At 44.4% G+C, this 141,974-nt stretch overlaps 5 protein-coding genes and 1 long non-coding RNA gene across 9 annotated transcripts; 3 read left to right on the plus strand and 3 right to left on the minus strand.

The window, feature by feature from the left end:
- Positions 1-1,760: 1,760 nt before the first annotated feature.
- LOC118245594 (G-protein coupled receptor 83-like) lies at positions 1,761-20,468 on the minus strand. Of its 2 annotated transcripts, XM_035541932.2 has the most exons (6): positions 16,773-16,937; positions 11,867-12,264; positions 8,359-9,075; positions 5,925-6,050; positions 3,754-3,887; positions 1,761-3,251 (listed from the first exon to the last, which is right to left on the minus strand). In XM_035541932.2, the coding sequence occupies exons 3-6, from the start codon at positions 8,731-8,733 to the stop codon at positions 2,627-2,629; spliced, it is 1,260 nt and encodes a 419-aa protein (XP_035397825.1). In that variant the 5' UTR covers positions 8,734-9,075; positions 11,867-12,264; positions 16,773-16,937; the 3' UTR covers positions 1,761-2,626. The 2 variants fall into 2 exon arrangements, with proteins under 2 accessions (XP_035397825.1, XP_050569318.1); XM_050713361.1 differs by lacking the exons at positions 11,867-12,264; positions 16,773-16,937 and adding an exon at positions 20,403-20,468.
- A 14,393-nt stretch (positions 20,469-34,861) lies between these two features.
- Positions 34,862-59,821, minus strand: HEPH (hephaestin). The gene is made up of 21 exons (XM_035541185.2): positions 59,582-59,821; positions 56,858-57,054; positions 54,384-54,628; positions 53,494-53,706; positions 52,736-52,915; positions 52,057-52,311; positions 51,297-51,465; positions 50,025-50,164; positions 48,822-48,953; positions 47,371-47,582; positions 45,562-45,712; positions 45,035-45,247; positions 43,998-44,208; positions 43,604-43,743; positions 42,673-42,804; positions 41,610-41,716; positions 40,621-40,846; positions 38,999-39,138; positions 38,455-38,617; positions 37,285-37,317; positions 34,862-35,970 (listed from the first exon to the last, which is right to left on the minus strand). Exons 2-21 carry the CDS (start codon positions 57,016-57,018, stop codon positions 35,726-35,728), a joined length of 3,468 nt encoding a protein of 1,155 aa, XP_035397078.1. The 5' UTR covers positions 57,019-57,054; positions 59,582-59,821; the 3' UTR covers positions 34,862-35,725.
- Positions 59,822-60,099: 278 nt separating this feature from the next.
- On the plus strand, positions 60,100-75,851 carry LOC118245235 (heat shock factor protein 3). 2 transcript variants are annotated; one of them, XM_035541181.2, is made up of 13 exons: positions 60,100-60,303; positions 61,242-61,350; positions 62,989-63,116; positions 65,677-65,801; positions 66,655-66,730; positions 67,427-67,488; positions 67,871-67,952; positions 68,237-68,370; positions 69,462-69,707; positions 70,783-70,888; positions 71,428-71,493; positions 72,649-72,715; positions 73,281-75,851. In XM_035541181.2, the coding sequence occupies exons 1-13, from the start codon at positions 60,184-60,186 to the stop codon at positions 73,610-73,612; spliced, it is 1,653 nt and encodes a 550-aa protein (XP_035397074.1). In that variant the 5' UTR covers positions 60,100-60,183; the 3' UTR covers positions 73,613-75,851. The 2 variants fall into 2 exon arrangements, with proteins under 2 accessions (XP_035397074.1, XP_050569285.1); XM_050713328.1 differs by lacking the exon at positions 60,100-60,303 and adding an exon at positions 62,749-62,887 and having other exon boundaries at positions 61,250-61,350.
- A 4,737-nt stretch (positions 75,852-80,588) lies between these two features.
- LOC118245392 (V-set and immunoglobulin domain-containing protein 4-like) lies at positions 80,589-84,216 on the plus strand. Its single transcript, XM_035541563.2, has 4 exons — positions 80,589-80,643; positions 82,560-82,916; positions 83,542-83,823; positions 84,052-84,216. The coding sequence occupies exons 1-4, from the start codon at positions 80,589-80,591 to the stop codon at positions 84,153-84,155; spliced, it is 798 nt and encodes a 265-aa protein (XP_035397456.1). The 3' UTR covers positions 84,156-84,216.
- Positions 84,217-86,924: 2,708 nt separating this feature from the next.
- On the minus strand, positions 86,925-102,323 carry LOC126913457 (uncharacterized). Its single transcript, XR_007708791.1, has 4 exons — positions 101,495-102,323; positions 100,811-100,958; positions 99,264-99,454; positions 86,925-88,532 (listed from the first exon to the last, which is right to left on the minus strand). It is a non-coding gene; the product is annotated as an uncharacterized LOC126913457 (long non-coding RNA).
- LOC118245409 (V-set and immunoglobulin domain-containing protein 4-like) lies at positions 96,257-103,412 on the plus strand. 2 transcript variants are annotated; one of them, XM_050713373.1, is made up of 8 exons: positions 96,257-96,502; positions 99,155-99,511; positions 100,240-100,521; positions 100,750-100,845; positions 101,649-101,714; positions 102,233-102,346; positions 102,698-102,719; positions 103,073-103,412. In XM_050713373.1, exons 1-8 carry the CDS (start codon positions 96,448-96,450, stop codon positions 103,281-103,283), a joined length of 1,203 nt encoding a protein of 400 aa, XP_050569330.1. In that variant the 5' UTR covers positions 96,257-96,447; the 3' UTR covers positions 103,284-103,412. The 2 variants fall into 2 exon arrangements, with proteins under 2 accessions (XP_050569330.1, XP_050569331.1); XM_050713374.1 differs by lacking the exon at positions 102,233-102,346 and having other exon boundaries at positions 96,337-96,502.
- Positions 103,413-141,974: the final 38,562 nt, after the last annotated feature.

Below are 141,974 nucleotides of genomic sequence, written 5' to 3' on the forward strand. Positions count from 1 at the left end.
CCTGTGCAGCAGCAGCACAGGGCAGGCCATGCAGCAGGGGCCCGGCTCTCCCACCAGCTCTGGCCGCAGGAGCAGGCGCTGGGCTGCAGGCGCAGGGGCGAGGTGCCTGAGTGTGTTCGTGCCCAGCCCCTCTCGTGCTGCATGGCTTGGGATGGGGGTCCGGAGCAGGCAGTGCTGGCCCCTGTCTCCTGGGGAGCTTGTAGTCTGTATCGCATCAACCCTTTCTAACAGGGCTTTGCAGTGGGGCCGAACAGAAAGGGACTGGCCTTGGTGCTGCCTCAACCACCTCTTAGCAGCAACAGCTGGAAAAAAATATCTTGGCTTTGCTGTTGGGTAGTACACTGCTTCATAGGGTCAGGTCACCGTATTCAGTGAATTACTGTATTTACTGCTCACCTTAACAATGTTGTATTCAGTTGCTTTATGTTTTTGTTTGTTTATTTGTTTTTAACAACAGTCATCTTGTTTAAAGAAACACTGCAGACAGTTACTTGATAGAAATGCCATTTGCATTGGTTTGAATTCCAGCTTTTCCAGAGAACTTAGTCATAATATCAGGTTTATGCTTCTTAGTTGTAACATAAAATGAAAGACTCAGATGTCTGCCTCCACTGTGCCAGCTCCATTCAGAGCTCCGATTACACTTGTTTATTAATATAAGTAATGTAAGCGCTCAGATGATAAAGCCTTCATGAGGAAGTCTGTCAAACACATTTCTTGTGGGTGAATTAGAGAAGATATCTGAGTCCTGGGTGCTTGTTCTCTGAAGACATTTTTTAAATTCAAGTTCCTTCCCTAAGTGCACCCTTCTGCACAGTAATTCCCACAGACATGACACTTACAAGGTATTGCCATTTGTAAGAGGCGAGCATTTACTTAAAGCACTAGAAATGGATATGCCAGTGTGTTTTGCAGTATCCCAAGTGATGTGTCATCTCTGCTCCTTGTCTGGTGCACCGCTAGCCTCTCCCCTTACAAATCTTACAAGATTTGCCTTACAATTACTCCTCCCTCAGCTTCACAGTTTCCTCATTAGATGCAAATACAGTATCAGGCCACATGTTAACAGGCTCTGTACCTATCAAAGCATCTCGATTTCCAGAAGTATATTGTTTTTCACTCAGACTCACACGTTCCCTGTGGCCAACACCTAGGACAGGTTCCTAGTGGCCAACACCTTCTTGGTCTTCATGTCCATGCTGTCACCGCAATTCAGACTTTACCACCTCTGTGTGCTTGCATACTGGTTTTATTTTTAGCCAGGTTTTCATGGATAGCTCAAGAGAGCCATATTTCTGCATGGACCTTACAGCCCATACATGAGTTTGCAAGCCTCCCTCTCTCACACCTGGAGCCACCCCCCCCAGTTTGCTTGCCTACAGTTAGCCAGTGTTCAAAGCACAAACTGGTCACAGGGCAGTTCCCAACTGATAAGTGACAGGACAGTTAAGTCACCACCCATGATTTGGAATATGAGGTAGGGGTGATAGCCTCTGATATCACCAATCCTTGGAGCATACCCAACGAGCTGTCGTGTTCCAGCCTGCGGAGCTGCCCTGGAGTCACCAGCTTAACCTGCTGGCACCACTGGGAATGACAGTCTCTCTATGAGGCTCAGGCTGGTGTCTGCACTGATCACTGGCACACAGTCCATAAAACGATTTCCACCATCAACATTTGACTTCCAATTTAGTATCGCCTATGTAGATAATAGAAAGACATCACAAAAGAAATGTAGTAGAAAGTGCAAAAATGCAAAATTATTCTGAAACCATTTATTTGGCTTGCAGGTGGTGTTTGGCGAGTGGGCATTGGATCACTCCTCAACAAAATGGTATGTGGTATGTGTTTTAAGAAAGGATTGGTTCCTCAGCTGGCTAGTGCTTGATAATAAGCTCACTTCCATAATTTCTTTCTTGACCAGACACTGCAGTTTAAACAATGTTTTGTGGTAACTAGGAGTAACCTTTACAGAACAAAACAAACAGTTGAAAGAAGAATGGAGTAACTTTTTTGCTGTCCTGTTTCTAAGTTGTGTTCTCATTGTGATTTTTGAGATGTTTCCTCCTCTACCAGGAAGCACATCTGTACATGGTACTGGCATAAACACTTCTGGGTCACAATGAATCAGATGAGCAGAGCTGAGTAATTTGTATAACAGCAGAGTAAACAGGTAAGATGTTGTGGGTGGAAACTTGCGGATGGCTACAAATATTAATCTTAAATAAATTGCAAATAAATAAAAGGGTGGAATCAATGCAGTGTTTCTATATGCATAAACAACCACCTACTTTAAAACAGTATGCATTAGTTCATGTCTATAGGTTCTCTTCATTTGCTCTGGCTATGAAAGATTTGGTGTGCTACTGAAGAATTTTCTTAATTTTTGCTGACTGTTTAGATGAAAAGTTCACTCTACACACTTCATTCTGGAACCCACATATGAGCAGTTCATCCCCGGAAAACCTGACTGGACAAGGTCCCAGTTAACCCAACTGAACTTTGAAGTTAGCTTGTTTTGGGAGGAAGGTTGGACTAGATGATCTCCAGCAGCCCTTTGCAATCCATTTTTTCCCTGTGATTTTGCAATTATAACAGAATGCTGCCTGGCCATCAGATCAAGGGTTTAGTTTTCTGCCACAATTGGCTGAACACTGGATATGTCTGTCTTTGCAGAGTTCCTCTGGGAGGTTGCCCTTGTTTTCTGGCAGGCACTGCCTCTCTTATAATGGCAGTTCTCAACCCAGGCATGCCTGAATGGAGGGGAGATGGACTGCAGAGCATGGCTCTGGGCTGCACTCCTTTGCCGGCACACGCACAGCAAAGACTTCAACTCAGATCTGAAGCTCTCATTCAGCCAACAGTAAATGAAGGGATTGTAACAAGTGCTGCTCATGGCAAACCAGTGAAAAGCAAAGTACAGAGCATTGCTGCTGTGGATAGCCCTACAGGAGATCAACACCACATAGCAGTTCAGGGGGAACCAGCACACTGCAAACACAATCACCACCACCATCAGCATTTTCAGCGTCATCTTCTTTTTCCGCTGATGTGCATAGTATTGCTCCATCGTGATGTCCCCAATGGCATTCCTCAGCCAGAGCTTCTTAGCTACCATGGTGTATGTGATGGAGATCACAAGCAAGGGCAGGACATACAAGAGAACAAAAGTAGTCAAGTCCAAATACTTCCAGAAAAGGTCAGCAGGAGGAGGGAAGCTGGGTAGGCAGACCATTCGTATTGTTCTGTTCCTGAAGATCAAAGACATAAAAAACCATTAATCCCTCTGCCAGATGCATGCAACACCTGGAGGACAAGCATCTTAAGTGTTCTTGTAGGTTTCAGTAAAGGCACAGAGAGCAGAACTCATTCAGTAACACAGGCAAGGGCCTCTTTCAATTGAGAACTTCACATTAAGTCCGACCTTTGGCTCCAGTGAAGGTATTTTAAACACATCCCCAGAAAATAAATAATCATCCGTATTAACAATTGTTCATGTCTCTTCTGTGCCTGCTTCAAATGACAGCACTGAATCTCCGAGGCGAAATCAACTAACAACAAGCCTGAAAGCAATCTCATTGATTTTCATTATCCTTTTGAGAGAAACTCACTGCCTAGTGAAATATAAGGAAGATTTCTCTGCTTCACCGTACTTTCTATTTTAATAACACATATGGAGAAATGCATGCATTAGAATCTGTGGGACTTTCACTGAGCTATGTCATATAAAAAAGCACTGTGTAAAAGTCTTACCCAATATAAAATCTTGTCAAGGTCTGATAAATGGCATGAGGCAATGAGAAGCAGCTGGCCAAAACCCATATGATAATGATGCAAATCCCTCCTTTCACCATGGACATGCGTGGCTTGAGAGGGTGCATGATAACCTGAAGAGAACAACCAATCCAGAGGATTTAAAATGTCCTCAACTGATAAAAATGAGCTGCAAATTTTAGAAAAAAAAAAAGTGCACCTTTGCTTTATCCATGTCCAAGAGTAAGCATTTGACACTGCACTCTGAGTAAAAAGCAAACAGTGTGTGGGCTTTCCAACACAGCAAGGCGTACTCAGCATAAAGGGTGGTAGAAGTTGTAAGCCAAGAGCCTCTTCTGGCTTTCACTACAGAGGGCACAAAATGTCTCTTGATTACTATAGAAGATTACTATAGAAGAGGTCTCAAATACAGATGGCAGACCTGGTATTCACAACTTTTGGCAGTTGATGGACTTGCAAAAATCTGACATGGTGCCTAAGAACCTTACAGTTAAATGTAATCTTTGACCAACATAGCACTAATCAACTTCAAAGCTGGTTTCTTTTCTGTTCACAGTTTGTCCTGTGCAGTACTGGCTACATTGTGGTGTATTGCATGTGTGCTTGCTGCTGAGGAGGGCTACTTTGTCTGGTGATGTCTTGGTCACTCTTTCAGCCTCACATTGCAGTTTGAGATGCTGCAGCAGCTCTGCATCCCTCCAGTCTTAAAAGCTGGGCAGGAGAGTGTGATCTTAAGGGACTTCTGAAAGTATAAGGGCTGGAAAATGTAAAGAGCTATGTGAGCATTAAATGCTGCTGCTGGCCTGGTGCCCTGAGCAGAAAAACACGTTCAGTGTCACCATCAACTTGAATTCAGAGATCATGAAAGTTATATGTCCATTGAGCTACATAGCCCACAGATGATTAGGTTACACAATAAAACAATAATTAAAAATAGACCTATCATGTCATCTACATGATTTCTTGGCTGATGAATTTTTTGACATTTTTTTCTGCATCTTTTCTTGTCTCATTATAAATATTGATTTAATTGAGCTTCTATAACTCCCCTGGATCATCTGTCTGCTCTGATACCTCCCAGAACTAGCAATATTTTTAGAGTCAAGTGTTGCTTTCTCTTTGCTCAGTGACATCTCCTTACTTCTATTTATAGCTCCTTGGGCCATGCCAACTAATTCCAGTTCTGAGGAGCTTACTCCACTGGGTTTAACAGCAATTATTGTTTGCTCGTAGTTAAACCAGCATTTCTTAATGCATAGCCATGCTTTGCCATCAACCCAGAATCTGCCAATTAAAATGCCTCCTTATTGGAATACTTTGCTTTCAGGAGTTGCAATGTTATTTGTAGAAGGGACAGACTAACAAACTTTTTGTGGTATAAAAGACAAGAGCGGATGTCACTTATCATGTGCTTTTCAGTAACAACCATTACTGCAGGCTCCAGCACTGCAAGGAAAATACACAGTAAGCCCAAAGAGTGTACCTTGCAGAACCTGCTCTCCCAGTGCACAGCATCTGTCAGCCTTAGCAAAAATGACAATTTTATTATCCTTCAAGGAAAACCCTGTTTGCACTCATTGGTTGGCCTATGCAGTTTTTATGGTTGGTATTTGCCAAGAAGTATCTTTTTGCTGGGGAGGGGGACAGCGCAGAGAATTTCTCATCTTAAGCTGAATGTACTAACACAGTTCTCTCCACTGTCAATCCCAGGCATCCCAAAATAATGAGGCAAGCCTAAAAGTTGTAAGAGTCTTCATATATAAATGCTGAGATAATGTTTGGGCTTGCTGATGTTTGAATATATTCATGCCACACTTTAGGACACAGAGTCACTGAGGCAGGAAGGGACCTTTGGAGACCACCTTGTCTAACCCCTGCAGAAGGCAGGGCCACCTGGAGCATGCTGCGCCAGACTATTTCTGGATGGGTTTTGGATGAAGGCTCCACAACCTGTCTGGGCAGTGTTTGATCACCATCACTGTACAAAAGCAGTTTTTACATCCACCAACATAAAAGCTAGAATCGCTCCCCTTCATTCCTTAATTCCCAAGACAGCAGAGGTTTCCAGGCCCTGGGACTTGAATGGGAAAAAAGCTATATGTTTGGTTCACTATTTTCTAGCAAATACAGGTGTGATGTATACTGCATACCTGATGCCGATCCAGAGCAATGGCAGCAAGGGTCAATACAGACACGTGAACGGAACAGTACTGAACAAATCGGCTTACATGACACATCAGCTTTCCAAAAACCCAGGTACTGCTTACAAACCGCACCTGAAGAACAGAGGAAAAAAAGATTAAAATTGTGCATTACCTGAAGTGTCACCAATAGGCTTCCTGGGAATATTTTAAGGAAGAAATATTGTGATACAGTTTCCTTATCATTTGTAGATGTATTATTATACTCAGATTTTTGGGGAAATAATGACTGTGCAAGAGGCTCCGAAAAAGAGGTGAGATTTATTATATTGAACAAACAAATCCACTTGAGTACTGCTCTGTGTATGTGTGTTTGTGTGCGCATGTGTACATGTAACGTGGCTATTCTGGAAAACACAAAGAAATCTTCTATTGATTTCTCGATGAGTGTCTGCACGTAAAAACATTAGCTTGTCTCCTTAAAGACAGCTGCATTTTTGTCATTGTTAAAATGTTCACGTTTGTGAATGCCAAAAGTTGCATGGGTTCAAAACTCAGTGAGATAGATTCATGAAAGAAAAACTCTTTGAGGGCACAGAAATAGAGAGCTAACACCCTTGAGCCAGGAGCATCCCCATGTACCTGCCCTGTGCTCTTACAAGTTATGTACTCAACATACAGGATACCCTCTCAGCAGCAGCATACAGAGTGGGACAGCAATGTCTTGCTCTCATGCTGATCTCTGAGCTTGGCTCTCCTCACATCGCATTGTTTGTGATACACCAACAGCAATATCAGAGGTGTCAGCTAGCTTAGACAAACAGATACGAAAATTTTCCCCTCCAGATGAAAAAGCAACTAACACTTTACAAGCTGGGTTGCCTTCCTTGATCTGACCTCTGGTGTACAGTTTATCTCCACCAGGCATGAAATCCCACTGCCCTTGGGGAGACTGTAGTCAGAGAGAGTTTAAAGCCTGCCCTGAGACCAGAGTGGAAAGGGCACGGTGGCATATCTTAGAAAAACCCCAGAAAGGTGTTGCTTCTTGCAGCTTTCCTACAGAGGCAATTATCCCAAATAACTTGTGGTTTTACTCCCTGCACACACAGTTATTCCTTACTGTGCAATGTTTAATATAACTCATTTTGGAAGCAGATGAAGCTAATTTGAAACAAGGCACATTTACTACAGAACATATGTCCACACAGAAAATTAGTCAAGACTAGCTAATGTTTTCAATTAGTCTGCCATTTTAATCCTAATTAAATTCCCATAGAGACAATTCTAGTAGTAATGAGCCTGTCAATGAAACTGTAGCATTTTGTCTTTCTTTGAAGTTGATGTAAAGCTCTAATCTAAGAGGGATTACAATAATTTAATTATTTGTTCCTAATAATTAACTATTGTGCAAACACTCAAGAGGGCACTATCCTTTTCCCTAAAGATGAACAGATGCAAATCCAACCAGAGTAAGGCAGTGAAACCCCACCAAAGGAATAGGGTCAGCGTAGGGAAAGGTAAATTCAAACTGACAATGCAGCAAATGCTTCTGGAAGGCAGAAGAGCACCATGGACAGCTATGGGCAAGGACAAAAGCAGGAGCATTTGGGATGCTTTTGAACCAGAGGATTTTGCAAAATTCAGCCATACAGACAGTCCTACTTACACATTGTTTATAGACTGTGGCAGTCGGGCAAGAAGTGCAACAGTTTATTCTTCCCACTTCACTCTTTATTTTTCTTTCTATAGTTAGAATTATTTAATAACTAAAAGTAAACAAAGGACAGCCAGCTCCTAGAAGCACAGTTACAGCACCCCAGCCACACCAAGCTGGCATGGCTCAGCGAGGACCTCACGTTTTCTCCTGCAATCATCTTCACAAGGAGTGACCCTGCTTGCATCGTTTCCACAGTAAATTGACAGCTAATTGTGCTTTCTAGAGTCAAACGTGTCCTCACTTCGTTCCCCATCAAAAGACCAGCAGAACAGACCTGTCTTGACACTGTCCTGAAAGGGAGGAAGAAAGTAAGAGAGGAGGGATGCCCCCCAGCAGGTTTTGGGAGGTGGGAGCATGAACGCCCCGGTCCGTGTCTGTGTGTGAGGGGCTGTGGGGGATAGAGGGAGCACAGCTGCAGCTTGTGCAGGATACAAAAGGAGCAGGGAAAGAGCTGAAAAGAAAGTCTGAGTATGAGCCTGGTACTAACTGAGGCAGTACACATGCACATGGCCCTGACAGGCAAACACAGGCACCAGCAAACCCCGTGGGGGCTAGATGCACGCCCCCGAATTTGGATGTGCGCACCCGTCCCTGCCTCACAGCCAACCTGCAAGCAGCGGTGAGCCAGAGCTCAGCGTGGGGTGTGTGTGTGGGGACAACTCCCTGCCTGCCCCACGTCCTCCGGCCGCCCCGCAGAGCCCTGCGCCCGGCCCCTGGGGAGCTTACCAGCGTGAAGGGCGTGTTGAGGGTGGTGATCATCACGTCGGCAACGGCCAGGTTGACAATGAAGAGGCTGGTGGCTGAGTGCATCCTTTTGTTCTTGATAACCACGTGGCACACCAGCGTATTTCCAAAGAGGGAGATGCAGATGATCACTGAGTAGGCTACTATCAGCAGCGCCTTCACCGTCCGGCTCTGGGACTCGCCCTCATACCTGGTCCCACTGCCAAAGTCCCCCAGGTCCTCCAGGTCCAGATCGCTGTGAAAGAAGGATTGGTTTGGGAAGCCGTACAGTGTGGAGAAGAAGCTGGTGGTGTGATTCTCTGCTCTCCAGAAGGGCTTGGAGATATACTGCAAAGGGAACCACATGTGTCTACTCATGGCTTGGGAAGCAAAGCTCCAGTGCTGCCGGTGTCCCTGGCACCCTGGAGAAACTGGGGTAGGCTGCACGTTTCTCTGCCCTCCCTCCTTCCAGGGAGCTCAGGTGCTAAAGTCAGCGGTTGCAGGGGGGAACACACATCCTTGCATTTTAAAAATATGCCCCATAGTTGCAAACTACATAGAAGAGCTGATAAATGGGTCCTTCTTCCCGTGCTGATAACGTCAGCTTAACTCCAGGGACTCTCCAGCTGCTGTTCTTCTTTTCCAGTCCCATATGTCCTGATACAGGAGCTGGTTCAGATGCTGAAATATCAGAGATCCCCAAACACTTTCTCTCTGCACCTAGGAAGAAATCCTAGTGAATATTTCCCTCTGGACACTGTTCTGCTCCTCTCCCACAACTTCTCCTTGGAAAACTGCTATATTGCTTTTCCACATAATCCTTCACCAATCAGGTCTTTTTCCCAGCAGTTTTCAAAGCTTGTAAGAGCTAAAAAAGCAAGGGAAGCCTTTTCCATTTATTTCCATCCTCAAAGTATCTCTGAGCTATTCACTGGAAGCAGCTTTGCTCAGAGACTGAGTGGTCCCGGCTTTCCCTGTGATATATGCAGCCTGCCAGATGACACACTGCATATGAAATAGCCAATAGTGTATCTCTTCCTAGCTTATCCTGAGATGGATTGCAGCCCCACAGCTAGATGATGGGAGAGTGTGACATTTGCAGATACTAGCAGAGCAGCAAAATACAGAGTGGATGTGCCCTTATCTTCCCTGTCTCCCCCTCCTCCCTTCTGTGTACCCAGCACAATAGCTTTGTGGGGTGAAGCGTCTTTACTAAAGTGCAGCACCTTTCTCAGCCTTCTAGAGTTTCTGCCTCCAGAGAGCATCTGAAGATTTCTGTCTTCAGATTTCTCCTCGATTTGTGCCTGGCATTGTCCCCTTCTTGGTCCCCTATGGTGCAGAGCACAGTGTAAAAAGTGAAATGCAACGTGAAAATGAGTACAGAAGTTTCAGGGTGCTGCTGGTGTCCATGGAGACACCTACCACAGCTCAGCCTGCTGCTGTGCATTAAGGCAGAGCAGGGGGAGAGCAGGAGCAAAAGGGTCGGAAGTAGCACAGGCAGAAATCCCTTCTTTTCTCCTTCCCTTCCTCTCCAGGCAAAGTCATTTGCAGAGTCTTTTGCTGTAAGTGCTTCTGCCATGTGTCCTGCCACTGGGACTGAGCTTGGCATGCAGCTGGTTCAGGGCACAAACCTGCAGGCAGGCTGCTGCATCTTTTTCCTCTTAATTTCTGCTGCGTAAGGTCACTAACCCACACAGGCAGGATTTGATTTGGAGGATGATAAATCAAGAATATTTCCTTTAGAAACAGAAAGGTGTAGAGATGTGCATGCATGAGATCAGAAGCTGAGCTCCTGTTAACAAAGATGAAACAGCCACCGCTTCCCTGCACGCGTCCTCGTGAGATGCAATCTGTCAGAAATTGCTGCTTGTGGCTTGGCGGCGAGCACACACCTGCCGGCACCAGCTCTCATTGCTCTGCTGCCCCCAGCAGCTCCCCCGGCGATGGGGACAGGTCAGCAGCCGCCAGGGTGATGCCAGTCCTCATGCCTGCATCTCTTACATTCCACTGGGAAATTTTCAGGTGTTCAGACTCAAATAGCTGGCATTGGCTGTTGGCAGTGAAACTTCATTCCTCCTGTCCTCTTAGAAACCTGTTGCTAGCATTACTCTAATCTCATTACCATAAAATCAGAATGACCTGACGGGAAGGTCGTTTTCCCTACATCTGGTGATTCATCTCTAAATCTGGTGGTTTGTCCAGGACACTGAATGTCACTGTTACACACGCTGTAAATTTCTTGAAGGCTGAGACAACTTTTCTTTATATATATGTATGTGTTTTTGTGCACCCACAGGAGTCTCCACTGTGACACAGCATAGGCTGGGGACCTGCACTGGGAATAGACATAGAGTTTCACCCTCAAGTGCCTTCAGCATGTGACTGTGATGTGCCCATTTCCCGTCATTCCCTTTTATTTTCTTGTAATGCACTAGAACAACTTACCATAAGGTCATTTAGGTACACATTTGAAAACAGACCATTTGAAATGACCCAGTGTGCCAAAGGCAAGCCTTTCTAATACTAAAGTATTCTTTGCAGAACTGATTTATTCTGTCAAAGATTCGAACACTTAAGCAATCACATGCTGTTTTGCTGCAGTTATTATCCACTTACAAATGTTCTGAGCTGCATCTTAGTGGACCTAGGTCTATATCATGCATCATTAACTTAGCATTTGTGCTCCTCTGAGTTAAGCGCAGAAGGCAAGGGAGAAATGTACTTTTTCAAACATATTCTCTCTGTACCTCTGCTACTTTTGAATTGCTCAACATCCACCTTTATTTCTATAGAAAACTTTTGGCTTTCTCATTTTGGCACTACTTGAGTCAAAATATTTTAAAACTTTTTATTTTCATGAAGTTATATAGCATTTTCATTTTTAGTTATTTCTGGTGTCTGAAAGAAATATCAAATCATTGGAATTTCAATTGAGATGAAGATCCATTTTCTGATTAGATCTAATGTAGGACAAGTGATGATGATGGCCAAAGAAATCAGAGCTATGCTATAAAAATTCAGATCCTTATTTGGTCACTAGTCTAGCAAATCTAAAAAACAAAGAATCAAAACATCAAACCACTTAAAAAAAAAAAAAGTTCATTTTGTTATCTGAGAGCTAAAATAAGGAAAGGTCTTAACTTCCCAGTTAAAATTTTCCAATGCTCTGCACCAGGTGCTAGTCATAAGACTCATGCTGTTAGCATAAGTAATCTGGTTCAATTCCTATTGGTAACTTTGGAAATCTACCTGGGAATGGAAAAGTGTGTTTTTTAAAAACAAGTGTTTCACGTCTGACCAGCGCAGCTGAACTGCCTGTTAGAAGAGTAGCTGTGTTTGGATCTGTAAACTCTTCAGGATTTCATCCCACTTGGGAATATTAAATCACCAGATAAGGAAAATTTCCACAAGTCATTGGTACTGCTTATTTTTAAATGGTCTTTTGCTTGCTTTTCACCTTTCTCACTCAGTCCAGTCTCTTCTGACAGCACGATCTTTTGGGCAAAATTACCTTTGCTCAAAGAGGACGAGATCAGCTGTCATGAGTGAGTCCCTGCACCTCTTGGTTTTGTGATATCTTCTTCCAGCCAGGAAAGGTCATGAGAGCTGTTAGAAAAAAAAGCTGCTGCTCTGAGGCTGCTCAAACTTTTGAGACATTTCTCCCTCTTCTTCATGACGTGCAATGGAAAGCAACAGAGAAACCTAGGGAGAAACCCCGGGGGAGAGCAGGCAGGGTCCTCAGGGCACTGTGATGCAGCAAGAAAGGAGTCCAAGACCTGTGCCTGGGGTGTGAGACAAAACAATGGCAAAAGCTAAAACAAGGACTTCTGGTTTGAAAACCAAATGTCTCTGCTTTGCTATTCAGATCTGAAAGCAGCTGGGGTAGATGCAATGTTTCATTCCTTGAACCTGGACATGAGAGAAAAATACTCAACAGTTAAAATTCTCAAATCTAAATGAGAAAAAAAAAAACCATTCAATATGTCTGTTGCATCAGAAAGCTTTCTGAAAGATTGCTGTTCTCTAGAGAAGCTAACAGTTTGTATTTTTCTATTTTAAATATACAGCTTGAGTAAGGAACAGAAACAATGAGAGCTATGTATCAGTCCCTTGATTTTTTTCCTTCGATCAAAAAGTGTGTCATGAGTAAAAGTTTGCATAGTCCTTGAAAACCATGGTATGGTGATATGGGATTTTTTTAATTATTATTATTATTTTAATTTTTATATTTGCTTTAATGTGCTAAGGACACTGTATTCCTCTTCATTTGCAATGACTAGTACTGCTTTTGTGAGTCAGAAATGTCAGATGAACAGACACAGAAATCTTTCAGGACATTACATGGACTTGATGATAAACCCACCATGTTTGGTCATAGCGACTACCCCAGGAGTGAATTAAAGAATGCAGCTCTGGAATTCAGGCAGACCCTGACAACTCAACATCTTAAATGTATTAACTTAGGAGTTGCCTACTGTGCAGAACAGCTTCATGTGAAGCCCTCAGTGGACTGCAAGCCTTGGCAGCGCAGAGCCGCCGCGCAGCAGCTGCCGCTACTGGTCCCGCTGTGCCCCGCTGCTGGCAGCCCTGCTGCAGCAGTTCCTGCGCGAGGTGCTCAGCACCCTCCAGCAGCACCACGCTGTGCTGGGCAGCAGGGCTCTCCGAGTGCCCTGACCTGTGCCTTGCCACTGGGCACGCAGCCAGGTGTGCCTGGTGGTGAGGGAAAGACTTGCTCAGCCCACGGCACTTGACAACACCAGCCTTGGTCTGCGTATCCCTTCATCCCCGCTGACATTATTCATCACAGTCTTGCATTCCCCTCTTGGTAAGCAAGATCCATTGCAGATACAATCTGGCTTTTACATAATTTTTTTACATATTTTTTTAGTTTACTGAGAGCAGACTTGTAGGCAAAATCATAAAATTTGCCACTCTGAAATAATAACAGCTGCTAACATTTAAATTAGAAACACTCCCTGACAACTAATTCCTTCTATATCTGCTTCACAGCAATAAAGTTGATGGAGGTGTTTGGTGCTGATAGGGTTTATTTAGGGAGTCTAGTAACTCTGCAGTCTGATCTCTCCACTGTGAACACTTGAACAATTCAGTGCAGCCCCAAAACGAGCCCCTTCTGTTACTTGCAGCACCCTGTATCCCCTGTCAAAGTGATTCAGTTCAGACCCAGACAGACCCCTGCAGGTGTGACCAGAAACAAGGCACGTCTGGACGCCTACCTGGGCAGCCTGCTCTAAGGAACCTGCTTTGGCAGGGGGGTTGGACCCGATGATCTTTCGAGGTCCCTTTCAACCCCATCAATTCTGTGATTCTGTGAAACAATTACACATCCCACCCAAAGTCTACTGATTCGTCTCAGCATTCAATTAACACCACCTCTGATGATGTGGACACTAAAATAAAGCTCTTCAATTGTTTAGCATCAGCCAAGGAGGCTGCTGGCAGTACCTTTGGCTTTTGGGACTATGCTCAGACAGTCCGGAGCTGGGGGCCTGGAGAAGATGATCTCTGCTCCAGGCTCCTGACCCATGCGTCCCTGTCCTCTCCAGGCAGAGGAACATCACTGCAGAGAGGGGTAGCCTAATGAGGAGATGTCAGAAATCCTGGTGGAGAGGGATTCTGCAGAAAGGAGAGGGCACTAACCACAGAGGCAATGAAGAACATTTAGCTTCAATGGCTGCTGTTGCCTGTGGTAACATGCCATTACCTAGTGCCAATGTCACATCCAGCATTGTCACCGACCCGCTAAGTATCACGGAAGTGTCACAGTGTGAGTGAATTGGCTCTCATGCACTCCGCTTTCCATGCACTCCACAGACAATGCCTTACATCACTTCTGCTTTGTTTCAGGTTCTTTCAGCCCCAAATTTTAATGAAATCAAGCTACACTTCTGTCCTCCCTCTTCTCTTTTCTTGCTCATGCGCTTAGGGTAACTCTGCTGACTTCAGTGTGACCCTGGCACAACCCAAGAACTTTATATGAAGGGACAGTCTGTGAATATTGGCCTATGACTGAAAGCCTGGATGCTTGCAAAACTGAGGAGAATTATTTAAGACAATTGAGTCCTTTGGGCTTTCACTTCTGAGGGAGATAGCAGGAAATAAAGCTCTGTATCTCTCTCCAAAAGACCCTCCAAGGCAGGGACTTACTGCAGAGCATTACCATCCAGGAGCTCATGCCAAGTCACTGCACGTCCACTGCAAATCTTTCTTCCCAACTATTAGGTTCAATGAGGAGATGAATGAATTTCTTTCCACTGCCTTTAAATGTACGTGGAATTCCTCGATCCTTTATTGCCAGACTTGTCAGTGATTTTAGTAGGGGAAGAGTCCATTATTAAGAGAACACATAAGAACTGAGCTCTGAAGGAGAAGCAAAACCTTATTCCAACCAATTACCTTGAATTGAAACAGAGTTCTGCTTCTGAGAACAATGAACAAAGCTGAGCTGGGCACTAGTCCTCTCACACCTGGCTGCTCAGGCTAGAGAAAATGAAGTGTTGCTTTCATATTCATTTCCATCTCTTCTCCCACCAGTTTTTGCCTCCACATAGATGGAATTACAACGCATGATGCTCCCAATGCTGGAAATTGTGCCCAAAGGCCAATTTCAGCTTAAAAATTCCGAATGCTACTTAGATCACTCTTTGATCCAAAGCCGAGCCCTGGTGCAGGCCGACCAGCTCTGCTGGGAGCACAGAGGCTGGCCCAGGCGGGCACACTTTGCTTTGCACTTGGGGACCGGGGGCCGGCAGCTCCTGCTCAGCCCAGGCTGCCGCGGTGCTGCACAGCAGCACCCACACCCCTCCTGCAGGGGAGATGCCTGCCAGGCATGGCTTCAGGCAACAAGCCCACAAGCTCTTACACCTGCAGAGAAGACAGCAATTTATACCTGCTTACTCCTTTGAAAAAGTGGCATCAGCAAACAAAGAGAGAAGTGAATCACATAATGAGAAAGTGCTCAGCTGCAAAGGGAGTGGGCGGAGTACAGCTTGTTTATTTAACCATTCCAAAGCAAATGTCACTAATTAATTTCAGGTCCTCCTTGTAGAGCTATTCTTTCTTTCAGTGGAATGAATTACTTGGAGGTGAACAGACACCATATGCTTTCAATGTCTTTTAAATTCCTCTCTGTGAGGAAAAACGTGAAAGAAAGGTGCTGGGTGCAGACTGACCATCTGCCAAGGTACCTAATAAAATCTTCCTGAAGTAGCATTTGAGTTTTTATTTTCAGCTTTCCTGGGAAGTAGTGAAATCTTTATCCCATATTGTGGGAAGAATAAGAAGGGATGATCAGATGACCTATGTGGGATTAGCCAGGATGCTTACACTTGAGTAAGGAGCCAAAAATACTTTTTTCTGATATGCTGGATCAGCTTTTCCCTAGAGAAGACTGACATACAACCATCCTGTAAAAATATCCATGGTGAACTGATGCTTGGTGTTGTACTACATGCCCTTGCAATCCAAATGCTGCATTACCTCCATAGCATGGACTGGATTTTGCAAAGGTAACTAAAAGGAATCCAGCACATTTATCCTGCATACTATGAAACATCTAAAATATTCAGCTCTAATACCTGGAACTAATGCAAATCTTTATAATATTTTGTGCTAAAGCCCTTTGAGTATGTTTGCTACTTTCTCTTTGTAACACCACTTTAATTCAGCACTACCCTTTGCTATTGATCAGGAAGTGAAACACCAGGTGTGTTCAGTAAACTAGTTCCAAGTCTGGCCCAGGTATTAGAGACAGCAATTTGGAATACGTACCAATGCAAACAAACAGAACTGATGGAGCCTTATATATTGCCAAGCTTTGCCAACAGAACTCCACGCACTTGCAGCCAACACCATAGGCAAGGCAAAAGCTTCTGCAGCCTCCTCCCAGCACCTCTCTGAACCCTGTGAAGCCACTGCAGGGGAATGCAAGCTCCCAGGCATCCGTTGTCGGTCACCCACAGCAATTCAGCTGAACCATTCAGTTCTGCTTGGAGACAGGGCAGATGTGTATGCTGCTTCAGCAAGCACTTGAAGAGCTTGGTCCCATTGTTCTTCAGCACCTGTTGGTAATGGCCATGAGGGACCCTCCTCATCCTGCCCAGACAGGGATCTTGTCCCTCTCCAGGTGGGTGCGTGAATTCCCACCACAGTATCTGAAGTTCATGGGGAGCCTCCAGCAGCACATGGCAGAAAGGAGGCAGGCAGGGGCAGGGACCGTCCCTTCCAAGCAGCCTGTGCAGCCATAGCACCAGCCAGGCAGAAACCATGCCAGCCTCTCGCTGATCCCTGTGCGCACGGAAGTGCCAGCACTGCAATGGGCCTTGACTGACTTCCCCACAGACAGCATGTGGGGATTAACCCGGGGTGCCATTTTAAGGCACAGCAAATACTCTTACCAATGGAGCCCTTTCGATACTGAGCCTGCGGCCGGTTCTGGGGAGCAGAGCGGGGCAGGAGGGCACTGCCCGGGGCTGTGCTGCAGGGCTCTGGCACAGCGAGGGCGGCTCTGCCTTTCTGAGGCTGCAGCAGAAAACACCGGCTCCAGGCGATGCCTCAGGGGAGGGCATCTTTTCCAAAACAGTCAAGTCTAAAAAAAAAGTTAGGGCTTTAAAGTGATGAAGTGTCAGATACACAGTCCAAAACAGTCTGTCAGACAGGAAACTATGAGGGACCTAGGGAAGAATACTTGGTACTACGCCTGAGAGAAGTAACAAACAGATGTGAACAAGGGCATCCTTCTTCTCTAAATGCTGTGGGCTCATGGAGAAACAGTCTGAATTCTCATTCACATTTTGTGTACTGCCACAGAGTGTTTTTCTTGCTCATCTCTAGGGTCATATCCAGCTATGATGTGCAGAGAAACATGGTCACTGACCCTGAGGACCAGGGACAAGACAGAGACAAGTCTATGTCCAACTAAATCTGCTGTCCACTACAAACCTGAAACTGCACTAGATTAAAAAGAGCTTTGAAGTTTCTGAAATAAAAATCTTAATTGATTTTATTAAAAGCTAAAAAATATTCAAACATGAACTGAGAGTCCTGTTCCTTTAATAAGAAGATAGAAAAGTAGAAGATAAAAATTGAAAGGAAAAGAGAAATAAGAAGCTTCGAAACACTTCTGAGGAAACCCTGGAGGCAAGGATGACATGAGCCACGAAATACACAGCTGCAAAACCCATTCTGGAACATCACATTTCTTTTTCAAAAGGTGACTAGAGAATAGGTGCAGGTTTTATGTTCTGAAAATGTTGATTTTAAACTGAGAAGCTGAATGATGGACACAAATGTAATCAAAAGCAACCTGAAAATTTAACTATGGACAAGAAAAATTACCCCGTAATAATGATAAAAATCTTGTTTTCCTTCAGAGTTAAGTATTTTTCTACAAAAAAAAAATATATATATGTTTTTCGACTTCAGTCTCTCAAAGCAGACTACAGTTACTGAGTTTATGTGCTGCTAACCCACAAGAGTCTTTTTACAGAGCTAAGAGCTGGAAGAATCAATGACTTAGGAGGAAACAGCCCTGTGCAGGGAGTACATCTTTCAGGGAGGAAAGCCACAGAAGAGGAACAGTGAGACGCAGAAAACTGCCTTGTCTTGGATACATGGACGCTAGCTCTGGGAGAAGCTCACCCTGATGCATCAATTACTTTCCTTCATCCAACTAGCACTCATCTACTTCATAGCATCCTCTTACATCTCTTCTAATCCTGACATTTCCCACTGGGATACTTTTGTCCTTATAAAATTCCCAGTCTCCCTCAATGGCTCTTACTCTTTCTTTGTTGTTTTAAACATGTCTTGAAATATCTATGTTTCTAGGGGTAGTTTTTTGAAACATCAATGACTAGTCCTGTTGGGGTTAGCTTGCATTCACATTACAAAACAAACAAACAAACAAAATCTTGCATGCAGTCTCTTCTCTCTTTTCAACTGCATTTCATTCAACTCTCCTCCAGTAATCACAAGAAATGCAAAACTGACCGATTTTTGCCACATCCCCATCTGTACTCACTAACATTCCTGCATTTCAAGAACAAAATCTACACCTACTACTTCCTTTAAACATTAGATGCTTCATTCACATTGCTGTGAATGAAGGCTTATTAAGCCTTATTAAGCCTTCCTGATGGCTTATTAAGCAAGTTGGGCTAAATTAGCCACTCATAATTTGTCACTGATTATTTTAAGGTTGATCCAGTGGGTCTGAACACAGAGGTCCATCCTTCCTGCTAAAGGCAGGAGATGCTTTAGTGCCACCCCTGCTAGGGCAGCAAAAGAGCTGGTTAAGAAGTGTCTCATTCTGTACAAGACATTTCAGAGGCAGGCCTGAATTCACAGAATGCCTTGACTTACTTTTTTTCTACCCAGGCAAGTGCAAAAATGCATCCTGTGCAACACCAAGCAGATGGAGCAATGCTCAGATCTGGAAGAGCAACCTGCGTCACCTACTGCTCCATGGACCTCCTACCTGAAGGGACAGTCATGCTCTAGCCAGTGCATCTGATGGTTGTGCTCTTGCAAGCATACTTTTCTTAGAGACCTGGGGCCCAAAGGCAAAACTGAACAGCAGGCATTCAGGCACACAGGAGGTTACTGCAGGGGAGGGCAAGGCTGGAGCCTTTCCACTCCAGAAGCATGTGTCCCTGATGGTCAAAATAGAGAAACAGCTCTGATATTTTCAGAGTACCACCAGTAATTTGATGTGGTGACTTAGTGCAGGCATGATTACAGGGTGTATATCTAAAAAAAATTACTTCATGAAAGTACCTTCAAGAAAAGAATGTGAATGGCTGGGCCTGATCCAGCTCTCACTTGTGCCAGCTGTATACTCATGAAAGCCTTCTCTCAGCTTCAAACCTTTCTGCAAGCCCACCGTGCAACTTGGGAAGTTGCCCCTTTTCCAAAAACTGCATGGATGGGTTTTCTCCTCAGCATTTGAGAGAAGTAGCTTGTGAGTGAAGGAATAACAGTTGAGAATCTGTGCTTATCTATTTCTCTCAAAATGATTTACAAGAGCGTGAGTGCCAAAAAGTCCCAGAAGCTCCTCTATACCTGGTCCAACTGAAGTAAGGCACCAGAACTTTTTCACGTTGTGTTACCTGTGAATCAGTAGGAAGACAGCTCAGCAAGAGCCGTTAGCAAGCTCTGAACTACCCATTGTCCTGGAAACTAATATAATAACAGCAAAAATGTTCAGAAAGTTAGTTAAAGTCATTCCTTTTCTTTATTGGGCCATTTTGAAAGACTAAGGATTGAGTCACTGAAAGCAAGACCTCATTTGTACAGAGATGCACATATTAGGGAAAGAAATATGAGTCAAACTGTCCTAAAGATTTAGCTGTATGATGCTGTCTGACAAGACCTCCTGTGCCTCCAAAAAAAAAACAACCCCCTTTTTTTTTTTTAAAACATGGTGTAACTCATTTCTTTAATACTGGTGAATTTCAAATGGAAATGATGCCAGTGGGGCCGCAATCATCACGTTAAGTAATTTCCTACGAAGGCTACAATTGTGTGTAGAAATTTAGGAGGCTATCAGCTTGGAAGAGATTCTTGAAGGAACTGTAGAATAAGAGAAAGAAATGAAGTTTGATATTACATTACATCTTTCCTAACACTTAGGGTTTGAAGAGAGAGACAAAATCTCTGGAAAAGCTCCTACAAAGAAGGTTTCCAACACAGATTACATCTTCCTACATTTTCTCTCTTCTGCTCTGTATTGCCATTAGTTATTTAAACTAAGGAACTTCTTTTCAGGTTGGACAGACTCAGGCATTAAACAAATACAGAATGCTTCTTCAATATTTTATATTTCCATTGCAGCACTCTTGAAACCCACAGGGGAAAAAAAATCAGCTTGGGGGAGTCAAAGATAGCCTAAATTGAAGATTTCTCTCCCCATCCACTTTATGGCTTTTTAGTTTCACTCATTACAAGTTTACCATGTAGCCTTGTGGTGACTTTGGAGTTAGTGCATAAGAGAAATAAGGAATGAAGAAGAGCTACGTGCTACTCACTTTCCAGAGAGCTGACCTTGCTGTGTTCATTGCCTCCCAGCCTCCAGCTCCCTTCAAGACAGCAAGAGAGAATTTACTTTCAAACAAACAGTGACCACGTGATTTATCTTGGGAAAGAGGGGAGAGAAGGAAAATTTTTTAAAAAATCACAAACAAGCAAACAAAAAAAACCCCTCTCCTGTAGCCTGAACATTTGAAGAACTGCTTATTAAAAAGCAAGGCTTCTTTTATAAAATCATAAGTTAATTATTCATCTCCATATAATGAGCACCTGGGACTTTGTTTAATGTCTCAGACCAAGAACAGCTGTGATTATATTGACAACAGCAAAAGTGGCTGTCCTAGGGGAAAAAAAAAAAAAAGAAAAAAAAAGTGTTGCTTTAATACTTCTCTGTCGCTAGCACCAAGGAGAAGGTTAATAGAAGAGGGATCTGCTGGAGGAAGGTGATTTATGTACTTGCTGTTGTGTATTGCATTGTTGGAAGCACAGCTCTACTTTAAATGGCATCCCAGCACCTCAAAAGATGCGAGCAAAGACTAAGCCAAAATAAAGATGCACCTAATTTCTCAAAAGCAGCTTAGGGGTGAAAAAGGTTATTTTTATCTTTAGTTTTAATCCTGATCCTTTTGAAATGAATAGCAGTCTGTGTTTTCTTAAAGTTTCCCAGAATTTAGCCACATGAAAGATCAAAAATAAAAATCTGATTGGGAACAGGATGTCTTATTTCATACTCTCAGAACAACAGCGTCTCTAGCACTATCCAAAAAAGGTTTTATGTGGCTCACCACCAGTGTATCTCTGATTTGCACATAAATCTTACCTCCAGGAGATAGTAGGAATTTTTAATTATAGACAATGAAGCAAAGAAGCCCTGGATCACATCCAAACTTTTCCCAAGCTGGGCAGAGGGTTCTGCATCTGGCACTTTTAAAAACCCCGTCAGCCAGCTTAACAGGATAATGCTCAAACAACCTTGAGAGTCTTGAATGAAAGTGGCTATCAGTAAAAAGTTATTATTATCAGCAGAACCATCTCAAGTTGCTAAATCTCAGATGCTAGTACAGAATGTCTCAATAATTAAATATTGGCTCTTTTTGAGTCACTTTGGAACATTTGCTGTGACTCAGCCTGAAACAAAACAAGAAGCTTCAGAGGTCTGCAGGCAAAGGATGCCTTTTTCTTCCCAGGATTTATAGTTCTGCCTTGACATGTATTGGATAGTACACTTCTAGAGCAAATGCTGAGCAACTAGAGTTGCTATAAGGTAAAGCAGTAATAATCATGTCCTAAGCAGCTGGCCACATTTTCAAGAAGACTGAGAAGTCTCCTACATGTGAGGAAAAAAAATAAATCAAAGACAGTGCTCCTGCATAAACATTTGGTTTAGGACGTTTTTTTGTTTTAGTTCCATTTCTGTTATAGCAAAAAAGCAGGCCAAGTGGAGACAAAAACAGCCCTGAATTTCCAGCCTCCAGCTTGGTCAATCTGTTACTAATTAACATCTCAGACAACAATGATTTTTTCCCTCTGTTTTCTACGCAGTTTCTGATAGCTGAAACACAGGGCTCAGAAGGTGTGCTGATGTCTATTCTGAATGCTTTGACAGCAAAGAAAAGCATGTTGCGGAGTGTTAGTGAGGAATATCCGTGCAAACCGAGACATTTGACAGCATATTGGAAAGGGCTGGACAGGGGTTATTCAAGGCTGGAACAACAGTTGGACCAGAAGCACCAGACTGAGGTAATCTGCCACAAACTTCTGACAAACGGGAGAGAAGGTTAATGCTTCCAGGCCAGCAGATGTTGGCTTGGAGCCTGGGTGCAGAAAGTCAGGAGTGAGATGCGATTGAGGAGCTTTTGTGGACGACACTCAGCCAGAATAATGGGGGCTCTTCCTGGTCTGCATGGAGTCTACTTGGCAGAGTCGCAACATGAGTCCTCTATTACTGATGCCTTTGGATGATTTTTCCTAAATGTTATTTGAAGGGTTAGTAATGACATTGAAAGTTATGCTATCTGGCTGAGTGTCTGGGGTGAACTCCGATTTTCTTTTCCATGCTGGCTGCTTGAGTGAAATAATGTAGATAATGTTTATATAATTATGAAAAAAAAAAAAAAAAAAAACACAAACCTAAGTTAAAGAAGATTGCCTGGTCTAGAAACTCAGGGCTTATATTTGATGGTGCTCAGAGAATCAAAAGTATTTCCTCCGTGCTACTTCAGCTCTGAAATTAACAGCTTTGTGGGCTTTTCAGTGACTTTTGTCACTGCATGCAAAGCTCAGCTCCCACTGTCTTGGGCTGCAGCTGTGCACACTCTGGAAAGCAGCCCCAGCACCAGGGGCTTGCAGAGAAGGCTGGGCTGGTGGCAGGCTGCTCGCCTGGCCAGGCAGAGCTGGAACTGGGACTGGAGGCCAGCTCTGGGCAGCAGTGGGGACTGGGAGCCTCTGCTGGCGGCTGGACTCCGTCTGAGCCCTGAGCCTGGTCCTGCCCAGCCACCAGGCAGCAATCATATCCCAAGGGCAGCTGCCACCTCCAGCAGCCAGCCAGGTCAGTAGGGAGCTGCTTTCTATGCCAGGAACATGAGTAGGGGTAATGCTGCAGAAATCAAGAGCTTACATGGACATTTCCCATTCTTCTGTTTCTTGTAGCACACTGCACAAGAGGAACACTTCATTGTAAGCAACAACTTAGTACTGTCCAGGTTTGTGTGGCATGGGAATTTTTCCCTCCCAGTCCTGCCTTTCTGCAGATGAGCTACCTCCTCATCAATATGTGACTGTGCCTGAAAAATACGCTTGCCAGGAAATATCTTGCACTTGCCCATCCAGAATGACTTATGAGACACCTTATCTCTGCCAGACTTGAATTTTATTTGTATATTAGAGAAGTTAGAAAATATATGTAGGAAGGAGCTAAAACAGCAATCTGGTAGACCTTGGAATACATGATAAGTTGCACACCTTATCTAAGCTATGTTTTTTTTTTCTTGTGATATTTATCGAGATGCTGCCACCCATCATGACACAGGGAATCAATGTTTCGGTTTCACTCAGTGCCGCAAGAAATGCGAGTTGGGGAATTCAGCAGTTTCTCTTAACTCTGTTCTGATAAAGCTCCCTGGAGCCTAGGAATAGGATAAAACAGTTTTTCTAGCACACATTCCTCAATATTTCAGTTAATATGATGATAAATTTTATCTTGTTCCTTGACAACTGCGAACAAATATATATTTGTAAAGTGATGGCACATTTTGACTAGCTGCAAGAATCCGTAAGTTCTTTTTTCTCTAATCACAATCTTAGTTAAGTAGAAGCAGTCTATTCTTAATAAGTGTAATGAATGGTCCCCACTTGCCAGACCTAGAAGACTCTTCAGGAGTAGGTTGAGTACCAACCCATGTTGGTAGGTGAGGGGTTTGTCTTTCCCAAGCCACTCACTGGTGTCTGACTACTTTCTAGGAGTCTAGTTTTGAAGAGGAATCCTTGGCTCCCTCCATGCATGGTTTGTTAGAAGTTTTGGGTACTCGCATCTGGCAGCTCACCACAATTTGCCAGCAGACAATGGAACCATGGGTCATCATGTAGGTCTCTCATAGAGGTGTGAGATAAACTAAGATCACTGCTTAGGAGATGTCTACTTGGAAACCACTCAGATGAACTGCAATTCTGATTTATGACTAGGTTTGTTCTGGGAGCCGCCTTCCCTGACACAGACGCTGAAAACTTTCATGCAGGTAATTCTGTGTTGCCTCACTTAACTATGCTCTGCAAGTTTAGCTAACCACATTTTGTCATAGCCAGCTGAGTAGTGCTATAACACATAACTGAGGGAATACCAGGGAGGAGCTTCCTCAGGGACAGTTAAATATGTCATCTTTGTATTTTCAGGATGTTTTAGCTACAAAAAAACAAATGCCACAGGTAGATGACCTGTTGGAAAGATTCTTTATCACCTAAAACAAATTATTTCTTTTCCAATTCACAGAGTAGAATCTCTTTTCCATTACTTTAAAACAAAATACACAGGAATCAGCTGACTTTCCTCCATTCCATTTAGTAATTTGTTTATCTTTAGCTTGCAGAAAACTGGGCAATTGCTTTCATCTTGCAGTCTAATTATAGACCCCAGAAAGGTGCGAATGCACATATGTAAACCTTCAGGTGGGGTTCATCAGACTTTAAAATGCCTGATTTCCTTCTCCCCTAAACTACATTTGAGTGAGCTTTCATTTAAATTATTTTGTGTAGAGCATTCATATCCATGGCTGGTTTAACAGGAGGTGCGTACATGCTAGTTTGTGCAAGTAAGATGAGTCCAGATAGGGCTTAACATGAGGATCATTTTTAACGTATTGGAACAGAAAATTCCAACTACGTGGTTATCTTTTTGGTAGCAAGTATTTTCTACACGTGTTTTTACAGACAAGCAGAGTGAAATCTCAGCTGCCATCAGACCCTGGAAGTCTGTACAATGCCTTACATGTGCATGTGCCTTACAGTCACAGCCCTATTATACAGCACCTGGAAATGGTACGGGCTGAGCAGACAGGAAAGTCTCAGAAGCCATTGCTTTTTGAACTTTTAAAAGACTCCTTAACCACAAAGAAAGAGCTCATAACTTGTTGCATAGCTCTTAGCAAAAGGAATTATTTCTGACATACTCATTTGCGGAGTTACCCTTGGGCTGAAATGACTGAGAACAAGCTGAAGGGTCCCAGGCTTCTCTGAACATTTATAAATGTTTCTGCATGGAGGGAAAGTAATCTAAAAACAAGTGCCAGAATAAGTACGTATGGCTTCCAGGTGAGCCGATGAACACTCACAAGGCTTGCAAAGCAGTGAGGAACATGTGAGAAAAATGGCTGTTTATACATCTAGTACTGTGGGAGAGAGATAAAAATGGGTAAGTGAATGAATGTGGGGCTTCATCAATCCAATCTAGATTTAAAACTTTCAGTTTAAGTAATAGCTAGATAAGGACTGAGAGCTTAGCCACCAAGAGGTGACAAACTGTTTACTTTGCAGACACAGGAAACAGAATCTGTATCAGCAATTGTTTCAGTAATTGCTAGAAGAGTTAGTTGTTCAGGCAGAAAGTGGTTCTTCCCTATAGCAGCCGTGGCACCTTTCTGGAGTACAGGTGTGGGTGTAGGACAGTCCAGTCGGGTATGTAATCGAGTAATACTGGTAGAGTGCTTGCAGACCTTTAGATAGAAAGCACTTAAATAAATGTTATTACTGTAACAATCACCACGAATGTTACCACAATGCTCTTCCGAAACATGAGAGGGTTGATGTTATCTTCAACACATGGCCTGAGCTCCTGGCAAAATGGGGCTGAGGTGACTGCATAGCGCACATACGCTGAAGTCGGCCAAATCTGACAGTAAAGTGGGAGACTCAAACCCATGCATTTCTTACCAGCATTGTGAAAATAAGGAGGTGGGCAGTGGAGAGAGACCCTCTTCACAGGAGCACTAAGGAGAGGCCAGGTGTGCTTGTCTGCTGCCTGCCGGGCTGTGCCAGGGTGGGGAACGCCGGAGGGGCTTCATGGAGGAATGGATGCTGGGATGTGCGAGGGAAGGTGTCCCTGGAGGGTCTGTATGCCTGAGGGGAGCTGGAGGGACATGCTCTCCGCAGAAGAAATGTCAGGGGAGGCAAGCGGGCTGCTGAGCAAGGTGCATTTCCCGGGAAACTGCACCCTTCAGTTCACACTGCAGGTGCCAACTTCCAAAAAAGGCCAGACACTGAGCCAAAAAATTCAGTATAAAACTCAGTAGAAGGTGGTCTGAAAGAGAGGCTTGTACTTTTTCATAATTTAGTTGATTTCTTCAGAGTTGGCAGTATTCATGGCATAAATCACCGATCCTGATTTCTCTGAACATGTGCTTTAATGCCTTTTTGGACACCACAGCAGCACACGAGCATGGCCTGTTCCACCCAAGCATCATTCCACACCACTCACTCCAAACCCTCTCAGTTATACGAAGGTGTCCAGTTGTGAACAGGCACCTAATACATAATGAGGTCAGCCTCATTTTCCCCTGATAATAATATACACTTCCCAAATATTTACAAGACCCAGATGTGGCATTGTCATGGCAACACACCTTTAAAACAAATACACCGTTTTTCTAAGATTCACAGTTTAGAGAGAAGAGGCGTTAAAGCTTGACATTACAAATCACCCAAAGGGACAGTTCAAGGTGGAGGAGGACAGGGAGAAGGAGAGGGAGGGAGGGGTAGAGAAGCAGGATACCCTAGGAGCAGTGGTCAGTGAAATGGGTCCTGGTGGGTATGCAGGGATGCACCCAACAAACAGCTGCACTCATGAAGCAGTACTGACACAACGGGGGGTTGGAGAGTCAGATAAATAAAGCAGTGGAAAGCAGCCTAAGAGAAAAGGATTAATAAGAAAGCCATAGTACAGCATCCTTGCATAGCTAGAGAGCTGACAGAGACCACAGAACTATTGAAGTGGTTGTATGGATCAGGATATGGGTATTAGCTTATTGCTGAATTGTTTGCAAGACTGATTAAAGATGGGCAAAATCTGAGAAGGTGTTTGGTTTGATCAGGTTCTATTTGGGCAAAATGGAATTTTGAAAAATTTGGAATTAAGAATGAAATTCCTGTGTGTCACTGAAAAGCCAACATCACCTTTTTCTATTTAAATTCTTAGAAAATCATATAGCTAGCAGCAATTTATACCTGAAGCCTTTTGTAAGCTCTCAAAATGATGGCTGCTTCCTTATAGTGCCTTAGGCTATGGTATGTAGGCATTAACTATGATTTTATCTCAACTGGTGCCTTTGAATGTTTCCACCCATTGTATTACCTTGGCTGAGCTGAATAATTCAAGACTCCTTTCCCCACAAACCCTCTAATTCTAACGTGAGCTTTGTAAACAGTCTTCAGTTTTTTAACACAGATCTGAACACGGTGACTTACCTTCACAGTGATTTATCTGAATTTCTCAAATAGGTGAAATATGCAGCTGTGTCTCATATCCTGAATCATTGCTGACAATGATTGGATGGTATGATGGATGATGGGCCTTCCGGGAAAGTGTTGGCTAATGAAACATGGCAATCGGTTTTATCAAACCTTTGTACAGCTTCACCCGAGGGAAATCACATAACTCAGCCGTGACACCAGCAGCAGATTTCCCAGAGGCCTGCTTATAAAACAACAGTAAAACCTGATATTTATTACATCTACAATTTGCAATTTCACACTGAACCCTCCAGCCTGTGGAACCCCTTCATCCCAGGAAAAGAGCACCCACGAGGAAGCCATTTCTGAGCTATATATCTGCAATGGCATCGAAAGCATCAGAGCCATGATTACAATAGCTGGAGGCATCTCATCACACACTGGGCTGCTCAGGCTGGCCATTAGCATTGCCAAGGGATCCTGGCTGGTTCTTCCAGCCTGACTCACAGAACACTTGCAAGCTGAGGATCTCTAAAGTTTGCAGAGAGAAAAACAAGAGTTATGAGCTATTCCGTTAAAAAAGCTTGCAGCCAAGTCTTTAGACGGAGTGTAGAAGGACAAGGAGGCCTGTAGAAGCCAGAGGAGGTTTGGGCTCAGGAGAAACTGGAAGCTGTTGTGCTAAAACTTCGAGATGTTCCTTGGCACTTTTCGGAAGGCTGTCTTGATTCAGTATCAATGGCTGCAGAAAAAGGACCAACTCCAAGTCACTGTGGGTTCTAGTCCTGGCCTGACCAGTTCACTGCCTCTTTGACCTTGAGCAAGTCAGGCATTTGTTCCTTTGTAATCTTCAGCTATTTAGATTGCTAGCATTTTATAATAACAGATAAGCTTACTCTGTAAGTCACAGATGACAGGAGGGATTGGGTAAATCTCCTGAAATGCAAAGGAGTAAGAGATGGTGCGAAGAACTTGCATCAAGACTGTATGATACCGTTTTTTGAAGAAACAGTTTCAGTTATACTTTGTAAAAAATATATTAAACATTCTGGTAGCATCAAAACATCTTTGGAAACTGAAGGAATCATTTCCATTTCCTGTTGTGAACAGCTCTTGAAAGAGATTTCATGGTTGTGACATAAAATTATCTATTATTTTTTTCAGAAATCAGAACTGAAATGCATGTTTCAGTTTTATTGAAGCAAAAACTTTCACTTGTGTTTTTTTTTTTTTTTTTTTTTGTGGTGGGGGGTGAAGCAAAGAGATTGCAACTTAAAATTTTGTCATGTCCTGAGAAACAGATAAAGGTCAATGGTCACCATTTTTCAGCTTTACACATAGCTGCTTTTGTAACAGCATGGCAAGACAGAAGTTGGGACCTTTTCATATGAAAACTGTACAATCCTCATGCAGGGTGGCAGATCCCCCAGTGGACATGGGGCTGGCAGAAACTCAGAGGACAATGAGAATCCCCCTGTGTGGCTACACAACTGTTTTAATAATACATGCTGTGCAAATGTTGAGTGGGCTGCTGCAAAATGTGTATTCATAAGCATCTGTACATTCATTTACAGATACAATGTTGAATGTTTAGGACAAATTGCAGATTAAATTAAAAAAAAAAAAAAGACCCATCCCCAAAAGGATTATTTCTTTTGCAGTGGGAAGAAGAAGCAGAAGGGCAGCTTTGTGGGGTCATGTGCCAGTCGTAACCTAATTATTGTCTGTTCACAAAGTATTGATGAAAGGAGATTGACAAATACTTCAGTTCAATGCACCACAAATGAGTCGCTCTGGATGCGCCAGAGCACTGCGGTGCTTTCAGTGAAGTGTAATCCAGCTAACAAGTCACACATTTTTAAAACCCATGTCACTATTACATTTTGTGTGGTTTTGTTTTTTAACAAATTCAGAGTCTATAAATTCAGAGTCACAACCCCTATGTTTAGTCTTGTTCAACACATTAACGTTTGAACAGACAACTCAAATTTAACTCTAAATCATTCAACCCACCATCTTCCAGCCACGGCAATAGCCGAGATCTGCAGAACAGCTGACCTGTACACACCAGAGATGAAGTTACCAGAGGGACACACCAGTGGCCCCTCCAGCGTGGCGATGTCTGACATGGGCCCTTTCCATACCTTGCTCTGAGCAGTGGTGAGGCGCTGGCGGCCCTGGCCAGGCAGCCCCAGGCAGGAAGCCCCTTCCCGCAGCACTGCTGCAGCCCCTGTGAAGGCGCGCGGAGGGAGGTAGATGCCCTGCCAGCACCCCAAGCTTGTTTGCTGCTCATTTTTTTTTCTCTTGGAACAAACCAGTCTGACCAAAAGCAGGCTGCTGCTCTGTGCTTACCCCCGAAATTCCAGCTTTCGTTTGAATAAAATAAGCCCTAAATATGAAAAATAGGGATTTGATAGGGAAGTGCCACAGGCAGGGTGTTCTGGAAGCTCCTTATGACAGATTCCAAAACTTCCAGCCACATCAGTGTTCTTCTGTACTGATAGAGATGCATTTTCTGTTATTCTTGATGATGCTGAATAACTTGAAAACTGTTCTTTCCTGTGCCCATCAGGCACGCTGCCAGCAGCAACATCAAAGCCATTTAACTGTCCCTTATCCAACATCCCATACTTTCTCCCACTAGGCTTACTCCTTTACTATTCATTTCTGGCTTATCACAGAGCAGGTGATTATTTTTTTCTCTCTCCCTTCCCATGGATTAAGAATGCAGAATTAAAGCCATCTCTCAAGAACACCAGAGGATTTGAGGTTTATAAAGAACACCTGCTGAGTAATAGATTTACTTTCTCCAAAATAGGAACACATTAACAAATTGATTTCCAAGACAGGCTGTATTTGAATTTTAACACCACAAATGCTAATTCCCAGTAAAAGCTGTTTCATCAATCACATGCCCAGTCCTGCTGTTCTCACACTGCCAGAATAGTCTGTGACTAAATTCATCATTTCTGAGACCGCTGTTTTGGCAAGTTTGGTACCTTGTGTACACATACTGCGTCTCCCTTTTTCTCCCTTCTTCCCTCTGCAACTTTATTTAGCAAGAAGAGGTGCAAGTTCAAGCAAGTTCAGTTGCTTTTTTGGACACTTTGGACATTGTGCTCCTCCACACAGCCCTTCCCCAGACTCTATTGCATTCTTTCAAAGGTAGCTTCTCCACTGAAGCTGAAGAATAAACTTAAGACCTAGCATGCATTTTGATGGCATCTCCTTGCTTCACTGCGGTGTTACTGTGCTTATTCTGCCTTCTCAGCTGATCCCAGGCAGCTTCATTCTGCATATAGCACCTTGGTTCACAACAAGAGATTGGTTCAATGAAATTTCTTGCAAAGCCATAAGAAACATGAGTTTCATCTACAGTCTGTAGCAAAAGGCTTTTTTAAGTATGGGGAGTCTGTGTAACCTGCTGTTTATATCCAAGAAAATGTATCCTCCTTATAGTAAGGACAGACAGATCACCCAAAGCTGGACAATCTGGTGATTAGCCCTGACTTGTACCAAAAAAGACTGCATGAATATGGGAACAGAGAGAAAACACTCCCTGATGTAAAAGAAGTGAGCTATGCAATTCAAAAATGACAACAAACAACAACAACAACAACAACAAAACAAAGCACAGTTCAGGTCAGCTTTATTTTAATGGTCACATGCTACAAAATAAAAAGATACAACATTATGTTATCTGAAAAACTGCAGAAATTAATGTTCATTTAGGCATCGAGTTTTATTTCTACGCCAATAGAGTTTAAAATGCTTCCCAAAACAAAAGCTCAGGCTGATCGCACACCCTCATGCCCCAGGATGACAGGTGCTGCCCGTCATCGGGACCATCATTCACCAGGTGTCCCCCAAGAGGACATTGTAGAGCCCAGAAAAACTCAGAGGAGCACCAGCTGAAAGAAGAAAGGTACCATCATGATGGTCTTGGTCAACATTTTCTTCTATTTCTGCTTTTCAACCAACAATCCTAGCTGTCGTCCTCCTTTGCCGCTGAATTTACTTTTTCAAGCTAAGCTTTCTTGGAGGTGCTGTCTTTAATCCTAATGCATTGCCATTCTAGAACTCCTCCTCCTCTGGATTTGCATGGACAGGTAACTACAGCTCTTGGAATTCCCATTGAGCAATAGGCAAGCACTAGGGAAAATTTAAGAAGTGGTTACAAGAGAAGATGACACTGTAAAAAGGCAATTTGAAGATAGTTTTGTTAAATCCTCTGCTGGCAATTGTAAGATTGAATAGGAATAAACTGAAGGCCAGCTTTTACCTTTACTCAGATCCATCCTCTGATCATAATCTTGCAGATCGCTTTGTTTTGGCAGCTGTTGTGCTTGAATTCCTTCCCCCAGGCTTTATATATGCACATAGCTCTAGGCTCACAATTGTTCCTATAATTTGCTGTGCCAACAAAATTATAACCACTGCAAACAGTCCACATGATGACTATATATTACAAAGCAACTGCATGTTAAGCCACGTTATTTATTTCAGAACCAAAGACTGCATTACACCTGAAAGACACTCAAATCTTTCTCAGACAATTACCACTGTTAGTCTTATTTTTTATGGTGTGCCACAGGTTAATTTGACATTGACTTCTGTGTTTTGAGAAAAAAAATGAAAACAGCACTTAATACTTCCATTTGCAAATCCCAAAGGTATCCTGCTCTTTGACTTGCGTATCTCTCATGTTTGTAGTGTAAGTGGGAGTATAAAGGAAAGTCAGCTGGAACACTGGCCCTGGCACTGACGTGGAACACGGCAATAATTGTCCTCCCACTAAAGTACCATAGGGTTGATTATGCCTCTTACTGAGCAAGATGACAGCACTAATACAGGGCTTTTCATTTCAGCCCTCCTGCAAACGTCCAGCAGCTGCCATGTAAATGAGTAACTCTGCTTTGCAGTCACCTAAGACTGCCTGGAAGGGGGTCAGTGACTTTAACAGGTGAGTGGTCATATAGGCAAATGACTGAAAAGTTTATCAAGCCTAACTGGGGCCTAGGAAGGGTAATATTAGAGCTGCAGACAAAAAGCACTACTGTTAGTGAATACAGTATCAATCCCATACAAAACTTGAGAGACCAGCTCTTTCATGAAGCTAGAACTGTACTGTTCTCATACTGGCAAAATGGTATGATGGGGGGGTTATTTGTTTATTGTTTTGGTTTTTGTTGTTGCTGTTGCTGCTGCTTGTTTGTAGTAAGCTCCCTAAAGCGGAGTATTTCATTCTGTGCTCACAAGCTAACAGATTACATGAGCACTTCTAATGCTTTTCTGTGTGTATTATCTCAAATCATGTGTGTAGTCTCCCTCCGTGGAGATATGAAACACCTGCCTGGACATGGCCCTGGGCAACCAGCTCTAGGTGGCCCTACTTAAGCAGGGGATGGACAAGATGATCCCCAGAGGTCCCTTCCAACCTCATCCTATGATTCTGTGATTTATGTCGAACCACTACAGAACAGTTTTCCTTAGCTAGTTTATTTTGCACTGGGAAAAGTAGTGGGAGCACCCCCAAGATTACTGCCTCAGCTCTGCAGGGGAGCTATTGCAGGGCAATTGTGCCTTACAACTCTGTCACCATTTTTAGGAAGGCCACACCTGCAGGTCATCCTAGGTCCTTCAGGTTTAACCACCATTCACACCCAGAACACTTTGTGGAGTCACCTACACATGCTCTGCACAATCACGGAAAGAAAGACAAAAACACAGAGAGCACTTCTCTCATGATATTTTTAAAGAGCTCAGAAACCATTAAATTTTACATTTTGCTAACTTGTGCAGAAGTAGAGAAAAAGAGGAATGTCATCCCTGTGTCTCTCCATGGAACAACAGCATTGAGACTCTGTTCCTGCCCTCCATGCTGTCTTCTAGAGAAGCTGACTCCTGGGTAGTCGTATGTGCATCAGGGATAAGCATAAACAAGATGCTGTAGGGTGCTCAGATAGAAGGCTTGCTGCCAAACATTTGCTCACGGGCTGCAGCTCACAGTCACCAGAACTGTGAAACATCTCTCCTCCTCCTCATCCTCCCACCAGCTGGTAGAACCAACTTATGATCAGGGGCAGTTGTGAAGCTGCTTATAAACTGTTCTTCATCACACCGGGTTTTGTTCCGACCTCTCCTCCCTCCTTCCCCCAACAAAAAGCTTTGTCAAAATGATGGGGTTTGTCCAAGCTTTCTCTTGAGTTTTCTCAGTCTGGGGTGAAATTGCTTATCAGAGGACACAGTCCTCTTCAGAAGAGCCACGCAGCTGAGGGCCTCTCTAGGGTGTGGGCTCAAGCCCGCCCTACCAGCCAAAGCTGGAGACCTCCACCACTCACGTTCCACGTGGCCCAAAGCCCACCGTTCACTGGAGAAGCTCTGACAGCCCCCTGTTCAGGACGTACACGCAAGTCCAGACATCCCGCCCTCATCCCCATGCTTCCCTGCTTCGGAGCCAGCACTGACCCCCAGGCCTGCTGCTGTCCAGCTTAGGGGCCTGGCCCCCAGGTGTGGGCCTGAAGAAAGGAGAACTTCCTCCTTTCTGCTTCCTTGAGGAAAGTGAACGGCCTTTAAAATAACTCCTTTATCTCAGAGTGGGCTGAGAACATTTTATCTGTTTCTTCACAAGATGGGATAGAGGTGGAAGGTGGGGGGGGGGAGGAGGTAAAGGGTTCCTGCCCAGTTCTCACTTGTGAGCTTCTGAAATTTGCCTAGGCGTGGGGAGCTTGAAAACCTCTGGTCTGCAGCAGCAGCTGAACCAGGGCTGACAATGAGCAGAGCGCCCATGTTCAGAGCATTCAACAGCCCTCCAGCCCTTCACTAGTCTTAATGAAGTGTAATGAAAGGAAATTAATGAGCTTTCTCCCCCTTTGCCAAAGTAAAGAGCAGCTGGAAATACGCAGGGATGCAATATGAATTGAGCATGATTAAGCACGTTATAACCATTGCTCTGAATAAAACAGAGCTGATACACCTAAAGAGCCTACAGCAGTCTCTTGTCATTAGAGCCATTTAGCTAGCTCTGCTTTAATTGCCTTTGAAAGCCACACAGAAAGGATTTCTTTTCTACCCTTTCCAATTTAAAACCAGGGACAGAAATACGTAAGCACCAACCCACACCCATTTAGACAATGGGTCTCAGTGGGAGAGGCAGGCAGATGGGTACTTCACGAGGAACCGCTTGGTGCCTGATGTGCAGGGTAGCGTGGCTGTGCTGCGTGGGCACGGCTGCAGCTGGGGGACACGATGAGTGCAGAGCTCTGGGCTCCTGGGGGCTGTGCCACCCCCTGCAGCACTCTTGCTTCCAGCAGGCACCAGCCCGTGCGCTTCCCCAGGCTGGGGGGCACCACAGCCCCAGCCCCCAGCCCCTCTCCCACAGGGACCAGCAGCAGCAGCATGTCACTGCTGTCCTTCACCTTGGGGGGAAGCATTCCCACTTTTCTGCCCCAAACACGAACTGCAGCTCACACAAGAATTTAGCTCAGCTCATGGCATTAACTTGGCAACAGCCGAACTCCTGAGATAATTTCAGTAAAATGTATTTGAGAGAACAAACCACATCACAGAACACCACAGCACTCTTGCTCCTGCTGCACAAGGAGCTGTACAGATGCTGAGGTGCAGCACTTCACTGGCAGAACTGCAACACAGGGAAGTCACCGGGATGCTCTGCAGCACTGGCGAAGCTTGATCTCCCAGCACAAGGCACAGGACACGTGGTATCAGAACCCATCACCCGAGGTACTGAGAGCACAAGGATGCATCAGTGAGGCTGATGGTGAGGCACAGCTGTGGTCATGCTCCCCAGTGGAGCTCTCGCAGACACTGTGACATGCACTGCCCTGAATTTACATCTGTCCAATTACTCATCAAAAAACAGCAATTCAACTCTAAACTAACATTTTCTCTTCTGCGTTCTTACTTGATTCACAAAAAAATCACAGATTATTTTCCCCCTTCAGGTTAATTAATTTAAAGGCTCACAGGTCTGTTGCGAGACAATATCCGACTCGGCTTTGGCAAAGGAGCAAGACTGGAATCTGGACTAAGCTCTTCTGCTGAGAAAGACCAAGTGGAGTTGTTCTGGAGTGAAGAAAATATGGGAAATATTTCCTCTCTTTCTTGTGGATAAGTATTTTAGAAGGACCTTTTTACTCCTTTTGCTTGTCTTGAGTTGATTGAAAGGGTCCTCAGGTCTCTCCTGGATAGATATTTTCATTACAGAGCAGAGTGATGAGGAAGATAAACAAAGAGGTCAGGGCTCCAGCTTTCCCTCCTTAGCTCCTAGAAGTCTAGTGTACAATGGAAATGATGCCCCAAAATCTTTGTTGTAGACAATGACCCAGTCTCTGCTCCAAGCACACAGCCAGAAGTTTGTACAAAGCTTTTATAGCCCTGAATTCTTTTGAGACATGAGTTTGAATCCATCATCCAGGATAGACCTCCTGTTGCGTCTTAGCCTCCTTTGCCTCTCAAGGTAGATGACAACTCCCAGAAGGACAGCAGCAATCAGGAGGAGGACCAAGCCTGCAACAGCTAGACAGATGACTGCAGCTTCTACCTGCCCTACAGGCAACTTAGCTCCAAAAAGCCTGACCTTCTGGGACTCATCCATATTCTCCAGTGGTGTCCCTGAGAGAAAAAACAAAAAGATTGTGCCAGTGAAAACCAGAAATAATACAACCGAAAAGAAGCTAAAGAAAGACCCAACACAATCAAAGCAAGTCAAAGCAGACCCAATCACTGTCCATCCGACAGACCCTCATCTCTCAGGTCACACAAATTTGAGAATAAATGGTTCTTTTCCTAATTCACTCCACCCCAAGACCTCAGAGCTGTTCAGCCCTATCAACTAACCACTGCTAAACCCACCATAAAGGAGGTGGTCTAAGGTTGTGTGAGGAGTCAGTGGCCAAGCTAGGAAAAGAACTGAGAAGAGAACATGCATCCAGACTGAGACTGCTGCGAGTTTCCCACCCTGCTCCAAGCTTCCCTCCCCCAGCTTCTGCAGTTGCCCAGGCCACCACTTTCCAGAATGCACTTGCTCAGCCACACCAGCAGTAAGTCACTTCAGATCCTGAGTTCTTAAGCTTCCACGGTGAGGCAGCAGAAACCTTTTGAGAAAGGCAGCTATTTGCCTGGATAACGGCTGTCAGTCAAGGTTTTTTGCTTCGTGAGCACATACATGCTGATGTTCAAGTAGAGTGTAAAATCAAATTACTTAAATATTGTCAGTACTGCTGTGACATTTCCTACTCCTCTTCTTTACACTCATTTTGAGTGAGGAAAACATTGCCGAGAAGAACACGGCAGAACTATCAGTGGAGAGGGACTGAAGACTTGTAGACAGATGGTTGTGTTTCAGCTGATCTAAGCTGGCTCTGAAATCAGCTCAGATGGATTTATTCAAAGCAGTTGAAAAAAAAAGGAGCATTTGTGGAGACAGATGAAAAGTCATGGGAAGAAATCACCACTATGATCTCTTCACACTTCTACCTCCAGGAAATAATCTAAGACGCCCCCATAAGCTTTGATTGAAAAGCATAAGAAAAATCATCTCCTTTGCAACATTCTCCTTTAAGACCCTTTGAATCTCTGCTTGTATGATAAATCCATACACAGAAGCACAGCAGGATGCGAGGACACTAGACTTTTTGACCTGACAAGGCCAAACAAGCCTAACAAGTCTGTCTTAGTTTTATCATCAGAGCACAGACATTTAGAGGACAGATAAACAAACTCACCTGGAACCTCCCTGTTACCCATCAGTAGCCAGGCCTCAGGCTAACACCCTGCCCAGCATGGCTGAGGAGAGGCTGTAAATGGTGGTTGTGCTTCTCCCTCCTCATCCTACAAATCTAGATCTCCATACTGACAAGAGTTCTCTTCCTCCTTTGCCACACACACACGCACACACACTTTTTAGCAATACAAGGTATACTATACCTTCATTGTAGTTTAGAACTTCAAGCACTGGCTCTGAAAGGAAACAAAAAATGGGTGACAAGGTGTTGGGCCGAACAAATCAAGTCCAGAACATGGCACTTCTGGCAAGGATCAGATCCAGATGCCAACACGGTTTTCCAAGGCTTGTATGTTTTCTTTTCTCCTGTCAATGTTTTCCCTCTCCACATCACACCAAGAGTGTTTTTGCATTACCTGCTTCAAGAGCAGACTCCCTCCCACTGCACAACCCTCTGAGAAAAAAGCACAATCAGTGTCTTTAAGTGTGGGCTTATCCCGGCTGGCAGGGTCATTTGGTCCCCCCACAGCAGGATGGGGGAGAGGACTGGAAGGGCAAAAGTGAGAAAAAACTTGTAGGTCAAGATAAAGGTAAGTGAAAGAGAAAACAAAACAAAACAAACAAACAAAACAAAACAAAAAGATCCCCACAAGTGGTGCAAAAGCCATCACTCACCACAAGCAGACTAATAGCCAACCAGACCCTAGGCAATGGCTACTTTGGAAAAACTTCCCCTCGGTTTTGTTACTGAGTATGATGTGCTACAGCCTGGAACATCCCTTTGGTCAATTTGGGTCAGCTGTTCCAGCTGTGCCCTCTCCCGGTCTCTTGCCCACCACAAGCTACTAAGAAGTAGAGAAGACCTTGATGCAGTGTAAGCACTGCTCAGCAACAGCTAAAACATCAGTGTGTTATCAGTGCTGTTCTGGTAACAGCACAGTACAGGCCGCTACAAAGAAAATTAACTCCACTGCAGCCAAACCCAGAACAGTGTCACTTATCTTTGAACACCTTCCATTGTTTCCTGGTGAAATGAGAAGCCTTAGGACATGCATTCAGATCACATGTAATATTCTTAATAACAACAGTTGCTAGCTGACAGCTGAACATTGCTTCCCAAACTCAAGCTAAAATAAAACTCATAACACCACCCTAGGCAAAGTAGTAACAAATTGGTTTGCAGAGTTTAACTCCAGCTGCAGGTGTTACCATATTCCAAAGGAATATCTTAAATTAATAGCAATTATCCACTCAATTAACTGGCAGTTTATGGTATGAAAGAGTTGCTAAGTATGATGCAAACACAGGATTTAGTAGCATTAGTGGAAAGTGCTGTTATACATTTCACGGTAACAAGCAGCAATATTTCCAACCTGGTTTAGGCAAGACTTCGAAGAGTATCTCCATGCCAGCATGAATATGATCAGATACATGACAGTGAAGCAGCCATGTCCCAGGGTTCCCAGCCAACATCTCCACCATTTCAAAGGTCCCAGGGAACAGATCCACAACATCTGCTCTGTAGCTTTTGCCATTCTGCCAAAGGGAAGGGAGACTGTTAGCATGCAGCGCTCTGTACGTCTCTTGAGTAATGAAGGATTCTGTTGGTGTCACTAGAGATCACGTCAGTGCTACTACAGTTTATAAAAGTTCTACACCAGATTCATAGAGCAGCTCCAGGGCTGCAACTGTGAAAACAAATACAACCTGGTAATGCCTAATCCTGAGAAGGGTTTAGCTAGACATATCAGCACAATACAGAGGCTCAGTCAGTTGGATCTGGATGTGTAAAACCACATCCCTTTCCTAGCTGGGTGAAGTTGCTGTGAAATCATTCACGAAGTTCAAACCAGAGTCACACAAAAGGGATGATATCAGTGGCCAGTCCCCATTTCATTATCTACAGGATATTCTTACCTTGTATATGAAGGTCTCAGCATGAAAATGGACTGTGTGGATATCAATCTCCTGACCCATTCCCAGCAGGTACCAGTTCACCCAATCTCCTTGGAACATGGTCAGCCCAGGCAAGTTTGCATAGAGCCTCCCATTGATCGCTGTGCAGTGAATAACATGCAGAAAGTAGAAAAGGCTGTTATTGAAATGGTAAAGATGCTGAGCCATCTCAGAAGAAGAACATGCTAGACAAGTTAGATGCTTCAAAGCTCATCTAGGAACTAGTGCATCGGTGTTTCATGTCTTCCATATGACAGTCTCCCAAAAAGTTTGGCGGTCTTTTTACAGCTCAGCTACTTATCCACTTTGTTAACAGAAGACATGACTTGCATACAAAGCCATACTGTAAGCTCATCTCAAATAAATCTCGAAAGCTACTTGCTGAAAACCTGGAGTCAGCCAGCAGAGAGAGTTGCTTCTGGAAGTCTCGATGTGTAAAATAGCTTTGGCTCAGTGCTAGGGAAATATATGTATATACATATATACACATAAAACTCTGAACCATTTGCTTACTGAACAATGAAAACAGGTAATTTCTGCCAAAAGGCAACCCTGTCATTATATATGTCTCATGCTGGCTGCACACATTATGTGCTGATCATTTGAAAAATCACTACATGGTAGAACTTCATTTCATAATTAGCACAGCAAGAAGGAATACTGCTTTGACTGCAAATGCAGGAAAGGAACCAAAACAGTGAGTGAGTTGAATGACAGAGCACACAGGGAAACTTCCATGTGTAGATGGCAGAGGGAAAAAGATGGAAAGAGACATGATCTGAGGACAGGAACGCCTGTGTTTAACTCCCAGGTGTGCCATAGGCACTTTCTGCAGCCCAAAACAAGCATTCAGCTTCAGTGTTGCTTTTGCTAGCTATTATAATAATTGAGTTGACAAATATAACTTAATGGACATGAGTATTTGGGGATTCTTTGTATCACCTACACAAAATAAGGAGTAGTAATAGCACATATAACGGAACTCTCTGCTCTTCTCATCTCATCAAGATGAACCCCTTGGCATTTGCAGAGAATATTTTAGGTAGATCCAGACATAATATCTAGGAAAATCAAACACCACATGAATTTAGAAAAATCTGTTCATTCTACTATTGCAGGAATAGTTTTCTTGAAAATCAGCTAAAAGAACTAGCCTGTGTATTGCAACCACACAGCCTGGTCAATTAACTTGAAACCTAACATATTGTTATGGTCCTAAGATGAACAGAATGACATCAGTCTGACATATTAATTTCACATTTAATATTATTTCCTCTCCGGAGTCACTCAGACACATTAGATATTAACCTCTCTGCCCCATGTCTTGCTATTCCTCCTGAGAAGGACAGCCATAATGATCAGCCTTCATTGTAGATCAAACATTTGTGTCATGTATGTGCTATAATACTGAGAAATACAGAATTTAATTATGTTTTTGCCACTGATGAGGGAAAAGAGGGATGGCATTTATTTTGAGTCAGGCTCTTGTTTTCTGGGCTTTTCTGACAACTTACAGAAGTCACAGAGTCAAGTTCAACTTTGCATAGATAGCAATTAGTGCTTAGGTGCCTAATAGACATTACCATGCATTTTGTTGCTTTCCACAAATCTTTCATCCAGTAGGTCAATATCCTTGTGATTTCCCTTACTGTAACGTTGCACATTCTCTTCCAAGTACCAGGACTGATTTTCATCAAAAACCAGGAACAGCAGAGCAAACTCCCTCTTTACATCCTTTCTGACCCCGCCAGTTTGCAGTGCCCCTTTCCGGCAGACCTTCAGGGGTCCAATCAGACCGCTGTACATATCCTAATCCGAACAAAGGATAAAAATCTAAGGCAAGGATCTTCTCACCCTGACTTTTGTACACAGCTCTTTGCCCTTCAGCAACCATGTTCACTGTTCCCTGCATCACCCCGCTTAAAATAAACTGTGCTACTGTATAAGTACTCTCATTGGTGAAAATCAGCTAGCAGAGCACAAGAGCAGTGACTATACATGCTCTTATGAATGCAAATCAAAAAGTCATAAACATGAATGATATCAAAATACTCTTCACTCTGTGGCTGCAAAAACATCTGCAACTTGAGATAAAAAGACAATGATCTCTGGATTTAATGTGATGCTTTACTGCAGGATCCATCAGGTTGTTTCCCTGTAAAATCAGTGCTACGACAGTAGAACCTAGCAATGCTCAAATCTCTCTGTTTTACTCATATGGCCTAAATTTGGATAATTCCTGCCTTTCTAAATTAACCCTGTTGATCTCACCAATACAAGCCAGGACTCACTAGGAGATGTTCCCACATCCTGCAAAAAAACTGAAGGAAGGTTAGTTTCAAGGTGACATAAAATTGCTTCATGCAGGTTTGCATTAGGAAAAAAATAATTGATAAACATAACAAATTTGGAGGATTCCCTCTCCCAGGAGAATGCTAGACTTATCACTAGATGGTTCTTATACCTCTCACCTGGGTCAATACCTAAACTGTATTCAACTCACATTGTTTTCTAGAGGGGACAAAAAAATGGTCTAAACATGGTTTTCTGGTTATAGCTTCTTCTGTTTTACCTTTACTGGGTCCACCATGGAGTAGTAGATCCAAGGGATACAGGCTGAATCATTTGGCCCTGGACCAGACCTCTCAGGAACTTCCCATTGGTATGTCACTATGTCACCTGAGGGACAGAGAAGCACCGTTAACACCAATGTGATAAACCAAGTTGCCAGCTTGCTGAGCAGCATGCAAAGCAGAACAAGAAAAGACGACCCTGTCTCAGAAGTGTAAATACAATTCTGATTTTGTTGGACGTTTCTCTTCCGTCAGGCACTGAAAAGCAGGATGGAAGCTCCCCTCTCACAAATGAAGTAGAGGGGTGACAGGAGGCACACACTAATAGGAGTTGGCACAATTCTGTTTTATTTGCCATGTTTGGAACTAGACCAGACCAAGGGAATTCTGCCTCTCTTCAGTACCAATGGAGCTTGAGATGATCATTCGTCTCTTTGAAGGATATTTATGATGCTCATTCAAATTCCTTTTTGAAATTACTGTTTTGCTTATTAGTAATACATTTCAGAAAGACAGGGCCCACCTGAAAGCCTGTCTGTTGCAGAGGCATAGCCTGCTCTGAAGAACGTGAAAGTTGAAGGGGACCAAAAGATTAAATAAATTCGCATCCGGAACATGAAAGAAATTGGTGACCTCAGTCAGCATTCTGACAAGCAACCATGCACATCACAAAACACACAGGTCATAAGGAAAAGAAGCAGATTTCTCCATCATGGCTCATCAGCCATGGGCTACTACCAAGAACTGACTAAGCTGTGAGCAGTGATCACCTTTCTCCTTCTTACAAACCATGCTCAGTATTAAGAACAAGGCCGTACAGAAAACCCGTGCTATGCTTATCCCAAAGTCACAGCAGAAATATGAATTACCCTGGGCTTCCCACACAAATGATGATCACAGAAAAAAGAGTGAACCTGAAAGACCAGTTATTGTTCAGTTCCAGGTCTCCGCCAGAAGAAAACAAGTATCTCTAAGCCTATTTAAAGAAACAAGCCTAGCTGTAGGCTAAAGTTAGCTTCCTAAGTTTGTACAGGAACAAGGCTTGAGAACATGGTGACTTACCAGGGTTTGCTATTTGTGGCTGCCCTGTCTGCCTTTCCAGCACCCCGTGTGCATGAATGGAGTAGGGTCGTGTGGCATTGTTCTTGAACACAATGTTAAGAATCTCTCCCACTTCTGCCCCCAGAAAAGGACCTGGAGACAGCAATAATATGCTATAGCAATAATATGTAACAGAAAAAACTATCAGTATATCTCCTAAGAATATTCGTACCACTTTTTCATTCTCTTCTCCCCAGAGATCTTCCCTTACAATATTTATGATGCTTCCTCTCTCTCCTCTTCCTTAATTTCTGAATACTGCTATACTAAAGTTTGCAACATCTTTATCATCCCATGGCGCTAGTTTCAAAAAAGACCAGTAATATTCAAATTGACTCAACAATGTCACAAATCAGAGCTGCAGCCTATTTCAAGTGACACACACTGCCTCAACTTTGCTGCTCTGTCACCACTTAAAGTCCTGGTTTCATAAAACAGCTGTCTCCATAGACTTCATCAACATTGCAGCATGCTTGTCCACTTCCCAAAGCCAGACTGCTTTTATCCCAACTGCATTTCTTTTCACAGCTACAGATTTTCACCTACATCTCTCAGACTGCTCTACAGAAGGCAGCAGTTATTTCTTCACAGCTAGAGAAATGCTGTTGTGAAAAATGCTTTGCTTGAGACATGGAAGAAATCTGGCAGCAAAGGCAGGCTTAAGAACCCAGCCTTCTAGGACAAGCTGTACTCAGGACCCCCTTTACTGCTTTCTCCATGGCTGGCAGGCCTGGACAACAGACAAGTCTGAATTTCTCCTCATGCTTGCACACACAGCAGATGTCTGAGTATGTGGGAGGCCTTCAGATTACAGCCCTTAACCACTGAATCACTGGCGTCCAAGTCCCACTGCTGTGTGAATGGAAAATGTACCCCTTGCACACTTCCTTACCTAGTATCCCCAGGTGTTCATCACCATTCATCCTGGCCTTACGAGTCTTGAAAGTCCCATCAGTGTACTCCCTGTAAACTGCTTTCTTGTACCGGGAGCCAAGCAGCCCATTCTCGTTGTTCAAAAATATATCGGCGTAGCTGAGAAATGCAGAACGAGTGCTGTGTTACTCAAATGCTCATGGGAAATAAACAGCTAACCTCTGGCAGGAGTTTTGCCAGCTGACAGTTTTCCCAGAGACCTGCTGCAGCTGCAAAGGTTGAGGGCAGCGGCTCCATCAGCACCCAGCAGTAGCATATGCACAATGTCACACCTGGCCATGTTGCCCTGACTGACTTTACCAAGGTCTACCGAAAAATCCTTGCCCAAGGCATCCCCAAAAGAGGAGCTGTACCTCTCTGTGGAGTGGCTGTGCCGCTCCCTCTCCCAGCTCCGGTCCGGCGCGTAGTCCCACTCCACCTCCTCTGCTGCGATGTAATAGGTGCGCACCCCCCTGTACGGAGGGGCAGGAGCCAGATCCCTCTTGCCGCACTTGGAAACGGAGTAGTGTTCCCTCATCCCAGCCTGGTAGTGATTGCTCGTCTGGCAGTAGATCTCAAAAACCCCTGAGGGAGGCAGCACAAACAAGGAAAACAGCTACTCTTAAAGATCCCAGGAAACAGCTGCTTCCCACGCACAGCTTGTGACATGGCTGACATCGGTATCTGCGCTGTGTATAGCTGAGTGTTTGTGTAGGGAGCTTGGTTGCCATAGGCTGAGATTAAAAGGGGTTGTTAGAGACACCAGTGAGGAATGGCACAACAAAATCCTACACAAAAATCATCTTGGGAAGCTGTCTTACACACACTGTAACCAGCTTATTAGATGTAAAGAAACAGATGAGGTAACAATTGTGCTACCACTGCTGGTTAAGTAAGAAGTCAAGCCTGCAAATGTTAAGGGGAGGAGAAAAGCTGCAGCAGCAGAGGCCATCACATTGCATGAATGAGACATGGCATTGCGTGTTTAATCCCAGACTGGGAAGACAAGGGTCTGAAATTAACGTGAACCTCTGCAAGCCATGGACAGCAGAACTGCACCGACATCTCTACTACTTGATTCTGAAAGATGTGTTTGCATGTTTCCATAGACAACAGGCAGCAAAGTCCATCAGGGCTATTACTACAAATATTTAATAGGAAGAAGCAGCAGACTAGAGAATCAGCCTGGGACAATATAGAACAAGATCCTGTATCTCCTGTTCTTCTCCAGAAGCAGATGCAAAGATAAGAGCTTTGGGGTTGTAAATGGGGCCAAACATGATCTAAAGCACAGCTCAGCTTGTAATGCTTGTAACACACAAGTTCACATCATGCTAATGAATCAGCCATAGGAGCAAATATCACAACTGGAGACTTTTCCTGACACTAAGTTAGATACATAGACACTTACCCTTGTTATCAGGTTGCATGAAGGCAGTAGCAAATGTGTGGGGGAACAGGCTGGTTGAATCTCTCCGCATCCCATTCATCTGCAGGGTATTTCCCTGAAACACAGCTCCATGTACATCTGCTTCACTGCCCAAGCCCAGAAGGTGCCAGGACACATTGTCTCCTTCACAAACATCCAGCCCAGGCAAGTTACCAAACATAAATCCGTTGATGGCTGCAAAGGAGAAAACAATTTACTCTCTGCAGGTAGACATCCGCCTAGAGATTCATTCTGTGTATATACTGGGACAGGGCAGGCCTGCCAGTGGAAAAGCATCTTCCTTGTAATTTGCCCCTGAATACACTCAGGACAGGCTTCCTGAGACAGCGTGTTTCTTGTCCAACATCCCACCCGCTCTGTAGCTTCACTTAATTTCAGCCCAATACAACACACAACCACTCCAGCATCCCAGCTCTGACTTAATGTGAATACCCGGACGTGTTTTACAGGTTCAGTCCCACTGTCCACAGAACACCATCAGGCCATACCATGCATCCTGTTTGATTCCTCAAAGCCATCATCCTTTTTCACAGAAGTCTCTTCCATCCTCAAATAGTACTTTATGTTTGCATTTAAATACCAGCTGAGGTTCTCATCAAACACACTGAAGAGAAGGTAAAATTCTTTGTCGATACCTTTCTAAGATACAATCACAATGATGGCTGTTAATTTTTAAAATCAACTATCCTTGCAGATAAAGCTGTTTTGTCTGGCTCTCACTTTCGTCTTTATCTTCTAACTTGGCTCACAGAGGGCCAGGGCTCTGTCCCTTTACTCAAATTGAATATTTTATCTTTCATTTCACAAGAGGCACCATTTATGCATTTGTCCTGATATTGCTCAAGTGAAGTGATCAACACGTGCCCAAGAATATTACTGCATTGTCTCCTTCCCCCACCACCCTTACATTTAGTGTAGGTTTTACCACCCACCCACATCAGACCTAAAAACAGAACTTGGCTGGTGGGGCAGGCTGATGACTATGTTCCACCCCTCCTTCCTCCTACCACAGGCCTGAATTTGTTTTTTGTTGTTGTTTTGTTTTTTTATTACCTTAAAATCGTAAAAATATTAATTCTCCTAAGAAATGCATCCCATATGATGGTGCGTTTCCCCATTAACAGAACATCGACTGTGCTGTCCAGATGCTCATTTTGGTATCAGCTTCCTTAGCTGTACCCAGAAGGACACCCTGCAGAGAGGGCTAAGCATTTTCCAGTGGGGCACAGAGGCATGTGCAGAATGGCTGTGCACCTGTCCCAATTAACCATTCATTAAAGGGTTGCCTAATATTATGGAGCCAGAACTGCTACCCCAGGTGGTTTTTCCCTGTCCTACCTTTCCAGACAAGTCTGTCTTTGTTTTGTTTACACCCTTTTAATGCCTGTAAGTGTTTCATCATTACCACAGCTCCTTCATGTAGTGGGCTTTATATATCCTTGATCCTCTCTGAAGATTCACAGTTCTACCCTAACGAACATGCTGATCTCTTCTGAACTCTTAGTTTAGCTACAACACGCCACCAGTGAAAGCAGGCAGAAAGCAAACTCCACTACAGATGCTCAGTAGAAGCTATTTTCAGATTTCTCAGCCACTGCCTGATCTGAACTGCTATGTAGGTAGGATGACAGTAGGCTATTTTTCTGCCACCTATTGTTTTTCACAACAAAAGTCTGTTAACATCTTGCACTTCCCCGGTATATTTATTTAGATTCTTCCCAGGACTTACTGCAATGAGTAGAACATCCCCGAATAAAATTCCAAGAGGAAGTTCTGGTCACCCTTCAGATTTCACCTATCTTTCATCAAAGCCATAGAACAAGATGGATTTTCATATGCTTCTTTTGTAGTCAGCTATGCTTGAAAATTAGCTGACCTTGCAGAATAAATAAGGCTCACCCAAACCTCAAAGCATCATATCATTCAAGCACACCATGTAGATTTTCATCTGTAAGCACGTCAAGATGGCTTTTTTGGTGTTTCTGAGATTGCAATGAACATTTCACATGCCTCTGAAAAAAGTACTTTGTTTTAAAGCAAAGCCCAGAAACTATTTCAAGGGCAGCCCTTGTGAGTCCAGAATGCTAGCCTTTCCCACCAGAACTGTGGCACACAAGTGCCCTGATGTTAACATGTTGTTAACATGACGTTAACATGATGTTAACAGACTTTAATTAGACTCTCTGGACTCACACTGTCGCACATTTGTTTTCATTGTGTTCCCTAATGTTTGCTGATGTTTCCTCTCTCTGCCAGGTTGTTTCCTTGTAACAGTGCAACAGGAAAATCCTTTTTACCTGTTTGTTGTTGTCATCCAAAGTGCCTGGCTTGCAGATGACCAGAGGGCCTACCAAGCCTGAACTGGAGTCTTTGACAGGGTCCACAGCAGAGCTGTACAACCAGGTCAGGCAGGGAGGGTCACTGGATGTCGGCCCAACATGCTTTGGCACAGTCCATCTGTATGTAAAGTTCTGCAGAGGTGCAACAGAAACACCATGCTGGGACAGACCTTTAAAACAGAGATTGGGGTGGTTATTCTCAAGGTCCCTGTACAAACTAGTTGCATCTTCTCACCAGTTACATTCACACTTGGCTTTCACTCATGTCACCAAAACAGCAGACGTCTCGAGGATGGAAGTGGAAGTATTCAGAGGGCACACACAGAGCTGCTCTCAGTATCACTGAAATTCCTCCCTGGTGTCAAGGCAGAGATGGGCATGGTGACAGCAAATAACAAAATGGATCCAGCTGCATCCGGGATGATGAATGTTGGAAGCGTGTGGTTACCTAAGCTGGAGTGCATTGGGAATGCTTCCCTGCTCACTGGGGTCTCAGACAGCTAGAAATGGTTTGAGCTTTGGTTTCCCAGTTTCATTCACAAAAATAGCACCCCTGGAACCATGCTCCCTCAGACACCCTCTCTGGGCATGAGCTTTGCAGAATGACTCCTCTTCTGAGGCCTCAGGCAGGCTCAGAGGACCAGGCAGGCTCCAGAGCACACCCAGTCTCTCCTGGATGCAGGAACTTCATAGCACGGAGGAGACATAGGCTGTGGAGCTCCACCACCAGGATTAGCATTAATGTGGTGGTTTTACCCTGCTGGGCAACTAAACTCCACGACAACCAATCTCTCCCTCCCTCTCCTCAAAACAAGAGGAAGAGAAGAAAGTATTATGTGACAAAACAGGTTCATGGGTTGAGATAAGGATAATTCAATTAAAAGGAAAATAAAGAGGGGGGGAATAGAAATAATAATAATAAAAAAAAGAAAAAATCAAGCAAAGGCCTCATGGAAGCAAAGATGGGACAAAACCAGTTACTCTCTACTTGCCATCAACAAGCACTGTTCTTCCACATCCTGGGAAGCAGGGCCTCAAAAAGTGTCTTGGTTGTATGGGAGGACAGAAGTCTTCATAACAAGAGCCCCTGCCTCTCCTTCTCCTTTTCTACCTTTTATTGCTGAGTGTGATACCTTGTGGTACGGAACATCGCTGTGGTCAGGTTAGGTCAGCTGCCCTGGCGATGACCCTCCTCGCCTCTTGCCACCCCAACACCTACTGGCTTTAGGGGGTTTGGAGAGCACCTTGATGCTGTGCCAGCACTGCTCAGCAACAGGTAACAGTGGTGTGATACCAATGCTGGTCTTGCTGCAAGTGCAGAGCACAGCACTATATGGGCTGCTGCAGGGAAATTTAACTCCTTCCCAGAGAGACCCAGCACAATTAATTTAAAAATGTTAGCCACAAACCATCATGGTACCGCATCCCTTCCCATGCCTTCCCATAAGACACTCCATGAGGCTGGATGCTGAACGGCCAGGAGGCTTTGTTAACAAACATCACCAGGATGGTGTCACCAACTTCAGCTTTTATCACAGGACCTACACAAACACAGAGAGTGAGTGTCAGCAACAGAGCAAATCCCAGGACAACCACATGAACCAAACAAGGCAGGGCCACCTTTGATCCAGGGCTGATGGGAGAAGATTCAGAGCAGAGGTAGATGGGGGATCAGGTCAAATGAGTTCATGCAGCTCCCCCTGTGGATGTTGCTTATTTATCTGACCAGAATTTTTCATTGATTGCTCTTTCAGTGTGTTTAGTTTAGTAGAAAAGAACTGTAATTTGTTTGTATGAAGTCATATCCAAGAATTCCCTCATTTGTCTTCCTATAGGAATGTGGCTGTTGCTGGCAACCCTAGTCCTTTTGTTTTCCCTGGCTCCCAGGGTCCAGCAAGACTCACAGTTAGACTGCATCTCCCATTCTATGTATAATTCCACCACTTAACTTATATTCAGCTGCTTAATACTTCCTTGTGTCTCTTTCCCCACAAATCTGTATATTAATCCATGTGCTCTTTCCTTCTGTAGCCTCTCCGGGTATCGCTGTTGCTAATTTCTGGTGTCATTAGATTATTAGTCACTGTTGATGCAGGGAACTGGACCACACCTATGTGCTTCTACTGTGTATGGCACAGCCTTCATATATGATTCAATTCCCTCTGAAGATTCTCTATTTTCTTCTCTCATCTTTCTTTACCATCTTCACTGATACCTGGCTCTAACAGAGAGAGCCCACGTGGGAGAGGAAGCTTTCTGTGAGAAAGTGGGGTTTGTACTGTGCCTTGAAGATAGTCAAAAGCATAAAACTAGGGGCTAGTACTGTGACCTGTTTAGCTCTGGCTATAAACACTGCTTTGTAGCTCTGATTACTGTCAGAAATATACTGTGTCCCTCAGCCCTTACTACTGACCTCTGAAGACTGCCCCAGCAGAAAAGCAACTCCCTCTGCTTTACCATCTGACATCCTAGGCCTGTGTGCCTCAGTCTTAAGTGTAACTGCTGTAAAATACCTCACTACATCAAGAAACAAAGGCATAGTTAACTCCTGACATCAGCCCATTGTTCTCACTGGCACTGAAAGAGGGTTTGTGTTGCTGGATGATTCCTACCAAGTATCCCAAGGTGTTTTTCTTCTTCTGACTGCTGCTTTTCCTCACGGAAGCTTTCATCAGTATATTCCACATACTTTGCCTTCCAATACACTCCCCCAATTCGGTAGAGGCTACGCTTGAAATACTTCTCAGCAGGGCTAAAGGCAAAAAGCAAATGTCAGGTCATTTTTATGGAAATCAGTCTTTTCTCCTGCTTCCTCCCCACAGCCCTACTCCCTACAACATGCCCCTCTGGCAATGCCAGCAGCATCTCCAAATTAAGCAGCTTTCCCAGACAAGGGGAGCATCTCTGGTTTGGAATAAGCACAGCTCATCACTGTGAAGCATTTTCACCCTCCAGGCTCATGTCAGCTGTGTTCAGGGAGCACTGCTGGCACAGGGACCTCTCCCAGCTGAAACAATCAGGTTCAAAGGCACAGGTCTGAACAGCATCTCTCTATACGATATGCAAAAGAGGGCAGTGCAGTAAATGGGAAGATGGGACACAGCCCAGGGGACAACCGCAGTCATAACTGTAAACACACAACAGCTGTAAGGAGAGATTTATCTCCTTTGCCACCACCCTCTCCACCACACACACAGATGTAACCTGCCTTGCAGGAAAAGCAGCTTAGTTACAAGCACAAGTCACGGGTCTACATAGCTTGCAGTTCTATGGTCTGGAAGAGTTGCTGCATGGCTTTGGGTAAATCATTAACCTCTCTGCATTTCTACTTCAGTCTCCAACAGCTTCCCAGAGGAGGGAAGGGAGAGGGAGGCATGCCCTTCTTTCAGTTTCAGAAACCACTGCTATCACAATCATTTGACACATGGAATGGAAAGCTGTCATGGAGATCACTACATTTAATTTCCTAGAAATTGCTTGCCACAGCAAGGCTACACTGAAGCATATCTGCAGACTAGCTCTGCCACCCTGTGTCTGCTGCAAGACGCACTTGCTTAGTAGCTTATCAGATCTGTGGATTTCTTCCTAGGTCAGGCACACCAAGCAGAAATGAAGCCCAGAGAGAAAAGCAGCAGCTTATGTTCTACATAAACTGGGACTCTTGGAGTCTGCAGGTAAGGCTACAAAACACAGCAGCACACTTCCATGTGAAGTACCCTGAGATACCTAGTACTGCGTTTGGTACAGTCCAGCTACAGCAGCTGACATTTTTATTTGGGCTAATCCATGTGAATTGCAGATATGTAGTTTACTAAGAAGAAAATCCCACATTTTCTTCAGCAGCCTCCCCTCATACTAGAAACCCCCATCAGCCTTTTGCTTACCTGCCTGCCTCACTCAGCTGTTTCCCGCTGCTTTGGTCATGTCCTGAAGGTCCATAGTCCCACTGCAATTCCTTTGCAGCTATGTAGTATTTCCGAACTTTCCCCTTCAGGGCAGGTTCCAGAGCTTGCCGAGAACAGGGCCGGACTTCGTAGAAAGCCCCCATCCCAGCTGCCCAAAACATGGTGGAGGACACACAGGCTTAATGCCTCTCAGCCAGCAAACAGTCCCACCTTCCTACCACAAACCAGCCATTCCTTTTCTGTTGTCCCCAAAGGTACATGGCTGGGAGGTGATTAGAAGAATGATTTGAAGGTCATTAGAAGGTGATTTCCCACATAAAGGAGTTTTTTCTGCTGGTAAGCAGAGCTTCTTACCTTAAATATTGGACGCTAGATAAGCATGGACAGAGAGCAAACAGAGCCTTCTTCTCTCCTCAGATGTACCATGCCAGGGCCTCTTACAGGGACTACTGTTCTTAGGGCACTGCGTCATTTTAAGTTTCAGCTGTGCCAGTGTTCACCAGTGACCAACATGGAACATCATACAGTGGTATAAGTCACCCCTAGTAAGCTTGGCATATATATTAATAACCAACCCACCCCAATTTATACAAGACAAGGAATCACCCATTCAACTATGGACATTTTTAATGGGAATGCTGCCCAAGGCACTGTCCCCTACCACAAAGTACATCACAAGATCACACTGGGAGAAAAAAGGGAGGCCACCGTGTGGAACACATTCCAGTGTCTGCCTTACCTTGTATGTGATCATTGAGCTGACAGCTCAGGAGCCATCTCCCAGGGTTACTGGGGATCATGTCTGCTGTAACAAAAGTGGCTGGGAAGAGGCTGGCCACATCTGTCCTGTGGCCTCGAATGTTGAGTGTTTCTCCATGGAAGTAGGCTGTATGAACATCAATTTCATTGCCCATTCCAAAGAGATGCCATGAAACGTGATCCCCAGCACACATTGTCACCACAGGGAGATTCCCAAACACAAAACCATTAATAGCTGAAAAAACAAACAAGTCAAAAATCAGAGATCAGAAGAAGTGCCTTCAGAGCTTCTGCCTGCAGCTGACAATACAGACAGATTTGAAGGATAGACCTACCCAGAACTCATCCTCCTCTTCTTCTGGAGAGCTCAGTTCCAGAAGTCATTTCCTAACATGAAGCACATTCAAAATCTCCAAACAACTAAGAAAGGCTCACTCAAGCCAAAGATTAGATCAAAATAACATTTTTTCCCCTGGAGTTGCTCCACTGTCTCTATGACATCGTTTGCTTAGCACGTGATCTCAGAGCTTTCTACTATCCCTTTTGCCTCTACCTGCAGCCTGGTATACAATGGCAGAATGTGCGTTTCAAGATACTAGAGCACTGGCACACCCAGAGTATCTGGGCAAAGTCAGTAACTTCACAAAGATGACACTGACCGTGCATTTTGTTGCTCTCTTGGAACTCTTCATCTTCTTTGTCTACAGAGCCTGGATCTGTGCAGAATGACGCAATGTTCTCATCCAAGTACCAGCTTAGGTTCTCATCCACCACACTGAACATAAGAAAGAAATCAACATCCATATCCTGGCGTCTTTGAGAAGTGCCAGTCAGTATTCCTAGGGTAAAGAAAAGGTGAACGATTACCCATCCATGCAGAAAAGCAAACATTGGTTTTAAGGGTTTAAAACACCAACAGAAGAATAACTTCTTATCACACAAGTCAGAGACAGATGCTTTCCCCACCATTCTAGCACGGCTCACTTCAGAGTTCTAGCAATTGCATCCACTTCTAGTACACTGCTGCTACTGCATGTCTCAATCCTATGCAGCTCTAGCTCCGCATGGCTGAACTGCAACTCCCTCAGTGTTCTCACTTCTGCTGAAATCAAACAGTACCCCTAGTTTTTTAATATATAAACTAGATCTCATGCAAGATTCCCCCTCCTAACATGGATTTAAACAGCCCTCTCAGATCAAGAAGCCTACAAGCTCACCTGCCTGGCCACTAGAGGATAAAGACAATGAAATGATCAGAACCCAACCAGAACACAGGTACTGTCTTCTTCAGTCATGTCACATTTTCCCATGAGGCTGGGAGCTGCCCGCTGGAGTATCTTCTCATCCCATCCTTATCCAAGTCACCAGAAAAATCTTCATAAAATGAAACTCAGCTGCTTTCCCTGGGAATTTTTACCTTCTTTGCATGTAAGTAACGGCCCAATTAACCCAGATGCAATGTCCTTTGGCGCATCAATATGAGAGTGGTAGATCCAGGTCAAGCAGTTTGGATCATCAGCAGTTGGGCTGTGATCTTCAGGAACAGTCCAAGTATAGGTGTAATTCCCTCCTGGGGGGACAGCATCATCCTTCTTCTGATCCTGGGGGGACATATCAGGATACAGGGATCCTAGAACAATTGAGCAATCACAATATCCATTCAAGAAGAGCAGAGATGTCCAAACATGTAACCTTATACTGAGCCTCTCACACTCAGTAGATAGCTGTGTATATATATTTGGGTAGCAGCTTTCAAAGCAAGACTCAGCATCCCAAGGTTGAAATAGCACTTAATATCATTCATTAAAGAGAAACTGAGTCACAGAGCCCTTGTAAGGCAACATGTCAAGCAAACAGATCAGCACAGGCTCAAAGGTTATTCCCATTCTGCCTACTGCTACTTGGCCTTCAACAAGGCCATGTGTAGCTCTTTGGTCTCATACTTTGTCATTCCTGTGAAGCTCAATGAAGCTTATCACACTCATGGCTCTCATACTGCAACACTTTAAATAACGAATATAACATTTTCTATGCCACTTTCCCACTAGCAAGCCTTGGGAGCTCTACAAAAATCAAGCGATCTGGACCGTGTACTTTAATGCCCAGGTCACAAAACTCCTCCCAGACCCATAAGCCTACAAACCCAACATTGTGACTTCACTTAAAGACTGAAATACAGTTGCTTTCCAGCAATACAGCTCTGGGCTAACCAAGTCTGTGGATTCTTTACAGACATTTCTCCTCAGTGTATACTCCTCAGTTCCCAACCAGAAAAATCCATCTCCATTATGGCAGCAGCTCATTTACCTTCAGAGTCCTTTTTGTAGAAGACACCATGAGGATGGATTGTATATGGCCGACTAGCAAAGTTTTTTAGGTGTACTTTAATGGTATCCCCCACTTCTGCTCGGATGATGGGTCCAAGGAACCCCAGCCAGCCAGGTTTGTGAATCTCAGTGGTGTAGGTGGAGTCTGTATATTGCTTGTACACAGATTTCTTGTATGTGCTTCCCACCCTGTCTTTGCCAGGCTGCAGGAACATTGAGGCCTTTCTGTTAAATTCAGAAAAGAGAAAGGCACCATGAGTAATGCATTATACAAAACAGCTTGTCGGTAACAGAGGAGAGTAGCGATGACACGTAGCTTTCTCAGGTAAGCCCTAAAGCTTTCGGCATCACAGAGAACCTCCCATGCTCTACCCTAACACACCCTAAGCCAGCAGCGAACTTTCTCTTCCCACCTATGGCTGCTGTGACACAGAACACAACCTATTCACGAAACAGTGAGTACTGGGTGATAGAACTGTCTGCTTTGGAGCACATGAAATATAACAGGACACTGGCCAGTTTATACCTTGGTAAGCCTGGGGCTAGAGCCACAAGTACAGTCAGATACCAAACTCCAGCTGATACACAAAGCCATGGCCTCACCCTCCATTTGTCATGAAAGGACAAAGTGCACCCCTGAACTGTGCAAACAAAGAATGAAAAAGATGGAGCTTCTCTGACAATCACATGTAAGTGACGTGGGAAGACCAAAGCCCTTCCCACTCCCGCTTCCGCCTTTGTCGGTCCTTTGGAAACTTATCTCAACACCTTTGTGGGGTTTGCTGCTGGATCACAAGAAGGGGTGAAAAAAGAATCTCATGAGCTCTGTCAGAAATCCAGACTAAAAGATGCTTTTCGACTCAACAGATTCTTAGCTACTTGTAGTATGACAGACAAGTCAGGCAGGTATGTACTCTGCACATAATCAGCTTTCAGAGTTAAAAACTCATACAGGTACTAAAGTTCAACACAGGAATATATTTGCTCTTTGTGACTATGTCTTAGTAGATAAGAGATGAGTCATGGTACAGGTATGAGTAGGACAGGCCTAAGTGAGAGCTCGGGTTACTTCTCTCACCCCCTTAGAATCAATCATGCTACAGCAACATACATGGTCCTGAAACAGAGGCAAACTCAACACATTGCTCCAGAAGACGAACAGTGGAGGCAAAAACCAATTAACATTGCCTTTGTCATTCATTGTATAGCTAGAGCCCAGCCCCTCACAGTCTAAAGCTCATGTTTCTGAGGTCATCCCTGGAGCCACTATTATCAAAGTGTATGGATAATTCGTATTTTTTTCATATCTGCCTCTTTCCCTACATAGTTCATTTCTTCCAAACAAAAAACATTCTTCAAGCATTTTACCAATTCTAATATTCATATCGAATCCTTTTCTTATTGCTAGCAATTTGACTTCTGCAGTCATTGTACAAGTCCCAATAACCAATTCTGTGCAGTGACAGTTTAAATACTTCAAATTTAATAGTCGTTAGCTTCATTTTCTTCTCTTCATGTATTATGAGAGAAAGCAAACAAAAATCACTGCATTCATTATCACTGCAGGAATTGGTGAAAACACCTTTATTTAGCCTGAATTTTGGGGAGTTTCCTTTTCTGTGAATAATTTGAGTCTATTCAGCATCTCCTGAGAACGGGGAGTTTCTCATGCTAAACTGGTGGCCCTTGTTTTTCCTTTGAACCCATCCTAGTCCAGTTGCGTCACTTTTGAAAGAAAATGTTGAAACCCCCGAATGTTATTTATTATGGCATGTGAGGGTAAACAACAGAGCAAGTCAATAAACACAGTTCATCATAGAAAAAGGAAATAACGCAAATGTCTTAAAAAAGCTGTGGAAAGCAAGACCAAAAAAAATCTAAACAAAACAACAACAGAAAAAATGTCTGGGGTTTTGAAAACCAGAAACAAAAACTGCTTTTGTAGTGACTCAAAGCAATTACTGCAGTTTCCAGATTTACTTTTCCCACAAAAACATTTTTAAAACAACTAAGGTTTCACTCACGAAGCTCCATCCAGTCTAAGGCTTGAAATCCCATTTACATAAGAACAAGCCAGCTTCATTAAGTCATTTACATCAAGGTGAAAACTCATCATGTTTCAGGATACATAAGCTGATCACCAGCTGGAACTAGGAAAATTAAACCTCAGGGCAGAGTATTGCACAATCTGTTCTATTATAGAGTGTTTGTACTTCCCTCTAGCATAACCAGCACTGGTCACTGGATGCTCCACTAAACTGACCATTCTTTTTCCCACTGGTACAGTTTCGTACGATAAAACAAGTTAACCATTAAGCTCATAAAGACCAGACACTTGATCCTGTCTCTTGCTTGCTTAGATGCCCCAGAATACTCGCATGAAGTTACCCAGAAAATTACTAGTTTAAGCTAGCAGACTTTAACCAGACTCAGTTCTTACAGAGCAAAACATACAGGCTATGTGCAATGCTTTGATTACTGAACATGTTCTTTCCCGTTGGAGCATAGTTCCAGTCCACCTCACGGATCCCCAGGTAATAGACTCGGGTGATGCCTCCAGCAAACGTGGGTTTTGGCAAATGGATGCAAAACAGCAACAACCAGAACAATTCCATCGTGGCCAGAAGTGAATACTCTTTTGGAGGATAAGCCTGTTTGGGAGAAAAGGAAAAACAAACATAGTAAAACAGAAGCAGAATGACCTCATAACTTTATCCTAAATTAGCTGGTTTGAAACTACGGGACATTTTGAGAGCGTGTGAGGACATCAGGTAGAAGTCCTGCTGTGGTCATTAAATACCCATGGGGTCTGAGACAACAAGGAAATCATCCCCATAACACACAAGGTGAATGGAGGTTATGCCAGTAAACCGTGCTTCTCTCATAACAGTTTAACTTATTGCTTTGTCTTTTGAACAATTTGGCCACATTACATGTTTCATAGCATTGAGGAAATGCTGCTAATTTGGTAAGATTTCACTCGGTAGGGGATAAGATGAACAGTCACAGTGTTTGTTAGAAGAGCAGGCACCCATAAATATCTATGCTGTGTAACCATCTTAAGGCCTGGGAGTCCTGAGCAGAACGCGCCACGGGCAGCGGAATTTAAAGTGATCAGTTTTTCACCAATACCGATGTCCCAAATCATCTTAAAGGTCCACGTACAAGGCAAAAGAAAATAATCCTGAACAAGAAACTTTATTGTTAACTGTTGCCTATATCCCTCTGCTCTACTAAGCCACCTGAGAAGTATGACTTAGTAACTATCAAGTAGTTGTAAATTTTAACTTTTTTCAAGATTGCTCTTATATTAACTATTTTCTCCATAATCTAGATCATGAAGTAAGGACCTCATAAAACTTGTGATTGACAACAAGCTTGGTGTATGCATGAGAAATACTCTGAAGACAGATCCAATGCAAGTTGCAGAAATTGTATGAAATTGAACCAGTATTCACAATATTTTATCTTGTTGAAAAACTACCTGCATAAAGAAGAAACTGATGCAATATGGAAGAGTAGAATTACACCAGAGGATAAAAAATAGCTTGTGAATAAAATGGATGAGAAAATAAATACAAATCACATGAAAATGCTTGTGAAAGATCTCATCTGGTGACGTACTTAAAGCTGGACGCAGCCAATAACCAAACTGACATCTAAAATATATGTCCAGCTCTTTATACACATAAAAGCAATCTTGAAAAAGCTCAGCAGAGAGAAACAGGAAATGTGAGAATAAGAAAAATGCGATCTATCAAGGATATTTAAGGTAATCAGCTTTCTTTAACTTCAAAAAGAAGGGGATGGTGACATAGCACCACATCAAGCAGATCGGGTTTTGTTTGCTTTTATAAAGAGGCTTGTCATTATTTATTCTCTTGTCTTTGGTAATAACAACATGAATTGGAGGTTTATTTGCGGTAAAAGTAGATATTCTGTAAGGTTTTGGCTAGCACGGCATCACACTCAAATGGCTTTCCCAGGGAAACTGTCAAATCTCTTACCAGATCTGATGCCCAATACATGTGATTCGACCCCAGTACACTCCAACGGACAGGACACCTATTCATATCACTTCCAACCCATAATTCTGTGATTTCCAAACATGCTGTCCTACTCTCAAAAGCTAATTATAATTAAGTATTACTGATTCCAAACATTCACTAAATTTAGAAGTTGAAAGAAAGCATCTCTCAGCGAGGGCTGCTCGGCACGCTCAGCCAAGGCCTGGGCTCGGGGAGCTGCAACCCGCAGCCAGCACCAGGGAGACCGAGCTGGGGCTGGGCGCCGCTGAGACTGGGCATTCGGTGTGGGCTAATCTTTACAGTCTCTGATCTTAACGGCTTTGACAGCAGTATCAAATCCTAGGAAAGGGCAAAGCTTAGACTGCATACCAAGAACGAGCAGTGACTCTTGGAGCTGGCCAAGAAACCTGCCTCCCGACAAGTCCCTGCTGTGTCAGCCCGCGGTTTCTACGTGACCGAGTCCCTGCCTGCCACACTAAAGTTCAGCACTGCATCATCGGTGCATTTATCTGATAAACCAGACTAGACCAGAAGCCATGGCAGGCTAAATGCCATGCGAATTTGCTCTGGTGTTGAGCAAAAAAGTCAAGGAAGAAACCTTCCGGACAGCCTAACGGGGGTTTTCGCAGCGGTCCCGTCCAGAGCTGGTGCTGGCGCCCGAGCACAGCGCTGCACGGACCTGCGGCACACTGGGAAGCGGTACAGCCTCGGCCAACCGAGACTCCCCAGGCTAGGCTGGCTGTCCTCACATTGTCCTCACAGCATCTGATCACCATCTAGTTACTCTGCTAATGCACGGCGAACAAAGTCAATAACCTTTACATTCTTCTTCCAGAAGTTCATTTTTCATTGAAATCTATGACAAGAAAAAAAAATAATCCAAACTGTGTGTTCTGTTCGTCAACGAACCTCGATGTTTTATAGCAGAATCTTCACTCCCAAGAGTTACTGCTGCTGACCCGTTAATAAAACCGGAGTGGCAAACAAATAGAAAACCTAGATTTTAACATGTTCGCTGGCCGATCAACCCCCGTTTCAGCGGATTAACTGTATCAGCCCGCGCGCTGGGCTCTCCCCCATTTCACCCGAGGAAAGCCACTGCCCAGGGGGACGCGCACCCAGCGTCCCGACCCGTCCCCCCCACCCTTACTTTGCGGAGCGGGGCAGGCGCGGGTCCCGACGCGGAGCCGTCAGCTGGGAGCCATTGCCCTGCCGCGCCCGCAGCGCAGCGCGAGCTGCCGTGCACGCACCGAGCACCGCCGGGGACAAAGTCTGGGCCGTAAAGCGGGGCGACGCCTCGCCGCGGGGGGACGGCCGGCTCGGGGCTGGGGCTGGGGCCGGGGGCACACGACCCGCCTCCGGGGGCCGGCCGCGGCGACCCGCGCCCGCCGCGCCCGCCGCGCCCCCGGGGCCGCCCCGCCCGTCCCCGCCCGCCCCCCGGGGCGGCACCAGCCTCCGGGACCGGGCCCGGGCCCGGGCCCGGGACCGGGCCCCGCCCTTCCCCTCCCGCGGGACGCGGCCCCTTTAAAGGCGCCCGGGGACGCCGCCGGCGCCGCTCCCCCGGGAGCACAACAAGCGGCACGCTCGCGGCCGCGGGGCGGGGCCAGGCCAGGCGGCGCGCACCAATGGGCGGCCTTCCTGCGCCCCGAGGCGCCGCCCCGCGTGGCGTCACGTCGCGGCGGCCGCCGCCGGCGGCTCCGCCCGGCCCGGCCCGGCCCGCAGCAGCAGCGCTCGGCCCGGCCCGGCCCCAGCATGCGGGAAGGGTCGGCGCTGCCCGGCGGCCCCGGCGCCGCCGCGGTGCCCGGCTTCCTGGCCAAGCTCTGGGCGCTGGTGGAGGACCCGCACAGCGACGACGTCATCTGCTGGAGCAGGGTGAGGGCGGGCGGGGGCCGCGGCCGAGCGGGGCGCGGGGCTCCGGGAGGGGCTCCCCAGGGGCGCCGGGCCGGGCCGGGCCGAGCTAACGCTGCGCAGAGCGCGGCGCCCTGGGGACCCACCCCCGCTGGGCGCAGCCGGCCGGGCGCGGCGCGGTGAGGAGAGGGGCCCGGGGCTGGCCCTCCCCGGGGCTGGCAGGACGGGCCTCGGCGGGCGCGCCTGCCCTCGGGCCCTGGGGCCCTTCCGTGCCGCTTCCCGGCGTGCGGCCCTGCCTCGCCGCAATTTTCACGCCGTGCGGCCCGTTCTCCTCGTCTTCGCCGTTGTAATTTAATATTTTTGTGCTTCGTGAGCAGCGCGAGGACCTGCCCGGTTCCAGGGCGCTGGGAGCCGGGAACGCAACGAGCCTGGAGCCGGGACGGAGCCTCCCCGCCTGGCCGGGTCGGATCTCGTAGCGGCTCCGCAGCGTTGCCTGGCTATTTTTAGCGGTGACACAGCGCGTATAATGGAAGAATCTTGTCAGGAGGCAGTCGAACTCTGCCCGGCGGAGATAAAAGCCCTCTAGTGGCATGAATGCCATCACGCTTGAGCAATACTTGTGTTTGCTCTGAACTGAGACAGAAGCAGAGCCATGTTTTTTTGTTTGTTTGTTTTTAGAACTACTTTTCTTTGGCTTAGGGTAAAGTCTTCGGGGTTCAAAAAACTACCCGCTATGCAAGAGGAATGTTCCACGTAACGATTTTTGGTGTTGTTTAGGATTCAAACTTGTTAGTACAGTCCTAAATGCTCTTAAATGACCACATAGACAGTACCCTTTTGCCAAGTGTTTTGCCCTTCCGTGTCATAGGAACCGTCTCCATCAGTTTACGGTCTTGGCATAAGAGCAAAACCTTAAAAATGTTGTGCTTGTTCTCTCACTGTTACTTCTGCTTGTTTCCTAGAATGGTGAGAACTTCTGTATCCTGGATGAGCAGAGGTTCGCTAAGGAGCTGCTCCCAAAGTACTTCAAACACAACAATATCTCTAGCTTCATACGGCAGCTGAACATGTGTAAGCATCATCTGTTTGTGTAATGTGTGTACATACATTGCCTGCATTGCTGTACTGAAACAAGATTTGTCACCCTGATGGATCAAGCTGGACTAAATCTCTCGTTTATGTTTTCTGTGCTCTACTTGTGAGCGTCTTGGGTCAATGGGTATCCATTATGTAACACGTGTGTAACTTGTACAGGCAAAGAAGCTGGAGTGAGGTGGCAATCCAAAGTCAGAGTACACCGCAGGGCTGCAGCACAGCAGAAATGGTTGCTTTGGAGTTGATAGTTTATGGGCCACGTGAAGGTATAAGCTGCACAGAAAACGGCTGCCTCCTTTAGAATTTCCATTTGGAGTAAGAGGGTTAAGCCATTCAGTAAATCATTTTCAGGAAAGGAGAGGATCTGAAAGATGATCTGAGTCTGCCTGTATTTCTCCCATGAACTGTAACTCTTTGGGAGCTAAGTGGCGACACCAAACTACAAGCTGTAAATAGTCTGCATGCCTTTACTCTGTTCAGTACAAATAATTTTTTTTTCAAAAATCCTCCTATTTCATTATGTTAGAAGCATGTTTGGCTCCAATGAAACAGAATAATAGAATTCATCATGTAGCATTGGCAAAGAAAGCTAATTTACAGCAGTGGATTGATAATAGCACAGTGGCTTACAGGGAATTACTGAGAAGATTTGGAGGAACTCTGTTCTCGTCCAGATTTCCTTGGTCTCTCTAGCCAACATCTGTTCAGATTCTGTGTTAGACATGACAGAGAAAGTGGTTGTATAGTATCCTTGTGCTGCTGTTTGAGTTAAGAGTTGAGACTCCATACTTGTGTGTCAAAGGAGAATGCAAACAAACAGTTGTCAGTTGCCTTGTAGTAAGGCTAAACGTTTAAAATGCAAATAGTCCAGTAAGGGCATGCAGTGTGATGGCAACGTCCTTTTCCTGCTGCACTTATCCAAAGCTTTGATTGAAGTTTTCTAATGAGCATGCTGTTGAGGTGCAGTGAGGCAGGAATACATTAACCGTGTTAAAAACTTGAATGAGGAGAGAGATGCATTGGTCTGTCAACTAATTTGCATCTACCCTTTGGTATTTCAAGCAGTTGTGGAAATTGGGCTGTCAATGTCTTATTTCAAGCGGGTAGTCTTTAATGAAAAATGTACTGCATGTGCGTGTGTTTCCATAGGTCGAGGACTAATTTCTCTTTGCATTGTTCTGTAGACCCTGGTGGTAGATGACAGCATTTGTTTTGATACGTAGCTGCCTGAGATTGTTAACATGAAAGGAGAGGTGCAACATTGCACTGCTTCCATTGGGATAATATTTTAGTCGTAATGTCCTAATAAATCTCACTTCTGACTGTCTTCTGTGATTATTTGAACATCATTGTCTTGCCATTGGATACTGGAAGGCCTCTGCCATGCATGCTGCTTGTACAGCCTGCAAGATTATTTGGTGGCATCGTAGATGTGTCCTCTGTCTGTGACAGTCGGAGCAGTGAAATGATTGAACACCAAAAGGAAGTTCCAGCTCCTATTAACTGTATAGCTGTAGGTATTTCAGTAGTTCTGGAGTTTTCTTTACCTATGTTCTGTAGCAGTAAGCTTTACACTCAAAGAAATGACTTTTTTTTTTAAATCCCTCTCCACAGATGGTTTCAGGAAGGTGATTGCTCTGGAGAATGGTATGATTACAGCAGAGAAAAGCTCAGTCATTGAGTTCCAGCATGCTTTCTTCAAGCAAGGGAAGGCACATTTATTGGAAAACATCAAGCGCAAGGTATGGTCTGTGCATGTATTTACTTTGCTTTTTTCCTTAGGAAAAGAAGCTTATCTAGAGGAAGTCTGGGGGTGTCAAACACTTTACAGCCAACGGATTCCACGTGAACTAAGGTTATGCGTTGTCAAGCCTTTGTAAAAAGAGTCATAGAATGAAAGAAGTAAAAGAAAATACATTGTCACTTGGTGGTCACTGAAAATTAGCAAGGGCAGCAGCAATCAGTTCATTTGGACAAGCTCATATGATTTGTATTGTTCCTCAAATACCATATCACCAATAAGCTACGTCCTTTTTTAGCACTTACAATTTTCTTTTGTACATTCAGGCGTTGTCTGACCTGTTTCTGCACAGATATTTATCTTGTACTTGCGCATTTCAGCCCATAACATCCTGGCTGCCAGAGAAAGACGCTATCGTGGTACATCATGTTGACATATGAACTTCAGTCTTTTCTTTGGAATGTTGTAATGTGGTAGCTACATCGCCCAAGTTAATGAAAGAACAGGGTAGGCTTGAGGATTAGCTGGAGAGCCATAATTGTGTTTTGATTGATTCTTCACTGTGCTGTCTCTGTTCAAAATCACAATTGGTCAGATACAGTTGCACGGTTGCTTCTCTGACACAGGCCGGTGCTTTTCCCAGATGCTGTAACTGCTAACTTGTCTTAGCTTGCACATCTTGCTTCCTGGTATGTTGAGACAGTCAGCTGCTGACGTTATGTATGGCACCACGTATCCCATGAGCATTGCACTGGGTGGGGTATTCTAGATGGGGAGACAAAAGCTCTAGTTAGTGCCAAAGACGTTCACACAAAATGGTTGAACATGCTGGTGAAACATACTCTTTGTTGCACAGGAAATGTGATTTTTGCAATGGATGAAATGTCTGTTAGCTTTTCTTGCTCTGTACTGCCTGGAATTAAGTAATATTTCAGTATGTGCTATAAACTGGCTTTCAGGCCTCCAGCAGGAGTTCAAGTTTGAATGCAGGGCTTCCTTAATATACTCCATTTTACTGTTAGGTCTAGGTTTTCTGCTGATACGCGTCAGTCTTGACACCCTTATTATCTAGCTACAGACTCTGAAAAAAGTAGTTCCTTGTACTCGGCAGAATGCTTTAGTTTGTTGGCTCTTCTGTCTAGAGGCAGGCCTACTGTATTTGAAATTTCTACCTTCTGTCTCCATCTTTTGGATGTCTTTGCTATGGACAGCTGGTATGCTGAAGTATGGAATCAGATAGTCTTGAATTTCATTTGGGATAAGCATTGTGCACCTTAGCATAAGGTATTATCTACAACAAACGGCAAAGGGTCTAAAAATGTAGACAGAGAACTGCTGGGCCATTCATTCCATCCTTTGTAACACTGGACCAGAGAAAACAGTTATTTCTGTGCAGTGATTGTTGAATATTATAATTACGTGTTGCTTCACCATGAAGTGATGGAATGTTATTTTATAACACTGTTTGTCAATTTCTGACCACTTAATGCACTGGGGAAGGGGGGGGATCTGTAAGCCAACCTGCATGGAAGCTATCTGACACTTCATTAGGCTAATCTCAGATGCTTCCACCTCCCTCTTGGACTTTAAGAGAATAATAAGTAAAATCATAGCATGCTGTAGGCTGGAAGGGGCATCTGATGGCTATCTGGTACAGCTTCATTTGATTTGTTTACGGTCAGTATTTGGCTGAATGTTTTTTAAAATTATGTCTACAAAACCTGTGCATACCATTCATATTTGTGATTTGTGAGACCTACCATTTTCAAAACCCTGAATTGTATATAAACCATTAATGCCATGACCACAGAGTTACTGAAGGAAATTAGAGAATTATGACTGGAAGTGTGAAGAGGCAAAACTGAGCTTTTTGCTTTCTGATTACTCTTCCACCATCACTTGAAGAGGAAGCATTTATAGATTTTCCTGTGGGTAGAAAAGCAGTTTCGACTCTGACTTTCTGGAGACAAGCCTCTGTAATCTTGGCAAGTCACCGAGTGGAACTGTAATAGAGGAAACAACAGCATAGGGATTTGTGGTTCAGCTCGTGTGGGACAAACTTTCCAATTAGGTAGGTGTCATGTAAGTAGACTCCTGTTTTTTCCCCAGTAACTTAATGGAAATTTGTTACTCCTGTGCTGGCAGATTTATCCACAGTTAAAATGAATGTGACCATACCCTCTTCACTACTCTATCACTTGTTTTGCTTTTGGCTGGTAGCTTACACTTTGGCACTAGAGGGCAAGCTTTCTTCAGACACGTCAGAGAGAACCCCTTATGAAAGGCAGTTTTCAACCGGTGGTAGGGATTTTAGCATGAGTTACAGTGGTGCCATTCTCTTGTTTTCATTGACATCTTGTTTTTTTCAGACGGTTGAGACTGTCCTAAAGGCTGTCATCTATAACAATTGTGGTGTTTTATGATACACAAGTTTTATATAATCTTACCTAATATTTTAATGGAGTTTATACCTCTTCTACAGACTAACTACACTGTTCATTTAGAAAAAGTATGAAAGGCACTGTTCTTAGTAAAGCATGTGTAACTTGATCCTATTTTAGGTATCTGCGGTAAGAACTGAGGATCTCAAGGTCTGTGCAGAGGATTTACACAAAGTACTCTCTGAAGTCCAGGAAATGAGAGAGCAGCAGAACAACATGGATGTCAGACTGGCTAACATGAAAAGGTACACTCTGTTTCAGAAGCACTTAAGCACTGAATGGGGTTTATAGCTAATAGAGCTTGACTCCAAACATGTGTTTGAATTGAAACAGGTGATGCTGTATTCTTTTTTTTAAGAATCCACATTCCATGCCACACAGCATTTTGAATAGTTTGTTTTCATAATTCAGTAACAGACCAGAAATTCAAACTGGGAGTTTCTTGGCTATCTTGAGATGTCATTTTGGTTGCCATCATCTATAGTATTTTTTTAGGGGTATCAAATAATTTCCTGTTCTAAACACAAAACAGGGCTGGATGCAACAAGGGAGAATTAATGTTTGGTTTTATTTCTGATCAGAAATGGACTTTGTGTGTCCTCATCTCTGTTCCTTCATATGCTTTTTGTATGGGCACTGGGAGTTCACTCAGATCACTGGCATGCAAGTGGGTGTCAACCAAAGCTCAGGAGATGTATTCACTCCCTCTGTTCATATTGTTTTGTTTGGTTTTTTTAATATTTTGAAACTGTTCTGAGGTGGTCTGTGTTACAAGTAGCCTGTTTCCAAACACCAAGTCTTAATTCTAACCTTTAGAGGCTTTGAAGGAAGGAATAACCTCAGATCAAGATTATTGATGGAGCAGCAGAGAATGAGAATGTGCTAATTAGTGAGCATTTGGTCCTGGTTGGTGGAGAATGGAGTTAGTTTAATCCAGAGCTTATATTAGTGGATCAGATTAACTAATCGTTAGTTATCCACAGAAGGAATGTTGCCATTGGTCCTGCAAGGTACTGTGAAAGTTTGAAAGCTGTGAAACTAAATCATATAAAGTAAACTCTGTTCATCCTCTGTCTTCTGATTTATTCTGCATTGCAGAGAAAATAAGGCCCTGTGGAAAGAAGTGGCAGTTCTAAGGCAGAAGCACAGTCAACAACAGAAGCTGCTGTCTAAGGTACCATTGCAGCATCTTCAGTGCTACCATCCTTATTCCTGCCTCTGTGATACTTGATGGCATTCTTTGCTTATGTAGAATGACAAATGACACAGAGCTGAACAGGCTATATTAATACAGCACAAAGAAAATGTTCACAGTTCCTGAGTGTCCAAGAAGTAGCACAGCAAAGAATCCCAAGCAAAATACTAAGGAAAATCTTAGTAAAAAGAATTTCAATGTGCTTGAAATCTCAGTGAATCTTATTTGGAGAGAAGTAATTAAATCAAGTTGACCTGGGGTAAACATGGGACAGGAGTCATGGTAATGGGCAAGATATTTCAGGCACACAGAATGGAGTCTGTGAAAGAACTAACCAAGGCAGACTTAGAACATTCAAGAAGTCACCTTGGAACCTGGAAACAAAAGGAGTTGCTGCACTGGATCAAATTTTCTCTGGTTTATCCCTCAGCTTTTTCTGGTCTGGAGTTTTCCATAGTGACTTGCGGTGTTATATTACATTTTTATAAAAATCTGTGCAAGTGAAATAATTTTTCAATGCCTTTTGCAACTTTTTTCTTTTTTAACATAAAGGTACAAATGGATATTTAAATTACCTGTTAATTTCAATCACAAAAGTAAAGTCTGAGTTAATAATTTAATATTCTGATTGCTAAGCTAATCACTTGGTTTTGGCTCTTTGTTTTTTCTTTTTAGATTCTTCAATTTATACTAAGTTTGATGCGAGGAAATTATATTGTTGGGGTCAAAAGAAAAAGGTAATTACTGGATAGGTCACAAACTAGTGTCAGATGTGCGTTATGGGGATGAATCAGCTTCTAGAAGCAAGATACTTTTCTCAAGGTGCATAATGAATATTTTTAAATAGGATGGGAAGAGAATATACTATGCATTTTGAGTTTTGAAGGGAACAGTTGCCAAAAATGGTAACTCTTTTAAAAAAAAGTGCCAGTGTTACTGACTTACCACAAAACAAAAAGTGTGCTTAGAATGTAGTCTGTCTGCAGTACGTTTAAATAAACAGTTTCAAAAAAGCCACTTTTAGAAGTCAAAGAATAGTTCTTACTGTTACTGCACATATTTAGCGTTGCTACAGCTGTTTACTACAGAAGTATACACTAAAGTCATACTTTGTCTCAGGTCTCTAACGGATGCTGCAGGTGCTTCACCTTCCAAATACAGCCGTCAGTATGTTCGCATACCTGTGGAGAGTGGCCAAGCAGTAAGTCTTTCTAGGGAAGGAGACACTGGGTTGGACAGGATGCTGTACAGTGATCTTGAAGTCTTCCTTACAACTATTAATATTCCGATCTTATAATCAAATGCACTCTATTTTGAAATGGGCTGATTTAAAGCATTGCTCTGTCTGCAAAATCACGCAAATCCGTACAACTTGGCATAGATGAAATCTGAACGGGAAATAGAAACTTCAGGAAGAAAGGAAATAAACATCAAAAAAAAACAGATTTTTTTTGGTTTATTCATTCTATTTGCTGTATATTGCAGATGGCTTTTTCTGAACATAATTCAGATGATGAGGATGGAAATGGTACAGGTCTCATCATTCGAGATATCACTGATACCCTGGAAAATGCCACCAGTGGTCTCCTTGCTGTGGCACACACAAGTGGCAGAGGCAGGTACGTATAGGGATGTGAAAGTTAACAACTGAAGCATAAATCCAAGTAGTTATGTTAATGTAAGTTACCCAATATGTTTTGGGAACCCACCTCTGAGTTTCTGCTCTATTTATACATTATAGGCCTGTTTGTAGGCTCTCCAGAGTAAAAAGTAGACCAATTTGGAATCTTTTAGTTCCAGAGACACAATATTGTGAGTTTCCCTTCCACCACATGTCCATGTAGTCTTATGCCATCTTTGGTCTGGCAGAATTTAGTTATGTGAAGTCAAGATGATCTTTTCCATATGTTCTATATATGAACTCATTATCAAACTGAAGAGTTATAGAGCCGGTGTTTGGTCACAGTGCTGGAAGAAAAAAACATGAGGTTTTGTTAGCAAATTTAAAAACAAGCAAAACTATGAAAATTGAACCTTTAAAAAAAAAAAATCACATTTTCTTCTGGCTTATTCTGCATAGCAGGTGTGAAATAAATGCAAATAAAAGGCTTAAAGGGGGGCTTTTTTCTGGAAACTGAGAATGCGTGACTGTCAGTATATGAAGGGGGGTTATAAAAAAGATGGAGAGAGATTTTTATCAGTGTCTCTAGTGGCAGGGCAGAAGGCAATGGTTTTAGACTGACAGAGGGTAGATTTAGCTTGGATATAAAGAAGAATTTATTTTGTGATTATCGTAAGGAGGTGCTGGAACAGGCTGTCCAGAAAAAATGGATGCCCCATGATTGAAAGTGTTCCAAGTCAGGTTGGACAGGACTTTCAAGCGACTTGATCTAGTGAAAGACATCCCTGCCTATGGCAGGGTGCTGGGACTGGATGATCTTTAAAGGTCCCTTCCTACCCAAACCATTCTATGATTCTATGAAAATGGGGCGTCCTGCTCTGATACATACTGTCCATATAAATTGTAACAGATGATTCTTCATCTGCCTTTAGGAAGGCACTTACATTCTTTTACAAGACCAGTTGGTTATTTGAGCTCTTAGTAGGCTTGACCTCACTAGGTATTAAGATGTAAAATAGTAAGCTTCCAATGAGCGCTAACACAGTTGATATTCTCCTGTGTCTTGTTTCTCCGTGGGTTGCATTTTAGAGAGATACAGACAGCTCTGGATCCTGGCTTACCTATTTGTCAAGTATCACAGCCAAATGAGTTAAATTGTGTAGAACCTATCCCTCCAATTCATGTAAATGATGTCAGCAAATCCAGTGAAATAGGAAATGTTGCTGTGGAACTCCACGCTGCACAAGCTAATGCTCCAGAAGACCCTGCATCAGTGATTGACTCCATCTTGAATGAGAATAACTCTGGAAACCAAAATGATCCTTTACTGGACAGGTATGCAAATCACTATATTCACTTATTTCTGGAGACTTATGCAGTCGTCTTGTGGAATCTCATTAAACTGTTCTGTGTCATAGTTTTAGACGATGTATCTAGCAGAACATAGTGAAATTGCTTTTCAAACATCTCTAATGAACTGAGTTTTCTCCCCCTTTTCTAATAGGTCTTGAAAAAGACAAGTGTTATCATAGACTAAAAGCAGGGCAAGTTCATCTGGAATTTGCTCTGTCAGCTGTCACAAGTTTGCCTTGACTTCTGATATTTCTTTTGGAGCATTGGTGTGGTTGGTCTGTCCTGTCAGCCCTTGTATCGCCAACTACTGACGTTGCCAAGTGCTGCCCAACAGCAGATCCAGACTAGAGAGTTCAGTAGGGAACTATGTGCTTCCTTGTTTCTTAGGACTGGATGTGGGGCAATGCCTTGAAATTTTACATTGTTTGTAGCTAAGTATTCCAATACAGGAGAGAGCCTGCAGCACAGTGAGAAACTCAATACTGGGTCACATGTGCAGCTTCCCTTCTACTTCATTCATTGTCCCTTGTATCCTGACCCCAGTCCTTCCAAATGCATGCAATTTGGTAACAATCTGGTGTTCCTGTTTCAAAATAGATACCTAGTGTTCTTTCAGGTGCAGATTATTTGTATTCCTTTGCTTATCATTTATTGTCCGCAGGTAAAAGCTTATGGACCTTAGCTTAAACAGATACTATTACATAGACTGAATTCTGAGAACGTTCAAAAGATATTAAAATGAAAGAGGAAATAGTTACATGAGGAGGATTGCTTTTTTGATATGATAGCTATTATAATACTTGCTGTACAGATGGTTTTCCTTGCACGTGTTTTGCAAAGAATTGGGCCATGGAAATTGATACAGCAGTGTGGTTTTGTTAATTTGGCAATAAGCTGTTCTGGATTGTGAGCAACCCTGTCTGGCTGTGATCTTGCCCAACAGCTGTAATAACCAAGCAACTAACGGTTTATAAGAGGTTTTTCCTGTCCTGTAGTGTAAAAGAAGAACCTAACTGCTGACTGTTGCTTATGGTACTACGTAATTTTCTCTTTTCAGAGAGGAAATTCAGGATTTTCTTAATTGCATTGATGCCAGCCTTGAAGAGCTTCAAGCAATGTTGTCTGGGAAGCAGTATAACTTCGGTTCTGAAGCTTTCAGCGATGTGAGTGTCTTTTCATTTATTCTGGTTTCTGAAAAATACAGTTTAGGTTGTGTTACAAGATTTTATGGATTTGTTCCGTGTTGTAATGGGCAAGTGAGAAGAAAATCTTGAAAAGCAAATAGCTATGGATAGAATTGTACATAGTCATCTGAGGAGTCTAACAAAATACAAGCTAATGCTGAGAGCCTTTTTTAGTTCATACGGTATTTTCATTTCAGATAACTTAAAAAAAACAAACAAGAAAACCAGAACCTTTCTCCTCCTTGCTGTTTATCATCACATCCTGATTATTGATCATGCATTGGGATGTGGAATTGATCTGAGCCATACACCTGGAATCAGTGAGGGGAAAAATGGTGTCCTTCTCTTCTCGTGTAACCTCAGTTTACTGCCAGAGGGTTAAAGTGTATTGCAGTAGGCCTGCAGAAGAGCTGCCATCCATGTGCTTCCTTGGGTAGATGAAGTAGGATCTCTCTGAAGTTTTTAACAACCTTATTATGTCATAAACTCTGCTACATATGGTCTGTTTCTGTTTTCAGACATTTAATCCTGAGCTGCCAGCTCTGGATATGAACTTGATGGAAACTCCCCCCGGTATGGAAAATGTAAGAGTAAGATTTGCTTCTGTGATGGGGAGGGTTAAGGTGATTCTGAGAGCTAAACTTTGACTGATGCAGTTTAAGGGTAGGGACCAGACTGATAGCACAGGATGAAACTGACATTTTATTTAATCTGTATGACTTCATGTTTTCTATTACTGTTGGTGTACAGGAATGTAATAAGGTTCTCAAAATAAGTTGTCTTATATTTCTAGCTGCAGTAACACACTCAGTGTGCTGATTTCAGCTGACGCTTTGCTAAGAATAACATATTCTTTGCTTTATAAATGTACCTGAGAGCATAAGGAAGAGGAAAACTAACTGGTGTTTGCTGAATCAGCTGTCTGCCTGCATTGAGGAACTTTTTGTACTGTTCCTGCCTATTAATTCTGTATTTTCTGTTTAGAAAGAGCAGGTTGGAAAATCTAGTCTGTTTTTTTTTTTTTGGTCTGTGTGAAAACAGTTTCTTGGCTTGTCTTTTAGCCAAGTAATAACTACACCTGGGATTGTAGTTCAGATTGTGCGCCTTCGTCTGCTGGAAGGCTGAAGAAAAAGTATTAAAGGAAAAAAAAATGTAATGCGGTATACAGTATTTATTCCAAACATGGCTGCGTAAAATTTCCTCAGAGGACAAGCTAAAGCTTAGTACAAATTTCCTTTTCTGGGCCCCATTCAATAGAATGTCTTATGTTACAAAAAAAATCTTGCAAATGTCATTTATTTTGTAACTCAGAAATACTATTTGAACTAGGACTTCTCTGGCATGGGAGCTTACATCACAACTGAGGTGAAATCCTGTTGTGTTTGAGCAGTGCTTGCAAAATTTGATTTTGTTAATGAAATCATGTTTAACTGTGTTATTCCAACAAAGCAGACCGTAATAAAGCTTTGGGTTGGGTAGGTAAACTGAATATTTGCTAATCATAAGATTGTTTGGCTCTGGTAAGTTAAGTTTGTCTGTATTTCATCTTGCATTTTTCTGAGAGTTCCTGTTTGCTGGCCTCTGTGGAATAATGGGTTTGTGAGGTCAGGAGTTTACATTACTCAGCAGTGTCATTCCTATTCCCTCCTTCTTTCACCTTTAATTATGTTAACCAGTCAGTTAAGAACTGGATATTTTTGTTAAGCATTCTGTCTTATTCTTTGTCCATTTTGCTTCAGATTACAAACTTGGCAGACAGCACTGAAGATCTAGGAGCAAGTGAGAGAGAAACAGCAGGAAGCAAAGGTGGGCAGGAAGGAACAGAGCTGTGACAATTCCAAACTCTTCAAAAACTATGTATTGAAATAGAATTTTTCTAGCTTGTAATGTGGCTTAATTCCTTCTTTGGCCTGGGCTTAAAAAGTTTTTGAAGACTGGGATGTTTCACTGACTTTAATGAAGCTGTACCTCAATCTTACAGGCCCCGTTCTGTTCACCATGTTGGTGTTAACCATTCCTCTTTTCTTATATGTGATGGGGTGCCACAATAAGGAGCAGAACTGCAGATGTCACTGTGGAAGTATCTCCTATATGGGCTACAACACCCACAAACGAAGTGCTACCCATTCTACTTTAGTGATGCCAGTGCATGCAATATATTTAGGGGCCTGAAGTGTGTTTTAGATACTAATATTAGCTGCAGGTCTTAGTCTTTTCCAACTGTAGATGTGGTCTTTCAGAGCTCAGCTGTGTGGTTTTCTTTAGTGAACCGAGTTTTGAAGCAGCTTTTCCAGTGTTCCTTGCATTGAATAAGAGCCTTCACTTTAAGTGTCATAGGATCCTGAAGTTTAAAATGTTTGTTTTCCCTCAGATATGCAGCTGATACAGTACAGGGCCAATCCTCTGCTTTCATTATTTGAAGAACTACCTTCCAGTGAAGCCCCAGGGAAGACAGAGGATCCAAAAGACCTCCTCCTTACCCCGCTGGAGGAAAAACCTGCTCTCCAACCTCCTTCAGGTAGTGAAACTGTCTTGCCATTAGCAGCTCCAGAAAACCAGGCTGAGCCCCTGGATGCTCTAGGAATGGGTGATCCACCTCTCCTCTCGGAAGATGGGAATGGAGAGTATAAACTGTTTCCACTCTTGCTCCTCAGTCCTGTTGCTAACTTCATAGAAGAGGCCTCTGAGATAGAAACTTCTTGAACTCATGCAACATCTATAACTGGCATAGTGGTGTGAAATAGACAGCAAGGATAAATGGATCAGCAAGAAGTTTGGTCTTCTCTCTCCTATCCTGCTTACTGGGTGTCATATTCTATATAGACAAGAGAAAGTTCTCTTTCTACAAGCAAAGAGTGCACATGGAAAAGCTGAAAACAAGCTCAAAGCTTGTTGATAATGGGAGTGAAGGCACGGGGAGGAGGGAAGGGCAACCTTTCTGTAAACATACCGCAATGTATTCCATAACTGTTTTTATCTGATATCCTTATTGCAAAAGGAAATCTGTTTGTATCCTGTTTGTAAAATTTGGCTGTTTTTATTAGCTGTGTAGTAATGTCATGTGTAATGTTTTAAACCTGAGTTTTACTCTTTCTGAGATGTTTCAAGAGGTAGCTTGTCTATTGTTTGGAATTAAGTTTTTTTTTAATTTGAGGTTTCTTTTTTAATAGTTTGTGGCCACAATTGTTTGCACCTGCTTATATTACTTTCCTACTCCTAGATTTGCTCCTAGGTACAGGGAACATTTTTTCCTATGGAAAATTATATTTTAACTCTGGAATATTACTTTTTAACATCCTAACACGCATCCATTGCCATGGATTGTAGGTGTTGCAGTAGGAAGTGCTTGCCACTGTGCATAATGCCGACTTCTCATGCACATTGCATGGCAGCTCTTCTAGGGTAACTTGCACATAGGTCATTTGTTCTTGAAAATTGTGAGTAGAACTGATTCATGAGGTGTCTAGTGAAGTCCAGCAGCTATCCTTAAAATGTCCTCAAAAAAAAATCCTTAAAACAAAAAAGTTATGGGGTAACTTGCGCTGACATAGGACATTCATTTTCTCTTCTGCTTGCAGTATGTACTTGTTTATCTGACCTTACATGAACAGTGGACCTTGTCCTGCATATTCTGCTCATGGGATTTTAAAGCTAAATTGACTAAAATCATTTGACTCCATTGACAATAAATGACAATGACAATGAATGACAAAACCTGGTGTCTGCTTAATTAAACTTTTCCCAGAATTCTGTCCTACACTGTTTTCCAAACTTCTTTGAACAGCTGTAATGTAGACATCAGCCTTTATCCACTGTTGTCAGTGGGACAGCAAGTGCTCTTTCACTGATACCAAATCTCTAACAGTATTGCACAAGCCCACACAAATCTGAAATTTGCCATAGCCATACAAAAGTGTTGGGGCTTGAAAAGGCCTGGAGGCAGGTAGAAAAACAGCTGTATAATGCCATATGGTATTTTTTACTGCTGCAATTACTTGGAAAAAAATCAGTTTTAGGAAATCAGTCTACTTACAGGCTTAAATCAGTCTACTTACAGGCTTTATTTTCTGAAATTTCTGAACTAATAGTTCTCTTATGCTCAAGAAACCAAGTTATTTTGATATACTGAAGCCTACAAGATAATGCATGTTATCTGTGCTGGCCTGGCTATATTGGGTTTGTGCTTCATTTTTAAATCTGTTGAGTTGACAAGGGAGGATCTTGCTACTGTGTGTGTGTGTATACCTGTAACACCTTCACAGGGTTGTTTTATTCCATTGTTTATAACTTCCTTGCCTCTGTGACCCTTCATGTTTATATCTTATGAATTGCCTTTTGTCAAGTATGTCTTATTCCAGCCTGTCTCAGTCTTTTTTTGCTTACTTTTCTTCCTTGAAACAAAGGGCTGAATGGTCTTAAGTTTTCCTGAGCTGAGGGAAAAATGAATTGGGTTCTGGTTGAGTTTTTTATTTCTTCCCAAAGGCCTCAATTTTGCCAAGAGTAAAACAGTAAAAAAAATTTAGACTTTTTTCTTCTGCAGTGTTTTGACAGCATAGTGCGAAAACAAAGTTCTTTGAGGGGTAGATCTTCTGTAACCGTTTCCTGAATAGGTTAAACTGAAGAGTAGTTCCTGTAATGGATTAATGTTATGTTCTTCCATGATGGAATCTGATCTCACTGCGTCTTGCCATCAGATGTTTGATTGAATTGCATAAGATTTTTTTTAACACACTTCGTCTCTTAAGAAGTTAAGAAACCAAGGCTTAAGAAAACTTCAAATAAAAATTTGTGAATCTGAGTCTAGTTTATGTACTGGTCTAGGAAAAGTATGTATTTGCAAGTTTGGTAACAAAAATTGCAATGAAAAGGGAAAGGTTGAATAGCAAGGAAAAAAACACCACCATGCACTGAAGTAATTAAACTATTGAATTGCAAAACTGTTACTGTGTTTCTTGTATGTTATTTTGACATCTGTTCTTCTTTGTTCCTCTTTCGCCAACACATTTCCCAAACCAGCTTACTGAACTATCTAGAAGGAAGAACTTCGATGCTCACTAGGCCATTTCACTATGCAGCTGCTGCTGGTTCAATAACTCATGTACTAAGGTTAGCCTGGCAGCTGCTTTTAGAGATCTGAGCCTGAGAAAGAAGGAAGTTCAGATTTATTAACCCCCTGGAATCAAAGTTTATGGTAGTAGGACTGACTGCCCCTCATAGTGTAAGGTCAGGTCCCATTTGTGAGTTTGTTCATTGCCTTTGTATAGTTTGCTGGGTGCCAGCCTTCACATCTAAGCAGTGAGGGGACCTGATAGGAAGTGATCTTTCATAGACAATGATTCTTAGGCCTTCTGCTTGTTCCGTCACCAACATAGTTTGCTGTCTCAATGGTTGGGATGATGTACTTATTAAGTGAGTTACAGAGTTCAATCATGTTTGATATTTGGGTACATTTGCAAAACAAAGAATCTTTCAACCCCTTGCAGAGGTGCATGGTCCCAGAGGATTCAGGATCATTGGGCTACTGTGGAGCAGCTGTGTACTGTGCAGAACAGAGCTGGAAGGACTTCAGCATCCAGGGATTTCCCCCCTCTCCTTTGAGCCCACATTGGTCCCGTGTTGCAGGATCACAGCCTCTGCCTCATACCTGCTGCCTGAAAACAGCATGCTGCCTGCTGTGCCCCAGGTGCTATGGGCAGCATCGTGCTTTCATCAGCATTTCTTGTTGCTGGCATACTTGCACCAGCTCTTCCCATTACTGAAAGCCTTTCGTAAGTCTTCTGCCTGGTCCAAGCTTTCCCACGCTTTTCAAGTACATTAGTAACCGCCAGTTAAAATGCCAATTGTGCTGAGTTATTCCTTTTCCCACCCATTTCTTTTGCAAGCAGTATTTCAGCTTGAGCGGGACACCTAGATAATTCTTCCCATTTACCAGCTCACTGAGGTCACTCAGACCAAAGGTTGCATGTCTGCCTCTGCACCTGTGTGTAGGGCCAGCCAGGCACCCACCCTGTATATTCTCCACTGTCCTTTTCCCTGAAAGGCATTTCTCATCAGAATTGTGCCAGCTATGCCAGGTGTAATGCACCACTGTAAGTGCTCATTACAGGTTCTAGGAGGAAAGGCCCACAGATTCCGTAAGATATGGACTGAAATACCATTTACTGGAACATAGGGAACAGCATAGGTAATTTTACATCACTTTAGAGATCAGCAGACCTCTAGCCTTGATGTGGCACACTGCTGATCCTATTTGTGCCACGGTTAACTGACACTGTGAAGAGTTTTTGTAGGATTTTTCCAGAAGTCAAGAACTCCGTTCATCTTTTCTACTGCTGAGGAAAAGGATGTTTGTATGAAAAAGTGCTGCTTCACTTCAAGATAAAGACAAGGGCTCGCCACTGGTGTTATCACTGGAAGCCACAGGCAGTCTATCTGCAGCCAGCTGGTATCTGCAGTACAGCACAGGCCTGAAAGTGAAACCACGTGTGCAGCACAGCAGGTGAGACAGTAGCAGATCACCAGTCCCTTGATGTACAAGCCTCGTTAGGACCACAACACCATTGCAACTTTATGCATAACAAGTTCGCGTTACCAATGAGCAAAGTTGCTTCGCTTTAGTGCAAGCTTCCTTCCTCCTCCAGCACCGATGTCCAGGGCCACTGCTTTTTTTTCTGGTTTTATTCTGCTATATCACACTGTTAGGGGAAGGAAGAGTTGCTGTTCCCTGCCTTGTCTGTTCTAAGAATTTACAGAACACACCTAGGCATGACAAGCACAGTGTAAGTGCCTACCACATGCTCCTTTCGGCATCTTTTCTCATAGTCTTTCAGACTAGCACTCCACACACAGCCCATTTCACCATAGCCATCCGTTTTTAACTCATGTTGCTTTGCACTTGCTAACGCAGAGCATTTCAGAGTATGAGCTAACCACATGACTTGCAAGAGGAAGGGTAACAAGCTGTGCAGTGCCTATGACATCCTCAACTTCTTGAGGAGAAACACCATAGTCCAATAAAACTTAGATAAATCCTCTTCTGGAGGTTCAGGCAGAGAGGTATCTCAGCTCATGATGGTCTTCAGATTTTACAGCAATGTACTGTGATTCCTGTCTCTCCTGAGCTGTATGATGGCACCTCATCCAGATCATGCTTAGAGTGTTGTGCTGTCTCCTAAAACAAGATCACCATTTTAAAAAACAGTATTTGTATTATTACACTTCCACAAAGTAAAAGCAAGAACTCGCTGCCAATGTTCATCTCCATGTACAGGTATCTATGCCTGCATCCTGTAAAGGACAAGAAATTTTTCCTGCCACTGTCTCACATAACCACAAATGTAAATGTAAGTATAAATACATATACCTGTTTTTTTGTCAGGTGGTGTTAGTTCACAGTCTAAAAGCTTCCAGTGTGTACCCTGCTAGTGGTAGGTTTCCTTACGACTTAATTTGAATCAAGCTAGGCTTCTGCCTTCCTGTCCAGCCAGCCATGTTCCCCAGGAAACAGTGCCATTAATCTGAAATTTAGCATGTTCCTTTCTCCTCCTTCTTTGAGCCAAGAAGTGTGTGAACGCTGCAACCTGCACAAGTGTTTCCTTCCTCTTCCCAGCTCAAAGGCTGCAGATTGGAATTGTATCTCATGCAAAACTAATAATGGAAGAATATAAGGCTACAAGGGAGGAGCATGTGAAATCAGGTCCCCAAAATCTTTTGAACTGCTGTTGAATCTTTTTCTCTGTTTTATCATGTACAATATTTTCAGAAGCATTTACACTTTAAGCTGGTTAGATGTCCTCTTTAATTGCAAGTGTAGCTGCAAATATAGTAGATGATAAGAAATTAGCTGAACTGATGATTCTCTGGGCTGTGACTGATGACGTCTTGTGAAAGAAAAAAAAAAGGATTTTTCTAACCTAATAAAGGCATGAAAATTGTGTATAAGAAAACCATCATCTTCAGGGAAACATAGATCAGAATGTAACGACCTGAAAAGAAACAAATTCAAACTCATACCAATAATATTGCTATTATTAGATCAAAGTCACAATAGTCAAAAATTTTTATATTCATATACACATCCAGGCTTTTAAGCACCAATATTTTGCAGAACGAACTATCAATGACTCTAAAATATGAATGTATGTAAAAGTAAGCAATCATATTGAAAGCAAAGACCTTGAAAGAAAAGGAACAAGATAATATCAGAGCTCCCAGGACTGCATACACAAATGTCCTGTTTTTAATGTTAAACTACATAATAATCTAATGAAGCTGCCCACAAATGATAATGTAGGTGGGGCTGTCTTTAAGCTATATATAAGACTACAAGAAATATTTTTTTCCGTATATTTCCGCTACTTCAGAATCAGGTATGCAAGGTTATTTGTGCTGGTATCCTATACCGTGCTTCTACAGATGCAAACACTGCCTTATTGTCATTAAAGGTGATTGTGTTTTAGGATATGGTTTAAGATTTTGTTGATTGTTTAATTATTGTGGCTACTTTCATTTGAGGACTGAATGTTGAAATTGGAAGTAGCAATAGCAAAGTGCTTACATCAATTTAGCTGAATACAATGAAGCATAAGTATTTCTGCCATTAAGAGGGTAAGTGAAGAGCTGTAGAAGACAAAAATATATTAAATCTCTTGAACATAATGTTTCCATATATAATAAATATTTCTTCTATACAGATCTAGTGCTCAAACTACTTAACACTACAGAGTGTAACTAGTACTATCTTAAATAATAACAGATCTCATTAAAGTTAAGAAATCATGATTTCTTAGTCTCAAAGAGTTTCTACTTCGGTAAGTTTCTTTTTTTTCTTTCTATGTATGTAATTGTTTACGTGTTTCCAAAGTAGTCCACAGGAAAATGCAGGTACAATGACCCTAATTCATGACATTAATTGAATACAATTAACCAATTAAATTAAACAGCTAAATTACTAATTAAATTTTACAGCTAAATTGCCAGGTGAGAAAGGACAATCAATCTGTGACATAGACTGGGATGGTCAAACCAGGTGTCTGCAATTCCTGGAAATTATGTGCATTCAGATTTAAATACATAAATTCCCCTCCTCTTAAATAGGTTCTTATGGTATTTTCTGTTTTGTGGTGGTAATGTAAAGACTGGGGGTGTTTTATGAATCTTTATTCAAAATACAGTTGTGAGTTTCATGGAAAAGTTGGTAAGAAAATGAATACTATGGATCTCGGTTTTTCATCTTCTTAACACCTCTTACTCAGCTTCTTAAGCTCTCTGAGCTTCTTGTGTGTTATGGTTACATTAAATTTATTACCTAGTAAACAAAGCAAGGTGAAAAAGAAGAGCAAATAGGTGCTCACAAGGAAAAAAGCAAACAATTATTTTAATTAAGTGGAATTAAAAAAAAAAAGTGGGAAAGGCATATGCAGTAGAAGATATGAAATAGAGTAGAAACAATTCTTAAATTTTCTTTTCACTGTCCAGTAGGACTTCACTTCAGCACACACCTCTGTTGCTAAGACACTTTTTTTTCTTAAAAAGAGGAAGGAAGCACCACCAGTAGCTGTTCTGGATTCTTGATGACAGAGTGAGCAAAGAAAAAAAAAAAAGGCACTCCTGATTTACCTCCTGACTTTGAGAGAGCAGACTTGTTCTACTTCAGGGGACAAAGCTGCAGCCCTGAAAGATGGGAACGCTGATTAGAGCAGCCGTGCTTGTAAGCCTGCTTCTGTTCTGCAACGGTGAGTACATGGGAAGGTCTCCTGCTCAGAGGCAGTTCCTTCCCTGGCACTGCTGTGTCAGAGCGTGTGTTGGTACAGGGGAGGCTCTGTTTCAGGAATAGAAATATGGCAAAAGAGCCCATGTTTTTGCATGGTGCTCACTCAGTGTTCAGCTGTTTCAAATCCAGTGGCTGCAGAGTGCAACAGTGCGTGAAGCCTATGGAAATGTTGTCCCTAGACTTACAGTACAAAGTTCCTGTGTATGTTGTGATGGATTACTTCAAAGAATGCAGAAAGCAGCCCAACACTGAGAGTCTGGTTAATCTTGTGTTTCCAGAGCTGGAACCAAAAAGGATGATGCTATGATGCTTGGAGAGATGCTGCTCTGATGTGACAGAAAACATTTAAAAACAAAAAAAAAGTTTCTTCTTTGAAACACTTTTCTTGCATCTCACTCGTTGCTTTCCTGTATTGTGGAGAGGGCTAGCAAAAAAGAATAAACTAATGTGGTAATGTGGTAGATTTTGGAAGGCCCATGGGGAGCCTATATAGAGAAAAGCAACATAGCTAGTGAAGGGATTAGAAAACAAGACTTAAGAGGAGCAGCTGAGGCAATTGGGTTTGTTTGGTCTGGAGAAGAGGAGACTGAGGGAAGACCTCATTGCTCTCTACAACTACCTGAAAGGAGGTTGTAGCAAGGTGGGTGTCAGTCTCTTTTCTCAAGTGACAATTGATAGGATTTGAGGAAATGGTCTTAAGTTGTTCCAGAGGAGGTTTAGATCAGATATTAGGAAGAATTTCTTCATGGAGAGGATGGTTAGACATCAGAACAAGCTGCTCAGGGAGACAGTGGAGTCCTCATTCCTGAAGGTATGAAGAAATGTAGACGTGTAAGAGAAAGGTACACGTGGCACTAAGGGACATGGTTAAGTGACAGAACTCAGTAGATCAGGTTGATGGTTGGACTTGGTAATCTTGAAGGGTTTTTTCCAACCTAAATAATTCTAAGATTCTACAACAGTTTTCAAACAGCTCAGTGTGAAAAGAAGCGTAAATAGCTGTTAAATCTGGGCCAAGTGGCAAGGAAGACGGTTATTGTTGTAACCACAAGGCTTGAAACACAGCCACACAATTAATTTAGGTCTGACCCTGGTCTATCAATTATCAGTTTTCATGAGAGAAGGAACTTGAAGGCTGAGATTAGATTTGTTGAGCCCTGCAGTTTGACATCGTGTGTAACATCTATAGGATGGCAATGGCAAAGAGGAAGTTTGGAAACCAGGAGGAAAGGGTAAAGAAGTATCTCTAGAAACATTGGTTCAGCCCTAACAGTAATGAAAATGTTCTGGGACGATAGCAATGGACCTCTTTTTTACAGGAAAGTTTAAAGAGTTTTATATGTCTTCGATCCATTGCTTAAATTCAGATCAGCAAGGAAAAGCAGTGTCTTTCAGAAGAACAAGTAGGCATTGGAGGAGAGAAAAACATAAAAACTGTGGTTTGCTGTTAATGTGCAGTGCTTCCCAAGAAAGCCCCCAGAGTGACACTAGGTGAGAGGGGAGCTGCATAACTGAATGAATCAAACCAATTCCCTCAAGTCTGAACCTCTTCCTAATTCTGATCTGATGCTCTGTGTGGTGCTTGCTTACTTATTTCTACTGAAGGAATAGGCAGGTAAGCACCAGGCAGAGCATAAGACCAAATTCAGCACAGACAGTTCTGACAATCAACTGTCTTCCATTTGCCTTCCTCATAACATATGGCTTTTCTGTTACCTCATACCTGAAAAGACCATCAGTCTCCACTTACACTGACCTGCCCACGCTTCTGACTTGGTGAATTCTACCTGCTGATGTTATTGCCAACCTTTAGTCATCCAGGAGCTGCCTTTACCTTAACTGCTTATTTTTCTTTTCTTTCTCCGTTTTTCCCTGCAGCTCTCCTGGACCTGACAGGCCCCAGTGAGATGGAAGGTGTATGGAAGGGGTCTGCTGTCCTGCCATGCACCTATGTGCCTGGGGAGAACTTTGTGCAGCACGCCCTTACGTGGTCTGTGGTGCATGACCAGAGTTCTGGTACTGTCTTCCGGAGGGATGCCTCTGGGGATCATGTTCTCCTGTCTGAGTACAGAGACAGGGTTGAAGTCCCAAAGAACCTGCCAGGGAACGTGTCTCTCCACATCTTGAAACTGGAAATATCTGACAGGGGAACCTACACTTGCCATGTCACCTGGACAGCCAGCAACAACAGTCAGATAGCAAAAGAGATCAGCACTAAAGTTGAAGTTGTCAAAGGTAAATCCAACAAGGAAACTATGCAAAATTGGAACTTCTTACTTGGGAAGGTTTTTAAAAAATTGAATAGATTGTGTGCCCAGTGCCCATCTGCTTCCAACGCAGGAGCGTTGTGTTGAGAAGTGTCAGATACCCCAGCAAAGCAGAAAAGAGGTCAGAGAAAGGAGTTCAGACCCACAGTACTGAAGCCTTTGGTTCAGGGGCTGGGGGATAGATTTGTGGCCTCTTGCTTACCAATTGTTCCCTGATTCTAACTGTACCTGACTACCCAGTGTTTCCGTGGGATGTGCACTAGAAGGGAAGTAACTGGGATATTGCATTTCTCCGAACATCAGTACATGCCAGATTTTCCTTTGCTTGGGCAGTGGTCACTTACAGAGGAATGGAGAAGGCAACAACCATCAGAGGAGACATTCAGCACAGGAGCTGCAAAGGGTGGCACGGTTGGCGCATGTATAGCTGAGCCAAGCTCAAACAGCACAGAGCAGTGGAGAGGTGGTGCTGCCTCTGCCCCTTCGGGGAAAGGGCTTAGGGCTAGAACATGAGCTGCCATGGGGCGAGGGAAACCTGCCCCCATCACCACCAGGGTCAGCACAACCCAGGTCCTGTCTGCTTTGTCTTCCAGTGCCAGCGACCAAGCCTACCATCAGGGCTGGCGCGCTGGGGCTGACGGTGCCAGCGGGAGCCAGGACCAGCCTGACCTGCGTGGCCCACGGGTCCCCACCCATCAGCTACCGCTGGTTCCGGGCAGTGCCAGGGGGGACAGCCCTGCCGCTGAGCAGCCAGGCCGAGCTGACGTGGGACAGCCTGCGGCCTTCCGACGCGGGGACATACTACTGCGAGGCAGAGAACAGAGTCGGGGCAGGGGCGGTGCAGCGGAGCGATGCCGTTGAGCTGGTGGTGAGAGGTGAGTCCCCAGCCTGCAGCTCTTCCCTCACCTCGGTGGCAGGAACTGGTGAGGCCAAATGGTTCCCATTTTCCCAGGGATTAGTCACGTAGCACCGAATGTGGATCGTGTCTGGATCGCTGCTCAGGAGGGGAGCCCGGCTCTGCCCTTGGCACTTCTCGCTTTTGCCTGGCTTGGAACTCAGGCAGGGAGTGCAGCAAACCGTCTGATGAGTGGTCTGTCCCACAGGGTCCCCAGTCACACAGCCACCCACGCCTGGGACCAGCCGGCACACAGGACCCCCACTCACCTCGGAAGGCAGCGAGGCTCCCCGCGTGCTGGGAGGTGAGTGACCCGGGCAGCAGGGAAGGGCTGGTTCCACCCTGCTGGCATGCAAATAGCACAGGCTGTCAGTGAGACGAGTCCACATGCTGGCCCTCTGGGGCTGCAGATCCTCTCTGGAGAAGGATAGAAATGGTCCCTCCTGTTGCCTGCAAGCAGGAGCTCAGACGGGAGTGGCTGGGGCAGAGCCCCCCGCCCCCCTAGACAGCAGCCGAGCCAGAGCTTGGAAAACCATGGGCTGGGAAACCAGGGGTCACACAGCCTCACCGGGAGTCACCCAGGGCAAGAACCCTGCCTTAGGGCTCCGTGCCCTGGGGAGCCTTAAGGTGCTGCTGCCTGTGGTGAAGCACGCCAGGCCAGCCGGGGAGGGAGGGAGTGGGGAAGTCCTGCAGCAACCTGGGTGAATTGCAAAGCTGAGCTGAAGGCAAAGCTGAAGCATCCCCGGCTGTGGGGTAGCCAGCCACAGCTGCTAGTGCCGAGAGCCACAGGGCTGCCATTGGCAGGGGTTGATGGCCAGGGAGAGGACAGCATGAGTGCCACAGGTCATGTGCAAGCCTGCTGTCAGAGAACATACAGGATGACACAGCAGAGAGAAAATTATGGCTCGTCAGTATGGGAGCAGGTGAAATGGGTGTTTTCTCTCCACGCACCTCAGAAGTGATAGCCTTAGATAATGCAGACTGCCCAGGCAGAGATCACTCCCTGCCTCGCTGCAGTGGCTTCACCAGGAAAAGGCTGCTCCGGCTGACACTGCAGGGGAGCTCTGGGACACCTTGCAGTGCGTTCACCCTTATGCCTTGGCAGATCTGCCCACAGCAACGCTATCCGCCAGGAACGATGTCATTTCAGAGAGGCCTCCCGCTGCCACAGGTGAGCAAGCCCCCTGGTGAAACACAAACGATTTGCACTGGGAGGGACAAGCTGGCAAACACTCTGCAGACCAGACACTGAAACTGGCTGGGTCCTGCAGCAACCTGGATGAGTCCCAGCGAGGCAAAGCTGAAGCATCCCTGGCTGTGGGGTAGGCAGCCACAGGTGCTAGTGCCATGAGCCATTCTTTTATTTCCCTTCTCCTCTTCAGAGGAATGACTCTTTCCTGATGCAAAAGACGTTTCTATTTAAAATATTCATATTTATTCCTTTTGGCTTCTTTTGAAATAGTTGTTGTCTGTGTAATGCTGACTCTCACAGTGGATTACTAAGGCAGAAGTACAGTAAATTTAGACAAGAAATTGAGATTTTATTTTGAATGTAAGTGAGAGGTAATTCAGTAAGTGGAAAAATTAAAACAGCCTTTGTTCATTATAATTTGCCAAGCATTTCAGGAAAGTGCACTGCACTGTACACTCTGCACTCCAGTAAGCCCCAGCTCTGTGGGTCATACGATGTCTGTCTTGTGGAGGGCTTGCTGCTCTCTCTGGCTGGTTACTCAGTTATCAGAGCCATGAAGTCAGTAATCACAGAGCCAGGCATAGATACCACAGTGAAATCAGTGACCTCTGGAAAAGGTGAAGCTTGCTGAGGTCCAGTGGTATGAAGGTTATGGCTGAAAGGAAGTAGCTGCAACTGCATGTAGGAGTGTATAGCCAGGTGATAGGAATTAATTATAGCCATTCTTGTCAACACTGGCAGCAGGCAGTCCCCTACCTGTCCTCTAGATGGCTGTTTTTTCATTGTCTTTATCCTGCAAGTCAAGAAGTTCTCTATTGCTGCATGCATCACAAAGTTGGCCCAACTCTTTTGTGAGCCTCCCTCTCTTAACTTGCAGATTCGCCTTCTCAGAGTGATGTGGGAACCTCGGAGACGGACAGCCCAACCACAGGTGAGGGGGCAGCAGTTACAGCTGACAGCAAGGACAGTGTCAGGTGGAGGGTTTGACCCCAGTGTTCAGCAATGGACTGTTTTGCTGGGGAATACACATTTGACTGTATCACTTTTTAGTCCATATGCCTTGGTTTTTAATACAGATGTTTCTAAATGTCTGCAGGGTTTTAGCTTACTCTTGGTGGGGGCAGGGGTGGAGGGGAGAGGTTCCTTTCAGCTGATATTGATGGATAAATAAATAGTAATAAAAATGTACTTGTATGGACGCTTAAAGTCAGTCCAAAAGTCACCAAGAAAACAAGCTGATGCCATGCCTGTAATCCTTCTCAATAGCCTGTGTAGGCTGTGCATTGCCAGTTTGGTCCCTGACAACAGTCTCTTGACAGCCATCTTTGGGAACACAAGCTCAATGATGTCAGCTCAAAACTGGCCCAAAGGATGGGGCAGTTTGCAGCAATGCATAAAACACATCTACAATTAGGCATGTCACCTCAGACTCCCCTTAGACCTCAGAAAGGACTGAAGAGAAACAACAGACACAAATGATACAAAAGCTGCTTCAAACATGACTAGAAGCAGTCTACTTACCAAGGACAGGTGTTTTGAGGAAGGACTTACAGTTTCCAATTCATCTTTGTGGGTTGTGGGAACTCGGAGCTGGATTAAAGTAGATCTACTTGTGGAAACTTAAATTCAAATGAAATACGACCCAAAAATTAATAGTGCCCCATCATAGCAGGTTATGTAAATCATCTTCAGCAGCTGGAAGCTAAGAGAAGATATTGACAATTGTTGATTGTATGGGGTGGGGGCGAGGAAAAAACAGCTGGTGTTCTGTGGTACTACAGTAATCTCTTGGACTCCATGGGCTTCCACCACTATTACCGGGGCAGGGGGGGAATGTACATGTGTGTGTATACGTATTACTTATTTCTAGAGTTTGCCTATTGATTGAAAATATATTGTGAGATTTTCATTCTTGTTTTTGTTTTGCAGATTTGACCATAACAGTAGTGAATTCTGAGAAAGGTGTGGGTTATACAGAAAAGAATTATACAACTCAGAGTAAGTGGAGAGAGAAATGAAACTAGGAACAAGATTAGGGACCCAAACTGACCGCTTGGTAGTCAGTATCTTCCACCCCAAAATTAGCATTCTGCATTTTAGCTGCAAATGGTATTATTAGCTGTTCTCAAGGGACCTGGATGTTTTACACTGACTCTTAAAATAAACTGGATGTTTTCTAGGGGGGAAAATAATTTCATAACTGGAACATCCAGGGCCCTTGTTGCATTCCCAAACAGTAATCCATTCTTGTCTTTTGAGTGTCAAAGTTGGAGCAGCAGCAAAGCCTGTGAGCAACTACGTCCCATACCTCATCTAGATATGCAGTGCCATGGTGGGTTTAAACGTGATCCAAATACAATTGGGCAGCATCCTTGAATGAAAAGGGATGATGATACGGGTTGAGGCTCTGTTTTATGACTTGCGCTGAAACTCTTCTGCCCAGCTCACAGCTGCAGCCTCAGTGTCTCTGAGTAAGAGACTGCATGTCATCTTTATGGCCCTAGCCTCTCAGCAAGATGCATGCACTGTAAGTCTGGCTGCCTGATCTTTAAGTCTGAGCAGGGACACAAATGTGTAGTACAATCTTGTGTGCCCATTTCAAAGGTTGGCTGAGCAGCCTCCAGGAGATGGTCAGCATCATGTAAGTGCTGCTGCTATTGCAACCTGGGAGGGCTTCTCTATTTGAAAGTCCTGTGCTGTACTCTTCTAGGTCTCCAGAAGACTCACCTGTCTCTGTACATGGTCATCCTGATTGCTGTGTTGTGTGGTGCTGTGGTTTTCCTCTTCATTTTCATTATTGTTTGTATTAGAAAGCCCAAAGAAGGTGAGTGGGCTGTTCTGGAGAACTTGAATGTATTGTGTGTGCCCAGCTTGGTTTTAACTTTGAGGGCTTTTGGGGCTGGGGCTGGTACAATGCTCACATCTACCTGCAGCAGCTCTGGTACCTGAATCGTGAAGACACTTAACCAAACCACACATAAATCAAAATAGGTGGAGGAAGACTGGAAAAGTCAGAGAAGTCACTTTTTCCTCAGGGGAAAATAGTCTCCAATGTCAGAAATTCTCCCAGATACCGAGGGAGTGAGTCTCCAGCGTGCCCTCCTCGGCCGCTCTCCTGTCCTGCCAGCTGTCCCTGGCTGAGCCTAGGGGCAGCAGTGCCCCAGCAGGGGCTGCTCCTGCTGTGCAGTGTCCAGCTGCTCATTCAAACAGGTTTCTTCAGCTCCATCTAAACGCTGTTTGGAATGGGGGACATCTCCATAACTTCCATTCTAGTGCTATGTTGGTGATGCTCAGCATGTTTCTCTGCTCTATCCAGCTTACATTTGAAATGGTTGTTTACCTCTGGTCCTCATAGATATCCTGTAGTTCTCAAACTTACATGCCCTATCAAGTTTTTTGATGAGATCTCAAGATTTCTGGTAGCATGTTGATCTTATATTCTGAAGTAGCAAAGGACCTCTTTGTGCCAGATGCTGTTAATATTTCTTCCTTAGTGCCTAGATAAAAAGAAGTCGTCATTAATTCTCCCATTCAGTATCAGTTATTTTTCTTCTCTCTGCAACAGTACCAGAAAATTCATGACCAAATGCTTTCTTAGTCTCCCTTCTCACTAATAACACTGAGGAACATACAGAAGACACACTGGGGTCTCTTTTAATATTAGCTGCCATGATTTTCTCCTCGTCCCTTTTTTTAATTACCCTCCTACAACTCCTTGATGCTAATTTATAATAATTATCAAATGCTTTTTTTTTTTTAAAGAAATCCAGAACAACGTCTTTCTAAACTATCATTTATTTAACTTATAATGAATAGGAAAATTGTGGGAACTGGGAACTTCTAGTTTCTAAATTCAACTTTACCTTTGACTTCTGGCCAGTTATTCTGACCCAGTTGTGCTCCTTCTCGGATACAAGTTGTTTTAATTTTCTTGGACTAAATCCTCAGAATAAGAATCATGACCCACTTAACATGATCTTTAAGGATCCCAACTGTATTCAGATCTCAGAGGTTGTCTTCTTATGTCAAGAAGAAACAAAGTAGAAATTTTCTTTTCAGAATACAAATGCAAATTGCTGACACACATTTCTAACTGCTCTTTTCCAGCTCAAGTCTATGAAGTAGAACAGTGAGTATAACCCTTCATTTAACATACAGTCCACAAAGATTCATCATTATCAGAGCAGGAAAAAACATTAATGCTACTTAGCTGTCAAAATGAAAATCCTCCCAAGTAGTATGCATGAAGAGGTTGAAAGTTAGCTCTGTGGTATGTTTTACTGATGATTTATGGGCTTTCTACATCAAGGCATAATGTAGGAAGAGATCTTTTCCTTTGCAGTATTAGAATTGTAAAAAACGAAGGAAAGCTGTTTATTAACTCCTCAGCCACATGAGGCTTATCAACGATCATTGCCAAGGAAAAATTCCCAGCATTCTTTCAAATGTAAAGAGAAGGAATTCCCATTCCAGAGAGCTAAGGCTTGTGATACACAGATTATACTTCGGTTTATCCCCAAAATATCCATGGCTGAATGCAACTATTTAATCATGGATGTGGCAGGAAGTTAGAGCTGTTTCTAAACACCAGCATACTGATCTACTTGTAACCAGCCGAACTGCAAAGACTATGAATGCAGCTAGAACATGCAAGGACTGTGTGACAACTAAAATAAATAAATAAATAAATATATATAATGATGATGACTGGAGTGCCGTGAAAGGACATGCCAACAACATTTCACAGATACTATACTGTGCCAGCACTCTATAAAGCAGCATGTTCAAATAACAGTGGAACCCTAAGCAACTAGAAGGTGTGATGGCACTTCTTTTCAGAGTATTTACCTTTTAAATTTTAAAGATAGTTGATATCATAAGTCCTATGGTGGATGTAGGCTGCATTCAGCTCACCGTTTATCATTCCTCTGGTGCTTTTTTAATCTATATCTACATCTTTGTTTTACAAACAGCGTTTGTCTGTTTGTGCCGTTCCAAGAAATGGTGGAAATCCCTGTGTTGCTTACATACCTTTTGCTGTCCCTGTCTCAAATCCAGGGAGAGCTTCAATGCTAATATGGTGCTCAAGGTTCTCCTGCCTCATGAAAGCAGAGGAAAAGATTCTCTTCTTCAGGAGACTGTCATAATCCAATAGCCAAGGTTCACATGGGTTTGAATCAGATCACCACCTTGCTTAAAATCTTCATTGTTAGGAGATGCTTTGTCTACTCGCAATTCTTTCATATTTTGTATTTTTCTATTTTCATTTCAGCTGTAACTCAATGAAAGCAGAGGCTTCTTCAAGGTATGACAGTATGGCTCATTATGAGGAACTGATCTCCTCCACCGAAAACAACTATGTGATGAAACCCATGAAAAATGAAAGAAATAAAAAAGAAAATGAATACAAGAATGTTGGAAACACCCAAGAGTCTGAATATGAAGTAGGGGATTCTAAATGAGAACCAACTGTTCTCTACATGTAGCAATCCTGAAGAGTACCTTAATCTAGGCAAAATCCTATTCATCTTTGCGCAAGCTGGTTTTGCTCCTTTATGTTTATTTGGAGCCTTAAAAAAATCTCTGTAGTTAAAATACAAGCCTCTTTATAAACTTCAGAATTATATATTGCTGTCTTTCCATTTTGCTTTTCTTGGTTCCCTTTTACCACTTCTGTTGAAGAAAGCCCTGTGAAAGCTGGAGCACGCAGATCACAGGCCCAGAGCACCGTATTGAACTTACTGTTTTATATGTCCAAAAGGAACTGCATCCTCTTTACAAACAGTCCTTTTCTGGTGGGAGTAGAAATGGCATGAAATGTTGCTAAACATCCCCCTTTATATAAGAAGTGCAGAAGGAAGCTGGTGTGGGAAGTGATGTTTCTATTCCTATCTGTCTGAAGTGCTTCATAGGTGATATAGTCCTTTTAAATGTGAGACAACTGTGAAAGATAACCTGAAAGACAGATTAAAGCTAGGATAAAACCAAGAACCTTATCACATTTGGAGCAGCAGAATGAAAGGAAGAAATTCCCCGTGAACCAACCGTGCTGTGTTCAGTATGCCTTCCTGAAGCACTCTCACAATAACATACAGACATGCTTTCTGTGACAAAGCAAATTCTGTCAGTTTTGGAGCTGGGCAGGTGGGGAGACTCCTATATTGCAACAAGGCACGTTCTTTCAGAAATAACATTCTCTATTCTTTCAATGGATGTTTAGTATTTCAAAGAAATTAGATACTTTTCCTTAAGTTTGTGAATTATTTCGATATGAATATTTTGTATGACTCATTCGTCTTTAAAATGCCAGCAAGATCATAATATTAACTTCTCCATAGTTACTCATAAAGTACTTTTCCTCACAGCTTAGAGAGCTTGAAGGATAAGCAGAGAGAAGACAAGCTTTCTTATCATAATTTTTACCAACCTAAGTAAGTCTGTAACTTGGATACTGAAGACTTATGGAAGACTCTTTTTATAATGGATGATAGGGCAATACCATGTCTGATGAAAAGCAGAGTGGACAGATGTAAAATAAAAGAGGTGCTCTTGAGGGGCAAGGGAAATATTGTTTGCATAGATGATGGATTTGTGGGGCTAAAATTTGCTGCTATCACTCGGGAAAGATCTGCATTCCGGTGTGCAGTTCTCAGTAGCATCAACTCAAAACTTACCAGCATTCAAAAAGAGGATTAGAAGCTATTAGGAAAGGAATCCAAATGCATTAGAAAACATGACTGTGAGACTGTAAAACCCCATGGAATGCTTTCACTTGATGTAAGCTTGCAGCAGACTTGCATCTGAAAGATACTGAGAACAGTAAAGGATGATTAGTGATATAAAACCCCTTCTGCACAAATGCATTATAATTTCTCAGCTTCAAAAAATAAAAAATAAAAAAGAGTAGAATAAGTCAGAATGAGCTGAGTGTACTAAGTCATGACCAGTGGGGAGAAGATGAATAGGGTCTGTTTACAGTTTCTTAGAATGGAAAATGAAGCAGACATTAGACAAAATTACCTGGTATAACTTTTAAAAAGAGAGAAGTACTTCTTCTATGCAATATATAAATAAGTTTGGAGCACAATGCTATTCATCAACTTCTATTAAAAAGCAAACTATAAGGAACTCCAATGAGTAACTTGATGAATTAATTATATAAAAGTTCTTCAGAATTCACAAGCCACCAGGGATGCTTTACAGAGGCTTACAAGTGATATTACACTTTCTCCACGGATTTGCATCACAAGTTTTATTTCTTGTTGTAAAGAATATACTTAAAATCCAGGTCTGGGAAACCTTGTTTACAAAATTAAAAGGGAAGAGACCACAACTTTTGTTGGCGATTATGTCTTGGAAAAAATTGTAGATGTGTACATGCAGCTTCTTGCAAATGTGGGGAATCAAATGAAGTTCATTAAACTTCAGGACTGCAGAGTTAGCAGATTTTGTTCTACTTCTCTATATTTTGACCATATGGATGTGCTTGAATGTCTGTGTGATGAGGCAGCATATAGTGTCCCTCTACTTAAAACCACAGGAATTATTGTGAATCTGTTGGAGCTGGGATATGCTTTGGATGTTGTGTTAAGTGATATTTGTAGATTTTAGTCAGCCACGGTTTAGGGAATAGAAGGTGTAAAAGTTGCTGCTAGCTAGTCCAATTTGAGGTTAAGAGTTAGTGAAAAAGAGTTATTTTAGCCTGTAAAAGAAAATGAGCTTTATTGTGGAGAGTATAAAAAGTCAGTGCAGTCTTATAATCTTTCCTTCTTCCTAAGGAGGAAAATGAGTGGGAAAGAAAAATTGTTGCAGTAATATTGCAAGACACACAACTATCACCAAAAGGCTTTTCCAGAGGATAACAGAAAAATCATGACTGAATAATGTGTTAAAGTCATGAAAAATTGACAGCACTGAAATTTTCTGGGGAACTCATGTTTTCTTAACATTTCAACTCTAGATGAGCTTACAGTTTTTGGAACCTTGCAATAATGTTCTCTTTTTTTAAAAAGGGAATTAAAAAAATTGTATGTGTGTGCGTGCATGTGTTTGGTGGAGAGGGGCTGGGACGAGAATGTCACAGTTACTGAAAAGCAGCCCACCCGTCTCAGGTCCATCTCAGAACTCATTGCAATGAGAATGAGGGGAATGTGGGGCTCCAGTGTTATATGGAGCAATTGGAAAGTTGAAGTGCTCCAAAACCAAGTGCCTGGGTGAACATCTGAGCAAAGAGGTGGGTATGGCCCGTGCTGCTTGGGGAATGAAGGAAAAAGAGCTTGCCCTTTCTGTAAGTGAGGTGGTGGGTATACATTGGTCACTTTGAGTTGAAGAAATGATTCTTGGGATTGTGTCAGACCCAGTGTGCAGTAGGAAGGTGGGTGCCTGTGTGGGGAAAGGCTGCAGGGCATTTTTCCTGACTGGCAGTGCAAGGGTGAAAGCAGTGGATTCAATCCAAAGCACTGGAATACAGGGGCACTGAAAATACATAGACATAAAAAGGTTTTTCTTCATGTGGTCAGATGCAAAACCACAAGGAGTGCCCCTGAAGAAATAGGCAAACCACAGGACTCAGGGAGGAGAACACTAGCAGCTACATCTCTGTCCCAGGGAGAAAAAGATGTCACGTAAATCACATTTCAGGAACTACAGTTCTTCATGTTTGGTTTAGCTAAGTAGTCAGCTTTTATCCTGTATGATTACATCTCAGGAAGTCTTGCATGTCTGGTTCAAAAAAATGCCATATCAGCAGTTCTAGCTTGTGTTTTCAGCTTGTTCCAGGGCACGTTCCCCAAAATCCAGCTTCTTTCATAGTCTTTTGAATAGGAGGTAGGTTACTAGCACAAGCTTCTATTACCAGTCATGGAAAAAATTGTGCACAAAGTTGGTTTAAAATCACCTCCCTGAAAATGGACTCATTCATTCTCGGAAAAATTGCCTGAATATTAACAATTGCTTTTTTATGTTTGATTGATTTTAGAGAGCACTCAAACATAGCTAGTGGCTTCCTGATGGTGGAGAGTGGGCAGATGGGGTACAGACAGAATGGAATGGTATCATCAGAGAAGTCAAGAACAAAAGGCAGCCCAAATCAAGTTTTCATTGTATCAGCAAGGACGTGCTCTGCACAAATGGATGGTACTGTTGCCTGTTATTTTGCTCAGCAAGATGACAGCTGGAGGTAGCTCTTAGCCTGGAGCCTCATAAGAATTTTTTGCACCAGGTCTTGCCACACCACATTCAGCTTTTTCCTCCAGGGTGCCCATGCTTGCCACAGTTTTACTGCAAATTGTACTGCTGCAAGTTTTACTGCAGCAATAAGCAGAGGTCAGCTGAAATCATATTCAGCAAATCATCCAAGTGTGGACGTGCCTCTGCCCAAAGAGTGAATGAAACCTGCACTGTTCTCATCAGTTTACTGACTTTGGAAAATGAAGACAGTCACCAGTTTTCATTACCTTGCACAGAAAAGGAGCCAGCCATCACTGTCAAACTGCAACACTTCCTGAGAATGGTCTGAACTTGGCTGCAGTGTAACCAGCTAAACCGAACAGATACCTGTCATGAGAGGCCAAAGCTGTGGTAAAACTACACAAAGTGCTGCTGGAAGCTCTGTTGGAGCTTCTGTCCCAGCTCCAACAGAAAATGGCTCCTTATATTTCAGACACCTGCCTCGTGCTCAAAGAAGCTATTCTGAATTTCTTGCAAGCCTCAGACCCCCCATATTGACATCTGTGAGAGAAGTATTCCAGGGGAGTCTGCTGTTTCTTTTCCTCCATTAGTCTTTTCTTTCGAGCCAAGAAGTCTGTGCAGACAGAAATCTTCTCCACTGACGCAATTATGAGGAATGGCAAGGGAAATTGAATTATTTCTTGGAAGCATTTCAATGGGTGGTGTTGAATGATGCAGTTGCTAAAACTATATGCTATGGCATGACTATTGTGTAAATATTAAAAAGTTGCTTTTGTGAATAATTAAAGGCCTACAACAGAATTCACTACGTCAGTAGGTTTGCTTTTATACGTTTCTTATCTTCTTTAATTCTTTCTCCTTTTGGTAATGTTAATCACATATTAAATTCATAATAATTCTGTTCATAACACCTATTAACTTCTGGATCTACTTTTAAAAGTGCCCTTACAGAGTGTGCCCAGAACACCTCCTAGATTCAAGTCACCTTCTCAGAAAACAAACACTGCATGTGCTTGCAGAGCACGAAACGTGGTAAGTATAATGGCTCAGGAGCTGGACAATTGCAGCAGAAATGTCTACCAAGATAATCTGTGATACTGTGAAAATGAGAGCACCAGGCAGTGACCATTTGCTCACCTGTAGATGGTAAAATTTTATATAACATTAAATGCAGATGACTCTAGGTTGTTAACCTCTCATTTCACTATGCACCTGCTCCATGTCCCTGGCAAACACAACTGCAGTTGCAGCTGCACTGCAATAAAGCACAGTTTCTAGGCAGGTAGTGGAAAATGCAGCTTTTGCAGGGAAATTCCTACCATAGTAAAGAGCAGGATGTTGGGTTTTGAATACTTCTCTGCACATTTCTGTCAAAACAGAAAAAAAACAGCAAAAGTGGCATCCTACGTTTTTCTGGTTTAAAAGGCTCAGACTTAGGCAAAGAAACTAAGGCTGTTTTTCTTCCTCACTCAGGCCACAGACTGGCCTACTCAGAAGATGCTGCAGAAGTCAGTAAATGTGCATGGTAAAAGAGCTGGCTGCCATCAGCAGGAGAAGACACTCAGGAAACAGAACTGAGCCACAGCAGGTTGGTCTCTGCCTCATGCTCCTCTATGGTGTTCAGTGAGTCAGTGCAGTCAGGCCTCCCAAATGAAGGGTACTGTGCTTTTCCACCTCTGGATGCCCAGTTTGGAGCCCTTACAGTGCAATGGAAAGAGGTGCTGAGCATCCTGCTGGGCCATACCATCACAGACAAGTCAGAGGTAACTGAAGTTTGCTTTCCCTTGCTACTGAGTACTTGACTATGTAGCCATCATAAACCTCTTTCATTATGAAGTGAATATAAATATGGAAGAAGTGAAAGAAAAAAAAAAGGAAAGGGAAAGAACAAATTTACACACAATTATGAGGAAAAAATAAAATAGAGTATTAGCCAGAAAAGTCAAGAGAATGGTAAGAGACGTGGGTGGGGACAGGAATATGAAATGGAACCAGAAAGTTGCTTACAGTCTTTGTTCATCCTTCACCCTTCACCTCAGCCATCAGTGAAATGGACTCGTGGTATTTCAGAAAGAAGGAAGGAAAAAGGGCAGCACAGCCTGGATCCTAGATGACACAGGACAGAAGAAAGGGAAGTGTTCATGACTCGTCTTCTGGTCCAAGGCGTGAGGGTGTCTGTCACAAAGTGCAGAAAAAGGAGAGCGGACCTGCAGTTCTGGGAGAATGGGAGAAGTGGTGTGGCTAGCGGTGTTTATGGTGGCTTCCATCAGCTGCAATGGTGAGTAAATGCTTCCTTGTACAAGAAGAAAAATCAGAGTATTAAGAGGGGAGGGAAATTCCTCTGAATTATAGTGTCTTATTTTTAAAAGTTGTTACATGTGGAAAGTCTTTAGTTTGTTGTTTGAAAAATAGAGCCTGACAATTCACAAGTCTTCTTCAGTATTGGGTACAACTAGGTGCTTCTGAGAGTGGGGCAGTATTAGGCAGAAGGTCAGCTCCCATGCACCAAAGCAAGAACAAAACAGCATTGTTCAGGACCGTTGGAGAGGACCTGCTCTGGTGTGGTGAGTTACCTTCCAAAGCTGTTTTTGTGAAGCTGGAATATGCACTTTCTTCTGGAATTTAATAATGCATCACCATTGCTCTGCTAGCATGGTCCTGGGAAGAAGAAATACAGCTATAACTGTGAGGCTAGATGTGGGCACAAACATGATTCCCCTTGGTTATTCCTGATCTACCGACTCCAGGTGCATTAGGGGAGGTGACAGCGGAAACTTGCTTCCATTCATACGCCTGTGAGGCACGTGTGCTGCTCCCAGGGCAACTGACACTGGCAGAGGAAGGTTCTGAGAAACCTTGAGAAAGGTGCTTTGACAAGGTGCGCACACAAGCGCAGAACTGCTCCTGATATTTAGAAAAACAGGTAGAAGTATGTTCCCCGTTTCATCACAAAGCAGCTCTGCAGATTTCTAGGATCTGTCTCTTAAGCTACTTGTTGTGAGTTAATGCAGTGGAACATAACCAGTGCCTTTCTGGGGAGAGAGGGGAAGGGGGAATGAGCTAAAAGGGCATAGACGGAGGTGAGTCAAGTCCAGCTAAACTCAGGTAATTTGCTACTTACATGAGGCACTTCCCAGAGGAGCTATGGTCTTAGTGGGCAGACAGCTGGACAGACTGGGAGAGTAAACTAGATACCACAAAATCCACACCCTCTTCTCCTGTGCCCACTTGAGTCTTTGGCAGTGTTTATCTGGTGGAGACAGATATGAACCAAGAATTCTAGGTCAGATCTGAACTCCTCCAAAGCTAAAGCAAAAAGATTGGTTTTGGTCCACTGTTCCAGTTCCAGGTCCAGTAATTCAGACCAGATACCTAAGGGTTGTTGCCTGCATACCACTTCCACGCCACCAGGAAAGCTGGTGCTGGCAGGCTAGGAAGGAATGTGATCAGCTCTTTTACAAAACGGACCAGAGTATAACAGTTTTTTGTTGTTGTTGTTGTTTTTTGTTGTCCTGTCCCGTTCCCCCACCCCCACCCCACCCTAGTATATTACAGGTAATACAAATCCCTCTGACCAGTCTGCTAATTTTAAATGTAGCTCTTCAGGTTTTTGTCTTGTCCAGCTCTATGTCCCTCTGCTGGGAGAATTCACACAATTTGTCTTGAAGTCTACATCCCAGTTTGATAAGTGTCACAGAGAGGAAATGTTTCTTTTAAAAATAGTGTCTCAGAGATTTTTATATTGCTGAGTTTCTCCCATTCCTTCAGTCAGCTCTCCTTTAAGGTCATCCTTGCTAATGCTGAATTTGGTCACACAGAGCAGCTGACTCCACAGGGAATCAGTGGATGCTAGCAGCAATTCCATGGCACACAGCACTGTAAAACAGTACTGAAGAGATTTTTAAACAAAATTCTGTCCAGATGAATACACTCAGTAGCAAATGTGCTTGAACTTGAGTGTACCAAATACCCTGAGGGTATTTCTCAGCAGTATTCTAAATAGCTTCCATCCTTGTTAGTTTTTTATGATGGGAGTCTGAAAAAAGGAAGAAGAGAAATGGAAAAAGCTTCAAAAGCTGATATATCAAGGAGCTGTGTTTGGGATGTGAGATTTGAAGAATGGAGCTGTGCCTGCCCACTCAAAGTCATATAGTAAAGGAAAACCAGTGTTCCATGTCAGAAACAAGCTTCCACAGTGCTCAACCCCAGCAGTCCCTTCAGCTGCTCCTGTGGACAGAGATCTACAGACCCTCTCCCCACCCTGCATGGCCCCTCCTGTCAGCTCTGGGACGTGCTGCTGCAGAGAGAAGTGCTTGCACAGCTGCACTGCTGGGTTCTGTGAGCACCAGGGAAGCTGTGTAAAAAGTTAGTGATGTTAACGAGTGCAAACCTGGAGCCTAATGAGCAGTGACACAATACATTTGATTTGTTCAGCCTTCTTCCCATACAGAAGGTACAGGGTAACTCTGCAATTATTGCTGTCAGAACAGTCAGTGTCAGCAGCGGGGGGAAGGCCGCTGCTGCTTGACTCATCCTGCAAGCATAAGCAGAAAGCCAAGCAGCAGAAGCAGGGCACGAAGTAGGGCTAGGGAGCAGGAATAAGAGATACTGCTTAAGGTCTTGTGAAGACTGTAGCTGTGATGCTGCTACCAGGAGCAGGATTTGTGCCTCTCGATACTGAAAAGGAATTGAAAACTGGCAAGCATCCAGAGAGAAGCAATAAAAATAGCCCTGAGTTCAAAGAAACTGTTCACTTCCCTATGCTCAGTGAGGCGGACACAGGCCCAGATTTAGCTGGCTGTGGGCTACAACATGTCTAAGATGCTGTCGCATGCTGGCTTTCACTGCCTGGTGATTCCTATTTGTCCTAAGGACTTTCCCCTCTTCTGATGTCTTCTTATTTCTTCCCGTCAACTCTTGTTCGCTGCAGCCCTCCTGGATCTGTCTGCTGTCCACCAGGTGGAAGGGGAATGGATGGGATCCACTACTTTACCATGTACTTACATGCCCTCAGAAGGTTTCACACAGCAAATACTCACCTGGAGCATGGAGCGAGACCACAGCATCTCCACCATCTTTCGGAGGGATGAATCTGGAGACCACATCTTGTTGGCTCGGTTCCGAGACCGGGTCAGTGTCCCAAAGCGCAGCCCAGGGGATGCCTCACTCCATATCACGAACCTTGAAATCCCTGACAGCGGACACTACACCTGTCAAGTCATCTGGAGGTCTAAAAATAACAGCTTGATAAAAAAGGATGTGACCACTACAGTTAAAGTCATCAAAGGTAAATCCAGCAATAAAGCCCTGCTCTTGTATAAACACTCTAATCCATGGAGCATGTAGGAGAAAAGGGAGCTGGCAGGATGTCTTTCACCCCATACTGTCTACCCATATCCAAGCTAAGTGTTGAGGTAGCTGGGTGGGAAGAGCCTCTCCTGTCCCTGGCTGTGTTAGTCTCTCTCACCTGCCAAGGAGGAACTGATGCTCTCAGCACTGTGGAGGGGTAGGGATGGATTGGGGAAGGGGGAGCAGTTAGTCAACATCCCAGTCTGGATCTACCAATGGGCCACTTGATCCACAGGTGTTTGACATAGCACCCAGATCTGGGTTTGGTTCTATGCAGATAACCAGTGTCTCTGGTTCTTCTGGCAAGTGGCAGAGCAAGCAGGTGTCATACTAGCCAAATGTGCCTTCTCCCCTTTGCAAGCATCCTCAGTGTGTGTTTAAAAAACAGTCTTTCTCAGAGGGGGCTACTGGGAGGGATGGGACAGGCCAACAGAACAGGCCTTCTGTGATGTAGCAGTAGCAACGGGTGGCAAGGCTGGTGTGAACCTGGCCTTAGGCCACTGTGTAGAGCTCAACCTACGCAGAGCAGTGGAGAGGTGGTGCTGCCTCTGCCCCTTCGGGGAAAGGGCTTAGGGCTAGAACATGAGCTGCCATGGGGCGAGGGAAACCTGCCCCCATCACCACCAGGGTCAGCACAACCCAGGTCCTGTCTGCTTTGTCTTCCAGTGCCAGCGACCAAGCCTACCATCAGGGCTGGCGCGCTGGGGCTGACGGTGCCAGCGGGAGCCAGGACCAGCCTGACCTGCGTGGCCCACGGGTCCCCACCCATCAGCTACCGCTGGTTCCGGGCAGTGCCAGGGGGGACAGCCCTGCCGCTGAGCAGCCAGGCCGAGCTGACGTGGGACAGCCTGCGGCCTTCCGACGCGGGGACATACTACTGCGAGGCAGAGAACAGAGTCGGGGCAGGGGCGGTGCAGCGGAGCGATGCCGTTGAGCTGGTGGTGAGAGGTGAGTCCCCAGCCTGCAGCTCTTCCCTCACCTCGGTGGCAGGAACTGGTGAGGCCAAATGGTTCCCATTTTCCCAGGGATTAGTCACGTAGCACCGAATGTGGATCGTGTCTGGATCGCTGCTCAGGAGGGGAGCCCGGCTCTGCCCTTGGCACTTCTCGCTTTTGCCTGGCTTGGAACTCAGGCAGGGAGTGCAGCAAACCGTCTGATGAGTGGTCTGTCCCACAGGGTCCCCAGTCACACAGCCACCCACGCCTGGGACCAGCCGGCACACAGGACCCCCACTCACCTCGGAAGGCAGCGAGGCTCCCCGCGTGCTGGGAGGTGAGTGACCCGGGCAGCAGGGAAGGGCTGGTTCCACCCTGCTGGCATGCAAATAGCACAGGCTGTCAGTGAGACGAGTCCACATGCTGGCCCTCTGGGGCTGCAGATCCTCTCTGGAGAAGGATAGAAATGGTCCCTCCTGTTGCCTGCAAGCAGGAGCTCAGACGGGAGTGGCTGGGGCAGAGCCCCCCGCCCCCCTAGACAGCAGCCGAGCCAGAGCTTGGAAAACCATGGGCTGGGAAACCAGGGGTCACACAGCCTCACCGGGAGTCACCCAGGGCAAGAACCCTGCCTTAGGGGGCTCCGTGCCCTGGGGAGCCTTAAGGTGCTGCTGCCTGTGGTGAAGCACGCCAGGCCAGCCGGGGAGGGAGGGAGTGGGGAAGTCCTGCAGCAACCTGGGTGAATTGCAAAGCTGAGCTGAAGGCAAAGCTGAAGCATCCCCGGCTGTGGGGTAGCCAGCCACAGCTGCTAGTGCCGAGAGCCACAGGGCTGCCATTGGCAGGGGTTGATGGCCAGGGAGAGGACAGCATGAGTGCCACAGGTCATGTGCAAGCCTGCTGTCAGAGAACATACAGGATGACACAGCAGAGAGAAAATTATGGCTCGTCAGTATGGGAGCAGGTGAAATGGGTGTTTTCTCTCCACGCACCTCAGAAGTGATAGCCTTAGATAATGCAGACTGCCCAGGCAGAGATCACTCCCTGCCTCGCTGCAGTGGCTTCACCAGGAAAAGGCTGCTCCGGCTGACACTGCAGGGGAGCTCTGGGACACCTTGCAGTGCGTTCACCCTTATGTCTTGGCAGATCTGCCCACAGCAACGCTATCCGCCAGGAACGATGTCATTTCAGAGAGGCCTCCCGCTGCCACAGGTGAGCAAGCCCCCTGGTGAAACACACACGATTTGCACTAGGAGGGACAGGCTGGCAAACAGTCTGCAGACCAGAGACTGAAACTGGCTGCCGCATTTCGCATTTTGCATTGCTGCTAGGAGCAAACCCCGGGCCTGTCAAACAGGCAGGAGCTGCCCTCTCGGCCGCCCATCCACAGGCCTTCCAGCGTTCATGTATTGCCTGATGTTTGCTTTCTGATCGCGCCTTAATGGGGATGAAAATGTTAACAACGATCTCAGCCCCAGCCTTCACAGTTCATCCGTGTTTTGGCCGCGGTTGAAAGTTCCACTGGGTCGTAAAGCAAAGTCAGCGGTTATTGGAAGCTTTCACCAGCCCGAGGGACTCCCGCTACCGGCGGTGCACGGAGCGGCTCCGGCCCGCTTGGCACAGCCCGGGCTGAGGTCCCCTCGCCCAGCCGCACCGGGGACAGCGGCGGGCGCGGCGGCCCCGCCGCGGTGTGACACCGCCGCCCCCTCACCGCACCGCACCTCCCGCAGGGCCGCCGCGGGCCGCGCTCTCCCCGCACCTCTACGCGCTGGCGGCCGCCATCGGCGGCGTGGCGATCGGCGGGCTCCTGGCAGCGCTGCTGCGCCGGCGTCGGGCCAAGGCGGGTGAGCGGCGGGGCCGGGCGCGGCCGGGAGGGCGGCGAGGGCGGCCGGGGGGGCGGCGGGGCGCTGGGCGGCGCTGAGCCCTCCGCGGCTCCATATCCCCATCCTCCCCATGGCCCCCTTCCTCCCCATCACCTCCGTCCTCCCCATCACCCTGCCTCGGCCACTTTCCTGCCCCAGCCCCAGCCCCAGCCGTTCTCCCGCAGGGAGAGGCAGGGTGGGAGGGTGATTCCTGAACGTGGGAATACGCGGGAGCAGCTGGGTTCGGTTGGTTTAGTTTTTTTGTTTGTTTCTCCCTGTGGCACATTAATCATAAAACGTATTGATACACATCTTTGATTATTTTTTTCCCAGAACCCATCTATGAAGTTGCTTTGTGAGTATAATTTTTTCATCTGTGATGTTGGGAAGACTTTGAGGGCATCATACTGACATTTGTTTCAGAAAAGCTTCTTTACTCAGTGAAAAGCCAAAGATTTCTTTGAACTTTTATTTATTGGGGGGGGGGGGGGGAGGGAGGGAGGGCAGGGGCAGGTACTGAATACCTTGACAGTCTAATTTATTAGCAGCATGAGGACATTAACATTTTAGTGCAGGAGTAGTAACTCATGCTAATCTTAACCCTTAATCACTTCATATTACTTTTCTATTAAGAGATATATCTTTATCTATATCTATATAATTACTTCTGATTTAGTCCTCCTTCTTTTTAATGTTTCTTTATTTCAGCCATAGCACTGCAGATGTCACAAGACTGGACACTGATGCAGAAGTACCTGTTCAGAGCCTAAAAGAGAAGATAAATTTGGAGGCTGAAACATCCTATGAAATTGTCACCACAAAAGACAACAACTACGACAATGTATGCAAGGGGAAAAATCCTGAGTATGAGACCCTTTTGACTTCCATGGAATCAGAATATGAAGTGCAAAACTTTTAGTAGAGTACCACATTTCCACATGAGCAGCTGTACAGAAGATGGGGCTGCAGATATTGAATGGTAAACTTTACCAAGGGAAACTATTCTTCCTGCCTGCCTTCTCCTCTGATAAATATACCAGTCTTGCTGCCTTTTTTTTTTTTTTTTTTTAAATCCAGGGGAACTGCATAACCTTCTTAGTCTTTGGCAAATGAGTTCCTTCCCATTGGTGCACAAACCCTCAGCCAAGTGGTTATCTACCTACCTACTTTTATTTTTTTATATAGAAAATCATTTCTGAGCAGTCTCCAGGTCAAAATGTTGCTGGGTGCAACACTGTTAGCTAATAACACCAGCAAGATGGACTCTCAAGTGTATGTTCCCCTGTTAGGACATGCCGGAGGGTGGGGAGCCAGGAATTGTGCTAGAAATGGACGTCCCCTGGATTTTACAGTTCAGCAAATACTGGTTGTACAGATTGTTTTTTTTCCTTGAGTCTTTTTTATTAGAGGATAGTAAGGGGACCATAAAGATGGTTGATATGCCAGGAATATCACTTCTGCAATCAAACTGGAAACGGCCCTGTAGGTGATGAACCTCTTAACTACCACCTTGTTTTTCTCCTGGTGTTGAGAAAAAAATGGTAACATTTTAATTTTCAATGTGGAAGACAGAGGCATGATTAAATAGAAGCATTGCAGAGAAAGATTTGAGACATTTGTAATAGTAGTTGTTCAAGGAACCTCCCTGGACTCAACAGACTGGCACTGATTTGCTGTGTGGGACATGACACTGGTTCCAGAGTCTGGTTACAACTGTGATAGTTATGCTGACCTACATTATGGGGATGCTGTGAGCATTCATGTTTGTAAAAAGCCTTGAAAAGTGCTTGGTTAGTGCAATGTAATTTCTTTCCCAGGGCAAATATGAAATGCTTCAAAGGATTTTCATAGAATCATAGAATATCCCAAGTTGGAAGGGACCCATAAGGATCATCAAGTCCAACTCCTGGCACCACACAGGTCTGCCCAAAAGTTTAGACCACGTGACTAAGTGCACAGTCCAATCTCTTCTTAAATTCAGACAGGCTTGGTGCAGTGACTGCTTCCCTGGGGAGCCTGTTCCAGTGTGCAACCACCATTTTGTGGCATATGGATTCTGACTTCCTTGTTTTACCATCCAGTGCCTTCATTTTTTTGATGCCTGCAAATTTATGCTTTTGCTCTGTCTTCTCGTTTAGTTCTGCAGAGCAGGTAGGGAGGGGTACAGTCATGGCCACAGTGTGACTTGGAACTCTGAGTTGAGTTTAACCTTTTAAACAGGAGAGGACAGAAGGGAGGCATCGAGTCAGCCCACATCAGACTGCTCTCACCACTACAACCCTCACCACACCCCAGAATGGTACATGTCACGGTTGCGGTGCTGCCTCCACGTGCACATTCACAAGCTTGCAGCCACCTACTGCTACAGTGTGAGCACAGTAGGGTACAGCAGCAGTCTGTTGGAACAGTGGTGACTGCAGACAGACCTGAAGCCAATGGAAGAACTCCCATTTCAGTGAGTTTGTTAGAACCAGCAATGCTCGAGCTGAGCAAGTTTAGGGCTGAAGGGTTTCCATTAGCGCTTTTCTTCCAGATGCTTCAGCTAGCTCTAGTTTTTTGGGAATGCACCACCCACAGTAGGGAGGTAAATGTAATGCTGCTACATCACTGTCAGAGGTTAGAAGGACTCTGAGGATGCTTAGTACTAAGTCATCCTTCACTGCCAGTGGAAGGCTGAAATACACTCAAGAGTCTGAGAAGAGAGGTCATCTAAAGGATATAAAAAATTGCCTGTGATTTAGCTCAAGCGTTAGAATCCTTAACTTTCATGTCATAGCATTGCTCAATACATTTGTCTGCTCTAAAAAGCAGTTATTTAAAAAAATGTTGTGCAGCTCCCTATTTATTGTTTCCTCAAGGACTTGAACATTTTCTTCCCAGCAAAAAACAGCTGTTTTCTACCAGTCCACACTGCAAATGATTTTCTTTGCCAAAGACTGAAGCCGGGGCGGGGGGGGGGGGGGTGGCAATCTGCTGCTTGAAGGCTTTAGAGCTGCTTGGCTAGCGACTCTTACAGATCTGCCGTGCTTCTGCTGCCAACTGCTCTAAAATCACAAGATCCACTTCAAAATAGGAAGTCCACATTCCCTACATTAGTTTTAAAACTCTTCTTAGAACGTGGATTTTGGCTTCTTTGTTTTGCCAGGTGGTTCCTGAGCTACAAGGCCATACTTTGCACTGCCAAGGCCTTCCTCTCAATCAGGAGGGCTGATCTTTGAGGTCAATCTTTAATGCAACACTAGCCAGGCTCATGAACTTCAGATTATGTGCAGCCCTGACAAGGAGCCTTTAGTCTATAAACCCAGTGCTAACGGGGTGTAGGCTTGGCTGTGGGGTGTGTGATCTCTTACCTGTGCTTAAACATACTCCAGGGCATTCCTGGAGCTCTTGCAAAAATAAAACAGAGGGTATGTGCCTTTTTACAAAGGCAGCAAGCTGCGTGCTTAGCTGTTCCTGACTTCAGCTGAAGCACATTTCCTGCAGGAAGCTTTGTTACCCAATAGCCTGGTTTGTTTACTCTTTGTTTATCATTAGCATCTTAAATGTACTGGCACTGCTGGTGTGCTGCCGTGGTGCAGGGCCCTCTGTCTGTCAGACACCTCTGGACACCGGCTGCCATCCTATGGACTTGGCAGGTGGATCACCAGCAGGGATGGGGATGCCGCCTTAAGGAAAGCAGATTTTTAGGGAGAGTCACTGGCTTCTGTTAAATCCATCAAAGCAGCTGGGGGAGCATGGGGGAAGCAGACAAGCTCGGGGACATGCAAACCCTCCATCTCAGCACTGACTGGAACCCTCATGGCTGTTGTCTCTGCTCACCCGGCTCTTCCTTTTTCCTGGGCCAGCAGCCTAAGAGCAAGGTCAGGCAGATTTTTATAGCCTGAGCGCTGGGAAGAACAGAGCCTTGCTTCTACCTTCAGTGCCCTGAATTACGATGACACATCTTTAGGACATTAGTGATTGTAAGACAAGATCAGAGAGAAAATTTTACTGTGCCTTTTGCAGGGTTTCACAACCACAGCAGCGGGCATTGAGGGGCAGTTGCGCTGCAGTGCCAGGCTGCTGTGCTTCCCAGCAGCAGCTGGTGGGGCCTGGCCATGACCCCAGGCTGCGCAGCACCTGCTCTGGGCTTGCATGCTGGTGCTGCCCTCCCACATGGCCAGCTGCCCTCTGCCAAGGACAAGCAGTGCTGGGACCCCTAGAAATATGTGTGAGGGGCTCTTCTGCCTTGCACCTGGGGCTGAAGTAGGCCATCCCTACATTGCTGTGTTTGTTGTAGCTCATGCATTCACTGCAGAGCACACCTCCCAGAAGCTGGCCTTGGAGACACCAGGTTGAAACAGCTGCTGTTGGCATTAGTGGTCTCAGGGGTAAAGCAAAACAAAAACAAAACAAAACAACAAAACCAACAAACAGGGGAATGGGGAGCTGCAGCTCTGTGCATGCAGGGTAAAAGCATGTGGTGTGAGGTCAATGTTATGTGGGAGAGGAACTGAAAACTTCTCAGCTTCCCCATCCTCATCACAGCAGATCCGGCCCCAAAATGCAGGATGAGACACTCTCTGCTCCCCAAATTCCATTCTCATTCATTTACAGCTAGCCTAATGGTTTTTGCAAGATTTGTTGCCTTTATAAGCTCGTGATTTCAAGTTCCATTATTATGTAACACCATGATTTTTCCACATTTTGGTTCGTCCTGGCACTGATCTGCTCTGAGGAGTTCCAGACAGTTTCTTCAGAAGCCCTGAAGTCTAAAAGAGGCTGCAGAGAAAAAAAAAAAAAAAGTAGCAGATGCCCCAGGTGAAACACATCTCAAGTACCTCAGTTGCCCTCTAGTTGGGGCAGCAAAACATCTTTGGTCATCAGCAACAGACCAATGGAAACAAAAAGCCTTTCTCCAGTGCATAGGTTGTTTTTCCCTATGCAGCGAGTGTGGCTATTTTTTATTTATATCTTTGGCATGTTTGGCAGTAAAAACTGTTGGAAACAGAACATTTTTCTTCTGAAAGCTGTAAAGGGCTTTGCTGTTGTGTACCTCCATCAAACAAGAGAACTTCTCCCTTCCTTGCACTGGTCACTCACTCGGTGACATGACTCATCCACTAAAGGCCAGCTCCACACCAGCACAGAAAGGAAACCTCAGCTTCCTCTCTGAAACTACCGAGTCTCCAGAAAAAAAAAAAAACACACACTATTTCTAGTGGCTAGCACATTGTCATGAGACTTGCAGCTCCACTCACTTCGAAGCAGAGCGCAGTTGCAGGGCTCATACAACCGTGGGGATGTTGGCTTCTAAACTGCCAAGTTTGCCCTGGATTTCAGAGCCCTTCTGTACCTGCCATTCTCAACAGGGAGAAAAGAGAGGAAGTCTCTGATAGAGGAATTTGTACCACTGTAATTTGGTATTTCCTGTAGAAGAGGAAGGGGTTAACTTTCTTCCCCTAAAAAGCAGAGGGGCAAACTTTTCTGAAAGTAAAACCATAAATGAGGAAACAACAGTGAAGAGCTTAAAAGGAGTGCTCAGCTAGCTGCTGTGCAGAAGACAGGCCTATTGAAACCTTGAGGTCTGTGAAGACAGAAAGGGTTGGGGTTGATATATCTGTCTGCTGCATTAAGGATCCACAGGAGACAAAGCAAACCCTGAAATAATAGACTTTGTTCTCTTTTCTGAAGCTGACCTCAGTGACAGAGATCAGGGTGATGTCCATGAGTCATGTGTAGGTGCAAGAGAGAGACCACGGGAGTGTGAGTCACAATGACTAGGACTGTGCTTGTCCAGAAGTGCACAATAAGCCCTACTGATAGGGCTTATTCAGAAAGCAGAACATAATTTGCTTAGGCAACGCCATATATTCATTGGTCCCAACTTTGTACAAACTCCAACTTCTAGAAAATATTTAGCAAGAAATAGTTGCAACAGCAACAAAAAAAAGTGACTTAGTATTAAAGTTTATCAATATTGCAAAATTTACTGGTGGTGCCGTCCTAAAAAAAAGTCAGTGGAGCATTGGGAATTTCTTAGTTTCTGAATTTAATTTAAATGCTTTCAGGGAATGTGGTTTGTCATACTGGGTAAGGCACTCACCCTCTGTTACCCCCACCCCAAGAAATATCTCCAGCTATATATCTGATATGTCACATCAGTCATTAAAAATGCTGACCGATCATTAGATCTTCAAGTAGATGACTTAGAGGGAATTATTTCATAAAATAGCTGAAATATACCAAAAGCTACAATAGGCAACCTTGCTGCAAGTGCTGACTAGGAATAATCAGACAAAAACAAGGTGTCTTCTCCAAACAACATGATTTCAAGAAAAAGCAATGGACTCCATAGACTTATTTAAAAACAGCTAGAGCAAACAAGCACTTCACACTGGCTAACAGAATAGGGGGAACTTAAACAGAAACCTCATTAATTTGTACTCCAGCTTCAATTAAAAAAAAAGATTCCTACACATCCAAAAAAAATCCACCAAAAATGATATTAAGGCTAATGCTTCCATCACCCACATTGGTATGATTATAGTTGCCAGAACCTTTATTAACCGAACAGCATATTTATTAACAACTTGCTAGCCAGTGCTGTGACATAGAACAGTGTTGGCCTTGGCTGTTTTCCCAACACAGAGGAATGGTACCAGCACCACTTCTGCAACAGTTTGCCGTTAGGATTACACCCCAACAGACACTTCCGAAATTGGGGTGGAGAGGAAACCTGACAGCATGGAATCAGTCAGGCATTCAGCAAGTTTGCTCAATACCTTGTCACGTTTACAGAGAGGATCAGAATACAGATGCAAAGGCTCCTGCCCAAGTCAAGGAAGGAGAGTCAGTTCCCTCGGTGTGCGGCTGTGTTGCTCAGCAAGTGCCTCACTTGGGGTATTTGACAAACTGACACTCTGCCAAACTGAGTGTCGAACTCAGCTTGTCAAATACACGCAGTGCTGCACTGCAGCTCTCTCCAGGCTGTCACAGTCTTCACTGAGATGCTGTCCTGGGCAAATGAAAAGGGAAAAGAAGGTTTGAACCTCCTGTTAAACTTCAGAGACTTTTTCCAGTTAGCAAACTGTCATCATCCCTCCCGCATTTCCCCCTCCAACGTTTTTCTTTGGGTAAGGGAGAACCACACAAGCAGACATTGCCTTCTGCTGAGGGAAATTTATTAGTTCAAAGGCTAAAGCTCTGTGGAGCTGGAAATGATGCCAAGTTTTAAACTAACCTTCTGCCTTAGCTATACATCTACCTTGGTAGCTTGAAATATTGACAAAAATGTCCATCCAAATGCTCACACATGCAATTTGGGTACGACATCATGAAGACCAATGTCTCTCTAGACACACAAAGTCTAGACAACGAACCTGAGAACATACTGCAGTGGAACAGTTCCGCATTGGTTAGAGATAAGGGCATGATAATCTAACAGACTTTTCACAGCTTTCATTTTTATCCTCCTAAATTTAAACAAGTTTTCCAGGCTTCTCAGATTTAATTTCTTTTATTTTGGTCCCTATGGTACAGGTTGGGGTGAAATCCTGGCTCTATACATGCCAAAGATGAAGTTCCTTTTGGCAGGAATAGCCTTAGGGTTTTACCTCTTATTGTACCTCTGATAGCTAAAACCAATCTTTTTACCTAGACCTAAAGATTTGAAGAAGGAACCCTTCTAGACTGTCAAAAAAAAAAAAAAAAAGTACAACTCTGCCCCTGTGCCTGCATGTAGAGGATCACCACTGGTTCTTCTGGAAGTAAGATCAGCTGCCAGCATTGGCTCAGAGTCCAGTGCCATGTGTGTTCACTTCTGGAAAAAAAAAAAGTAAAAAAAAGAAAAAGCAGCCACAGCGGCCTCTGGTCCCTGCAAACTTCAGTCCCAAACTCTGCCTGCCAGCATGAAGCTGCACTATTACATGTTATAAAGACTGTGATATTAAATAAAAACCAAAGCACCACACAGAGAAACAATGAACTTCTTTGGGAATGAAGTGAAACTTTCTCTTCCCTTGTCAAACCAACCCCCTTCTGCTTCATTTTGAGCTCACAGAAGCAGCCTCTCCTGCAATAAATGGAGTTTTTCACCCTAACACACTGACATAATCCACGTTCCTTTAAGTATGAATACAAGCTCCTCCTCCCAGTATTCCTTAGCACAAAGATCAGAAGATGCTGTCAACTCCTCTGTTCCTTTAACAAGAGTATTAATTAAATTCAGAAAAGCACTTGAATTAAATAAAATATATGCAAGAGAAGATATTGCTGAGTACTACCATGCACCGTGTCATTCTGGGATGTTGACAGTTCAGAATTTGAGTCTAAAAACAATCTGAAATTCTGACATGTAACTCTTGGAAAAATTCATCATGACTCCTAAACTGCACACATTTTGCATAACACTAGTTTAGTGTCATTCATATTCTCTGCAGGCCAGGCCCAGCTATAGCCTAGTTTTAATCATGGTGCTTTTAGCTTCCTTCCTAGTCCCCTAATCTTAATTTCACGTGACCAGCAGCACCAGTTTCTGAGAAAGCAGCCAAACTATCTTTGGTATCAAAATGAAAAACTAAAACGGTTATGCTAATTATATTTTGGAAGGCTGACCATTAAAGACATGAAAGTAGAAATCAGCTGCAGTATGCTAACAGCATTCCACAGAGAGCAATTTATTAAATCTTTTCTATCTGACTTCTGGGGCTCTATTTTAAAAGGATGATCATAGGATCTCATCAATATGAAAAGGGAATGTATTTTTGTTGTCTTTTTTTTTTTTTAAATGTAAAAATACAAAATAAAAAATGTCAAATATGTGTTCTTTATACGTGCTCCAAAAACAGCAGAGTAAAAAAAGGTTTAACAGCAAAGAAACAGCTACAACTTTGAAGATTAAATCAACTTCTAGATGAGGTTACTACAAAAGCTTTGCAATTCTTACATTCCCCCTACCCTCCACATTACACCTTTAGTGTGATGTAGATAGCAAATAGCCCTTTGTTCTGGCTCTTAATTTGGAATAAATTTCAACCACAGTAGATAAAAGTAGCATGTTGCAATGGATAAAAGAAGTGTGTGCATTTCATGAGTATTAGAAAACTCATGTCAGTGCTAATAAGCTGATTTAAGATCATTCTAGCAAAAGACTTACTGGTTTAACCACAATTCAAACTGATGTGTGGTTGGTCAAATTCCTCTCCTTCCAAATCAAACTCTGCAGTACCATGGAAAATGAAAAAAAAATGTTCTGAAGGGTTCACATAGCTGTTGTTGGTCTTAATAAAGCCAGGATGAGCTCTCTCTGCCTGAAAATGCTTTCAGTAAAGAGTTAGATACTGCATGCTAACTACTGGCAGCACAGAGGTAAAAGAAAAATAAACCTGTCCCCCCATAATACCTCCCAGACGTAGCAAAGTGTGATGAAGGGGCTGAGCTGCACAAAGAAAGACTGAGCAGGCTTTTCAGCAGGTATCAGTTACCAGACTTGCCTTAACTTCAATGCTGATTTCTAACAGTGGGAGATCTGACCTTGAGAGGAGGGAAAAAAAAAAAGGGGGGGTGGGGGGAGAGAAAAAACCCACAGCATTGCTTCTGCTATTGCAGCTTAAAATAATCCCCCATTGTGGCTTTCTGAGGGGGAAAACAGCCACAAGAAACGTTGCTGTCAGCAACAGATAAGAGGAGGGTCACACAGTGGAGATAATTCTATCAGCAGATGGGAACAGAGCTTTCTACCCCACCCTGTAATGATAGTATCTCATTTGAATGGATTTTTCATTGTCAGAGCTTCTGGTTTCAGGCTAAAATGGGTATTTCCAACTAAAGGCTTAGTGTCATAAAAGAGACTGAGCAATCAAGTGCATACTCTGGGGGAAAAACAAAGTTTTTCTTCCTGCATTCTCCAGTAAGTCCCTTACTGAAGTCAGAAAATGCTTCATTTTCAACCCCCTCCAAGCCCCATACCATCTCTGAGGGATTTTTACATGGCTGTCAGACAGCTCTACAACTTGTGATGAAAATAAATGTAAAGTAAAATTATTGCATAGGTTTGACTCTAAGCCTAATAACATGTGTAAACATGTGGCTGTGTGTTTTTCACATGCTGAGTGGCAATGTCCTAAGATGCAGATTGCAGCAATTTCAGGACATGCAGTTATTGTTCAAGATTTGAGCTGGAATCAAGGCCATCACTGTTTTCTGCTTAGTTAAACCCAAATGGCAGCCTGCATTGGAAGTAAGAATCCCCACAGATCTGTGGTGAATGGGGTCTGCTGATCCTGACCATCAGTAAACCTTGGGACGTGCTTCTCCTAGGAGCTAGGATTCTTCATTATAACCAAATCAAATTCAAATGAGTTTGCTCATGGCAGACTTCCATTGGCTGCCATTCTGATCCATTTAGGATCTTCTCATGCTCCCAACCCTGCAGCTGAAACTGCTGTGAGCTTTGCCTGACAAATTTTGGAATATTTGGCTCAGGAGGTTCAATCTCATCTATAAGGCAGGCTCCAGCAAAGCCTGGAGCTGAAGCCCAAGGGGTTTGCTTCACTGCAGGCAAGCTGGGCTATATATGCAAGCATATCTCCCTGTAGCACGTCTTCTGACTTGGATAAGCTAGTAACGTAAAAACAGAGCAAGAGGCCAAATGCTGCAGCCAGTTCATTATTAACTCCTGCTCTTTAGCTGGCAGGTCCTAAAGCAGCTCTAAGCTACCTGCTCTGCCATACAGCTCAGCTCCAGTCTGAGCCCATTGCTGCAAACAGCGCTATATTCTGCTTTGCCAGAGGGCTCACAGGGTTGAAGATGGAGCCTTTTCAGTGGCATATGAATTGCTTGCTCCCCAGGAGGAGCTGTGAAACTGCAGCATAGGGCAGCAGCTTTATGGACAGCCCCGTCCCTGCCCCTGCTGGAACCTGGAGGCCTTTTTTCCCCCTGGCTCTGCAGCAACTGGGAAGGCCCTTGCCTCTCCTTTCAGGGGTCTTTGGGCTGCAGGTTACTGGACGAGGTGGTGACCAGCTGCCTTGTCCTAAGGAAAATTCCTAGGCACTGTGACTTGGTGAGTACAGCCACTGACCCAGTTTTGGTGAGGACCTGGGTGAGAGCCTGAAGTGCATCAGTGAGGACTATCCCTAAGCAGCTGCAGGAAGCATAAACCAGCCACATGTTCCTGGTGCTGTCTTCCTGTGCTACCCTGTTACCTCTACCACACAGCCCTATGTACGTTGGTTTTTTTCCTTGCTTTTGTCAAAAGACTGAGAGCAGCCCCTCCTTGCTCAGCCCAAGCTGTCTGTCCCCTCTGCCTATCCCTGCTTCACAATAAACATCTTCTCCATCTTGTCCTGTGAATCTGACTTTCACTCTTCAAACTTGCTCCAAAAAGTGAAAAGCATAATCCAGCACTTTTTCTCAACAGACAAATTAGCCCCACTTCTAATGGGAAACTACACAGTCTCCTACCTTGTGCCTCTACATCTCCTTCCCATATCTTCCCTTTGTTTCCGCCGTGGAGGCTCTCCTGGTACCACTGTCCATCTGTCTGCACGCAGCACTGCGCTGGCGGGCACTGTCACGCAGGAGACAGCAAGGCTGCCTGCCCCTCTGCCCGGTGCCGCGCGTGACATGTCGGTGCTGTGTTGGTGCCCTCACTGCACGCTGTTTGGAGCCTTCCTCAGCAGGGCTTTGCAGAGCTGCATCCCTACTGCAGCAGTTCAGCGCCAGGCCCCGGTCCTGGACAGGCTTTCCTGCAGCACCGAAGATCAAACCCGCCTCTCCTGTCAGATCAGCACTCGTAGTAAAACCTGTCCAGTGGGACAGTGAGGTGGATGGGCCAACCCTGCTACCCCCCCTCTTCAGGAACAGGTACGCCCCTGGCAGGCACACTGCTGAGGTCTGGAACATTCAAAAGCAACCCTGATCCAGACCTCAGGCCCGGGATTGCTGTAAGGGACAGAAAAACAGGATGCACTGGCCCCCGCTCCTGTCTGCCCCACAGCTCAGCACACAGAGTCACAAGCACAAGGCACCATTCAAACACTCGGGTGAGGAGGTTGTGGGTTTCGCTTATGGCTGCAGGAACAGCTTGCAAGGGCAGGAACCAGAAACGCTGCAACCAGCACCTTACAGCTTGCGCAAAAGGACCAGGAAGGGCCTGATAAACCCATTACCTGGCATTGCTGGCTGCGTGCCCTCCCGCATCCCCCCGTACTCACCTTTGATCTCCAGCCCCTGCCCTGGCTCCTCCGCGGCGCTCAGAGGACTCTGCCTTCAGCTGTGAAGGGGAAGGAAGGAGGTGCGTGGGTGACCACTCATCTGACAGCCTGGAGTCAATGGGCAGCAAAGAAAAGGAGCTGAAGAGCATGGCTGCGCCTGGCTGGGACACCAGCTCTCCCTGGTAAAACCCTCCTCCATCCCACAACTTCCCCCACTCTTTGTTTGCGGTGTCTCATCTATGACTAATTGAGATCAAAATCTCCCTACAGCCAGCAACTCATCTGTAGCGTGTGTGCATGTAAGCCCAGTGGGAAGCACGTGCATCCCAGTACCAAGTAGGCTACGTATGCATCACTAATGATATAAATTGTCATTCTCATCAATGAATCAGGGTCCCAAGGACAGCACTGTCTGTCTGAGATGGGAGAAGTTTGCATGCCCTAACCCTGTGGTTGCAGAAGCATACACTACCCCACACCACAGCTCCTCCCCAAAGGGAAATACCAAAAAAAGCTCCTCTGGTTTAGGAAGATGGGCTCCCAACATGGAGGGGAGGCAACCTGAATCTGAGCTGGCTCCGGTCCCCTGGAAACTGGTGGTGTAATGGAGGCAGAACAGCTTTCTGTATTGCCAGGGATGCAGGCATCCCATGTGTTTTGGCACCCCATCACCAGTGGTCCACGGGGCAACTACCCCCAGGGACGATCCCCCCCCATCCCCAGCCACCCGTCAGCCAGCTGGATGGGGAGCTGGCACCTACCGTGCTGAGCTAGCCGGGACCCACCAGGGCAGGGGCACCAGCATGGGGCTGGCCCCAGTGGTGGGGGCACAGCCCAGGCACACAGCTCGTTTTTGAAGGGGCCGCTCCTCCTTCGAGAGGAAGCTGTGAATGGGGAAGATAAGGCTGAGGTTAGATAACAGGAAATGTCTGGATGTGAGTGACAACACGTCCAGGTTGTGAAAGCTGTTCTCCCCATCCCGCGCCAGGGTGCAAGGCTCAGAGCAGGGTGAGAGGCAGCTGGGACAGCCCTCACCCCGTGCAGCCATGTCACCTCAGCAGGCCTGGGCCACCAGAGCAGTGCTGCTTCTCTCTTCATGTCCCAGCTGAAGGCATTGTCCTGCCGGCCCTGGTATTTCCACAGGGAAGTGACCTGGGCAGCTGTGCTGGCTGCCCACAGCCAGCCACCCCTCAACTGCCCAGCCCACAGCAAATCCAGGCTGTGGGGGACCAGAGGAGCTGTGAGGAGGGCCACAGTGCAGGGCAGAGACTGCCAGGAAGGCTTTGGCTCAGGGTACAGGCTCATTGCCATGCTTGGCCCTGAGGGGTCTCTTGTGTCTCTTGGCTGCGTAAGGAGCAGGGACAAGGGCTGCCGAGGTTCATGCAGAAAAGTAAGAAATAATGCTTTGTTCAGAGTCATTTGGAATTATAACCAAAGCAAGATCCTCTGTTTCTCACCTCCTGTCCTCTCATGGCCTGCCTGCAATACTGGGTGCCCTAAGGTAGATGCGCCATCATCTCTTAGCGCTACTTCCATCTAACCTGCCCGGGAGCAAGGCCAGTCAACGCAGCTTGAAGCGGCAGCCAATGAGCTACCTGTGCTCAAACTATCAATACAGAAGCCAAACTGATTCAAGCAAAAGCAGAAATTTTAGAGAGAGATTCCTTAGTGTAGACAATATGGCATACTACATTTTTTCAGGTGAAGACTCATCAAAAAGCGTCACTTTGTGCCTACACTGTCGCAAGTGTTCGCCAACAGCTAGCAGTGCCGGTGTGATGAAGGCTTTGTTATCCTTCTTACAGGACTGATCTTCTCACTCCCAATGCTCAGCTGCTATCTTTCCTTTCCAATTTTTACCTCACAGGTTTCCCTTCCCAGCCTCCCCACTTCTGTCCTGGCTCTACAGCCAAACCGCACGGAGATCCTCCTGCTAATGCAGGCCCCAGCAGCAAATGCTAGAGGATCTCCAGCAGCTTTCAGTTACATTATCAGCATGCTTGGGCTGCAGCCACATATTTTATTATGCTTCTGCAGTTCTGTCCAAACCCCTGATCTGGAAAACACACACATCTGAGAGTAACTGTGTACTCTGAGTTCCTTGGGACTGCACACAGGCTACTTCTGAGCCTACATGTGGATGCTGGGGACACCAGCGTCCCTGCTAAAAGCAAAACTTGGCCCTTGTGCTGAGGGATAGTTAGATAATGAGGACTACAGTTACTCTCAAGTTCCTCTTTCATCTGCCTGTGCTTTAAAATATATAATAAAAGAGGAATGGAAAGGTCTGGTTGGTTTTGCTTCGGTTTTAATTGGAGGAAAGAAATAGGCTTGTTCATGTAGTTTTTATAGTTTTTTCCTGGGTTTCTTTTTCACTCTCCCTTTCTCCTGCTTGTACCCAAAAGGCTTTGAAATGGGTCACCTTTGAGGTGAACTTTAGAAAGAAAAAAAAGGCAGATATTTTATTTCCACTCTTTGTGGGAATGCAATACAGAGGAGATTAGGAGACTTACTGCAAGTCTGATGATTTTGTCCTGCTTATTTTTGTGTCACCTGGCTGCACCTGATAGCAAGCCTTGCAAATCTAGGAACAGAATCACCCTGAAAAATGCTCTTTGGATATTTCATGCTCCCCTTGGGTGGTTACACAAATTATTACTGACTTTACATGTCCAGAGCAAGAAACAGACTGATAAAAAACAGTAATGAAACTGAACCAGTGTGAAAAGCAGCAAGATCATTTCACATCCAACAAAAAGGCCCAAGGGCATGACTGCAAACTTTGTGTTAGGAGCTGGGATCCTTCGCTGCCAACCTGCAATGAATTCCCTGCCTGCACTCCATGGTACCATCCAAATCAGCTAGCTTGAAGTTTATTCAGTTATGTCAGCATGAGCTTCTGTCAGACTTCCTAGCAGATATACCAACACAGACCTTTAAACCTTGCAGCGGGTTGATCTAGTGCCCCTCTCCAGCCAAGATGCTCTTCTTCACGCTGCACCTAATTGCCGTGCAGTCCTGCAGACCAATATTGATATCTAAGGTGGATGTTTCACTGCAAAGCTGACTTCCTCTGCAGCTTACAAATGTCACCACACTACCCTAGTCAGTGCAATAGCCTTGAAATTGCACTCAATATTTCCTAATCAAGCTAGCTTTTTCAGTACTTTTACAGCATGCAGCTCTGTGGCCTGCTCTGGGAAGGGGAAGAAGGGAGGTAGAGAAGCTGGGCGGATTACAGACGGCCAACAAATACCATCTCAGAGGTCTTTACACGTTGTTCCCCAAACCACAAAATTGTCTTGGAAAACAACACAAAGTGGCTAAAATGGGTCACAGAGACAGTCTGATTAGCACACAGTAAGTTATTTTGCATTTTAGTTTCAAGTTACTGTACTTTTTACCTGTCATAAAATAAGCCATAAAGAATTAGCAGGTTTGTACTGGACACAGACACATTCAGGCTCATTCTACATCTGCACTGCTCTGTATTCATTAATCTTAACTGAGTTAATAAATGCCAGATGAATGCTGAGTTCGCACCACTCGTCAGTGTACCTTCACAGGACAGCAGGAGATTTTCCCTTGGGACAATTCATTGCATAAATATCTTCAAAGCCAACATGCTCCTCTTGATGAAGCAATTAAAGCTATATAGACCAAATCAGGCCTGATGACAATCATCAGTGGCTGCCTTTCATTTCAGTTTTCTCATACAACCCAGTTCTGCCATCCTGCAGCATCCAGAATTGAGACCAACAGTTTTTACACCACTACACCAAGTGATGCAAACACAAATCATTCCTATATCAAACAAAAAAATACCAAACCACTCTCCCTCAGATTCTCCTCTCATGTGAAGAGCAATATTTCCCCGTGCACTGGCTATTTTCAGTATCATTTTCAATTTACTTGCCTCCATCCATGGGTCCTGGGGGAGCTTTCAGATTAAATCCCAAAGAGCCAGTCACTGCTAGACTTTCTCCTGAGCTGTCTCTGAGCAGCAGTTGCTGATGTGCCCTGCCTGCAGCACAGTGTCAGTGCCTGAGGCTCTAAAGAAGACAGGAACGCACCCTCCAGCAGTCAGAGCTGAGCACAGCACTTGGTGATTTCTCCAGATGTCACCGAACTCTTACACTTCTCCACGTTACAGGTGGTGTATGGGCAAAGCTGAGGGGTCCAGTGTGAGCCTAGCATAAATGTGCACAGGGGGAAAAAAAGAAAGAAAAAACAGTACAAAGAAGGTCATTCGCATGAGTGACCATACCACTATGAGAGGTGAGGAGAGGAGGAAAAGGGAGGCCAGGAGCAATTCTGAGCCTTACATCTGGAAGCACTCATGGACCTGGATCCTCCAGGGAGTGGGAGGGGATGAGCACTGTCAATCTCCAGAAGACAGAGGATGAAGCCACAGCTTAGCTCAAGGCACAAAAAAAAAAAAAACAAAAAAAAAAAACCAAGCAAACAAAAAAAACCTACACCAATGCAGGAAAAAATGGAAAAAATGACAACTATTTCTTGAAGGCAGTACATGATGGAGGAGCTGTACATGATGGAGGAGCTCACTGGGGAGACCCTCCCGCAACAAAGGCCTTTAACCCCCGCAGCAGGCCTCGTGGGAAGAATCTCTTTGGTCAGCAAGCTAGGTCAGAGACACTGCACCCTTGCCACCAGTCTGCCTGTGGACATAAGACTTCACCACTAGTCTGCCTGTATGCTAGCTCCTTCTGCAAAACAGACACTCGGCTAAACTCTGCCTCTCTGGCTAACCTGAGCTTTGAGTCACGTGAAGATATTGTTTCCATTTTGAACCCTTACTTCATTCCGAAAAGAGAAAAAAAAATCATACCACATGGACCTTCCATTTTGTTGTAAATGCTATCTCCCTCCCTTCCTGCCCCCTTCTCAGGCAGGCACACAGTGGTAAGAGTCAGAGGCTGGGCTCTAGCAAATGGAGGATGTTTCTGTTCATGGTTGATTATGTGTTTGTCACTTTTATTTTAGACTTCTGGTTAAGGAAAGAGAGGGAGAGAGAGAGAAGGGCACAAACCAAGAGGCTCAAAGCTGTTTTTCAGATGGACAGTGACAGATAAGAAAACCCCACTAACTGTCACAGTCATTGAATGACCCAAAAGACATTCTGTACAGCATATACTATTAATAATAGTAGTATAAAATGAATAATAGCAGTGTAAGTATTGTAATTCCAAAGAAGTAGAAAAAGAATGTCAGGCAGAGGTCAAGTGGGTTCAGGTAGCTTGAGTCCATTCCTACTCCACATCAATTAGTACGCCTAGATTTTTATACGAGGAGAGGAAAACCAGACCGTCTTTTGTTTTCCCCAAGTCTGCCATCCCATTCAGCAGAGACCAGTTCTCTGTTCACGTGCTAAGAATCATAACCTTGCCTAGAGGTTTTGCTTCAAAATAAGCTCATATTGCAGCTATCTATCTCCTTAATTTCACCACAACATCGAAAAATAAAGCCATATTTTCCTGTATTTACTCCCTCAAAGGACTATGTTTTCTCTTGCAGTAATCTTGTTATGTGGCTAGGCAAAGAATAAGTCTTAATCTGGGTAAGACTTTGATAGACTCTCTCTTAAAGAAATTTGGATCTGTGAAGATCTATTTTATTCACTGCTGATGTCAGTGCAGTTACTGCATACACATTATCCCTAATAACAGAATCCTGCCCTAGAATACTAAGAAAACAGCCATGGATTCACCTTTTTTTTCTTTAATAGCAGAATTTTTTAACAAGCATGTAAGTCATAAAAAAGCCAGGATTGTGCTGATTCTCTCCCCACAAGAGATTGTGCTTTGGATGCTAATCATTGTCTTTTACTGATCATGATAAGTTACACCTTTCTCTGCATGCTATGTTCAGAAACAATGCATTAGCCAAGTTTCTCTGCTGCCAGTTTCTGGTGATCTTATCAGATGAACATCCTGGGTATAGAGCATGTCTGGTTGCTAGACGGCATAACAAGCAAAGGTCTGTGTTAAACTTGCACACTCTCATCCTGCGGCTATTGGAGGACCTGAACTGTACCAGGCCTTTTCTGGCATGGGAATGCATCAGGAAAAGCAGCTCTGCAGAGCAGTGTTCTGATATGGTCATTGCTCAAGAGGCCATTGCTGGCAAAAGTAATTAGAAAAGTCGGGAAAGAAAAATGCATCAGGACTTTTCAGTTCAGAGATACTAATTCTGAAAGGCTTCTGAGTCACAGATAACTGGAGAACGGGAGTGCACTATGCAGATACCAGTTACTCTGTTCTTCAGTTCTTTCCTTGGCATCTGCTGTTGGCAAACCCTAAGTGATAGGGTGCCAGCTTGGCTGGCCCCTTGTCTGACCTCAGGCAGATGCTCTGCTGTTCAGTTAAGCCTCAGACACAACTGCAGAAACAACACGAGACCAACAGTACCGGGAATGCCTGTAATACCAAAATGGCGTGTTTATCAGTCCTGCACTCCCACAGGCCTGCAGGCAGCCACCACAGTGTCACCAAGATGCCAGCTTTTGCTGTTCTTGGACCCTCTGCTTCTGGCTTCCAGGAGGAGAGCTGTGTAGCTTATCACTCACCCCCCCTTTTAGCACACAGAGGGCATTTCAACACTGCTGCCTTTGCTTGCAGAGTCATTGTCATAGGGAAGTATGTGACCGCTGGGCTCCAGCTCGCAGCTAGCATGCTGTGTTGCTCAACAGCGACGGTTGGGTTTACATCAGCCATCGCCCTCTGTGGCAATGAAGCGCTTCCCCAGCACAGAGCTGCTCTTCAGCTGCAGAAACCATTGTAACAGAACAAAAGGGGGGGTCGCTGTACAGCATACGTCTGTGCCTCAATCCATCAGGCATGCTGCTGGGCATCCCCGTAACCATTGGATCAAACTTGTCCTGCTTGGACATGGAAGGTCTTTGCAGCTGTTCTCCCCAAAGCTGTTCCTCTCCCACCCTACCCCCAATACCTCTCATATCAGGACCACCTGCTTCATCAGACCTCTTCACAGTGGGGCAAGAAAGACCCAAACAAAATTGTGCTGGTAATTGCTAACAAGTTTCAAAAGGGTAGGAGCCCTTTTTTATTGTATATATTTCCTTGACTGGCTGCTACATTTCCCAGCCTTCCCAAGGAGAAAAGTAGAGAAAGAAAGATCACAGATCATAACCTGGGCAGTCCTTTCCTTCCTTTAAGGCTCATAAGAGAATATTCATTAAATTGTATGCCTCCACACTATAGCTGACCCGGGATGGACCCACCAAACAGACCAAAATATCCCCAACACCCAGTACCTATTTCCAGCACATCTTTCCTTGTGTGATGGAGTTCTTGAAACATCCCAGGGCATTTTCCATGCCAGTGAAATTCCATCAGCACATCTCTTCACACTGGAATGTTTCACGGGCTATTGCCTACAGCAAGGATGCAGGCTGAAATGCCAGTATGTAGTAATCAAGAATTTCTCCACCTTTCCCAGAGCAGCTGAGTTGTTTGACATGATTTACTCATTCAGATATGAATCAAAGACTCCTTCAAACAACAGCATGGAAAATGAAAAGTTCTATTGAACCTAATGGCTTAATTTTATCCCATGATGTGAGTGCCAATGAACTTTTGAAAACCCCAGTCTGAAAAGTTCAAATATATAAATACAAAAACGACTCCTTTACAAGCAGCTTATGGAGCATTGCACAAATCCATCAAGGTATATAAAAAGCGTATTTTAAGCAGACGGTGATCTTACACAACCTTATCCAGACAGTGAACTTGCACATTCGGCAGCAAGAGAGACACAAAATTGCCCATCAGAGCACACTGCCTGAGCAAGGTATTAGTGTCAGAGCACCAATTACCCTGCTGAGCAGGTTACGATGCCACCAGGCAATTAGGCTGTCTGTAGACTGTCTGCAGGGCAGATTGGGAGGTCTTAATAGGGTCACAGCTGTTCTCATGGCCTCCTGTCACAGACTGGGTAAATATGAATGTTGAATCTTAAAACTGTTCTACTGAGTATCACTTCTACACATTATATTAAGGCTTTACCTAAGGATTTGTAGCTTTTAGTAGATACGAGGCCAAATCTAGGGTGACTGATACATGAAAGTGCCTACATGGCAGGGATCGTGCTTTGCACCCAAAGTCACTGCTCCGTGCTCACATTACTAATTGCTCTGGCCTCCTCTAGGATTGTATTTTCTTTGCCCTCCTTCTGTCTCCATGCCCAAAACAATCTGCTCACTGCCCATCCAGATAGCAGAGCTGTTAAAGCACACGGGGCCCTCAACAGCCCACCTTTGGCCGCCACCCTGCTCTTAGAGGTGGCCAATGGAAAAAGCACTCGCGCCTGAACCGAGATGAGCGGGCACCGAGAGGCGGCCAGACCTGCCCAGTGCTCACAGAGCGCTTCAGGAGGGGAGGCCCAAGACGAGCACGCTCCTTGAAAGCTCCAGGGAGAATCCGAAACGACCGCAACGGGGGCCCGGCGCAAGGCCCCTCTGCTCCGGGTGCCTGCGGGGCCGGAGGGCGCTCGCTGCCGGTACGGGCCGGTGACGGCGACAGGGCCCCGCTCCGCCGCGGGGTGGCGCCGCCGCCCAACGCCAGCCCCGCGCCCCCGCCGGGGGAAGGCGCAGCGCCGCGCCGGGCCGGGCCGCGCTCGGCCCTCGAGCGGAACGGGGCCGGCAGCGTTCGGCTCGCGCCGGTTTGGACCGGGAGGCAGCGGCCTGCGGAGCGGCCGTGCGGGGAGGCTGAGCGCCTGCTCCCGAAGCGCTGACCGGGAATTCCGTCCTCGCCTTCCTTGGGAAAAGAGGGAGAGCAGCAGCGTCCTGCCGGGAGGCCAGCCAGTGGCACGCGCCCGGCGCACCTGCCCCGCGCAGCTGCTCCAGGTTGCGTCGCGTTTCTCGATCTAAACCAGGTCCTGCCCCGCGGGCCTGTCTTTGTCAAAACGCAGCTGCTAAGCAGAGGCACGGGACCAGCTCTTCGCCTTTCCCATCCGGAGCGGGCCGCTCGGTGAGCGTGCCGAAGGAGCAGCCGGTTGCCTGCGCTGCCTCGGATGGCCTGCTGCTTGGCAGAGCCCCCGTTTCCATGACGGGTGGTGCTGTGGAAACTGCATGGGAACATTCTTTGCAATCCTAGGCTTACAATCTCTCCAGGGAAAGAGCTGCTGCTCTGAAAAATACAAGGGCGACTTTTCAGTCTGGGGGTTGGATTTTATTTTTAAAGTCCATGTAAAAATAATGCAAATAAAGGCTTGTGCCTGCTTGTGGAGCCCAGAAGACGGAGTGGTGGAGCAGTGGCAGAGACATTTTCCCAGGGAGCTTAGAGCAGTCCTGCTGAACAACCGCAACTGAAGTCAAAGCAGCAGCACTGAATTCTTTGCCCTGGGAATTGCCATCCTACCGGCTAAATGTGACCTTTAGTATTATTTTGTCAGCTCTAGCTGACAGTCAGTTCTACTAGAACTTGATTAAGAAGACAAAGAAGGGCCTGGTAATTACAGTAATCTTAGGAACCTGGTTCTTGTCAACATCCCAACCAAGCAATTATCAGAACCATCACAGCCAGCTGCCTGCCTCGTCCCTCCCAATCCCAACATCTCAGTTGGGCATCCAAGCACAGTGTGTTTTGGAGAACAACACTATTCCCTGAGCTTCTATGAGCAGAGATGCTGGCAGCCTCCCACAATGGACTGGTGTCTGGTCACAGGGTATGTTCTGTGTCTGCACAAGGTTGCCTTCTTGTCAAGCACCTGTCACCTCACTGAGCTGCTGCACAGAGGTAAGCAGCAGGTGGGTTTCTCAAGCACACAAGCAGTAGCTGCCTTCCTCAGCAGAACAGCAGGGACACCAAGACAGCAAACTTGCAGAAGCGGGCTGTCTGTTCTTCTGCACAGCTACTGTCTCTGCTTCATGTTGGCAGGTGTAAGGAATTGCTTCCTTTAGGGTTTAGGGAAGCAAGTCAGGAGGGCAGTAGGGGAGATAAAAACATTTTTGCTTCTTCTAGAAAATAGGTGGATACTAGCACTGCACCCAGGGGAAGTAACTGGAGATGGTCTGGCCTTATCAGCCTCTTGCATAAACTCCTCTAAGCCACCTAAGAAGGTGCTGTCCAGTGTGGCATAAGGCTAGTGAGAGTTCCAAGAGGGAACTCACAAAGGAAAAATATACCAGAAGACCAGGGCTCTCTCTGAGTCAAGTCTTCCAACTTCGGCTCCGCTGGAGATGTCTGCATTAAGTAGTGCAAGTGCTCTCTTTTTCTGATTCCTCTCTCTTAAAGAGTCCAAACAGATTGTGTTATATATTTGGGTGAGCCCTTCCTGGGCCCCTTGAGAGCAAAACATCTGAGACCTGTGCTTTGTGTGACACCCAGAGATGGTCTCTGCTTCATCATTAACTTGATGGAGGTTATGGGCAGGAATTCCTGCATGACTTTTGCTCTCAAGAAAGGGAAATGCACGTTCAACCTTTCCAACTTATATTATGGGACAGAAGCAAGCAAGAGGAAATGGACAGTCTTCACAAAGGACAGATTCAGGTGCAGGATCCATTTTGGAGGGGCAAAGCAGACTTCCAGCACATAGAGGCAGAGCAGCTTTGACCATCAAGACACAAAAATGAGCTCTACCATTTTCCCCTATTTGCTTAGCTCAGTTTCCTTCAGCCTGACCCAGGCAAATGTAATTCTCTTTATCTGACAGTTATAGTCCCATAAGTTCTGCAAGCATTTCCAGTATGGATGGGCACTGGAACAAGTTTTATGCTACTAGCGCCTCCAGAGAGGGAAAGTTTGAGGGGCAAAAGGGATAGGTGAGTGAAAGACCATGCCACACAGCCAACACTTGGAATGCAGATGAGGTGTCAACTGCGGTGTAATGTGTACTCACCACTGGAATGTCCTGCAGGAAAGGGGCCGGCAGTGGTGCCAGGGCAGAGAGTATGAGAAACAAGGTGAGGAACTGAGCTGATCCGCAACCTGCTCCATCCCAAGGAGGGAGAGCTAGCCCTAAGGGAAAGTAGTGCCCCCCTTCGGCTCTATAAATAAGTGCAATCAGGTGGGTTTGTCTGGGCTTCCGAGAGCGATGGCAGCTGGCAATCACAGAGGAGCAGGGGCCTTATTACTCTGCAGGGACACCTGAGCTGAATCACCGACAGTATCTGCACGTCAGACTGGGGATCAGAATCCATATGAGCGCGAGGGGAGGGCGAGCAAAGGATAATGCTGATGAAATGGCAGAGTGCGTTCTGTAAGCTGCAAAGCCTTGCCAATGCGTCATGCTCCTGCAGCAGACCCTGGAGCTCCCCGGCTAATCTGTGCAGGGCTCTAGCTCCCTTCCTGGGGTCCCACAAGCTCTCCTGCCCAGAGCTACCCAGAGGTCATCATGTATCCCTTCTGAGCAGTTCCTAAGTCATGCTGTGACTGGTGCAATTTGTCAATGAAAATGTTCTGCAATGTCATTTTCTCAGCGACAGAAACTCTTCGTTTCTCTATTCAGGGCCACATTTTTTCACTTTAATCAATCATTTGTTCATACTGAGTGGGGCATGGTGCTCCTCATTTCATTTACTCTTTTCATTTACTTGACAAAATGAAAGGGTTCTCCAGGTTCTATATATAACATTTTTCACTTGCAAAAAAAAAAAGGGAAGAATAAAATAAATGGATATTTGGGATACTTTTTTTCTTTCTGTTATTGGTTCTTTGCCTTTTGCATCATGTTCCCATGAGAAAATATAAAAATCTTTCCTTACTTCACATGCTCTTACAGTTTGTTTGCTTTTTGTCTTTTAAACCTTTTCTCGGTTCGTACACACACTTTCACAAACACACGGTGTGATCATAGTTTGAAAGCAAGTTTGTCTTCCCCTATGTTTTTTATTTTATATAATAAAAATTGGAAGCATTTCACTTCTGAAAGAATCTCATCTTCAGCATCTCTCTCAAGCTTACGGCGCACTGAAAATTTTTGACAGATTAGACCATGCTGCTCCTGGACCTACCACTTACGGTCAGTACCTGCTGCGCAGAACTGGCCATTGGCCTCTGTGCTGATGCTCAGCTCCCTCCGTGCAGCTCTGCAGAGAGAGCAGACGGTGCTGAGAGCACAGCTGAGAGTGCGAGTCCTCCAGCACCTGGGGGCCAGTGGGGCCAGTGAGCTGCTCTCCCACCTGTCCAGCTGAGACCACCAGGGGAAATTTTCTAGCAAGGAAACTCTGAACACAGTGCTCCTAAGAACTTTTGCATTTAGCTGTGGGCCTGATTTAAACATAGAATCATAGAATCATAGAATATCCCGAGTTGGAAGGGACCCATAAGGATCATCGAGTCCAACATACTAGCAATAAAGTCCAAAGAGGTCCAGTAAGGCTGAAGTGGCACAATGGAGCTACTTCCCAAATATGATTTCTCATTTTCTTTCATTCCCAGCTAGACCTTATCAGGCTTTAAAGGAGAGTGTTTTCCTTCCAAATGAAAAGCTTCTTTCCTCTTAATCTTGAACCCATACTGCAACACAGCAGTGTTCTGGGAGAGCCCCCAGATAACGCAGCCTACAACCCCAAATGCAACAGGCTGTTCTCTGAGCTTTGAGGCCAAACAGCACAGCTTTGATTGTGTCCACATAATGAAGTTCTTGGTATCTGGTCTCCAGCATGTGGAGGCCTTGTGGTCCTAAGACATAATCCTTAACTTTTTGTGTGTTTTCTTTCCAGTTCAAAGAGCATGAAAGAGCACATAGCCTGTGCTGCAATCCATCAGAGGAGTATTTTCACAGCATGAACCTGTACTGCCTATGCTGCCTTTTGGCAGTGCTTCCTGATTTATGATATTGTCCAAACAATGCTCAGGCATAATTTCAGAGAATATTAATTAGCAGCAGCTGAAACAGTGCCAGGGTGTGAGATAATAATTAAGCAGGACAGATGATCACTGGTCCAGTGCGTAAGCTCACAAGCTGACAATGTTTTGTTTAACAACATAAACATGGCCTGGCAATCAACTGATGGTGCAGGGATGTGATCAAGGCATCATGTATCTTATATATTGCTTTGCCAACTGGGACATCCAACAGAATCAGGAAACCTTGAGCCTTCCTAAACTGCTCTTTGTTTCTTCTTTTTCAGTGACCATCAGCTGCTATATAATGATTCAAGCCCTGTAATATGTGTATCTTTGCCTGAAGCATCACAAAATCAGTTTTACTGTGAAGTTTGTATTGATGCAAAAAAGAAGCGTGTGAGTGATGCACACTGCATGAGGAGCTCAGGCAGGAATGGGATGTTGTAGACATGCCAGATCTGTGCAGCAAGCCAAGGATTGCCACTTAAGAGAACAGGAGTGGGCTTTTCACCAAGGAGAGTAGCAACATTCAATTCATGCATCACATGTAGCACTAGTGGTGCCATGCTCAGGTGTTGTTGATACTAAAGAAACTGGGATCAGGGCTGCATGTGATGATGAAATGGTTTTGAAGGCGCAGAATCACACAGAATTGTAGGGGTTAGAAGGGACCTCAAGAGATCATTAGGTCTTGGCTGTTCTTCAAATACCCAGCAAGCTACTTTGCTCCCACTGTTAGTAGAGAACAGAAATACATGAGCAGCAGTATCAGGATTGGGAGAGAATCTTTGATTATTCCTAGAATCCAGGCTGGTCCACATGTGGTGGACAAGTAGTTAAAACTATTTCAGGGTCATTAAGTTAAAAGAAAAATCATTTAAGAAGAAAGACTTCTAATATGTTTGGAAGGGTGTTAGAATCTTTTAAATAGCTCATCTTCTCTTGAATGCACCAGGAGCTACTCATGGTCAGTAATGTATTCAATACAGTTAACCTTCTGTCTGCAACTTTTCCGTGTCCCCATGATATTTTCCCTAACTGACTCACTGTTTTAAATTATTTTCCTGTTCCAACCTGTGAACATGTCCTCCACTTCACAGGCAGCTCTCAGCTTGGATGTACTAGTCAGAAACTGACCTGCATTGCGAATACAACTGGCTCATACAGGGCCACTCTGCTTCCAGTGAGATGATCATTACCAGGGAACTGCCGTTTCTTCTGCCATTCCATAATTTAATATTTGCTCAGAAAATCTTTGACATGAGTTCATGTTTTCTTAGATGTTTCTACCAATCTTCTTCCAGGGAGCATTCAAGGAAAATGAGGGCAAAAGGAAATCAAACTCTATTTCAATTTCAAAAAGGAAGACAACAAAGAAACATCTGCACTCCATGGCATGTTTCAAGCCTCACGTCTGGGGTCAGAAGATATGTATGAAAGGAAAGGCACTTTGGCCCAGCATAAGTTGGTTTCCTGATGCACATTCCCTTGCTTACCAAGGCCAGGTTAACATGATTTGAGTAATAGGGCTTCCATCTCCTTACCTTGGGAAATGATGCAAAGATTTTACAGATCTTGCTGCTAGGACACTTTTCTAACTGGGTTTCAATCTTATATGTCCTTTTGCACAGTCTCACCCCAATGCTTTCAGATAGAGGCTAAAATTAATAAGAATGATATGAAATGAAGCCAAGGGAAATGCATTAAGTCATGTTTGCAGAGTACATTCAGAGAACAGGACAAAATGTCCTTGGGAAGACAAAGAAATCAATCATTAATAATACATCTCATGGTGCAGACACCAAAGTTTTACAGCTGCTGTGAAGTCAGTGTGCATTCACCGTAGTTATTGTGCAGTCCTGCAAAGTGAATATAGGCTAGTTGGGATCAAGGTAGACTAAGGTCTGTGATTAGAAAGTGTGCCTAGATCTTGTGAAACGCTGAACAGCTCTGAGTTCTGCCACTACACAGTAAGTGCTAGGCACCCACACAAAATCTCCTGGATCTGCTGGCTTGCTGGATACACACTGGGTAACTTTTAGGAGCAGGGCTCAAACTCAATAACAGTGCATTAATCTGACTTCAGGTGTTTGGTGAACTGTTTAATTGCATGAGAGTTTAATGTTAGAGAGGGAACCAAAGCAATCACTTCATTGAAAATGGATTACTATTCCAAACCCTGGGTAGAAGATCTGAGTCCAGCAACTTCTGACAGTAGCTGCAGTCATCCCATATATATTCTGCAACAAAAAGAGATCTTAAAACTGATTCAATCCTTCCCACTTCATGTACTAATCAAGTTCAGATGGGAGTCATGCTGTGGGTGGAAGGAACAGTCCGGGTCAGCAGGCCCTGGTATGCATCAGGAGAGAGAAGTAAGAAGATGGATGAAGAGGAGAGATTTGACCAGGAAGATGAACAACAAAAAAGAGAATACCGAAACTTAACAAAGACAAATTAAATGAAATGAGGATCTCTCAGTGAGTGGAGCAGCAGCAAGGCAAAGGCTACACATGCTGGAATACTGGACTTGTCCTGAACTCCAAACCATCTGAATCACTGTCAATGGTTTTCCTTTGACAGCTTCATCTACAAAACCACTGCCAAGGTTGAAGACCTGGGCAGGAATTGCAGATGAGGAGATCCAGATATCCTCACAGCAGGTACAGCACAGATGGCTGCAAGCTCAGTATCTTTTAGGCAACACATTGGAGTCCTAATGGCAGCAACATGTATAACAAATGAGGTCACCAGGACTAATATTATTACAACAAATTCCACAGGAATTAATCACGTTTGAACTATAACGATAACAGAGCGTTGGTTAGCAAATTATCTCTAAGTTTCCCGTCTCTCTGGCACTTGCTTGTAGTCCAGTTTCTTTAAATGGGACATGGATTGTTTTCTTTCATACAAAAGAAGTAGATTCATTTAGTTTAACTGAGGTTTATTCTCAGGTAGCTCAGGTTTACAGTGCAAGTCATTCTAAATCTGCTTTATGATATATTTTTGTGAGTTGTTTTTTTTCCTCCTTTCTGTGCAAAATACTACCAGGACCCTGTGCAAGCTCCCCCACCAGGCTTATGGCTTTGAGTTAAATGTAACCTCTTTGTAAAAACATACACGGATTACACCAGCCTGGTGCTGGAAGTAGTGTCTTTTTTGTTTGTTTGTTTGTTTGTGTTTTTTGTTGTTGCTGTTATTTAAAAGCAGGAAACTCAAATGAAAGACTGTTATTAGTCCTTGCACCAAAAAATTTTGTGAGGTCTCCAGAGGAAAATTTTCTTGAATAAATATATCACATACATCAACATAGTATCAATAAATAGAAACTCTTATGACCACAAGAGTGAAAAACCATGTAGTGGGAGCTGCTTGTGTGGATGTGAGGGAGATCATTAGGTCCGGTAGCTGCACTGACCTCCAGGATTCCCATCCTCCCTGATGCTGGATGGCTGACAGACTTTTACCAAAGGAATGAGAGAAATAAAATAAAGAGAAAGAGAGAGAGCACTTTGACCACACTTCTGGAAATCGGAGCAGTTGTTAGCCAAGTTGTAGAGCACAAAGAAGGTTAAAGTCAGGTTGGTGGCAGTGGGTTATCCAGGGGCTATTTTTCTCAATCTGGTCATCCCAGAATAGCTGCTCTGCTTCAGTTTCCAATACAAAAGCTGTCTCTGTTACTCACATGTAGTAAGCAGGAAACCAGCAGGAAAGAGTGAAGATTCCACAAAAATTCCACCTTTTCCTGTATTACTGGCTGTGCTGATGCTTTCTCTACTAAGCCCTTGTTTGACTCCTGGGCACCCATCCAGATTTACCCTCTGGCAGGAGACAAAAAGTGCTGTTCATAGACTAAAAATCGGAGCTTCAGTATTGAGAGACCATTTGGCTGACAGATGTTTCTGCTTGCCTGTCTCCACCATTATTTTTTTCTCCTACTAATTTCTATCCTAGGAAGTGTGTGGCACTAGTGCAAAGAAGGGAGGGGAAAAACCACAAAAAATAAAAACATTCAAAAAGGCTTGAGACATGAATTCTTAATCAAACACTGTAGGTCCAGTTATGCCTGCAGGGGTGAGTCTATACCTCTGGGTCTGGGTGGGAGTCTGCCTGCAATGAATACTTCATTCAAATCAAAGGGCAGAAGTTACACAATGTCTCTGAGCTTCCATTTCACAGAACAGGGAGTGTCAGCAGTCCAACAGTTTGCAGAAATGTCATCTTACAAAACTTGCAAAGTTGTGCCCCAGTCCTGAAATGGGTAGGGATACCTCTGCCTGTGCTGAGTTTGTAGTCAGTGTCAAGGTCTTAAGACCAGCAATCTTGCTGATGGATGTGTTAGAGCAGGAGGTCAGTAAAGTACCAGCTAAAGCTCAGGAGGACCTCTGCTTTCTTAATTTCTGGAGGGGATCAGATCTCATCTTACTTTTGCCCCTTCAGTGAGTCCTGGATGGATTAAACCAGTGCATAAAAAGGGAGCACAAAGTTCAGTACATGTTGTCTTTGGAAACCACCTTCACATGCACCCTCACAAAACGACCTGAAACCCTTGCAGTTCTTTGGCTGCTTTTCTACACTCAGCAATGGATGGTAACATCCATCCTGTTATTGGCTGCCCCCTGTCCTCCACTGCTTCTTTTCTTCTTGCCTTTAACCAAAGTACATGCTTCTGGAGAAACGACTGGCCATATCACTTCTGCTGTGACTAATGGAGCTACTCATGAATATTGTGAAATAAATCATGAAACTGTGTTTATAAAGAAGCTAAGGAAGAAAGGTGAAGTGTTGATTTGGAAAGTGTGGCCCTTGCAATCCTCTGCTGGCATAAGCATATCAAGTGATACTTTACTTTCTCTGGAAGTCTTTTGTCTGCAGCCACAGCTTTGTTGCAGTCCGTCATCTATGCAAGTCAAGACAGCACAATCTGCCAATGTCTGCTTGATTAGTTATATAAAATAGACGAGTGTTTGTCAGGTCATCCGCTGCTACACATGTATAAACATGTACCTATACTACAGCTAGGCAGAAATTGTCACTTTCCACAGTTTGTGGAGACCCTTTTTATCAGCACTAAATACATCCATTAAAGCTAGACTGTGATCTATTCAGCCTCCTACATCACCATGAAATAATAACTTCAGGACATAGATATACTTCAAAACTTGTTGCCATCATTTTCTGGGTTGGGTAGTAAAGCAGGAGAGAATGGCTTAGGATACAGAGTCATCTTCAAGGGATACTAAAAGCTTGGAAGAGAAGCAGGTCCTCTGAGCCTTTGATACTGAGTAAATTCAGGAGCAGGTTAGGTAAGTGCAATTGCTCATCACAGCAAACGGTGGAAACTATTTCACTGTTTAGAGTAAAAGATAATTCAGGAAGAGCTGTATTATAGCTCTGCCTTCTCTGAGAGATGGCTAGTTTTATATTTTTTTGTGCATGACTGTCTTCTCTATGTGAGCAAGGAGGCCACAGTCTTGACGATCAGGACAAGGTATTGAGTGTGTTTGGGTGGAGCAGGACATGAAAACGAAGGCTAATTGTTTGCCAAGCCACGTCTCCAGGCCCTGAGGACCTCCTGCAGACCTTATGGTCCCCCGCCATCACAACTCTGACACATACCTAGGGCAAAAGTTCTGCTACCCTGCAGAGAGCAATGGGAAATGCAGGGCTTCTCAAGAGAAAGTGAATACTTTAGGCCGTTGGTTTTCTTCTCATCTCCCCAAACAACCAATGGCATAGGATGGGGGTCCTCCAGCTTCCACAAGAATTCAAAGCAATGCCTTTTAAGGAGATGAAATCCATGGCAGCAAGTGGTGTACATGTGTCAGTCACCCAAAAGCCTGAAATGGTTTCCACTGTGCAGATCTACAAAGCCACTGTAGAGCTGTTACAGAAGATAATGCTAGAAAGCCTAGGGCAGTGAGAACTGAAACCCAGCAGAGATTACTGACACCTAAATTTTACCTTATGCCTGTACAAATCTGTCTTCAGATGTGTGTGAGTGGTACCACCATGCAGTGCCATGTAAACCACCCACTGCAAAAAATACAAATGTGTGAGGGGCATCATTACTCATTTGCAAAGATTTAATGATATAACTAAAAGCATGACAAAAGAATGAAGAGAGATGTCTGCGCTTGCAGCATGATATAGGTGCTGTGCCATGCAGCAGCTGGTTTTGCTCCCCACTCTCCTCTGCCTTTGCAGCAGAGAGCGAAACCCCAGGGAAGGCCACAACGGCAAGGCAGAGGGAACCTGGAGCAGGGCTGAAGCACAGAAGGGAAGGCACTTGTCTCTAACAGGCCCCCTCAGCATAAATTTCTGACTAGATGCAAAGGGGAAAGGGCAGAGGAAGAAGGGGTGGTTGGGTCTGTACACCATCCATCCCCAGCACCCCACAAGGCCTGAGGCTGCTTTGCTCCTGGACCGCACATGGACCCTGTACAGGATCCTGCAAAAAGGTAGGAGGCAAACAGTGGAAACTGGAAGAATTCACAGCAAGAATTCCGCTGGTCTGGGACAGGGAAATTGTTCTGTTTAGGACCTGTCATTTATTTTTAACACAGGCTCTTAGATTCATGCGCTGTTGTTACCAACTTTACAAAAGGAAGGCGGAGAGGTTTCTTTGCTGCAAGGCGTCTGTGTCTCACTGGGCACAGGATGGACTTGGGAGGTTTCTAATTCCAGGAATGCAACTTTTTATAGATCCTAATCCAGGAAATAAAATCACATGGCCGACTTCTCCCCTGAGGAACACACCATGCAGCCCTGGAACCCTAGGTAAAGAGTAACCAGAGGAGCAGAGGGACAGCAGAGGCACAAACTTAGTGATAGGAAGAATGGGGGGAAATTACATCTTTTGGTTGGAAGTCTTCAGCTGGGAGGACTATGAAAACTGTACAAAGGGAACATTAAACTAACTAGTAAACTAACGAGTAAAGCACCCTAATAGTGAGATATAAGCTCCCAAGGGAAATAGCAAATGCCTTTGTATTTTAACTGTGCACTTTTTATGTCATTGCAAGCCCTAAGTGATTTTAAAATCTATCTCTTGGGCCTTTTGACCCTATGCTAGATAAATCATTGGAGCACATTCTTAGAGAATCACAGAATGTTAGGGATCGGAAGGGGCCTTGAAATATCATCTAGTCCAATCCCCCTGCCGGAGCAGGAACACCTAGATCAAGAATACTGCACTAGTACTGTAGAAACCTACTACAACTTACTAAAACTCCAACTGAGACTAAAGGCTGGAAATACAAGTGTAGTGTAGAATTTTTTTCAGGATTGGAAAGAGTGGCCTTAGAGAAGTGAAACATGTTTGTGCTTGCACGCACACATATGCCCAGCATGAAGGGAAGATACATAAAAAGACAAAAATAGTGCCAAAGGATTTTGATTGGTCTGGGGTGGCCTCACAGCTCCATTCCACCTTCCCTCAAGCTTTTATGCAAATTGCTGAAGCATCTCATCAACTTTAATATGCTCAGGGAGTATGACAAAATCAAACCGTTCTAATCATCACCCTATTTCAGTAGGGCCTACTTTAATGATGGGTTAATTGCCCTTGATGAGACTTTGATTTTCTTGGAATGCCTTAGCCCTTTGTAATTTTCAAGTTCTGGCTTATTCACAAGCATCTTCATGAATAACTGCAGTCCTTCATGAGTAATAAAGGAAGCACAATCCCACAAGGGAATCTGAGCTACATATTTTCTATGTGTGCATATAAGATACCTGTCAATTTGCTTTTTTCAGTCTTCAACCTGCCTCCACTGGAAGTCAATCCAAGAAGGCCAACACCCACTCCAAACTGTACTTCTACATGGGATTTTTTACTCAAGAAATGATCCAGCTCAATGGAAAATAATCGTGGTGCCAACAGTTTTCACCAGTGAGCAAAGCCTCTGCTGCTGCTGGAATCCAAATTGGACAGCTTGAGGCTTTGGGGCTTTGCAACAAGCGTTCTTTAAATTAGAAATATGTAAAGATTTTCCTGTGGTTTGGCATATGAGTAGCATTCCGTTGATGTATCACATAAATTAAAGATAGAAAAGACCTGCTGGTACGTCTAATCCATTTTGCTTGGATAGCACAAAATTTGTCCCTATGGGACAATTTGCATTGTTTGCTTGAGAAAAGTTTTAAATTTCCCGGGTGATGAAGCTTCCACCAATTCTTTTCAGGAAACCATTAACAACCTAACACATCTCACTGTCAAGACATCTTTCTGAGACTCTTCCTACACTTTTTTTTTTACTATGTACAGCTCCTAGGTATGTCCTACTGCACTTTAATAAATGATTTCCTTTCCACCTGACTGCTTACGCTTTCAAATATTTCTGGTGTGCTGCATGAACTAGGCAGATTAGGATTAAACATTGTGATCTCCTTATTCAATCCTTTCTTGTTCCTTCATATAAGCTTTTCCCTCAAAATTTCCAGTTGGCAAATTGTTCTCTTCTAGATCCTCCCTGGCTGGCACAGTTTTGTTTTGTTTTGTTTTTTAGCAAAATGGCAATCGGGATGAATGAAAATCTCATGAGCATGGCACATAGCACACACTATTCAGCATTTTACCTTCCTTAGAATGAGTGTGCTATAGGATTTTTTTCTTGGGCTGTATACCCTATATGTTCCCAAGCCAACAGTCATATTGGCATTTCTTTTATCTTTGACCACAAGTATGTGTTTTAGTGCTGGAAAGTATGCCAAGACTTTAGCAACGACAGCACAAGCTCCTCCTCTTCAGTACTTGTTCTGGTCAAGTTCAATGCACAAAGGAGGTTTCACCTTGATGTTTGTGGAACACTTGCTCATGGAATCTAGCCACTCTTTAATTTGTCGCAGTGGATAAAAGTTAACACTGTAGCTCAGGAAAAAAAGCATTTTGGCAGAAGTGCTGGAGCTGGATCTAGAAATGGAGCAGCATTTAAGTGTCACAGTTGAAGAAAACCAATGAGCCACTACCTGAAATACCAAAGCTGTTGACCAGGACCAAGCTCATTGGTGGGGCTTAGAGCTGAGATAGCATTGCACTATTTAAACAGAGCTGGGTGAGCAGTCAGGACTGCAGTAAGATGAATGAGTTAAGAATGAAAGGATCTGGTGGAAAGCACTTGGAAATTTTAATATTTCAGTGGAAAACTTTCTGAGACCTTGAAAATACTCTCATTCATCTTGTTTCTTGAGACAAGGCACTCATCCACCTTCTCCCTTGTTCAAAACAGATTAAGATGTGCTTTGTTAAGTGCTGTGATCTGCAAATGAAGTGTGCTATTCCATTTTGAAAGCCAAATGCTATCCACGTATATGTAAACTGCAGAAATGATATTTCTAAGAATAATATTTTATTCCACCAAAGGAAGTGTCCTTTATTCCCTCACAAAACAGTGAAAGTGGAGTGGAACGGTGAAAGTGATTATGGAGTTCCGCTTGGTTCTGCTGCTGCTGAGTCTGGTGATGGGTGCTAAAATATTCTACAGCGAAGTTAGATGAATTTGCCTGGTGGGGCCAATTTTCACATCATCTTAGAATAGGCTTTGTCCTCTCAGTTATCTGGGGCCTCTCTGTTTGTCTGTTATCCTCTTCCCTCTATTTCCCTGTTATCTTGGGCCTCTCCATTTGTCTGTTATCCCCTTCTGTGGATGGTTTCCAGGAGGGAACAAACAGGAATAAAGCAGGACTCATGGGATTCCAGTTCAGTGCAGCACTGCCACCCAAATATGCAGCTACATGAAAACTGATAAACAAGCTCAAGACTGACTGCAGCCAAGAACATATACATTGAGTTTGTTTAATATTATCTTTGCCCTTTTTACTGATTTGTTTAGCCTAATGTAATTTCATTATGTGCACAGGAGAACCTGAGACTTCTTCAGTAGGATTCATGGCACTTCACTAGAAGTTCATAAATATTTTGACAGTTCTAATATAATTAAGGCTGTTTTCTATTGCTGTTCATACAGTGAACCTCACTTGTATGTACTCTCAAGTGATAGATTTATTAATTCTCCTTGGCACTTCCTAGAAATGAAGTAGCAATTCCTAATCTGGCTAGCTTGCTTTGGGACACAGAAAAAGCTTTTTCTCTTTCACAGAGATATCAAAACTGGATCAACCCAAAGCTGGGAACCTGCATAATCAACTTCTACCTTGATTTGTCAACTTCAGCCTTTCCATCAAGAAGACAGTCCAATATCATGGCTGCTATCGCATTCCCCCATTTCTGTTCAGTTGGTTCTTTTGTTGTCGTTGTTGTTTTTAAATTGCCTATTTAATAATGTTTTTAATGAATAGAATCAGAGTAGAAAACAATTGATTCAACCAGAGATGAAACTATAGCCTCAGCAGACTACCTTTTTTTCCTGTCACTTCTAGAGATGCTCCAACCATGCTCCAAGCTCAGGAAACCTTGCTAGAAAAGATCAGCTCAGTAGCAAAGTCTTCAGGATGAAAGGTAGAGAATGCATGTGCTGGCTGCCCACAGTCTCTTGTTTCAGATAAAACAATAAATAGCCTCCTACCTTATTTTTTGAGACTGGTTGTGATGTGAATCATCCTTGCAGTGGGCAGCTGAGTGCCGTCTCCTCCATCTGACAGGTGAGGAAATGGGCAGATGAGTGCATTCTCCAATGTCAGGTGCAAATCTCAGGCAAGATCTGGAGGAGAACCCAGGACATCTGTCTCTCTTAGGCAGCCAGTGAGGACAAGATGGTGTGAGGTGTACCTCATGCCTTTGCTGCCTCAAGTCTTGCCCTCTCATGCTATGTGCCATTGTTTATATGAATGCATATTATCATGCCCAGCTAGCCTGGAAACTGATGATTTCTTCCGGAGGGCCTTGTAAAACTGGGTTCTGTAAAGCCCAAGAGAAAATGAGTTTTGATGCCAAGAGTGGGTACCTTGTCCACAAAGGTGTATCAATGCTGACAGTGTAACCCAAGGAGAGTTCACCAGGGATGGGATCCCACTGATCTCTGTGTGAATACACTGTTCTGGGAGTGCTCTGCTGGGAGAGGGCCTGGACATGGCCCTCACACTCTTTTTGTAGGTTGTTGAGAGGGCAAAAACAGTGAGGCAGAAAGCTGGGGCCTGCAGCAGTGTGCTGTTTGTCACATCCGTTTCCCCAACACCGTCATGCTCACATCCTCTCCCCACAACCCCTTCCTTTGTCTGTGTCATTCTCCAAGTCTGTATTTCCTTCCATTGTTCCCCAGCAACTCCTTGGGTAATACTTGGCCATCCAGTGTGAACTGATGGGTGGGCTTTAAACAACAAAACAGAATAAACATTTGCTTCCCAAAAGATTTCCCCCTCCCCAGTGCTCACACACCCATGCACACACTGAAGTCAGATGTCTGTCTTCTCATGTTCATTGACTCAGGGATAGAGGTTGGGGGGGGGGGGAGGGAGTGGTTCAAAGAGATTCTCATATTGTCCTGTCCCCTGGAAAAGTTGCTCTCCTATTAGAGCTGCCACCACAGCATAGCTCAGCATTGAGGTCCTGGGCTGCACTTTCCCACTCTTCACCATTTCTTCTGAAACATTAGATGTGAGCTGTATTCACCAAGGTGCTGAGTATCTCCAGCCACATCCTCAAGGTCAAATGGAAGTCAAAGTACAGGAGTTTATTTCTCTTTTCTCCTCTGTTTTCTTCCTTTATCAGCAAAAATCATTATGCCAGTTGAAGACAGACAGAAGGAATCAACTCCCTGTTAACTCCTCAGAAAACCAGGAACACTTGTTCAAAACGAAATATTTCCAGCAACCAAAAACCATTTGTATCAAATTTCTTTAGACAGAAAAAACTGAAAAACTGGGAGAAGTCAAAAGACACTTCATTTTTGAATAGTTTTGTTTCAAGCTACCTAAGGTTAATTTGAAAATAAATAGAAACATACAATGTTTTTATTTGTTTGTTTCTAACTGTAAACAGACTGGAAGAAAAATAATTTGGTTTGGTTTGATTTGGATTGGTTTAGTTTCTGAAATGATTTGGCCTTTGTGCAAAAAATAACAAAACAAAAAAATACGCTGTTGTTTTTGTTAACTTGTCATGGGAGCCACAAAAATCCTTCGCTTGTTTTATTCCTAACTGATGTTCATTAACTCTATGGTATCCCACACACGATCCCATATAATGCTTGGGAATATGGGCAGCAGAAGAGCTGCTAGTTCTATCCAAATGCCAATGTGGTGAGGAAGGGTATCAACATGGCCATCCTGCCACACAAGCACTTATATTATCCATTAGACCCGATGTTCTGGCCTGACTGGTAAGATATTCTCTGCCTTGTGATGCCTCAAGACTCTCACAGGGATGCATTTTTATTTCCTCAAAAGTACAGTGGGTCTTACTGTTCAAGGAGGGATGCTGGTAATCTTTTATATGTGGTCATGAAACTTGAGCATCTTTGTAGAAATCTTCAAGGGATTTTTTGCTTCCTGGAGAGCTCTCAAAGCTACTTCACCTTTGAAACTGTGCAGGACAATGATGTTAGAAGAAGACATTAAATTTTTGGAGCTCTTCTGTGTTCTTTTAAAGAGTGAGTGAGTGAGGTCACAGGCAAATTAGCAGGTTGCTGGAAGGAGATCAGGACTGTTTCTGAACATTTACCCTTTTCCTACAAGGGGATTTTAGCATCCTAACAAGTGACCTCTACAGGAGTGGGTTGAGGGAAACACTTTGAACACACCTTCGCCTATCTAATTGCCAGTGATGCTTCGAGGGATTAGGCAGCTTTGCAAAACTCCTCCACCCAATTCAAAGCATTGTGACTAACCCTCCTGCATAGAGACCATTTCCTCAAAACAGCAATCAAAGGTTGCAGACAGCAGACAAAACCTTCCAGTGATGGGAGACTGTCATGCCTGAGTGATGTCCTCAATCTAACCAGTTTAGTGCAGCACGGTGGAAGGAGCATTAAGATGGGTGTGATACCGTGCCGAGGAATTCCAGTGTCACTAAGTAATTATTTGTAATAACTCAGAATAACAATTTCCATATGTAGAACCCAAAAACAAGAACTGCAAGTTGGGAGATGCCTTCTCCAGCTTGTTAGATGAGAGCAGGATTTCTATCTCTTCTAAATTAAGATCTATCCTGTTTCCTATTCTGCTCTCCATTACACCACCGACATAAAATCAGCTGAAGACAGATCTGTCAGTGAGCGGAGTTGGAATTTTTGCTAGAGGCTGGAGCGGGTGTTGGCATGGGATGAACTCTCAACACCATGATCATATTTTACTTATTAAGGAGCTGGGACAGATGCACCTTTCACTTCCAGTGTAGATGAGAATCTTTACGGTCTCCTGTAATATGGCAAGTTTTGCTCAATGAGACTGGGAAGCCTCTGAAACAACCTTCCTGTATGGCGTTTGTGCTTTTTTTCAGGTCTAGCCAGAATGTGGAAATTCTGAAACAGTTGGAAAGATGGAGGGGAGGTGGGGAGGAGGAACTAAAAAACTAGGACTGAGGGCTTACTGAGAACTTCCATCCAAAGAGGTCTGTGTGCTTCCCCAAATGGAGAAATGGGATTTTCCCTTACACATCCCTCAGAGAGCTTCTATGTCCATCTGCGCAGTAAAAGCTAGGAAGCTAAGGGTTAATGCTAACAAGTTTATTTAGCTGAATGGTGTCATTTTTTTTCCCTCCCCCCAATCCCACACACACATCGCTAAGCAAGAGGAAGGAATTCCCTGTGCAGCCAGATGACAGGACATGGGCCAGGGCCCCGTGACACCTCAGGCTGGTGCTGACCTCCTCCCGCTGTGCCCCCTCCTGCATCGGGAGCCTGGCCATTGGGACCAGGGACAGGCACACAAATACTCCTCTGTTCCTTGCCCACAGCCTCATCCTGGCTGTAGCCGTCACAAACCCTCTGGCTCCTAGCCAGGCCTCAGGGTTTTTTCCCCCTCTCTCCGCCAAAATAAATTGACTTCTGACACCTTCCCTTACGTTTTCATCCTTTAAAGGGTGGAAAGCTGAAAGCCTGTCTTTGCTGTACGCACTTCCATGCCTTCTCCTTACTCCCCCAGCCAGACATTAAATAAGCTCTTTCAGGGAGTGCTGGGCTCCTGGGTTAGTGGTAGGCAGCTCCTTGTGGGCAGGGGGAGTGCACATCCTGCACTGTGCCTGTGTCGGCCACAGCTGAGCCACGTGGTCCTGAGTGCAGCCCGGCTGCCCCGCAGCCCACCGCAGCCCACCACGGTGGTTGCCTCTGCAATGTCTGGTGAAAAGCGCTGTTTGGAGTGTAGGTGTTAGGCGTGGTGCCTAAAACTGACAGCAAGCAATGCTTCGATATCTAACTGCTTAGCATTTGTTCCTGCAAGAATCCATTGCCACTGTCCCTGTAGCAAAGCAGGTCTTGGAAAGACATTCCAGGAGAATCAATTAGTCATAGAATTGATTAGTTATATTGAACTGACACAGGACAAAGGCATTTTCTCTCTTTGCCTCTAAACATTTCTGATCCTTCTTTTCATGTTGCTTCCTTGTCATCTCAAAAACAAACAATCACAAAAAAACTTAGACATTTGGAAATTCTTAGAAATGCAAATTTACATTAAAATTTAAAC

This window comes from Cygnus atratus, chromosome 13 (genome assembly GCF_013377495.2).
Source record: "Cygnus atratus isolate AKBS03 ecotype Queensland, Australia chromosome 13, CAtr_DNAZoo_HiC_assembly, whole genome shotgun sequence".
In the NCBI taxonomy this organism is placed as follows: domain Eukaryota; kingdom Metazoa; phylum Chordata; class Aves; order Anseriformes; family Anatidae; genus Cygnus; species Cygnus atratus.

Excerpts from the sequence above, each read along its gene's own strand:
- LOC118245594 (XM_050713361.1), bottom strand. The coding sequence starts at position 8,733 with ATGAGTAGACACATGTGGTTCCCTTTGCAGTATATCTCCAAGCCCTTC. Across the intron at positions 6,051-8,358 it reads TCAACACGCCCTTCACGCTG|GTGCGGTTTGTAAGCAGTAC; the intron begins GTAAGCTCCCCA and ends TCTGTTCTTCAG. Across the intron at positions 3,888-5,924 it reads TTGCTCTGGATCGGCATCAG|GTTATCATGCACCCTCTCAA; the intron begins GTATGCAGTATA and ends TGTTCTCTTCAG.
- HEPH (XM_035541185.2), bottom strand. The coding sequence starts at position 57,018 with ATGGAATTGTTCTGGTTGTTGCTGTTTTGCATCCATTTGCCAAAACCC. Across the intron at positions 53,707-54,383 it reads CTACAAAAAGGACTCTGAAG|GATCCCTGTATCCTGATATG; the intron begins GTAAATGAGCTG and ends CAATTGTTCTAG. Across the intron at positions 42,805-43,603 it reads TGAACACCTGGGGATACTAG|GTCCTTTTCTGGGGGCAGAA; the intron begins GTAAGGAAGTGT and ends TGCTGTCTCCAG.
- LOC118245235 (XM_035541181.2), top strand. The coding sequence starts at position 60,184 with ATGCGGGAAGGGTCGGCGCTGCCCGGCGGCCCCGGCGCCGCCGCGGTG. Across the intron at positions 66,731-67,426 it reads AACAGAAGCTGCTGTCTAAG|ATTCTTCAATTTATACTAAG; the intron begins GTACCATTGCAG and ends TTTTCTTTTTAG. Across the intron at positions 71,494-72,648 it reads CTCCCCCCGGTATGGAAAAT|ATTACAAACTTGGCAGACAG; the intron begins GTAAGAGTAAGA and ends ATTTTGCTTCAG.
- LOC118245392 (XM_035541563.2), top strand. The coding sequence starts at position 80,589 with ATGGGAACGCTGATTAGAGCAGCCGTGCTTGTAAGCCTGCTTCTGTTC. Across the intron at positions 80,644-82,559 it reads CCTGCTTCTGTTCTGCAACG|CTCTCCTGGACCTGACAGGC; the intron begins GTGAGTACATGG and ends TTTTCCCTGCAG. Across the intron at positions 82,917-83,541 it reads TAAAGTTGAAGTTGTCAAAG|TGCCAGCGACCAAGCCTACC; the intron begins GTAAATCCAACA and ends TTTGTCTTCCAG.
- LOC118245409 (XM_050713373.1), top strand. The coding sequence starts at position 96,448 with ATGGGAGAAGTGGTGTGGCTAGCGGTGTTTATGGTGGCTTCCATCAGC. Across the intron at positions 100,846-101,648 it reads GGCTCCCCGCGTGCTGGGAG|ATCTGCCCACAGCAACGCTA; the intron begins GTGAGTGACCCG and ends ATGTCTTGGCAG. Across the intron at positions 102,720-103,072 it reads CCCATCTATGAAGTTGCTTT|CCATAGCACTGCAGATGTCA; the intron begins GTGAGTATAATT and ends TCTTTATTTCAG.